The 108,678-nt window shown below is 40.0% G+C and overlaps 1 protein-coding gene, 1 long non-coding RNA gene and 1 pseudogene across 4 annotated transcripts; 1 reads left to right on the plus strand and 2 right to left on the minus strand.

The window, feature by feature from the left end:
* Window positions 1-2,805: 2,805 nt before the first annotated feature.
* Window positions 2,806-100,623, plus strand: Ptpn2 (protein tyrosine phosphatase non-receptor type 2). 3 transcript variants are annotated; one of them, XM_048363040.1, is made up of 10 exons: window positions 2,808-3,002; window positions 29,796-29,886; window positions 47,953-48,053; window positions 54,028-54,126; window positions 58,851-58,985; window positions 70,357-70,566; window positions 73,111-73,263; window positions 84,531-84,712; window positions 91,868-91,969; window positions 100,255-100,623. In XM_048363040.1, the coding sequence occupies exons 1-10, from the start codon at window positions 2,934-2,936 to the stop codon at window positions 100,274-100,276; spliced, it is 1,164 nt and encodes a 387-aa protein (XP_048218997.1). In that variant the 5' UTR covers window positions 2,808-2,933; the 3' UTR covers window positions 100,277-100,623. The 3 variants fall into 3 exon arrangements, with proteins under 3 accessions (XP_048218996.1, XP_048218997.1, XP_048218998.1); XM_048363039.1 differs by lacking the exon at window positions 100,255-100,623 and having other exon boundaries at window positions 2,806-3,002; window positions 91,868-94,004; XM_048363041.1 differs by lacking the exons at window positions 2,808-3,002; window positions 100,255-100,623 and adding an exon at window positions 39,133-39,224 and having other exon boundaries at window positions 29,795-29,886; window positions 91,868-94,004.
* On the minus strand, window positions 11,523-12,380 carry LOC125363782 (annotated as a pseudogene).
* LOC125363783 lies at window positions 95,159-95,653 on the minus strand. Its single transcript, XR_007213344.1, has 3 exons — window positions 95,584-95,653; window positions 95,463-95,464; window positions 95,159-95,351 (listed from the first exon to the last, which is right to left on the minus strand). It is a non-coding gene; the product is annotated as an uncharacterized LOC125363783 (long non-coding RNA).
* Window positions 100,624-108,678: the final 8,055 nt, after the last annotated feature.

Raw genomic sequence — 108,678 nt, forward strand, 5'->3', positions numbered from 1 at the left:
TTTGTAGTATCAAGTGCAGTATGTAGTTTCATAAGCTGTATAGTCTTGCATTAGTCACTAGGTGGTAGTCTATTAAATACCTTGTGAGATATGGAATATATTTTCCATTTTTAAATGAAGCACAAGAAAAAGCATCCTTTCTATCAAAGTACTCTGCTTCCTTTCTTTTAGTCTTGAGAGAGCTATTTGTCTGAAGGGTGCCTGCTTTGGCCAGGTGGCTTGGCCCTTGTTTATTACATTTCAGTTACATACATCCTTCTCCCCTCTCCACTCCAGCAATATATTTGTTTGTTTGCTTGTTTATGTATTCACCAGTACTTTCAGACATCCTGTTAGAAGCTCCTTGAATTTTTGTTTCTTTCTATAATTAAGACACATCCTTTTGTAGATTGTGAACCTGAGCTCAGCCAATGTGAGCCACTGGTCAGGGCCACTGGTTTAAGGGATAAAAAAGGAGCCGCAGCCTACCTGCTCTGTGTCCTTGCTTGGTTGGTTGATGGCCCACCCTTTGCAGAGGTAAACTTAGCCTTTCCAGAGTTTGAGTTGGTATCTTTATTCTTATGTGACACCACAACATCCCCAGCTATTTCTAACAAGTAGCATTATTCTCATTAAAATTTAACCATTTTTTTCTCTCTCTCTCTCTCTCTTTTGTCAGTCGTGGGCCTTGAACTCTGGGCCTAAGCATTGTCCCTGAGCTCAGCTCAAGGTTAGCACTATACCACTTGAGCCACAGTACCACTTCTGGTTTTCTGGTGGTTAACTGGAGGTAAGAGTCTCACAGACTTTCCTGCACAGGCTGGCTTTGAACCGTGATCCTCAGATCTCAGCCTCCTGAGTACTTAGGATTACAAGCATGAGCCACCGGCACCTGGCTATCATTCTTTTCTTTTTCTTGTGCCAGTACTGGGGTTTGAACTCAGAGCCCCATGTTCTCTTTGGTTTTTTTTTCTAGTTATGGTTGGCACTCTACCACTTGAGCTACAACTCCACTTCCAGCTTTTTGTTGGTTAATTGGGGAAGAGTCTCTCAGATTTTTCTGCCTTGGCTGGCTCTGACCAGAGATTGTCGGATCTCAGCCTCCTGAGTAGCTAGGTGGCACATCACACTCTGTAAGTAGGAAGAACTTGTTGAAGGCTTAACTTTTTGTTACTGTGATTTCTTCTAGCTCTCACAGTTCACTGTTTTTTTTTCTTGGTTAGTTTTTTTATTACTTTATATGTGTAAGGACATTCATTACTTTATATGCTCCAAGTACTTTTTAAAATTATTATTGGGACTGGGAATATGGCCTAGTGGTAGAGTGCTTGCCTCATATACACAAAACCCTGGGTTCGATTCCTCAGCACCACATATATAGAAAATGGCCAAAAGTGGCGCTGTGGCTCAAGTGGTAGAGTGCTAGTCTTGGGCAAAAAGAAGCCAAGGACAATGCTCAGGCCCCGAGTTCAAGCCCCAGGACTGGCAAACATAAAACAAAAAAGTTATTATAAAGGTTTGATAAGCAGAAGGGTTCCACTACATAAATTAGGTAATTCATTTTAGACAATGTTACCCCTTCCCTTACTCTCTCCTAGCGTCCAGGTACTTTTAATGCACTTAAGTGGCTTTATCCCAAATAATTTTGACAACAGGATATTTCACTTGTGCTCTTTGCCATAGAGCAGCCATTAAACATGTAGTTAAGAGCCCTTGTGATATTGAAATTTTGTTTTGTTGTTTTTGTTTCATCTCCTGGTGTTGGGATAAATACCTTTTTTTTTTTTTTTTGGCAAGCACTTAAGTGCTAAGTTACACCCAGCCCCAAAACTTAACTAAGGGCAAGTTTTAAAATTTCTGCTAGGGGGGAAGGGGGAAGGTGGGTGGGAATGAGGGAAGAGGTAACAAGTTGGATAAGAAATGTATGCACTGCACTGCCTTAAGTATGAAACTGTAACTCCTCTGTACATCACTCTGACAATAAAGACATAAATTTAAAAGAACTTTCTGCCAGATGTGGTTGGTGGCACACAGCTGTTAACAGCCACGAAGAGGATTCTGGTTCAAGGCTGGCCAGCAAAATAGCAAGAGACCCTATTCGAACAACAACAACAAAAACCTAACTAAAAGCAAAAGAACTAGGGGGCATCGGGCAAGTGGCAGGGGCTGACAAGCCCAAGGCCCCTGATTTCAATTTCTGGTACTACCAAAAAAAAAAAAGTGAATTAATGAAGACACAAGCAGGATTTTTCTATCCCTTCATATTTCTTATGAAGATAAGCACGTGAGTTACCGTAAGTAGCAGGGCGGTTGCAGTAAGCACCACATTTGTTTGGTAAGAGGAGTTGTTCTTTGAAGCAGCATTAATTTTTAAGCTACGGCTTCTTAACAAGGCGCACTGCACAGAGCGGCATACAGGAAGTGACACAAGCCCAATCCGAAGGCGGGCCAGCAGGGTGGCTCTGGGTGATGTTTAAAATAAAATTCAAATCTTGCGGTTTTAAAAATGAAGACTAAGGAGAAACAGGACCGCAGGGGAGGCGGGGCGTTCCGGTAACTTCAGGGGACGTTCCAGGGTCAGTGCCCTCCTCCAGCTAAGGTCGTTGGGCTCCCATCAAGACGGGGTCAGCCCCGTCTCCCCGCCGAGGAGCAGCCACTCCGGCTCTTCTGCCGGCCCCGCCTCTCCCACCTGAGCGCGCTCCGGACCCCGCCCCCGACCGCCGGCCCCGCCCCGTTGACGTCCGCCCCGTGCGGCGCCTAGTTGGCGCGCTGACGCTGACGTCCGACGCTCCAGGTACTTTCCCCCTAAGCCGGCCGGGCTCGGCGTGGGGGGGGCGGGGCGGAGCGCGGAGCGCGCATGCGCGGCAGCGCTAGCGCTCTCCCCGGACCGTGCGGGGCCTGAGCCTCTCGGCCGCCGGCGCAGATTCGGCCCGCGCCAGCACTCCCTGGCCGCCATGTCTACCACCCTCAAGCGGGAGTTCGAGGAGCTGGATGCTCAGTCTCGCTGGCAGCAGCTGTACTTGGTGAGTCCAGTGTGTGTCCGCGCGGCCACCGCTGCCTTTCTCTGAGGACCCGGGCTCGCGCCAGCGGGACCCGCTCCCGCCTCCCCCGCCTCCCGCCCGGGGCGGAAGTGGCGGCGCGGGCCGCGTCAGGGCGCGCCTGCGCACCGTGCGCTCTCCGCGCCGGAGAGAAACTTTCTCGCCCGCAGGCCTGGTCCCGCGCGCGGCGCCGGCGCCCACTGGGTTCGGGAGGGCGGCGCCACAGCGGCGCCTGGTGGCGGCGCGGCTGGGCCCCCGCGGGGCGCGGCGCTGGGGCGAGGACCGACTGGGAGCTCGGGCTGTGGGCGCGAGGGCCGGCGCGCGGCCCTCCGGGACATGCGGGCTCCTGAGCCGGGGCCCGGCGGCGGCCCCCACGCTCCGTCACCGGCAGGTGTGGGAGCCAGCGCGCGGGGCGGCCCCGGACGGAGCCGGCACCGCCGCCCGGCCGAGCCGCACCGTAGCTCACGCCGGCGAGCGAGTTTCCATCGGCGCGCGCACTGGTCTAAGCGTGTGGCGCTCAGCTAAGTCGGCGCAAAAGGCGCCGCGGGGCCCCGTCCCGTCCCCTCGTCCCGTGTGCTGGTACCTGTGCACGCCTCCTTATCCATCTAGTGCCGGCCGGGGGCGTGAACGCGGCCCGCCGCCGGCGCTCAGCCTGTTACGCTCACGGCTAGCTCTCTACCACCTGAACCGTAGTTCCGCTTCCGGCTCCTCGGTGGTTACCCCGAGGGGAGAGTCGCGGGTTTAACCGCTCTGGCTGCGTGGTCTCAGCCTCCCGCGTAGTCAGGGTCACCGGCGTGGGCCAGGGCTCCCTTCCCGTGGGCACGCCTTTGTGACTGCTCCGTCGGTCCTTCCTTCTCCTCCTCTCCTTCCTTCCTTCCCTCCCCACCTTCTCCCTCTCTTCCTTTCGCTTCATCCCTCCTTCCTTCTCTTCCTTTTCCTTCTTTTCCTTTCCCTCCTTCCCCTCCCTTCTCCCTCTCTTCCTTTTCTTCCCTCTCACTTCTCCCTCGCCCTCCCTCCCTTCTCTCATTTCTCTGCCTCTTCTTTTCCCTCCCTTTCTTCTTCCTTTCCTCCCTCTCTTCCTTTTTTCCTTCCTTCCCTCCCTCCCTTTCCTTCACCAGTGAACTATCTTCTGATTCACACAAAACTTTTTCTCTTTAAAAACTAATGGCTTATCTTCTTTTGCTTAATCATTAACATATTATGAATTTGGTGAATGAAGAGTTGTTAAAAGCTCCTCCTCCTGTTTGGTGGTTCTCTCACATAGTTTTTTTTTTCTTTTTCCCTTAAGTCTTTTTCTCCATTTTATTTAATTATATGACAATAAAAACATTTCCTTTGTTGTGACATCGGAACTGTAATTTTCATCTTGAACATGTTAGGCATACCTTGATTCTCATGAGTTCTGGCTGTATTAAAATAAGTTACTAACTTTTAAGCAGTGCTGGTAAGGACTCTTCCAGTTGTAGAGTCCTAATGGAAATTCTAGTAGGAATTTTTATGAGTTCAGATGCATGTTTTCCAGTTACATTTGTTAGCACAGCTACTGTTTCAAAAGATGCAAGTGACAGATGGAAATACAGACTTAAGGGAAAGACAAATTCTACAACTTAACATTCTGATTAAAGCAGTTTAATTGTTTATATCATTAATATCCTTGAGAGGTTAGTGGAAGTTCTGATTCTCGCTAGAAGAATGCACATACTTGTATCAGCCACTGAAAATTTCACATTCAGCTGCAAAAAGTTCAGGAAACTCTTCCATGGACTTGTACCTAGGAGTTGTGTCATTTACATGGTTGGGTAGGCCTGGTACCAGTTTTTTCTAATGCATTGAAGGAGTATTAGTTTGGTCAGTAGAAACCTTGCCATGCACACTAGTGTAAAAAGAGTAGATTATAAACCACCAGAATTAGTAATGGAAAGAGGTCAGAAGAGTTTGGATCAAGTCTTTTCTGTGATTCTCACAAGTGGAAAATCTGGTCTGAGAGCCAGATATAAGGTCCAAGAAATCAAGTCTATGATAGGGGAGAAACATATTTGTCAAATATATCTGATTGGCTGCTCAGGACCATCTATCTACCTGTGAGAAACTGAAATGGAAATAGTTAACTAAGTTTAAAGTTCAAATTTGAAGAGAGGCCTGAACTCTTAAGTACAATTTTGGAACTCATAAGCACATAGGCAGTGTTTGAGACTAGGTAAAATACAGTGTTTGGAAATGCTAAAATTCAGGAACAGAATCTTAATGGACAAGGATATTTGAGAGTAAGAGAAAGAATCTTGCAATAAGGAAGTGGAAGGAATTGCCAGGGAATTTGCCAAAGGTGGCAGAGGAGTGAGGGAGGAAAGTTGATAGTTCAATCAAGGCTGAAAGGGCTCATCAGATTATTTAAAGAGAGCAATTTCAGTGTGTGCTGTTCCCTAGAGTTGAGAAAAGAGGGAAGGAAGAAGTGCAGACAAGCAATTAGAAACCTCTTCCAAGAAGCCTGGTTTTCAGGAGAGGCAGCGAAAGGAAACATGACTATTTAATTTCTCTTATGGTTTTCCATTGCTCACAACATAAATTCAGTCCCATTTACTCACAAGGCTTTATATCCTGCCTCTGTGGCTTTGTTTCTTTTTCCTTTTTTTTTTTTTGACAGCATTGCTTGAAAGTTAATAACTTATTTTAATACAGTCTGAACTCATGAGAATCAAGGTATGCCTAACATGTTCAAGATGAAAATTACAGTCCCAACATCGTAAGCTGGCAGCTTTTACAACTCTTCTCATACTCTGAGTATTGGGATTACAGGTGTGTGTCACTATGACTGATTCCCATTTCCTTCCTTTTTCCTACTATGATTTGTGGAAGTGTGTATCCATTCTTTCCTTGGGGCCTTTTGTAGTTTGCTGTGGCACATCTCTTCAAATCCTATTCCCCTTCTTCCTTAATACTTTCAACTTATCCCTGAAGTCTCCCTTGGGGAGCCTTCCCCACCCTCTAAGCTGAGCGAGTCCCAATTAAAACCTACTATAACTTCTTATGACTTCCCCTTTTTTAGTGGTGAATTGGATGTCATTTCCAACTGATTATTTCAGGAACATAATTTGCATTAAACAAACCACATTGAAAAATAACAATACTTGAATAGAAGTAGTGTGTTTTAAGTGGGCTTTATGTTTTATGAGAATAGTAGGTGATGCCTGTGATAATGTTGATTAGTGGTTGTGCTCTTTTGGTAATGCCCTGAGTTCAAGCCCTAGTACTACTGCTGTTGACAAATAAATAAATATATAAATACATAAATCTTAGGGGCTGGGAATGTGGGGGAGTGGTAGAATGCTTGCCTAGCATGCATGAAGCTCTGGGTTTGATTCCTCAGCACCACATAAACAGAAAAGGCTGGAAGTTGTTCTGTGGCTCAAGTGGTGGTAGAGTGCTAGCTAGCCTTGAGCAAGAAGAAGCTCAGGGACAGTGCTCACGCTCTGAGTTCTAGTTCCAGGACTGGCAAAAAAAAAAAAATCTTAGCCACAGTGGTGCTGTGGCTCAAGTGGCAGAGCATAGCTTTGAACAAAAGAAGCTTGGACAGTGCCCAGGCCCCAGAGTTTAAGCCCCAGACCAGCAAAAACAAATCTTGCAGGACAAATTAACATTGAATCTGAAATTCTTTTTATCGCTAAATAATTGCCTTTAGGACATTACTTTAGCAATAGGGAGTTTCTTAGAGTAAACTTTAGAGTTGGAGCAAAACTGACAGAAACACTTAGTAAACATTTGGTAAATATTTGTTGGATAATTATCTTACAAGGAAATAGATGACTTTTTACAAGGAAAGGGCAGCTTAATTATGTGATTACAGGATGAGCCTTAAAGAAAGGTTGGAGGGGTTTGAAGAAGGGATAATTGTTAGAGCCAGAAACCTCAGAAGGAAGGAGCCAATGAGATCACCGAAACATAGGTGGAAGAATTAGAGTGCAGTGTGCAGATGTGAGATTTCTGGAAAAGTCTAATTTGGTTTGACTGGACATACCAACAACATTACTTAAGTCTGAGGTTACTTTTGGCTTTTTGGGCAATGTTCATGATTGCTTTTTTTTTTGTCTTTAATCACTGCTGATTGCTGTCTGATTCAGGTTGTGCAGGCTGGGCAAAGAAAAACAAAGGAGCTTTGTGAACCTGTCAAGAAAGGGAGTAAAACTGTTAGGGAAATGACAAGAGCTAAATCACCGAATAAGTGATGGTCCCTAAGTAATTTGGTTGATTAATCAGGGTTTATGAACCATGGAACACTTAAACTGATTATATTCAAGTATTGTCAGAAAAAGAAAGTTTTACCATTTGTTGTATAGGCTATTTTTTTTTAAGTCAGCACTGTGTCTTTACAGTACAGGTTAAGCATAACTTAAAAAAAATAAAAAATGTCCCAAAATTTGAAAGTTGAACATGGGCATGATGCCACAAGCAGCAAATTCCAATCTAATTGCCACAGTCAAAACACAAGTGCCAGTTGGGCACTGGTGGTTCATTCCTGGAATCCTAGCTACTCAATAGTCTGAAACTTGGAGGATCACTGTTTTAAACCAGCCTGTGAGACTCCATCTGTAATTATCTAGCCCAAAGCCCAGCTGGTGGTGAGGCTGAGCAGACTAGAGGCCCTGAATTCAAGTCCTGGTACTGTTAAAAACACAGTCACCATAAAACATATAAAACTACTTTTAGACTATGTGAGGCATTCCATCAGGAATAGGCTTGGGTCCTATCCCTCAAGAAATTTCCTTATGTATATACAAATATTCCAAATGCAAAAAAAAAATAGTTCAGAGTCTGAAACAGTTCAGATTTCAAGCATTTTGGATAAAGAATACTTGACATAGTTATACCTAAGTGGGAGGCCAGTGTGACAGATAAGTCAAAGTTGTCTGATTTTACAACACTTCCCTAACTCAGACTATAAGTACACATTCTTCTGCCTTCTGTTTAACTCAGTGCTTCTACATGGTTGCACAAGCTCCTTGGATTCCTGGAAAATCAGCTGCTTCACCTTGGTCACGTGGGATGTATTCTGAGCCTACTTTACCTATCTGGAAGACGTCTGTGTTCCTTTGAGTATGAGTCACATTGTTTGAAAACTGCCTGCTTGTCTGCCTAGCTCCTTCCAGAGTACCCTTCCTTCCTATCACTTGGTAGTAGTGCCTACAACATGCTGGATGCTCAATAAGTATTCACTAACATAGGAGTATTGCTTCTCTCTCAAAAAAATGTCAGCACTTTGGTTTATTCCAAACTTCTCAATTATGTGGCTAAGGAAACACTGGTTCAACACAAGGTGATGGATTTATATAGTGTTACAATATCCATTAGTTGACATGGTATGGCTCAAAGCCAGACCTCATTTTTGCACTGCTGTAATTTGCCATAGTGACTGATTATATACATTGCATTTTCTTTCTTTTTTAAAAAGTTTTTTTTATTGTTATTATAAAGGTGATGTACAGAGAGGTTACAGTTACGTAAGTCAGGTAGAAAGTACATTTCTTGTTGGACAGTGTCACCCCTTCCCTTGCTCTCTCCCAGTTTTTCCCTCCTATCCCCACCCACAAGTTGCATAGTTAATTTTCAAAATAGTGCCTAGTGAGTACTCCTGCTACATTTGTTCACCCTTTGTCCCACTGTTTCTGCGCTCCCCCTAACGCTCCCAAAGACAAACAAGACAAAAATAAGAAACAAAAACAGCATGATTTACTTGAGATTAGTGGCTTATAGAGTCATCCTAATTTTTGGTGGTTAGGAGGGACTAGAAATGCTATACTAGGGTTATTGTGGGTATTGCAGTAATTAAAACAGTATCTGGAATCCCTGAATCAAACTTGAATAGGATTTTCAAACCTCTTTGACCTGTTGACTTATGTATTCATGAAGGTATTAGTTTCTAAGTTATTCCATAGCTCACTCATCAGATTTTTAAATAGATCTGTGACTCTCAAAGGATAAGGACCACTGTGTAAAGCCTTTGAAGTGACCCAATAGAGAATACATACTTTGAAATCATATTATTTTTCCTTTGACACATGTTCTGTAGATTGCTGATAATTATAATGATGGAATCCAGATAGTTGGATTTGTCCCCTAACTTTTCTAATTTGCCTCTTAGCCCTTTTTGGCTTCTCTCACCCAGGGATCATTGCTCTCTAGACATTTCCTGAACTCTATTTAGCGAACCATAACAGCTGTTGTAATCTGTTGTATTAAGCTGCCTCATTTTTATTCTCTTACGAGCTCACTCTTCCTACTTTTGTTTTCCTTCAGTTTGTCATCTGGACAAACTAGAAGTATGGACAAATAAGGTCTATTATAAATGAAATTAAAATTAACATAGTTGTCCTATCACTTTCTCAGATAAATGTCATGATTTGTTTCTACCTGGATATTCTTTTTTAAATTTTTTTCTTATTTATTGTCAAAGTAACGTACCGAGTGGTTACAGTTTCATACGTTAGGCATTGGATATATTTCTTGTACTGTTTGTTACCTCCTCCCTCATTCCTCCCTCCTCTTCCCCCTTTCCCTCTCCCCCCATGAGTTGTTCAGTTGGTTTACACCAAACAGTTTTGCAAGTATTGCTTTTATAGTTGTCTTTTTATCCTCTGTCTGGGGTGGATGAGGGTAGGACTTGAACATGAAACAAGCTAGTTAAGTCTTAGAGGATGACTCCACTTTAGGTTAAAACAAAAAAAACACACAAGTACCCACAAGCATCTGAAATGTTACCTGGACATTATTAACTGGATTCTTTATTGCTGCCATAAAGTCAGTATTCATCCTCCCCTCTTGCTGTTACTGGGCTTGAACTCAAGGCCATGGGCTCACATGCACTCACTAGGTTTCCTTGCGTATAGCTGGTGCTCTACTACTTGGGCCATACTTCTAGCTTGTCTTTTGGCTGGTTAATTGGAAGTAGAGTCTCTCATACTTTTCTGCTTTTTAACTATGGTCATCCAGGTCTCAGCCTCTTGAATAGCTAGGATTACAGTTGTGAGCCACCATGATCTGCTAGTCATTAAAGACTAATTTTGCTGGAGTGCTGTTCTTTGCAGAATAGCAAGCTTTTTTGTTACTTTTTTTTTCACGGTGGGTCTTGAACTCAGGGCCTGGGCTCTATCTCTGAGTTTTTTCACTCAAGGTTAGCACACTACCACTTTAAGCCACTGCTCATTTCCCGTTTTCTGGTGGTTAATTGGAGATGAGAGTCTTAAGTACTTTTCTGCCCCAGGCTTACTTTCAACACCAATCCTCAGGTCACTGCCTCCTGAGTAGGATGCCAGGCCTGAGCCACTGGGACCCAGCTAGAAGCTTATATCTATGGATTTCTGGTATCTTCTTCAATGTAAAGAAGAATTAGGGTGTGAGTGTGTGTCCATCTTTCTGTTTTCTTTTAAATCCCAAGATACCTAGTTTTAATAGGCTTTTTGTTTTATCAGTTTCTTTTGGCTCATATCACTGATCCTTTATAACTTTGTCTCAAATTGTTTTCATTCCTCTGAAGAAAATCTCATAGTGCATTATATTTGAGTAGTTTCATTTTATTTTTTTTATGTTTCTTAAAATATTTTTTTATTTAATGTCATTTTTTCTTTTTTATGTTGTGAATTTCATCAAATATAACCATCCAGGACTTTTTTTTTTTTTTTACCATATTAGGTAAGATTACCATAAACAAGTAAGTTTATATAAACATTATTTTCAATGTTCTCTGACTTTCCAAGTTAGATTCTACATATTGTCAGTGTTGATATGTTCAGGAATATATAGTATAATTTGGGCTGGGGACATAGCCTAGTGGCAAGAGTGCCTGCCTCGGATACACGAGGCCCTAGGTTCGATTCCCCAGCACCACGTATAAAGAAAACGGCCAGAAGCGGCGCTGTGACTCAAGTGGCAGAGTGCTAGCCTTGAGCGGGAAGAAGCCAGGGACAGTGCTCAGGCCCTGAGTCCAAGGCCCACGACTGGCAAAAAAAAAAAAAAAAAAAAAAAAAAAAATATATATATATATATATATATAGTATAATTTATGAGACAAGCTTCGACCCAAAAGTCTTACTTTGAGTCCTATGTCTGTGGGCAAGCCAGCCTATCAAAACCTTGAGTCTACAACCATGAAGGACTATTAAACAACATACCCTGCCTATTTTACAGGGATGCCAAGTGAATCAATTAAGTCAATATATGTAAAATTTTTTGAAGTCTATAAAGTACTTAGAATGACAATTACAGATCAGCCAGTAAAGTTAGTCACTAGAATCATACTCATGCCTGCTGTAACCAGAAGCTTTTAAATGATCAAGCTTAACAGTGGTCAGGTAAGTAAAAGAAGGCTATAGGACACAGTATGTTTCTAGCCTACTCTACTGAGTCTAATCTTTAGGAAGACTTAATATATTTTAAGGGAGAAAAAAACCTCAGTTAATATATCTGTTAGTGTCTAAAACAAGATGCAACCACTAATTCAAAAATAGGAGGGTTCCCCCCCCCAGAAGAGTGCATTCTTTAATAGAACTATATTCGAGTAAGAACTCCATACATATAGCATACCTTAACACAGGAGAGTAAGGAAGAACTATTTTACATTACATTGAACACTCAGGTGATTTGCAAGTTATCCCTCCCTCCAACCAAATACTTGTGTGTGGTTTTTTTTTAATATATATTATAGATGTTGCAGTCAGTTCTATATATGCCATCAATCAGTTTTTACATGTAGTCACGTAAAGCACACCTGTTTGCCCGATGTGTTTGTTTCAGAGGAGTTGGAGTGATTGAATTACTGCCTGCTTTTCAATGTTTCCACCAGCCATTTCATTGCCTCATTAAGTCCAGTGCCTTTGGTTGCTGATGTTTTGAATATCTGCCATTTCCGATCCTTCAAGGCAGGCGACCCAAGTGAATTTGCCATCTCTGAGGGCATCATGGCCTGCTCCATGTCCTGCTTATTTGCAAACACCACTAAAATGGCTTTTCTCAGCTCTTCTTCCTCCAACATAGCAACTAATTCTGACTTGGAAGTCTACCACATAAATGACTGTATCTGTGTTTGAATAATAACACCTCCAATATGGCCTAATACGTCCTCCTAGGTCCCAGATTTGGAATTTAAGGTTTTTGTATGTCACCACCGTCTCTACATTAAATCCAATAGTAGGAATAGTAGTAACGACTTCTCCAACCTGTAGATGGTATAAAATTGTTTTTCCTGCACCATCTAATCCCCAAATCAAAATCCTCATTTTCCAGGTTCCAAAGAGACTGGAAAAAATACTTGAAAAAAAGCCACCCATGGTGAACCACCTGTCCGCCCTCACCAATCCTCACAGATGGGCCTGGGCTCGGCAGTCCCGGCGTTGCCACCTCGGTCCGCCTTGGTCTCCTCCAGCTTGGCCCGCCTGCAACTTCCACGTTGGACTCTCGGGCGGAGGGGCTATTTTTTTTTTTTGGCCAGTCCTGGGCCTTGGACTCAGGGCCTGAGCACTGTCCCTGGCTTCTTCCCGCTCAAGGCTAGCACTCTGACACTTGAGCCACAGCGCCGCTTCTGGCCGTTTTCTGTATATGTGGTGCTGGGGAATCGAACCTAGGGCCTCGTGTATCCGAGGCAGGCACTCTTGCCACTAGGCTATATCTCCAGCCCCCGGAGGGGCTATTTTTTGAGAGCTATCAATTTCTCTTTACAGTTAATGTGCTTCCAAGAAGTCTTTCTTTGGGTTTCATTCAGGTTATATGAATCCTGGAGTTTGTACCACTCTTCCTGGTAAAGGAAGAAAATTACAGTTACTTCATACAATGGGGGCTGCTTCTACCTTATTTTTTGTTGTTTTTGTTGCTAGTCCTCTTAGGGCCTGGATGCTGTCCCTTAGCTTTTTTAGGTTCAAGGCTGGCACTCTACCTTTTGAGCCACATCTCCACATATTGGTTAATTGGTTAATTAGATTTTTCCTTCCTGGGCTGGCTTTGAACTGTGATCCTCACATACCAGCCTCCCAAGTACCTAGGATGATAGGCATGAATCACTGGTGTCAGGCATGAGGGCTTATTTTTATTCTATTTTATTATTTATTTTTTGCCAGTCCTGGGCTTTGGACTCAGGGCCTGAGCACTGTCCCTGGCTTCTTTTTGCTCAAGGCTAGCACTCTGCCACTTGAGCCACAGCGCCACTTCTGGCCATTTTCTATATATGTGGTGCTGAGGAATCGAACCCAGGGCTTCATGTATATGATGCGAGCACTCTTGCCACTAGGCCATATTCCCAGCCCGAGGGCTTATTTTTATTTGTTTTTATTTTTTTGTTTTGTGCCAGTCCTGGGGCTTGGACTCAGGGCCTGAACACTGTCCCTGGCTTCTTTATGCTCAAGGCTAGCACTCTACCACTTGAGCCACAGCACCACTTCTGGCTTTTTCTATATATTGGTGCTGAGGAATCAAACCCAGGGCTTCATGTATATGAGGCAAGCACTCTACCACTAGGCCATATTCCCAGCCCCTGAGGGCTTATTTTTAAAATGAATGTATAATACTAGTTCCCGTCTCTTTTAAAAACTCTATTATTCTCATTGTCACCCTGGGTTTCCCAGGATGAAATAGCTATAATTTTTTTTATTATATAATACCAATTTTATTTTTTTTAAGTCTAGGACTTTAAGATAATTCCAAATTGAGAATGAATTTTTACTTATGGAAGAACATACCTAAATTTACAAGTTATATTTTAAGTCCTTAAGGAAATCATAAGTTATATGATAAAAGTGTTTACCTTTTTGGGGAGGTGGGGGGTGGGGATATCTTGCTATGCCCAAGCTGGTTTCAAATCCCCAAATTGCTGTACTACTAGTGTATGCCAGTACAACCAGAGAAAGTGTTTACTTTTATTAATCAAATGTTTGTGTGCTTGTGCATATACTCTGTAAAGTTGTTATTGGAAAGAGTGAAATAGCTTGCATTCTTTGAAAGTTTATTAAATTTAGGATGTTCATACTTGGTTGTGTCACTTAATAAAGGCATATTATTACCTTGGAGATATTGCAGGTTCAGTTCCAGACTACTGCAATATAGCAAAGAACAATAAAATAATTATTTGTTTCTTTGTCCATATAAAAGTCATATTGATATTATGCTGTAGTCTGTTAGCTGGGCAATAAGTGTAAAAAATACATAGACCTTAATTAAAACTTTTTTTGTTGGTCAGTACTGAGCCTTGGGTTTGCTAGACAGGTACTTTACTAGAGAGCTATAAATCCAGCCCTTAGTTGCCTTGGTTATTTTTGAGAAAGGGCCTTGCTTCCTGCTCTATCCTGGACCGTGATCCATCCGTTTTAGGCTTCCTGTCATAACTGGGATAACAGGCACATGTCACTATGACCAGCCTTAGGATCTCATGGACTTCGCTGCTTGGGCTGGACCTCCCAATCTCAGCCTCCCAGGTACCTAGAATGTAGCCATGCTTTACTATTTCCAGCTCTTACCAAGAAGAGGTCTCATACATACTTAGGCTGGCCTTCAGTGGTGATCCTCCCTATCTCAATCTGTGTGAGTCACTGCCCCCAGCTATTCATTGAAAAGGGAATCTTGTGAACTTGTTACCTGGACTGGCCTTGAGCTGCAGTCTTTTCTAAACCAGCCTCCTGAACAGCTAGGATTATAAGCACCTGACTAACAGTGCCATCTTAATCCATAAACATGGCTTCAGTTACTTAGGTAGTCTTAAATTTAAATGTTTTGGAGGTTTTAGTTGCCTTTAGTTATCCTAAGTGTATTTTATTCTCCTTCATGCCATTGTAAATAGATTTATGTTATTTCTTTTTGTTTTAGATTGTTAATCGTTGCACCTAAGTTTTTGTGTACTGTTGTTACATCTTGCAACTTTGCTGAATTTATTAGCTTTTAACAATTTTCAATGAATTCTTCATGCTTTTTTTTTGGCCAGACCTGGGGCTTGGACTCAGCCTGAGCATTGTCCCTGGCTTCTTTTTGTTCAAGGCTAGCACTCTACCTCTTGACCCATAGCGCCACTTCCAGCTTTTTCTGTTTATGTGGTGCTTGAGGAATCAAACCCAGGGCTTCATGCATGCTAGGTAAGCACTCTCCCACTAAGTAATATTCCCACCCCCTTCATGGTTTTCTATGCATAAGATCATTTCATTTGTGGAGAGACTTTAATTGCCTATGGTTGTTTTTTTTTCTTGCCTAAGTGCTCTGGTTAGAGCTTTTCATGTTCCATTGAAATGGTGAAATCAGACATTCTTGTCTTATTCCTGGCCAATTATATCATCCTGTTTGTTGAGTAATTAACTCCCCCCAATTTATACTTACTTCCATAATTTACAGAATTTCTGTATGTGTGTTAAGTGAATGAAACAAGGACATCACTTGGATAATCTATTCATTCTCCACCTGTTCACCTTCATTTCTTGGATTTCTCTCCCCTATACAATTCAAGTCTCGGGTTGTAGTTCATTAGTTCTTTCTTTTTTGGGGAGCAGAGTCAATACTGGAACTTGAACTCAAGGCTTCAAACTCTACTTTTTTTTTCACTTCTCAATGGCACTCTATTACCATTTACACTATGCCTCCAGTTGTTTTTTTCTTTTTTTTTTTCATTTACTTTTACATCTTTGTGTCTTTGTTCCCATAAGTTTTCTGTGTCTTGTCTGTTTGACTCCTTGCGTTTGTGGTGGTAATTATTTTTGCTTGTTCAGCTGGCACTCCACTTACTTGACCCATGCCTCCAGTCCTCCTTTTTTTTTTTTTTTTGCTGGTCTGGGTGCTATTTCTGAGCCTCTTTGTATGCAAGGCTAGCACTCTACCACTTCAGCTACAGCACAGTTTATGGCTTTTTCTGTGATTAATTGGTGATAAAAGTCTCATGGACTTTGCTGCCTGAGCTGGCTTCAAACCGTCATCCTCAGATCTCAGCTAAGATTACAGGTGTGAGCCACCGGTGCCTAGCTTTGGAGATGGAGTCCTGCAGACTTTTCTGCCTAAGGTGGATTAAAACCAAGATGCTCTTGATCTCAGCATGAGCCCCTGGTGCCTAGATGTTACCCTAGTTATAGACATTCTCCTGCTCTATTAATGCATTATACTCCTCACTTTAGGAAGCAAAAATAAATCTTCAAGTATTTCCTTTAAAAGTGAACATACTTATTGCAACTTATTTGACACATTCCTTGGTAGTCTTAAAGAAGTCTGATTTTGTTTTAAGAAAAGGAAAATTTTGAGAAACAATCCTGCAAACGTCAATAAAATTAATGATAAGAGAAATTATAGGATGCCATAACAAATGGATATAATTTAAAATTTTATAAGAATGTTAAAATCTTGTAATTACAAGTAAAAATTTAGAAGCTTTGTTGTAGATGTTGAGTTATAATATGTAGTTGATGTGTCCAAAACATTGATAAGAAGAAAACTTGTAGGGCTGGAGGTATATCACAAGTGGTAGAGTGGTAGCTGAGCAAGCAAACTGAAGTGACTGTGAGACCCTGAGTTCAAAACCCCAATGCCTACAAAACAAAAAGGAAAAAATCATGTGGTGCCAGTCACTCAAAGGTCCCCACCCCCATATTTGAAACCTAAGGGATTTTGATAGTAAATAATGTTAGCATCCCCATGAGCTTACATTTGGTGCTGATACATGCATTTTGTTTCTTTTTCATTATTTTACTTTTGTTTTGCTTGATGCTGTTTCGGAGCTTCATTTTGCTCAAAGCTAATGTTCTACCACTTGAGTCAGAGCTTTATCCCTGGCTTTTTTCAGGTGGGATTGGGGGAATTTATTGGAAAGGAGAGTCTCATGTACTTTCCTTCCCAAGCTGGCTTTGTACTGTGATTCTCAGATACTACCCTCTTGAGCATCTAGGACCACAGATGTGAGCCACCAGCCCCCTTCTTCCTTTATTTAGTTTAAGACACACACACACACACACACACACACACACACACACACACACACACAGAGAGACACAGGAATGCTCAGCAAGAAAAATGAGATTGTGTTATTTGTAGCAAAGTGGATGGAACTTAGAGGCCAGGTTGAGAGAAGAAATAAGCCAAATTCAAGAAGCCAAGTATCATTTATAGATTATAGATCTAAAGTGATGATAATAATAGTAATGGTAAAGAAACATGAGGTAAAAGGGAGACTTTCTAGGAGGGCATCAGTGAGAGAAAGGGTGTTATTGAGAGGGTAAAGAGGAACGAAAGGTAGGGGGGTGTGGGTGTGGGTGTGGGTGTGTGAAGACAACATAATGAAACCTACCAATTGCTGTTTGCTGTTAGGGAAAGAGAGTGGGAGGAATAGGAATATAGTAGAAGATATGTTTGTTCAAAATACACAGTGTGAAAGTATCACAATGAAGCCCCCTCATGCCACAAATAGGTGCTAATTCAAAATAAGACTAGAGTATATGAAATAGCATACTGAAAACATGATTTGGTTTTCTAGGATGACAAAAACTTTACAGTATGTCTCTAAGACCAAACAATTACCAAATAAACATAAAAAGGTCCAGGATAGACCTATCAGAGGATCACAATAGCTCAACAGCTATGAACATATGATTATATAAGATGAGGCTGAACAAAATGAACTCCAAGAGATGGAAACCGGAGGATTTTATTGTTGTTACATTTAATGTACTAGGCAAAATTCCTTTGGCCTACCCTTGTGGTCACTGTATATGATTTTGGTACACTGGATATTGTATATATGCTTATCTGAACTAGGGAAGGGAAAGAAAAATGACGGAGAGGGTATAACAAATAAGACAAGAAATGTACTCACTACCTTATTATGTAACTGTACCCCCTCAGTACATCACCTTGTCAATAAAATTTAATTAAAAATAAATACAAAAGAATAATAAACTGTGAGAAGACTGAATATCTAGTTCTGTGGCAGAGCACTTGCTTATCATTCTGGGATCTATTCCCACACCAAACAAACTACCATAAAGAGGTCTTAAACTTTTGGTACTCTATTGGTGCGTCAAATATTTATATCAGGACTGACTAGCAGAGTTGTAACAAAATCCCTAGCTTGAAAAAGCCTCTAAGAACTCTGGGGAAAGTACCATTAAGAGACTACATAAGGGGCTGGGAATGTGGCCTAGTGGTAGAGTGCTTGCCTCATATACATGAAGCCCTGGGTTCAATTCCTCAGTACCACAGAAACAGAAAAAGCCAGAAGTGGCGCTGTGGCTCAAGTGGTATAGAGTGCTAGCCTTGAGCAAAACTAAGCCAGGGACAGTGTTCAGGCCCTGAGTTCAAGCCCCAGGACTGGCAAAAGAGAGAGAGAGAGAGAGAGAGAGAGAGAGAGAGAGAGAGAGAGAGAGAGAGAGAGAGAGAGAGAGAGAGAGACTACATAAAATACTAGAAGTCCCTCCGTTTGTGTGATAGGAATCTGAATTAGAGAGGACACCAGGGTGAGGTAATAACCAATGAAATAGTGGAGGGAAGACTGAACTGAAAGGACTTGGATCTGAAGAAAAGGGACCACAAAGTCATATTTTGAAAAATGTTGTCAAGGGTTTGGGCAACTGCAGGCCTATATCTTTCTACTTCTCTGTGGGGAGAAACACTATCACAGCAGAGTCCTAGTGTTCTGACTCTTCATCTGCTCACAGCAGCCTATGGGAGCAGTTGCCTGTCAAAGCATTCTTCCCACAATCAAAGGAACCTTACAGAGCAAGTTCAAGGCCAGCCTAAGCTACATAGCAAGATCCCGCTTCCACAAAAACAAAGGCTGGGGAATGTAGCTTATTGGTAGAATGCAAAAAATAAAACAAATGGGATAGGGAGGAAAGGAAAGAAAGGTAAAAGGTAAAGAGAAAAGGGAAGGAAGAAGCAGGGAGGGAATGCTGGATTTTGTTGTATGTCTCCTGAGACTAATTGTGTTATGTCACAATAAATGATAGCAGGTGACTCATGAAAATGTTAAGTATTGGTTTGGGTAGGAATTTATGTTAAGTATTGGTTTGGACAAGGTCATTTTAGAAATATTTTGTACTTTTAAGAAGTAAGCTAGGGCACATTCATTTAAAATTTAAAAACCTAAGTTTCAAAATATGTTACATACCATCCAGATACTTAGCTGAAAGTATTTGTTGGTTTCAATTCCAATTACTGCATACTACAGTGACATTTTTTTTTCCAGAGTTCAGAATTCAAACCAGACATCACTAGAGTTAATTATAAGAGCTGTCTGAAATTTATCCACACTTAAAACTTAGGCTTATAATTTTCAAATTTTTTATTTTTATTCTCTTAATCTTATAAAGTGCAGTTTTAAAAATATTTTCCCTTTTCTATTTTCAACTTTTTGTATTCAGTAGTAAACTTACTGAACTGGATAATTTTATGTGGAGTTTATAAAAATTTGCCTTTGAAGCTTTTGTCAAGGTCACATCAAGAATAGATAAAGCCATATTAGCTATTAATGGGTTCTGGGAAATTCATTACCTTGAAGGACATATTGATGTAGTTTTAAAGTTTGTAAGTCCATCATACAAAGGAGCCAAGAGAATTTTGGCAGTGTGATGGGAGCATAATAAGATGGTTTTCTTATTTTGTAGCCAGTAGGAATATGACCTGGTTTAACATTTTCTTAAAATTTTACCAAACCGTATACTAGAAATCATCTAAAAAGCAAAGACACTGGGTATTTTCTTTTTAATCGAAGCATCTATTTCCACCCCTAATTTTTCCAGCAGTACTGAATTGCATTCACATAGCATAAAATCTACACATTTAAAATGTACGGTTTAGTTGGAGGCATGGATCAAGTGGTGGAGCTACTTGACTAGAAAGTATGGGACCCTGAGTTTAAAACCTGGTGCCACCAACACACACACACACACACACACATACACACACACACACATACACACACACACACACTGTACAGGTTAGTAGTTTTTATTTTGTAGATGTGCAACTAAATTTTGGCCCGAATATTTTCAACAGCCCCAGAAGAAACTACAAATTGTGATTCCATAGTTCTACTTCCACCTTAGTCCCAGATTAATTTTTAATTTACTATTTGTCTCTGGATTTTCCTCTTCTGTGCATTTTACATAAATGGAATAATAAAATGTATATCCTTTTGAATCCGGCTTAGTGTAATGTTTTTAAAGCCTGTTTATATTATAACATTACTTCACTAGTGTTTCCTGATAAATTACATTGCATAGTATAGATAATTACTACATTGTGTTTATCCATTCAATAATTGATAGGCATTTAGGTGGATTTAACTTTTTTGTTATCCTAAGTCATGTTACTATGAATATTTGTGCCTCTTTTTCTGTCACATATATTCACTTCTCTGAGTATGTGTCTTCATAACTTATTATTCATAAATTTTTGCTTAGTATACATTATCCCAAATTGGTGGCACTATTTAACCTAAAATTTTGAAGCATAATATAGGCAGAATTTACAAATTATAGACAGACAGCTTAATGAATTCATTTTTTTGGTGCCAGAATTGGGGCTTGAACCCAGGGTCTAGAACTGTCCCTTAGCATTTTTGCTCAAGGTATCACTCTACCACTTGAATCACACTTCCACTTCTTTTTGATAGTTAATTGGAGATAAGAATTTCATGGACTCTTACTGCTTGGGCTGCCTTCTACTTTGATGGTCTGATCTCATCTTCCTGAGTCAGGATTATAGGCATGAGCCATCAGTACCCGATTCCTTATCTGTACCTATCACCTAAACCATATATAAACACTTCCCACCTCACAAAAGGTGTCTTCGTGCTCTTCAATTGAAGTAACCACTATTTTTTCATTTTGTCAACGTTGAATTATTTTATTGCTTGTCCACGTTGTTTCTTCATGTTGCTTCATGTAGTATGATTGTTTTTATTTTCTTGTCAGCTTGAGTTACATGCTTTGAGCTTGCTTGGCCTCCTTGCTTATTGCTACTCTACAACTTGAGCCAGACCTCTAGCTCCATCCAGCCCTGCTTTTTTTTTGTTGCTGTTATTGTTAACTGGTTGGACTGGTCTTGAACCTAGATCCTAGAGACACAAGCCTCACAAACTTTCCTCCCCAGATTGGCTTTGAACTGTAATCCTCAGATCTCAGACTCCTAAGCTATGCTTACAGGCATGAACCGTCAGTATTTAGCCGATTGTTCTTTGTGCATGCATGCATGTGTGTGGTGTGTGTTGGTCCTGAGGCTTGCACTTAGGGCCCTGGACACTATCCTTGAGGGTTTTTTTTTTCTGCTCATGGCTAGTGCTCTGTCACTTTAGTCCACAGCTCGACTTCCAGCTTTTTTTTGTAGTTTATTAGAGATAAGTCTCACAGACCTTACTCTTGCCTGGCCTGACTTTGAACCATGATCCTCAGATCTCGGCTTTTTGAGTAGTTAGAATTACAGGTTTTTGAGCCGGTGCCTGGTTTATATTTATTATTTATTTTTTGTCTGAGACTGGGACTGGAACTCAGTATCTGACACTTTTGCTCATTGGCTGGCATTCTTACCACCTGAGCCATGTCTCTAACCCCTGATTGTTCTTTTTAATTGCTATTATATAGTCTATTTTATGTTTCTTTAAGGCCATTCTAGGTCAGTTGGTTTCAGGCATCTGTAAATATCTACTGAAAGAAGGCCTCAATTTTGTGATCCTCATGAAAGAATTCTTTTGTCAGATTTGTTACAGTAAAACATTGGAATTATGGTGATTTTACAATGGTGACTTGCATTTTTGAAATTTTATTTATTTTTGAAACTACTGGGGTATAAACTCAGGGCCTTATGCTTGCTAAGTAGGTGCTCTACCAGCTGTGCCATACTCCTGGGCCTTTTTTTTTTTTGCTTATTTTTTCAGAAAGAGTCATGTTTTTGTTCATGGCTGGCCTCTGATCTCAGTCCTCCTACTATCTAGGACTACAGTTGTGTGCTGCTCACCCAGCTTATTGAATAATATGGAACCACACTTAACATTTTGCCTGGATTGGTCTTGAACCTCAATCTTCTATATTTCTGTTTTCCAAGAATTATAAGTGTGAGCTGGCTGAGAATAAGTGCCTGGCTGAGAATTCCTAAAAATTTATAATAGTACTATTAGGCATAGTCATTGCTAATAAAATGAAGAAAGAGTAGCTGGACAAACCATAAGAAAAATGTCTCATTCTTGTATTTCAGCCCAGCAAACTTTACTAGATCAGTACAGCTCCATTGGTATAAAAATACATTTCAGAAAAAAGTATATTGCATGCATAAAACATTAATAAATGAATAAGCCAGGCGCTAGTGGCTCACGTTTGTAATCCTAGCACTCAGGAGACTGAGGTCTGAGGATTGTGTTTCAAAGCCAGCCCAGACAGGAAAGTCCACGAGACTCTTATTTCCAGTTACCCTCCAGAAAACCAGAAATGGCGCTGTGCTTCAAGTGGGAAGAGTGCTAGCCTTGAGCTGAAGGACCCAGGGACAGCACCCAGGCCCCAAAGATCAAGCCCCTGACTGCCCCCACCTAAAAAAATTGAAATAATAGGAGAAAGTAGATACATTGAAAAGAGAGGATCAGAATTTAAAGTTATATTCTCTGGCCAATAGATAAGCTATAAGGCCATTGATAATATTCTAGAATCTAGGCTTTAAAAAAAAAGTGGTGGGTATTCTAGGCAATTCACATATGTATAGGTATTTTTCAAATATAAATAATGAACTAAGGGACTGGGAATGTGGCTTAGTGGTAGAGTACTACTACCTTGCATGCATGAATCCCTGGGTTCGATTCCTCAGCACCACATATATAGAAAAAACCAGGAGTGGCTCTGTGGCTCAAGTGGTAGAGTGCTAGCTTTGAGCAAACAGAAGCCAGCGATAGTGCTCAGGCCCTGAGTTCAAGCCCCAGGACTGGCAAAATAAAATATAATAATAATAATAATAATAATAATAATGAACTAAGTCGATTTTTCTTCCAAATAGCAAATGAAATGATTCACTTTCGTTTATTGACATGTTAACCTTTTGTTCATATCATACATTATCTTCTTGAGACTGTGTGTTTATACTGCTACTCAAATGATGAGGGCTTTTTTTTTTTTTTGGCTGGTCCTGGGGCTTGAACTTGAGGCCTAGGCATTGTCCCTGAGCCTCTCTGTGTTCAAGGCTTGCACTCTACCACTTGAACCACAGTGCTACTTCCTGCCTTTTCTGTTTATGTGGTACTGAGGAATGGAACCCAGGACCTCATACGTGTACTCAGACCTCAGGTAAGCACTCTACCACTAAGCCACATTCCCAGCCCATGAAGGCTTCCTCCCCCCCCCATCCCCCATTTGTGTGCCTGTCCTAGGCCTTGCACTCAGGGCCTGGACACTGTCCCTGAACTTTCTTGCTCAAAGATAGTGATCTACCACTTGAGCCACAGCTCCCTTCAGGTTTTTGATGGTTAATTGGAGGGAAGAGTCTCATGGACATTCCTACTCCTGCTGGCTGGCTTTGAGCTGTGATCTTTAGACCTCAACCTCCTGAGTAGCTAGGATTATAGGCATGAGCCACTGGTATGACTTGAGGGCTTATTATAAAAATTATGTGTAATAATCAGATGATATACCATGATTTATTCACCTATCTTTTCTTTGTCCTCGGAGAAAATAACTGAAAGATCTTTGTGTGATTCATGAATATTTTGGATCACTGCTTCCTGTAAACAAGAAGTAACTAGTGACTCAGTTATTCCTTGCCGTTTTTGAGCAAAAATCATACTGAAAAACAAACTAGATTTAGGATTGGGTTTTTTGGTTGGTTGGTTGCTAAACTATACAAATGAAGATCTTTACCATTTGAATTTATCACAGGTATGATTTGTTAAATTAGATCAGTGTTTTTCATCTGAATATTGGTAGGAGTTAGGGGTTGATTTTTTTTTTTTCTGTCTAGGGACATTTGGCAGGAAATTTTTCTGTTACAGTTAGAGGTATCACTGACACCCTGAGAAGAGGATAGGGAAGTTACTTCCAGTTCTGTGCCCCATACAAGGCAGCCACCATACATAACAAAGGATTATCCAGCCTGATCAGAAGTGCTTTAGTTGAGAAACTTTGGATCCAGAGGTTCACTGCTGTTGGGAAACATTCTGATATAATATTTAGGAGCACAGTTTATGAGTTCTCTGCTGTTGAAGGAAAAGTTTTAGCACCAAAACAGTAATATGACTGGTTTTGCGATCTAGATTTGGGGAATATCTCAGCTGTCGGTCTTCTTAGTCTCATTTTGAGAGACTCCATTTATTTTATGGCATACACAAAATGCATATAAACTTATGTTGAGTATTTCCTCATCTATGTCTTTTTGTTTAAGTTACCTAGGCTGCTCTCAAAACTCCCGGGCTCAAGTGATCACCCTTCTGAGTGTCTGGACCTTCGGGTACACACTGCCATGTTTGACTTTAGTCTTCATTATAAACCTTTTCCTGAAACAAAACCTAGTGATTCTGTTTAGGCCCATTGGCCAGATTGTGCCACAAGACTATTGTCAACTGTAAATGAGACTTTTAGTTGGGCTTATTGTAAATTAGAAAATGAAATCAGAAACATGTAGTAAGAAAAAAGGGGTTCATCTGTAGAGGCTGCTCCTTCCTTCCTTCCTTCCTTCCTTCCTTCCTTCCTTCCTTCCTTCCTCCTCCTTCCTCCCTCCTTCCCCCCCTTTTCCCCCCTTCCCTCCCTCCCTCCCTTCCTCACTTTCTTCCTTTCCTGAGGCTTGAATTCTGGGCCTGGGCTTCGTCCCTGAGCTTCTTTTGCTCACAGCTAGAGCTACTACTTGAGCACAGTGCCACTTCTGGCTTTTTTTTTTTTTTCTAGGTAGTTTATTGGAGATAAGAGTCTCATGGACATTCCTGCCTGTATTGGCTTAAAACTGCCATCCTCAGATCTCAGCCTCCTGAGTATCTAGAATTACAGGTGTGAGCCACAAGCACCCAGCAGAGGTTGCTGCTTAAGTAAAGCATCTGGCTTTCTAATTTTCACTGAAATTAAAGATGCAGAGGAGAACAAATGGTAACATTGGAGATTTGAGAGAATGGACTTAACTGCAAGAGTTATTTTTATTATTAGCTGAAAAATATATTTATGACTATTTGGTAAGTCCGAGGACTTGGAATAGGATTTTCCCCCTTGTGTTTTATAAGTGTTTGTATGTAAAACACAAGAATTAAAGAATTTACCTCAAGGTATCATGGAGTCCTGTCCTCTACCCCTTGTTTTTTACCCTTCTCAAAAAGTCATCATTAGCTGGGCTCAGTGGCTCATGCTCAGGAGGGTGAGCTCTGAGAATTGAGGTTCAAAGCCAGCCCAGGCAAGAAAGTCTGTGAGACTCCAATTAACCACCAGAAAACCGGAAGGGATGCTATGGCTTAAGTGGTAGAGCAGTAGCTTTGAGCTGAAGAGCCCAGGGACCAGTGCGCAGGCCCAGAGTTCAAGTCTCACTACCAACAACAACAAAAAAGTCATTATCCTTCCTATACACCAGTAGACCAATAGTTTTTGGTTTTTTTTTTATTTCAATTTATACTAAGAAGGCCATTTAAGATTTCTCAGGGGGCTGGGGATATGGCCTAGTGGCAAGAGTGCTTGCCTCCTATATATGAGGCCTTGGGTTCAATTCCCCAGCACCACATATACAGAAAACGGCCAGGAGTGGTGCTGTGGCTCAAGTGGCAGAGTGCTAGCCTTGAGCAAAAAGAAGCCACGGACAGTGCTCAGGCCCTGAGTCCAAGGCCCAGGACTGGCCAAAAAAAAAAAAAAGATTTCTCAGGGTAAATCTTTTGACCTTTTTTGCCTGGCCACCTTACTCCCTTCCTCTTTTGCGGCTGGGTACTGTGGCTTGAACCCAGGTCCTTGGGGTATACTAGGTAAGAACTTGGCTACTCAAGCTATATCCTTAGCCTTTAAAAATTTTTGACTTTGAGGAGCTGGGAATGAGGCTTAGCGGTACAGTGCTTGCCTAGCATACATGAAGCGCTCTGGGTTAGGTTCCTCAGCACCACATATATAGAAAAGGCCAGAAGTGGCGCTGTGGCTCAAGTGGTAGAGTGCTAGCCTTGAGCAAAAGGAAGCCAGAGACAGTGCTCAGGCCCTGAGTTCAAGTCCCAGGATTGGCAAAAAAAAAAAAAACTCCAAAAAAAATTTTTGAGTTTGAGTAAGGTCTTGCTAAATTGCACTAGGCTGGCCTTGAATGCAGGATCATCCTATGTCCACCTCCCAAGTAGCTGGGACTGCAGGCATGCACCAACATACGTTGCTAGCATAACTTTCTTTAAGAAAGTTAGAAAATGAGTTAATATCACAAATATGAAGAATAAATAGGAGTACTTGCATGTGTTTGTGTTTATATGCCTTAATAAACTATCATAATTAAAATTTTACTCTGTGATAAGTTATTTGTTGTTTGTGGGGCTTGAACTGTGGGCCTGGGCACTTGCTGTCCTTGAGCTCTTTTGCTCAAGGCTAGTGCTCTATCACTTTGAGCCACTGTACCACTTGCTGGGGCTGGCTTTGAACCTCAATCCTCAAATCTTAGCCTTTTAATTAGCTGAGATTAGAGGCATGAACTACCTGCTTCAGTGATAAATAATAATTTAAAGTAGAATATAGGTCTAGAGAATACTGATAATGAAAATTAGGCCTAAGAAAGCAGGTATAAATGATAAATGCAAAAAGCAATAAATGATAGCATGCTGAGTAACTTTCTATTTGGAAAGAAAATTAAATTCCTCTTGACCACCTCAGGTTGATAATAATATTTTATGTCTTGCAAGAGTATCCTTCACATTTTATTCATTTTCAAAAAACTTGAATTCAGATTATGAACTTGTGCATCATGTTCTATCAGAATTTGTTGTATGAGAGGGCAGATGTAAAATATCAAATCAATCCAAATTGCTTAGAAGGGAACTAGGGCAAGGAAAGACCTAATGGAAGAGAAAAAACTGATAAGTAGTATTTTTTAAAAAGTAAACAATTATTTTTTCAAAGACTAATGAAATTGTGTAAAAATGGAAAACTTTGGATACTCAATTTGTGTGACTTCATGTTGTGGTATAATTGTAGTTTATAGGCATCCTGATCACATTCTAAATTATAATAAGATATTCTATAACATTTTCTCTCCCTATCCTTCTCAGGGAGGGGGGGGCTTATGCAGAGAATTTTTTTTTCTCATTAATTGAACATAAAATTTTTTTTACAATGTGTTGTGCAAAAAGGGTGCAGTTACATAGTAGGGCAGTGTATACATTTCTTGTGATATCTTACGACCTGTTTTTCTATCCCTTGTCTAGGTCAGGTAGACATATATGCAATATACAATGTATCAAGAACATATTCAGTATTCACAGACTTGGTCTCTACTGTCTCTCCGTCTCCCTTTGTTAACAGTCATATATCAGGGAGATCATGCCCCTTTGTTTTCTGTGTTCTAGGCTTGTCTCACTCAACATTATTTGTTCGAGTTCTGACCATTTCCCTGCGAATAACAATATTTCACCATTCCTAATCGCTATGTAGTATTCCATTGTGTATAAGTACCATATTTTTTGGATCCATTCGTCTGTGGAGGGGCATCTGGGTTGTTTCCATATTTTGGCTATTGTGAATTGTGCCGCGATAAACATGGAAGTACAAATGTCTTTTTGATATCTTGGGGTTTGCTGTTTAGGATAGATGCCTAGGAGTGGTATGGCTGGGTCATAGGGTAGGTCTATATTGAGCTTTTTGAGAAACCTCCATACTGTTCTCCAAAGTGGTTGTACTAATTTGCACTCCCACCAACAATGGAGAAGGGTTCCTCTTTCCCCACAGCCCCTCCAGCATTTGTTGTTGCCTGAGTTCAGAGTATAGGCCATTCTAACTGGGGTGAGGTGGTATCTCAGGGTTGTTTTTATTTGCATTTCCTTTACTAGCAGGGATGTTGAGCATTTCCTCAGGTGTTTCTTTGCCATTTTTATATCTTCTCTTGTGAAGTCTCTCTCTCTTTAGCTCTTTTGCCCATTTCCTAATTGGTTTATTGGGCTTGGAGGGGCTTAGTTTTTTGAGTTCTCTGTAGATGACCGATATCAGGCCTTTGTCTGTTGCTGTGCTGGTAAATATCCTTTCCCATATCGTTGGCTGTCTTTCTATTTTGGTGGCTATGTCCTTAGCTGTGCAGAAACTTTTTAATTTGTAGTAGTCCCATTTGTTGAGTCTTTCCCCTATTTGTTGTGCCCCTGGGACTCTATTCAGGAGTTCCTTCCTGTGCCTATAAGTTCTAGCGTCTTTCCTATTCTGTCTTTCAGTAGTTTCAAGGATTCAGGTCTGATATTGAGGTCCTTGATCCATTTTGAGTTGATCTTGGTGCATGGTGATAGGCTTGGGTCTACTTTGAGTTTTCTATGCAGAGAATATTTTGACTTAGATATTTTTATTAAGATTTTTATAGTTCTTATGAAGATGTGATATACAGAGGGGTTACGGTTACATGAGTCAGGTAATGAGTGCATTTCTCCTTGGACAATGTCACCTCTTCCCTCACCCAGTTTTTCTCTCCTGTCTCCAACCCACAGGTTGTGTAGTTGATTTTCAACATGGTGTCTCGTGAGTACCATTGCTTATTTTGACTCTTCACTGAAGAGTTTTTGCATTAGGCCCAATGGTATAAGAGAATAGAGTAAGGAATCTTCGGAAATACATTTCATCAAGAAATGAACCACTTATTTTAATATTTAAAAAGATTAGATAACCTTATTTTCTTTCATGTGGCATGAGTAAAAGCTCTATTTAATTTTATTGTTACACAGCCCACTTTGGAAGGTTTTATAAGGGATGGGTGGGTAATGTTTTTGTTTTCATCTGATAAGTTCCTAGAATAATGTTTAATTTGGGAGATAAAAATCTATGCATATTTGGTACACCAGATGGTAAACTGCTTAATATAGACATTCTTTTTTATTTTTGCCAGTCCTGGGACTTGGGACTCAGGGCCTGAGCACTGTCCCTGGCTTCTTTTTTTCTCAAGGCTAGTACTCTACCTCTTGAGCCATACCACCACTTCTGGCTTTTTATGTTTATGTTGTATGGAAGAATCGAACCCAGGACTTCATGCATGGTAGGCAAGCACTTTACCACTAAGCCACATTCCCAGCCTGGTACAGACATTTTTTTACAGAATTTTTTTATGCAGCGAAATACAAAGAACCTTAAAGGTGCCGACCTGTTGTTGCTAGTTTATTGTGGCTCTAGAAATAAGTAGAGATAATGAGGATATTTCTGCCCTCAAAGGAACTGTTATGTGCCTTGAATTTTAAGAGTAAAAACTCCAGAATTTAGGTAGCTGCAATATGAGAGATCAGTATTTGAGTATGTTGTGACTAATATTTCCATTGTATTAATTCTACTGCACAACGGGTTTCATGCTTGCTTATTACTCTATGTAATAGAGTCTGTGATAGCAGTAAGAAGTCATCAATCACAGGTGCCTGTGTATGAAGGACTAACAGTAGTCCTTGGCTACCACTTGGTAGATACATAACCTTTGTCAAATTTAATTTCTCAGAACTTGTCGCCTCTCACATGTAAAATGATGAGGAGAATCATTTCCACTAGTATTGTGAGGATTAAGTGACATAACATAGACAATGTGCTTTGCACAGCACTTGGCATAACTACTAAATAAGTGTTGTTGTATACTGGCTGGGGAAATGTATTTTTTAGTATAATACTTAAGAGGGATATTGAAATATATTTTTGTTGTTTTAAGGAAATTCGAAATGAGTCTCATGACTATCCTCATAGAGTGGCCAAGTTTCCAGAAAACAGAGATCGCAACAGATACAGAGATGTGAGCCCATGTAAGTACTGTGACTTTTTGTTCGTGTTTCTGGTTTGCTTAAGAAGCAGGATAAAGTGAAAAGGGTGATTTGGGGTTAGGGTTAATAAGTGCTGTAAGTTTTTCAGTTGACATAACACTTTCAAAAGAAAACAAAGCATAATATAGTAGAGGTCAGAGTAATGACCTATACTTATTTTATCCTTCAAACACAGCTGTCCTTATTTTGACCTTCCCTCCTCTTTTCTTTTTCCTTCCTTCCCTTTCCTTTTTTGTATTAGGATCTGAGCTGAGAGTTGTTGTTTTGTTTTGTTGTTGTTTTCATGCGGAGCAGGCACTCTGTCACTAAATCCTGCCTCCAGGATTTTCTTGCACTAGTTATTTTTAAGATATGGTCCACTTCCCAGTTAGGATAAAACCTTACTCTACAAAACCATTCTTCATACAAAGCATTCCTTCTCCCTTTAGCCTTTAGTTTTCTTTTAAAAAAATATGTCCTTGGGCTGGGAATGTGGCTTAGCGGTAGAATGCTTGCCTAGCATTCATAAAGCCCTGGGTTTGATTCATTACCAACCACATAAATGGAAAAAGCCGGAAGTGGCTCAAGTGGTAGGGTGCTAGCCTTGAGCAAAAGAAGTTCAGGGACAGTGCCCAGGACCTGAGTTCAAGCCCCCGGACTGGCAAAAAAAAAAAAAAAAAAAAAAGGTCTGTATACTTGCCTATATCTTTCCTACTTGAGAATGACCTCTTGTATGAGATTCTTTTATGACCCCCTGTTTTATTTAATTTGAACTACCAGGTACAAAGGTTTTGAATTTGTACAAAGCTTTTTCCTATGTTTCGGTGAATACCAAGGTTGGGGAGAAAGTCCCAAATTACCTTCATACATAATAATTTATAGCATATTTGTTCTTAAATGAAAACATAATTGGTGCCATGAAACATCTGAAATGGACTTCTCTTTCCTCCTCCTTTTCTCCTCATCTCTGCTTCTCTATTGTTTTCCATTCTCTCTCTCTCACCCCCCCCCCCCCCCCCGCTTCTCTCTGTTCTCTTATTGTTATGAGGCTTGAACTTAGGGCCTTGGTGCTGTTTTTTAGCTTTTTCACTCAAAGATCGCTCTTTACCGCTTGAGCCACCTTCTGTTTTTTGGTGGTTAATTGGAGATAAACATCTCAAGGACTTTCCTACCCAGACTGGCTTTGAACAGAGAGCCTCAGATCTCAGGCTCCTGAGTAGCTAGCTAGGGTTTTAGGAGTGAACCACTGACTGGCACTTGGCTTGTGTCCACTCTTAAATGGTTAGTCTAGGAGAGGAAACAAAGCTTCCATGATGGATAGCACAGATTTAGAAAAAGAAAAGTGCTAATGCTAAACACATTACATACCTTAAGAGATTTAACTCCTGGTCAGGTGTGTTAATTTCTGACACCAGATGATGGGTAAGGGTTCCCTCAGCTTCCCAGTTTCCATAAAAACTCATAGACCCTTAGGATCTATTCAGGAAAAGCATTGTATGGTGTTTTACAAAGAAGAGTCTCAAAAAGTGAAAGTTTTAGTAACAGTGTTTTGGGTTTTTTTTGGCCAGTCCTGGGGCTCAGACTCATGGCCTTAGCACTGTCCCTGGCTTCTTTTTGCTCAAGGCTAGCACTCTGCCACTTGAGTCACAGTGCCACTTCTGGCCATTTTCTATATACGTGGTGCTGGGGAATTGAACCCAGGGCCTCATGTATACAGGGCAAGCACTCTTGCCACTAGGCCATATCCCAAGCCCCTAACAGTGTTTTTAGTATAACAAAATATGGAGAAATGGGAGTTAAACAAAATTCTGATGGTGTTTTCTTTTGTTTTAGGCCAGTATTGGGGCTTGAACTCAGTGCCTGGGCATTGTCCCTGCCAATGGAGATAATGAGGACATTACTTTTTTACTCAAGGCTAGCGCTCTACTACTTGAGTCACAGCTCTACTTTGAGCCTTTTGGTAGTTAATTGGAGATTAGAATCTCACATACTTTCCTGCCTAGGCTGTCTTCAAATTGTAATCCTCAGATTTCAGCCTCCTGAGTAGCAAGGATTAATTACAAGCATGACCACTAATGTAATGTGCCCAGCTCCTGCTAGTTACTTTGGAGATAGGGTCTTGCTTTATGCTCCAGCACGTTCCTGGAATGTGATCTATAGATCTGTTTTAGACTTCCCTTTTTATAACTGTTATGGTAGGCATGTACCATCATGCCCATCTTCCAACTTCTGTTGAGTTTGAGACTAAGATTTTTTTGGCCGAGAGCTTACCCAAAACAGTGATTGTCCCAAACTTAGCCTCCCATATAGTGGACATGACAAGCATGAACCACTCTAATGCTCAGATATGGTTGTGAAGTCTTCTGAAGTTTTCTGCTTGGTCTGGCCTTGATCCTTGATCCTCCCAAACTTAGTCTCCCAAGTAGCTAGGGTTATAGGCATATGACTACAAGCTTTAATTTTAAAGTAATTGTAATCATTTTGTGTGTATTTCATTTTTGTATTCTATAACCTAATTAAGTACTGGTGAAAAAAAATGGTGTTTACTTCCCCTTCCTCCAATTATAAAAGTGGTGTGTACTCAATGCAGAAAGTTTGTAAAACCTAGAAAAGTGCGAAGAAAAAGAGCATTTAAAAACAATTAACTTTTTGGCTAATAGTCTTTTGGCATTTTTTCTGATTAAACATGCTTTTAAATTAAAAATTAGAATCTTGCATATACTAATTTGTAGTTCTTTTCCTACTTAACAATACATTGTTAACATTTCCAATTGTTAACTTTTTAGTGAGCTGCCTTCTTTCTCCAACATGTTCCTTCAGTTTTATTCTAGAGGGCTTAACATAGGTTTTCCTTCACTACATCTAATTGTAACTAGAGACTTCAAAAAACTAACAGTGGTCACATTCTGATTTGTTTCTCATTCTTTCCCATACTTGACTACGGTGGGCTGCTGGTATGCTAAGTTTTCTGGGATCAGGTGAATAACTGTTCAAGGCCACAGACTTTACTGTTTGATTGTACTGGGGATGTTTAGGGTCTGGATGTACAACAGAAATCTATCAGAAAAGAAAATTCATTGATGAAGTATGTTTCCATGAAGAGTAATTGGCTGAATTTGAGCATATAAAAAGAGAAGCTGTTTGTTAGTGTAGTTTTTATTAATTATAAATCTGTTTATTTTAAGTACTATATTTCACTTAGATGTTTTTCTTTACCAGTTAGGAGTGTTTGTAAAGACAAGTAACTAGAAGAAAAGTTTTCTACATTTCTTTATCTAAATACACTTGATGATATGACAGATTTCCTTTGAAGCTGCTGATGTAGAGATATGAGTAGAAATTCTAACTCTTAGTTGTTACCTAACAACCTTAAAATTTGTTAAGAATCACTGAGCTACAGAATAGTTTTTATTTTTTGCTTTTTTTATGGTACTGATAACTGAACTCAGAGCTTCATGTTTGCTAGGGAGGTGCTCTATTGCTGAGGTATGTCACCTCCAGCCACTTTTGACTTTGTTTTTGTGTTGCTACTGGGACTTGAACTTATGGCCTTACCCACAGTTGGTGCTCTACCACTTGAGCCATGCCACCAGTTTGGTCATTTTGCTGGGAATAGGAGATCATCTGTGGTTTGTCTGCCTGGACTGCCTTTGAACCTCAGTTGTGTCTTCTATGGAGCTAGGGGTTATAGGTATGAGCCACCAGTGCTGATTGCACGGTTTATTTTTGCAGTAGGGCTTCACTTGATTCCCTGGGTTTGCACCTGAATATTCATTCATCCACCCATGTAAGATTTCCCACAATAGGATGATAGACCTACTTCCCTGCAAATTTTTCTCCCCAGGCTTGTCTAGAACCATGATCCTTGGTTTCCCATATGTCTAGGATGGCAGGCAAATGCCTTTGCATCCAGCTACAGGTTACAGAAGGGTCTTGTAAACCTTTCTGACTGGCTTCCAACTGCAGTCTTCCTGTTCTCAGCCTCCCAAGTAGCTAGGAGAGTGTTGTTTTCTAGTTAGCTTTTCTTTCTATTTTTTTCTCGCAAGGAAGAGTGTTTGAACTCACGAACTTGTGCTTGCTGAACTGGTGCTCTGCCACTTTTGCCACACCTCCAGCTCTGTTTTTTTTCTGGTGGTTTTTCAGTTAGGATTTTTTCCTGTGTGGTTGTATATCTTAATTGTGATCCATCTATTTAGGTTTCCTATTGTTGCTGGGATCACAGATGCATCCAGCCTCTTTCTATGAAGATGGAGTCTCTTGAGCTCTTCTGTTGGGACTGGCCTGGAACTGCAGTTCTCCCAAACTCAGCCTCACATAGCTTGAGGTGACAAGTACATGCCACTGTTCACAGTTGCAAGTTGAGGAGGGAGGGTCTCAAACTCATGCGGCTGGCCTTGAGCTATGATCCTCCAATTCTCAGCCTCCTAAGTAGCTGGGAGTACAGTATGAGCCAACTGTGACTGACTCTGGTTTAGAAGAGAAAGCCAGTTAGGAAATTGACATTGATACAGTCCATCTAGATTTGTTACCAATTTTATAGATATTCATTTGTGTATAGTTCTGCGTAGTGTAGATTCCCACAGTCTGAGCACAGACCAGTGCAAAAAACCCACCATAAAGTCACTGGTGCTATCCTTTAGCCATAATTTCTTTTGCTCTTCTCTTTCCCTAACCCAAAGGTTGTTTTTAAGTGTATTTGTGTTTGCGTGTATGTATGTGTGGTCTTTTGAGACAAAACCTTCATGTGTATTCCAGGCTGGGCTTGAACTCAGGATCCTCTTGGTTCAGCTTCTTAGGTGCTGGGATTACAGGTGTATACCACTACAACCAAGCTTTAATTATGATTTTATAATTATAGTTATTGTATATGCTGAACTACATTTGAATCTCTTCATTAGTTTTAGCAATTTAACTTAAATGCAGAACTCAGGGCCACTTCCTGTTTTCTGCTGGCTGCTGGAGAGAAGAGTCTCATGGACTTTCCTGCCCTGACTTTGAACCATGATCCTTAGATCTCAGCCTCCTCAGTAGCTAGGAGTACAGGTGTGAGCCACCAGTGCCCAGCTTGCAGAAACATTTTGTTTTGTTTTGTTTTGTTTTTGGCCAGTCCTGGGCCTTGGACTCAGGGCCTGAGCACTGTCCCTGGCTTCTTCCCGCTCAAGACTAGCACTCTGCCACTTGAGCCACAGCGCCACTTCTGGCCGTTTTCTTGCAGAAACATTTTGAATGGAATTGGGACACTTTTTTTTAATTAATTAGTTATAGAAACAGGCTTCATTGTTACCTTCCCATACATACTCACATTATTGGAGATACTTATTGTCACATATTTGTAATGTAAATCTGTCTTGACTATACAAGTAAGCAAAATTCTTTTGTCATGTAACCTTTATTTGCACATAAATACCTAACTACTTGTTGAGTACATGCTCTTGAGTGCTGTAGAGAGACCTCTTAAAAATGAGCTTATGGCTGAGGTATGGTACAGTGGTAGAGCCCTTGCCTTGTATGAGGGAAACCCTAGGTTCCACCCCCTAGCACAATCACCAAGACAAAGAATAAAGGAAAGAAGAGCTGGCACTGGTGGCTCTTGCCTGTAACCCTAGCTACTTAGGAAGCTGAGATCTGAGGATCATGGCTTGAAGCCAGCCAGGACCCAAAAGCCTGTGAGACTCTTATCTCCCATTGACCACCGAAAAGCCAGAAGTAGAGCTGTGGGTCAAGTGGTAGAGTACTAGTTTTGAGCAAAAACTTGTCAGGAACAGTGCCCAGGCACTGAGTTCAAGCCCCCAGGACCAGCACATTTAAAAAAAAGAAAAAAAGAAAAAAAAGGAGAGGGAGGAAAGGGGCAGAGTTTTGTTACCTGTCTTTCTGTCCCTTCCTGTTTTCATTGTTGCTAGACTCTTCTTATATACCTTCTCAGTGAAGAGTGCCCACTTAACCTTGTAGAACCTAACATTAGGAATTGGCTTTTTTTTCCCCCTCCTCACAGAGGATTTACTGTATGTGTCCCCTTGCTGCTCTTCCTGCCAGCACTTCCAGCATCCTCTTGAACTTGACTCTTCAAAGGGCAAACCCTTAGTGGGTACCCTCTCTGCTTTCCCTGGTTGAAGGTTTTCATGCCCTCTGAGCCAGCTATCTTCTCTTGGTCTCTCAGTAGAGGAGGTTCATTCTTGCTTCCCGTGTCTCCACTGCATTTCTTAGTCTCAAACCACTGTTCTTCAGCCTGCAAATGAAAATGGCTCCATACTATCTGGATACGTCCCAGCATTGCACTGGTATCTGTCTCTCCTGTACTGACTTTGTAGTCACTCAGTTTTTCTATCACCTTATTCTCCCTGGTGTCTTCTTTATCCTGAGGGACTTCATGTCTCTGGGTATGTGCCAGCTAACACGAGCTTTAGTTCCTAGACTTACTCAGCTTTCATGACTTGGATCTTCAGTCATCTTCTCTCCCTAATTTATTCATTTTTATTCCAGTACTGAGGCTTGAAGTCAGACCCTTGCACTTTCACTTGGCTGGTTTTTTGTTGTTTGTTTTTTTGTTTTCCTCAAGGCTGCCACTCTACAACTTGAGCCACACTTCTACTTCCAAATTTTTGGTGATTAATCGGAGATAAGTTTTACAGACTTTTCTTTGAACTACAATCCTCAGATCTCAACTTCCTGAGTAGGATTACAGGCTTGAGCTACCACCACCTCATCCAAATTTGTTTATTTATTATTATGATGATGATGATTTGAAACAGGGTCTCACTCTGTAGTTGACGTTGACTTTGAGTTTGCATTTGTCCTGCCTTAGCATCTGAAGTGCTAATTACGAGTATGCCAACATTTCTAGCTTTCACTCCTGAAGTCTTTAAGAATGCTACCTTGAATGAGGACGACTTTCTGTATTCTACACTTTTACTCCTAGTACTTTTATTCTTTGCCTTCACAGAAATCTTTAGTTCTTTGTTGTTTTGTTTGTTTCATTTATTGTACTGTATTATTCCTTTCTACTCCATGTATTTACCTAACAACTATCTCGTGGTTAATACATTTTAAATGAGATTGGGCACAGTCATACTGGTTTGGCTTTAGATCTGTTCATATATTTTACAAAAATCTGTTTGGACCTTTAATTTCTCAACCTGGGAAATTGTAACCTTAGAATAATCAGTATTTTGAGTTCTCTAACCCTGGGTTAATGAGTATGTATCTTGAATGGCTTCCATGTCAACTGGCTTAGTTTATTTCACTGCCCCTTACTTGCCATCCTTATTCCTACTGCCATTCAATTACTGACAACTTATGCTCTACCATCTAAAAACAATTTTATTTGTACTAATCCTTTTCTGAGTTCCTAGGAGTAGATCCTACTCGTTCTTGTCCTAAGCTAGTCCTTCATACTTCAGTCCTTCCTTCCTCCACATGGATCTTGTCAACACTACTGTTCTTTGTGACTTTAGCCTCTTTCTACTTACCCTCTTCATTGCATAAATGTGCTCTAGTCTCTTGTAACTCACCCTTCCATCTGTCTTCACCCCTACTTTATTACTTACATAGACACATGTATGTATGTGTACATACTTTGTCTTAGAAGAATAAACCTTACTATTTCTCTCATCCTTACAAGCAGTCCTCACTTTATCCCATGCTTCTTCTACCCAGTCACACCGCTGAAACATCTTAAGTATTACACCTTTCTAGTTGTCAGATGCAACCAGAGAGTTGCTACTGGTTTCCTTTCTTACTTCTCTAAAATTTGTGGACATTGACCATGTATGTCTTCCTTCCTTAACACCATTTTTGAAAAAAAAGGGTTTCTCTATTTTCAGTTTGCCTTTATCTCTTCAAGGATCTTTCTTTCCTCACATTAATACTTCTATTAATGATCTCATTATCTTAGGGGTTTAGTTACCATCTGTATGCTTATGATCTCAAATCTCATCTATAGTGTAGGTTTTAACTACAGATTTATACCAGTCATCCATATCTTGTTTGATATCTTGTATATACCTAGATTCAGTATTTCTGAGCATTGTGTTAGCGTTCGCCCAATACAACCTACTGAACCTGAACCTCCTTCTGCTTCAAGTGGCGCCACATTTATGTATATGCTGAGACTGGTAACAGACTTATCCCCATCCCACATCTAGTTGGTAACTAATTATTATTTCTATTTCTATAATGTATTTTAAACTTCCATTCTATTCCTTTTTAAAATAATATCCAATATAACCTTTGTACACTACAAGTTTGTTTTCACTCCTGTACAATATTTAGGAAAAAGTTAAAAGTTCTTCAGCATTATCATTTTAGGCCTTTTGAAGATAGACCTTTTATATACCTTTGCAATTATTTTTGGCCTATTCTGGGGCTTGAACTCAGGGCCTGAGCACTGTCCCTGAGCCTCTCTGTGCTCAAGGCTAGCATTCAACCACTTGAGCCACAGTACCACTTCCTGCTTTTTCTGTATATGTGGTGCTGAAGAATCAAACCCAGGGTTTCATGCATGCTAGGCAAGCACTCTACCACTAAGCCACTTATATTCCCAGCCCCCAACAATGATTTTCAATACAATTTTATTGTTGTTATTAAGGTGTTGTACAGAGAGGGGTTACCCCTTCACAATTTAGGTAATGCACACGTTTCTGTTTTGAACATTGTCATCCTGTTCTTTGCTTTTCTCCAGTTTTCCCCTCCTATTCCTGCCCACAACTTGCATAGTTCATTTAACAGTGATTTTTTTTTTTAAGGGAAAAAATGGTCAGCTTTAGCCACAGCTTACCACTTGAGACAGAGTTCCACTTCTGGCTTTTTAGTGCTTAATTGGAGATAAGAGTCTTATAGACTTTCCTACTAGGCTGCGATCCTCAGATCTCAGCCTCCAATTAGCTAGGATTACAGTTATGAGCTACCAGTGCCTGGCTTTGGGTCTTGGACTCTTGCTTATTAGTCTTTTTCACTCAAGGTGGGCAGTGTGCTCTCCCACTTAAGCTACACCTCCACTTTCCACTTTTTGCTGGTTAACTGGAGATAAGAATCTCTTGGGGTTTTTTTGCCTGGGCTGGCTTTGAACCTGATCCTTAGATCTCAATTTTCAGTCTTCCAGGATTACAGATGTGAGCCACCAGCACTTAGCCTAGACTGAATGTAGGTGTGCATCTGTATATATTTCCTGTTTACTGACAGTCTTAAGAGCCACCATACCCTATTTAGCATTGAGTATGCTTAAGCTTTTGATTTCCAAATTTCATTCTCCAGTAAGAAGAAATAGGACTCCTTGGAGAACTGGCTGATTTCAAGAATGGGGCAAAAAAAGTAGAAGAACCTGAAATGTCTCAAAGTGCTGGAAAGTAAGGACATGCTAAACAAAATGATGAAGACATGTCTGAAGCTAATTGGCGAAGTCCAGGATATTTTGAGTATAAAAATAAGTAATGTTTAAATGGAGGAAATGGTTTTAATGTGAAAGTTCATAGACTTTGTAAGCTAGGTAGAGTAGAATGATAATTTTCAGCATTGTGAAGGTTAAAATTTGTACTCTGAAATATATGTAATAACTTAAACCCAATTAAAAACTAAGGAAAACTGTAAAATAAAAAAGAAAGTAATGTTTATAAACTGCTGAACAAAATAGAAGTCCATAACTATATTAATAAGAAATGAAAAATAGATGAGAAATAGGTTGCCAACTTTGAAAAGTTGAAATGAAAGCCAGGTGCTGGTGGCTCATTCCTGTAATCCTAGCTACTGGGGAGGCTGAGATCTGAAGATCTCAAAGCCAGCCCAGGCATGAAAGCCTGTGAGACCCTTATCTCCAATTAGCTACCAAAAGCCAGATGTAGAGTATGGTTCAAGTGATGAGAGTGCTAGCCTAGCAAAAAACTCAGGGACAATGCTGGCCACTGAATTCAAGCCCTAGGACCAGTGCACACACACAGATACCAAATTAAAATGGATGGTTATTTTGTGTGTGGGTATAAAGTTGATGAGCAATAAGCTATTTATACAATTTTAAAGTATCTTTCTACAAAGATAAGTACAAGACAAAGTTTACAAAGGAAATGAACAGGAGAAAATTTGGGATCTAAGGCTACATGAGTTCTTAGAATGACATCAAAAACAATTCATAGGGGCTGGGAATATGGCCTAGTGGCAAGAGTGCTTGCCTCTTCTACATGAAGCCCTGGGTTCGATTCCCCAGCACCACATTTACAGAAAATGGCCACAAGTGGCACTGTAGCTCAAGTGGCAGAGTGCTAGCCTTGAGCAAACAGAATCCAGGGACAGTGTTCAAGCCCTGAGTCCAAGGCCCAGGACTGGCAAAAAAAGAAAAAGAAAAAACAATTCATAAAAATTTCAAGTCAATAAATTGGATAAATGAAAATATTAAACTTTAGCTGAGCATAGTGATGCACATCTGTTGCCCTAACACCTAATTTTAAAATAACAAAACTTTTTTTTTTTTTTTTTTTTTTTGTCAGTCCTGGGCCTTGGACTCAGGGCCTGAGCACTGTCCCTGGCTTCCTTTTGCTCAAGGCTAGCACTCTGCCACTTGAGCCACAGCGCCACTTCTGGCCATTTTCTATATATGTGGTGCTGATGAATTGAACCCAGGGCTTCATGTATAGGAGGCAAGCACTCTTGCCACTAGGCCATATCCCCAGCTAACAAAACTTTCTGTTCTGTCAAAAACCTTGTTAAGAGAATAAAAAGGTAAGCGTAGGCTGAGAGGAAATATTTGTATGCTATATATATCAAAGAACTCATATCTGGAATGTATATAGAGCCCTTACAACTCAGTAGTAAAAAGAAATAATCCACCAGGCGCCGGTGACTCATGCCTGTAATCCTAGCTATCCAGGAGGCTGAGATCTGAGGATCACAGTTCAAAGCCAGTCTTGCCTGGAAAGTCTATGAGACTCTTATCTCCAATTAACTACCAGAAAACCAGAAGTGGTACGCTGTGGCTCACAGTGGTAGAGCACTAGCCTTGAGCAAAAGAGCTCAGGGACAGCGCCCAGGCCCTAAGATCAAACCCCACAACCTGCGGGGGTGGGGTGGAGGGGGTGGGGAGAGAGAACTCAGAAACAGATAAATGATATGAACATAGTTGGCAGATAAACACATGAGTATATGAGAAAAATTATTAACTGTTGCAAACAAATTAACATGATGATGGTAAGAAATTATTATATATTTCAAGAACAATTAAAATAAGCCACAATACCCTAAGGATACAGCTGAACTGGATCTCATACAAAGGTTATTGGAATGGAACAGGATAATAGTTACTTGGAAAATAGTTTGGTATTTTTTAAATAACTAAATATATACTTAGTGACCTAACAATTACACTCTTTTAGGTTTTAATCCTTGAGAAACAAAAACTTTTCCTCACAAAAATGTGTACATAAATTTTTTTTTGTTTTTTTGTTTTTGGCCAGTCCTGGGGCTTGGACTCAGGGCCTGAGCACTGTCCCTGGCTTCTTTTTGCTCAAGGCTAGCACTCTGCCACTTGAGCCACAGTGCCACTTCTGGCCATTTTCTGTATATGTGGTGCTAGGGAATTGAACCCAGGGCCTCATGTATACGAGGCAAGCACTCTTGCCACTAGGCCATATCCCCAGCCCAAAAATGTGTACATAAATGTTTATAACAACTTCATTTGTAATAAACCACAAATTGAAATGACTCAAATGTTACTCTGTGTAAATGATAACAAATTCTTTCTGTGAAAGACTACTCCACAGTAAAAATTACCATACTGTTGATGCACACAACTACTTAGATTGCTCTCAGACTAGTTAATGCTGAGCGAAAAAATTCAACTTGCTTGCTATATGATTTTAGTTATATATAACATTCTTTTTTTGTGTGTGCCAGTCCTGGGTTTTGAACTCCGCCTGGGCACTATTCCTGAGCTTTTTTGCCCAAGGCTAGCACTCTACCACTTGAGCCACCGCCTCCCTTCTGGCTTTTTTTTTTTTTTTAGATGAGTTTCTCAGAATATTTCTGGTTTGCATGCTTCAAACTGTGATCCTCAGATCTTGGCCTCCTGTGTAGCTAAAATTACAGGCTTGAGCATAGGCACCAGGTTATATAAATAACATTCTTGGAATGATAACATTGTAGTAGAGAATAAATTAATGGGATAGGGACAGAAGTGAACAAAGATCTGATTTCACAGAGGTAGCACACAGAATCTTTGTGGTGCACTGCTTGGGTTGTTACTAATATGATTGAAAAGAACAGCACACACAAAATGAATGCCTATAAAGCTGGGGTAATCAGAATAAGGTTTGTGAGTTTTACCAATGTCTTCCATGTATCTGGGTTCTGGAAAGTGCATTCCTAGGAGGGGTATTCTATGGTGAACATGACCCTCCCTGGCTGCCAAGAGCTTACTCTCCAAAGAAGGTCACTGTGGGTAGATGCTGCTTCCTGCCTTCTGGCTGAGTGACTGAAAAGCTTGCCCTCAAAGTAGAAGCACTGCTCAAGTGTGGAGAATTATACTAACAAGAGTATGTGCTGGAGGGAGGGGCAGACTGGGGGAGGGGGTGACTGGACAGTGTCCTGAGGCATGGGAAGATCATAGTCATATTCAGTTGTACTTAGAAATAGGGGGAAGATGTAGATAATTTCAGACACATGAAGTAGAATTTGAAATTCCTATAAAATTTTTTCCACTTTTTCTTTATTGTCAAAGTGTGATACAGAGGGATTCATATGAAAGGCAGTGAGTACATTTCTTGTTCTACTTGTTACCTCCTCCCTCATTTCTCTCCTCCCCCCTTCCTATAAAGTCTTAAAATAGGAATTATTAAAGAATTTTGTAGTTGACAGTAAAAATATTTAAAAGGGTCTGATAGTGAAAATACTCAAGAAAGATTTGTCCAATCTAGCCATTCCACCTTTTTCTCCCCCTACCCCATTTTGCTCATGTCCTGTTTATTGTTTTGCAACAGATTGCCCAATACAGAACATTTCTGCAAGTATTTGGCTATGTAAAAGAGATAGCAATGACTATAGGCATTCACACACAGTAATGCCAAAGAAGATTATTCTTAAGGGAGGAACACAAAGGCACAATACATATGTGCATCTGATTATATGAAATAATATTTATTGAAATGAACTCCAGGAAATGGAAATGAGTTTTTCTGCATTGTTGCTATTTGTTTTCTTTTTGTCTTGTTTGGGGGGTAAGCAAGGAGCACAGAAATTGAGGGGAAAAGAGTGAGCAAAGGCAACAGTAGTACTCACTAGACACTGTTGAAAAATGATAGGTGTAACTTGTGGGTAGGGATGGGAGGAAAAACTGGGAGAGAGCGAAGGAAAGGGTGACATTATCCTCCCAAAATGTATACTCTTTACCTGATTTGTATAACTGTAACCCCTCTGTGCATCACCTTTATAAGAACAATTTAAAAAGAATGAGATGGGCTGGGAATATGGCTTAGCCAGTAGAGTGCATGCTTAGCATGCATGAAGCCCTGGGTTCAATTCCTCAGTACCACATAAACAGAAAAGGCTGCAAGTGGTGCTGTGGCTCAAGTGGTAGAGTACTAACCTTGAGCAAAAAGAAGCCAGGGACAGTGCTCAGGCCCTGAGATCAGGCCCCAGGACTGGCAAAAAAAAAAAAGAAAGGAGACACCAGTGCTCAAACACAAATGAAACATGTGTGGTCTTGTTGCTTCTGCTGCTGTTGCTTTTTTAGTACTAGTGATTGAGTCAGGGCTTTGGACTTGCCAGGAGGCACTCTTAGTCATATCCCATCCCTTTTGTTTTCATTGCTTTTCAGTGTTCTCTCACTTGCTCTGGCCAGCTTAGACTATAATCTTCTATTTTTGCTTCCCACATAGCTGGGATAACAGGCATGTACTACCAGACCACACTTCTTCCATTGAGATATAACTTTTCTGCCTGGGCTAGTCTGGAACCATGATTCTCCCAATTTCAACTTCCCATGTACTTCTGGTTGCTAGTCCTGCTTCACCATGCTTGCACTGTGCCTAACTGTGTGTTGAAATTAGGTTTCAATACTTTTCTGCCTTGGCTAACTTCAAACTGCAGTCCTTCCAATTTTTTAAGCTTCCCAAGTAACTAGGATTGAGTGTGAGCCCCTCTGTGTGACTAGAGACATGCGTCTTTTGTTTAAAATAAAGATGGGCATGGTGATATATGCTTGGGAGGCTGAGGTAAGAGGATCTCAAATTCAGGACCAACCCTGTGGTATTATATAGAGTTTGTCTCAAACAAAAGAAAAAAACAAAGAGCAGACCACAGGAGATTCCATCAGGCATGCTGTTTATAGGAGTTAAATCAAGGCTGGATCTTTAAGGAAGTGGGATTTGTATAAGGGATGGGATGGAATAGTATAGAGGATGAGATGGAAATTTGTATGAGAAATGGAATGGAAATGCACAGGCAGGAAGAATATGGTATATGGGAAAGATGGCTAAAACACCAAAAATAATATGTGTGAAATGTGTAGTTTCTTACACATTTGTGCTTCTTAGTTTTATCTTAGATAACAGTTAAGAGGTGCAACTTGGCAAGATACATCATGCAGTATCTATGTCACACACATTATGCATAGTGCTATTCAGTAGTTTTAGTTGGTTGTGTGATTGAGAAAGCATTCACTAAGTAATTTTTTATAAAGAAAACAATTAAAACATTAGTATTTGTATGTCTGCCAATACATTTCTTTTTCATTAATATAGTAGTGTTTATGAGTACTTGGATTTAGCTTTGGCTTTACATTTGACTTACTGTTCATAGTATTTGTTCGTCAACAATTTACTTTGGGAATTGGATCGGGTCACTTTATCTATAAAGATGTGTTGAATTCTTGGGAAATAATACCTAAATATGGACATATCTGTTACTCAAATTTCAGTGGAAAAGTCTCTTGTTAATGTGGTATTAGCAGAATTGGTTTTCTTCTTGCCCAGTGTATAAATTCATTATTCATCTCTGCAGGGATGAACTTGAGTCCTTGTTCCTATTTGACATAGAAATCTCACCCACAGGAGATTTCCTTTTCAATATTGATAAATGAGATGAAACCTATGTTATTGGTTTTGGTAGGGTTTTGTTGTTTAACTTACTGTGACAGTGTTGAAAGAGGAATCTTCTGTGTCGTCAACCCTGGCCACAGCTAGAGCCAGCCATTTCTCAGTAGATGAAACTTTTTCAGGAAACACATTGTTTAAGGGTGGGAGGTGAAGGGACTTTTTATCAGAAGTTGGCTTATTGTAGTTTTGAGCTATAACTCTAGTAGATACTGAGTTTCCTTATTCACTTGGTGAGAAGAATTAAGAGCAAATAATGAACTATAGAAACAAAGTATATGTTCTTGGTAGTATGGCTACTAATGTTTAAGAAACATCCTGTGAAGTGTAGTTTGCTTGTATAGTATTTCATGCAGTAATTGTTGCCATCTTCATTTTTCCTTTACTGGATCCTTTAAATGAAAGACAAGAGAGAGATGCCATGGACTGAGAATGATGATCAAGGACTATGAGCATTGGGAGGTTAAGAGACCTTGTCATTTTGATTATCTTATTTGAAGGTTCCTGGGCTCTGGAACCTTTAGAACTGTGTGACTTCCTGCTTTTTTCTGAAACAAAATGTGGTTTATAATCCCTAGGCAAGAAAAGAAGATACTGGACTCCCAGTATCTCCTGCATCAGCTCTTACACTGATCATCAGCTCTTTAAACTGATTTCTTAGTTGGCATAGAGGCTTTTTTTTTTGGCCAGTCCTGGGGCTTGAACTCAGGGCCTGAGCACTGTCCCTGGCTTCTTCTTGCTCAAGGCTAGCACTCTGCCACTTGAGCCACAGTGCCACAGCGCCACTTCTGGCCATTTTCTGTATATGTGGTGCTGGGGAATCGAACCTAAGGCCTCATGTATATGAGGCAAGCACTCTTGCCACTAGGCCATATCCCCAGCCCCGAGGCTATCTTTTATCTTTGTTGAATGTTAAAAATTACAAAGTCAGTTATTAGTTTGGCTTTGTAGTTTTGCTTTGTAAAATGTGCATATTCAAGATCTTTTTAGATTTATTTTAAGGTAACACCAGAAACACTTTTCTAAATAAAAAAAGTCATATAATCTTAATAGAACTAACTGTGATGTAGATATGTGTTTCTGAATTTGTCTGAGGAAATAAAAATACAGACTTGGTCACTATTTGTAGATGTTCTAAACAACTATAGGATTTTCCAAGAGTTATATTTTTAAATTATCAGCTAAGAAAATAAAAATACCTTTTTCTCTTGAGAGGATTCAGTATACTATTTTTGTTGTTGTTTGGGTTCCATAGGAAGCCAGACCCTGTCTCGAGCTGTGGCCTGCAGAACCTTAGGTGGCTTTCAGATAGCTTCTCACACTCCACTGGTTTCAAGGAATGGATTTATGCTTACAGTCACAGTATATGATTGCTACACTATACAGTGTTGGGCTAATACCGAGTAGACGTTAAAAACTGAAGGAAAGTAACAATGAGCTCAAAGTTCAGAGGGCAGAGTATCCAAATACTGCTGAAACTAAATTGCTAGAGGTCTACAGGCAAATCTCCTAGCTGCTGTGTCCTGAAAAGGCACCTTATTCTCAGTGTACCATGAGACAAACCTTCCGATTTGTATATTAGCCAAAGTCTGTTTTCAGTTGTGCAGTGTATGTGAGTAGTCTTGTTTTTGGGTTTGTGTTCTGTGATTGCAACATGAGGAAATACATTCATTTAGTGTGATATTTAGTGAACTTGAATTAAGGGTCCTGTAGTTTTCTTAAAAGAAAAAGGTATGCCATCTAGAAGATGTATGGTCTTTATTTCGTTAATTAGATAGCCAGTCTTTTCACTATCTTGTATAATAACAGTTATGGAGTGATTAAGCTGTTAAAAAAAAGTATCTGTTGAAAAGAGTGCTTGCTGACATCATCTTTCCCAGAACACTAGTATGTGATTTACTATAACAAGATCTTAGTTTTTCCTGTTGGCAAATGACATGTAATATTTACAGAGGTCTTGGGTTTAGTCCAGCAGAAACATCTCAGATAAATTGATGTGTGAAATGAAAGTCATTTAACGTTTCCTTTCATATAGAGATAGTATGGACATTATTTTTTTGTTTAAAAGTAGGGTGGATAGATACACTATAGATTTTTTTGAGGGGAACATCATAATAGGATATATTCTCCAGAATTAAACATCAAACATCATTTATTTTCAGTTTCTCAGTTTTATACTTGATACTTGTATATTTAAGATTCCAAGTTAATATTAATCTTGAGGTTGAGTGCTTTTTCTCCTATGTTTCTCTTTCTCATATAAAGGATACAAGGTCAAGTTTTCTAATATTTAAATTAGCATGAATTCTAAATTTTGAGATTTTTCTTTGTAATAGGTGAAGTTCATCATTATACAGAGTACCTTGATCAGACTCAAGCCCTTGATCCATTACTGTCATCCACCCTTTCCCCTTCCCAAAACAATCTCAAGCTTTATTGTTCTATTTTTACACATGTATATAAAGTATTTTGATGGTATTTTGACTACATTCACCCTCTTTTACCTTCTCTGTTCACCTCCCTCTCTCGCACTAGTGCCTACACCTCAGACCAGACATGTTTCACTTTCCTAACATTCATTTTTGTGAAAGTGCATGTTAATTTTTCAAAGGGACTTCACCATGGCATTATTTCACATATTATTTAGTATACCATACATTAATCAGATTGATTCCTCCCTTCCCCCCAGCAGTCTCCCAAATGATCCTTAATTCTAGGAAGGCTTTATACTACTGCATTTCCCTCTGGTCAGTTTTTTAAGTTACATAGCTAATATTCTATCAATGTGAGCATTTCTCTTCTAACACCACAGTAACAAGGCTATATTTTGACTTCTTTACAAAAATAAGAAATAATTTAGGATTTATCTTTAACTTTCATGTGGTGCTAATTTATTTTTCCTTTGTTTTATTTCAACTCTCATGTAAAAATATATTAAAACATATATTAAGAGAAAATGACATTTGCAATGATGATCATAGTTTACCATTCTTGTTTTCAGATGATCATAGTCGTGTTAAACTGCAAAATACTGAAAATGATTATATTAATGCCAGCTTAATTGACATAGAAGAGGCACGAAGGAGTTACATCTTAACACAGGCAAGTAGTGTGATACTGTGCAGATGCATATAATATGTAAAATAAAAGTATAGTTTTTTTATGTTAATGTGTTCTCTGAAAGAAACTCCTATGAAATGACTGGGTCAGTTATCTAGGATGATAAGCTTCCTTGCTTTTTGTCTGCCACAAAGCATCTTTTATTTATTTATTTATTTATTTGGCCAGTCCTGGGCCTTGGACTCAGGGCCTGAGCACTGTCCCTGGCTTCTTCCCGCTCAAGGCTAGCACTCTGCCACTTGAGCCACAGCGCCGCTTCTGGGCGTTTTCTGTATATGTGGTGCTGGGGAATCGAACCTAGGGCCTCGTGTATCCGAGGGAGGCACTCTTGCCTCTAGGCTATATCCCCAGCCCACAAAGCATCTTTTAAACTTCTTTTATTAGTAGCTTCCAGTTGATTTATTTTTTTTATATATTTATTTTGGTCCGTCCTGGGGCTTGAACTCTGGGCATGGGCACTGTCCCTGAGCTCTTCAGCTTAAGGCTAGCATTCTACCACTTAAGCCACAGAACCACTTCCAGTTTTCTGGTGGTTAATTGGAGTCTCACTGGTTTTCCAGCCCTGTCCGGCTTTGAATCGTGATCCTCAGATCTCAGCCTCCTGAGTAGCTATGATTAAAGACACAAGTCACCAGCACCCCACTAAATAATTTTTTAAAGCTACAATATTTGAGATTATTTATTAAACCTAGCATGGATTAGAAATAACCTTATTTGAAACTGCTTGATATAGCAAGTAAGTAAACAAACAAACTCTTTTACTGTGTCAGTCTGAGGCTTGAACTCAGAGCCTGGGAGCTGTCTCTGGGTTTTTTGCTCAAGGCTAGAGTGCTCTACCACTTGAGCCATAGCTCTACTTCCAGCTTTTGGGGTGCATAATTGGGGTGCTTAATTGGAGAGTTTCATGGACTTTCATGCCTGGGCTTCAAACCACAATCCTCAGCTCTCAGCCTGAGTAACTACGATTAGAGGCGCGAGCCACCAGCACCCAGTGTAATTTTTTTAAATTAATTGTAAGCTATTAGATTATTTCTGTTCTCTAGAAAGCTGAAATTAATTGTTTCACTTTAAAAAGCTCCAGTAAACAAAAGAGAAAAAAAAACTATTTGGGGGAAAGAATGTCAATTCACATTTCAGTTACCAAAAAAAAATTAGACAAATACACATAAAAGATGCCTCTTTTGGGGGTAATTGGGAATGTAAGTCTAAATCTGTAATCTTTCACCTATTACAACAGCAAAGACTTAAAAAATGAGTCTGTCCTAGTCACTGTGTCACTACTGAGACCTCCTACCCTCTATGCTGGAGTTTCTGAGTCCCTACTACACCCCCTTCTTTCACAGCCCTCTTCTGCAGGTTGTGTCTTTGGATAGGTCTACTGTCCAGAATCTTCACACTTTGTTGTTTTTACGTATGCAAATAAAGTTGAAAAGCTGCCACCTATTGACTGAGGATTTTTTCAGTATTGAGAAACAGCAAGAATACCCTTACTGCTCTCCAAGGGATTTTGGATGATTAAGATAAAACCAGGGGCTGGGGATATAGCCTAGCGGCAAGAGTGCCTGCCTCGGATACACGAGGCCCTAGGTTCGATTCCCCAGCACCACATATACAGAAAATGGCCAGAAGGGGCGCTGTGGCTCAAGTGGCAGAGTGCTAGCCTTGAGCGGGAAGAAGCCAGGGACAGTGCTCAGGCCCTGAGTCCAAGGCCCAGGACTGGCCAAAAAAAAAAAAAAAAGATAAAACCAAATTAACAAAGATAGTTTAAGAAAAAAGTTATTGCAATGATATAACTGAGCATCCAAAATATTGGAGAGGCATTTCATTTGCAGTATGACCAGCACACGAATATATATGCCAATTCTGGTAGAGAGTGGACTGCTAGGGAAGGTCAGCTGCAGATTCATGGGTTGTGCTTGTGGCTCAACTGAAATTACTTAAATTTGAATTTTCTTGGCAGGAGGAAAATATCCTTTCTTTCCCTGTCACAAGTTAAAAAACCTCACAGCATCTACAATATATAATTGGGGGTCTGCTTTAACTTTGGCCTAGTGCAATGCCTTCATGCTGTAAAGTTACAAAACCCATAAAAAATAAGATGGAATAAAAAATTAAGTGTATCCTTTTCAGTGCTTCACATACCCTAATTGAGAGAGTCTGTGGGAGGTATACCAGTGACATAAAAATATGTGCACATGTTTCTACAGCCTTATTTATATGGCATAGACTGAAATGGGTTAAATGAACGAATTATACAATTGTCTTAATGGTGGTCATATAGATTGGGAGTAGGAACTTTATTTTGCTGATTCTAGTCTTTATTCGATAATAGAAGTTTTCCTTCTATGTGTTCACTATTTGGGGCCTTTTTCCTTTTTTTTGTCTTTTTTTTTAAAGAAACAAACTAGTATTTAAAGCTAAAATTTTTACTTTTTACTTGAAACAACTTTTTAACATAAAGAAATAGTCTGTTAGACTTTTAGTCTGCTTTGACAAATACAAGAAATGCTTTAAAAAGGGAAAAGTTTTATTTTGGCTCACAGTTTCAGAGGTTCCCATCCCTGTTAATCTTACTAGAGGTCAGCTTCCACTAGCTAGTCCTCATCTCCCAATAATGCATATTTAATAATGCATAATAATTCACTTTAAGGGTCCATCAAGGATTAATCCACAAATTACATCAGAGCCCTCAGAATCCAATCATTTCTCAAAAGCCCATCATGAGTTGGCAACCTAGCAACCAAGCTTTTAATATATGAGCCTTTGGGGGATACTTTGTATCCAAATGATAACAAATGATTATGCGCACACTGTATGGTAACCTTTTCTTCTACCACTTTTTGCCAGTATCATTTATTGGTGATTTTTCTTAAGTCTTTAAAAATATGCCTTTCTCAAGATTCTAACTTGGCTCTCTCCCCCTGTACACATTAATTCTTGAAACCATGGTTTTCAACTTCTGTGACCTAAACTGGGTTAGAATCTGGTCACATAGTATCTGCTCAAATCCTAGTGCCAGCACATCTGTCACCTACCTGATAGGTATTGTTTAAATAATAGGGATTTTAATTTTTTAAAAAACTGCCATATGACAGTACACTGAAGTAGGATGTAAATTTAGTAACAATTTTGTAACATTTTCTCCCATCTCACATGTTCTATATAATAAAGGGGAGCTGTCCAGAGGCCAATTCTTTGTACTAAATTCTATTCTTATTTTATAGAAGAGTCTAAAAAGACCAAGAGACATTAAGTACCTTTATTAAGGTTATAATGCCAAGTTAAGATGCAGCCAAATTTTGAAGCAAATATAGATTCCATGGTTTCTACTTTATAATTGCCATGACTTTGGACAAGTGATTTAATTCCTCCAGCACTTATATCTATCATATCTATAGTCTGTATAAGGGTGTTTTCAGAAATTGTCATAGTATATAGCTAGGCAGTAGTTGCTTATGTCTATAATGAGCTACTCTAACAGGCTAAGATCTAGAAGATTTTAGTTTGAGACCAGCCCAGGCAGTTGAGTCTAAAGAACTCCATCTCCAAAATAACCAGCAAAAAGCAAGACTGGAAGTGTGACTCAAGTTGTAGAGCTAGCCAAACAAGCAAGCTAAACTCAGGCCTTAAGTTTAAACCCTGGCAGTGTCAAAATGAAACAGAATAAAAAGCCATAGATAAACACACAGAGACAGACAGAGTATGGTGTTCCATCTAGTATTTGTTGTGACATTTGTTACTAGTTTTTTATTAACTGGTGATAATGATGATCTTTTTATAAAGCAGCTAAGATCCCATTATTATAAGGAAAATGACTGGCTAGTACTCTTTTGTTGCTGTTGGACTGTTTTCAGGTGTCCTAGTAGACAGAGTCCACTCATTTATAGAATGAGGACTCAGAAGCCTGTCTACCATTTCTTTCTCTTGTGAATTTTATTTTCTAGGTCTTTACTGGATACATTAACCTTGATCTCAAAATCTGTTCATTCTAGATCTAAATTTTTTTTAGATCTGATTTTTTTTAAACCAAGCCAGTTTTCCTCCTGTTTCACTAATCTAGATTAATAATGTCCTAATCATCATGGAGTCCTTTCCAACTTGTCACCTTTTCTACAGGTGTAGCTTCCTACTATGTCCTCCAAATTCCAACTTACTGATCTGTCCATCATTTCCCACATGGGCCTAAACTTTCATGTTCCCTTGTCTTTTTATTGATTTTTTTTCTTTTTTGCCAGTCCTAGAGCTTGTACTCAGGGCCTGGGCACTGTCCCTGAGCTTCTTTTGCTCAAGGCTAGCACTAGCATTGGAGCCATGGCACCACTTCTGGCTTTTTCTGTTAAGGTGGTGCTGAGGAATCGAACCCAGGGCTTCGTGCATGCTAGGCAAGCACTCTACCACTAAGCCACATTCCCAGCCTGCCTTGCCTTTTTGCCCTAGCATGTTTCTTGGAATATAATACATACTCAGAAAGTAGTTCAAATGATTGAAAAAAAATTATAGGCATTGAATGTTTATTACCTCTACTATTCTGCTTGTTCTTTGTTGCCCTTTTTCGGGGAGGGGCATACTGTGGTTTGAACTCAGGGCCTTGTCCTTGCTAGGCAACTGCTATACCAGTTGAGCCATTCTTACAAACTCATTTTTGCATTAGTTATTTTTAGGGCAGCCACCATGAGTCTGGATTGTAATCTTCCCCTTTATGCATTCCCATGTCACTGGGCTGACAAGCATGCACCATTGATTGGGATGGAGTCTGAGAACACATACTTCTGCTGGTCTGGAACCAAGATTCCCCCATCTCTGCTTTCCAGGCAGCTAGGGTTATAGGCTTGTGCTACTATACACAGCAGTTGTTTGTTGTTTTAATAATCTCCTCTGAATGTTATTAACTAGCTTCTTAATCAACTTCTTGATTACTATGACTGATAAAAGCCTTCATCTATAAAATGTCCAATTTGTGAATTTTTAAAAATGGGTAACATTTTCTAGTGAGTTTAAGAGTTGAGAAATTAACTCTTGTCCCTCCCTGTTACATATGGACGTGTAACTCTGGGTAGCCCTGGCCCACAGCGTCTTGACTCTGCCCCCCTCTAATGCTCATCACTTGGCAACAGTAACTTGTGAGTTGAGTAAATATTTGTTTTCTTTGAGTATAGTAAAGCCTCATTCATTTCAGCCTCCCCTTATTCAAAATTAGTTTCCCTGAAGGTGTAGTTCAATGATGCTATCCTTAAGCAAAACATGAAAGCATAATATGGACTGTTGTCTGGTGTGTGTGTGTGTGTGTGTGTGTGTGTGTGTGTGTGTGTGTGTGTGTGTGTGTGTGTGTTGCTCAGACTGGCTTCAAACCTTGATCCTCAGGTCTCAGCCTCCTGAGTTACTAGGACTGGTGACATGAGCCACTCGTTCCTGGTTTATTGTCTGCTTTTAACTCAGCCAAAAACTCAACTGTTGGGACTCCACATATTGTGTTTATAAGTCTTTTTGTGTTAGCAGAGTAACCAATGATGCCACAAACTTCCTCTTTTCCCCTGAATATTCTGTGGTCTATGTGAGATGGGGGCCTGCCTTTCTGCTATAGAAACTGAAAGAGATTAGCCTCCATATCCTTTGCATCAATACTACATGGCCAACCAGATGCTCCCATAGATTACTTTGACTCTGCTTTGCTTATATGTGTTCGGTAGTGTCAGCAAAGGTGAGGTGGTAAGGGCCTAGTTACACCCAGTATCCTAAATAATTCCTTTCTTACCTAACTAAAAAATGTTTATAATTTTGATAGTTTACCATATGTATTTTGAGTTCAGTGGAATTCAAGTCTAGATTGTCTTACTATGACCCAATTTTTTGGCTATAGTAGTGCATACCAAGAACATCCTTGAAAAAGCTTTGCCCCAAGCCATGTTCCTTTCCAGCTCTTTTCTCTCATCTGCTTTTTTCTTTCTACTTCTCACAGGGTCCACTTCCTAACACATGTTGTCACTTCTGGCTCATGGTTTGGCAGCAGAAGACCAAAGCGGTTGTCATGCTGAACCGAATTGTGGAGAAAGAGTCTGTGAGTAACATTTAATATTTGCTGCTTAGTTATTTATGTGATGATGATTAGCTTTGATTTTTTGTTTATTTGTTTTGTTGGTCGTTAGGCTTGAACTCAGGGCCTGAGTGCTGTCCCTGAGCTCTTTTGTGCAAGACTAGCTACCACTCTACCAGCTCACCACTTTGAGCCACATCACCACTTCCAGTTTGGTTAATTGGAGATAAGTCTCAAGGCCTTTCCTACCAGGGCTGGTTTTGAACTGCAATTCTCAAACCCCAGCCTCCTGAGGAGCTGATATAACTTTTAAGACTGTTGTAGGTTTAGATTACTTTTTTCTCAAATAAGCAAATTAAAAAATATTTCACTAAGGTTTCCTCCAGTTTTACAATCTTGTAACTATTCTACTTCTTCAGATTCTTGATTCTTACTTTTTTTCACCTAAATTTGTAGTTGGTGGTTTTCAGTGTTGTTGCAGTTTTCCAGTCTGTTTCTAATCTGAAGTAGCAATGACATGCCAAAATTTCTAGTAGTGTCAGCAGAATGATAATATAGTTTATTTTCATGGTCTTCAAACTTACATAAAAATTCAGTAGTGGTGACACATTGTCAGTTTGAATTGCATTATGAACTAGATGATTGTAAGTTTTATCCATCTATCTTTGAAATACATTACTTTATTAGTAGACTAAGACTACCACTAGAATCTAGAAATCATACTTAGGTGATGGATCTAAATGTTAAAATTTAATTATTTAGGGATATAGCCCTTTATTGATAAGAGTTTTGTTCATCAATAGGCCATAGTGGTTTTGTTTTTGCTGGTCCTGGGACTTGAACTTAGGGCCTGGGTTCTATCCCTGAGCCTTTCTGTGGTGAAGGCTAACATTTTACCACTTGAGCCACAGCCCTACTTCCAGCTTTTTCTGAGTAGTTTATTGGAGATAAGAGTCTCAATGACTTTCCTACCTGGACTACCTTTGAATTCTGTGATCCTCAGATCTCAGCCCCCTGATTACAGGCATGAGCCACTGGTGCCCAACCATAGTGACATTTGGATTTTTTTAAAGCATGAAGTGCTCACCTCTTTAATTCATTAAGGTTTACAAATGGTAATATTTTAATACTGTGTTTCTTTTTCTAGTTTTGTTGTAATACTTCTATAGAAACAGATTTTCTGGTTAACTACTTTTACATACTATAAGAAAAGCAGTTCCAAAATGCAAATCAAAACAACATTGAGATTCCATCTCACCCCAGTAAGAATGTCATATATCAAGAAAACTAACAATAACAGTTGTTGGAGGGGATGTGGCCAAAAGGGAACCCTACTTCTTTGTTGGTGGGAATGTAAACTGGTTCAGCCACTCTGGCGAGCAGTGTGGAGATTCCTCAGAAGGCTAAATGTAGAACTCCCCTATGACCCAGCAACCCCACTTTTGGGTATTTATCCAAAAAACTACAAACAAAATCAAAGTAAAGCCACCAGCACAACAATGTTCATTGCAGCGCAATTTGTCATAGCGAGAATCTGGAACCAACCCAGATGCCCCTCCGTAGACGAATGGATCAGGAAAATGTGGTACATATACACAATGGAATTTTATGCCTCTATCAGAAAGAATGACATTGCCCCATTTGTAAGGAAATGGAAGGACTTGGAAAAAATTATACTAAGTGAAGTGAGCCAGACCCAAAGAAACATGGACTCTATGGTCTCCCTCATTGGGACTAATTAGCACAGGTTTAGGCAAGTCACAACAGAGGATCACAAGAGCCCAATAGCTATACCCTTATGATCCCATAAGATGATGCTAAGTGAAATGAACTCCATTTTATGAAAATGATTGTTATATCAGAGTTGTAACTACTTTCAACATCCCATGTGTATCTGTAGTTTCTACTATTGAGGATGTTCGTGTATCACCTTCTTGTGATTGTATCTACACTATCTCTGTAATCTTATCTGAGTGTATGGGAAACAGTGTGTACTGGTAATAGAATTAGGAAATTCAAAGGGAATACCAAAATTGAGAGACAAAGGGTAAAATATGAGAAACAACAACAAAAGCAATACTTGCAAAACTGTTTGGTGTAAGTGAACTGAACACTTCAGGGGGGGACAGGGGGAGGGGGGAGGGGGGTATGAGGGACAAGGTAACAAACAGTACAAGAAATGTATCCAATGCCTAACGTGTGAAACTGTATCCTCTCTGTACATCAGTTTTATAATAAAAACTTAAAAAAAAAAAAAAGAAGAAAAGCAGTTCCAAAACAGAGCTTATTCCCTAGTATCTTCAGTTAGGTTTGGGTTTTTTTGTTTTTGCTTTTAATGGTGAGTTACAGAGAGGATGAGTTACACATTTTAATGTGTATGATTGATTTCAACTCCTTTCCCCCTAATCTAGGATCTTTTAAGCATAGAACTAAGTCTTCAATAACTCTCCTGTTCTCTGGAATTAGAATTACTACCAGTGATGGGCTCATCTTCATGTCTTGCTACCCCAGACCCAGAACAGCCATTTCTTTGAAATACAGTGGTATTTCAGGAGGACTACAAAAACAAATACATTATAGTTTACATATTGTTTTTAAGGAGTTTTCAGTGGACATGGCTAGTGGAAAACTTGTATACATGCCTGAAGAATACTGATTATTTCCAATTCAGATTATAACTTTAGAGGTAAAACTCATTCTAACTAATATCTGCTACTTTCTTTTTTCTTTTTTTTCTTTTTTTTTTTTTTTTTTGCCAATCCTGGGGCTTGAATTCTGGGCCTGGGTACTGTCCCTGAGCTTTTCAGCACAAGGCTAGTGTACTCTACCACTAAAGCCACAGTGCCACTTCCAGAATTCTGGTGGTTAATTGAAGATAAGAGTCTAATGGACTTACCTGCCTGGGCTGGCTTTGAATCATGATCCTCAGATCTCAGCCTCCTGAATAGGCACGGCCACCAGCACCCGGCTTGCTACTTTCTTATCATGAATCATGATTTTCAAAGATATCAGGAATGAAGGGATGAAGAATATTTTATTTATCATACCCTATACACAGAAAACAGATTCCCAATCCTACCACATTATAAAAATGTTTTTCCCATTGTGTATGTGTGTGTGCACGTGTTTTGTTTGGTTTGGTGGTGGTACTAAAGTTTGTTACTTGGCCTTGTGCTGCTAGGCAAGCATTCTATCCACATGAGCATTTTTAGTTATACTTTACCCACCACCATTTTTAGTTGTACTTTACCTGTATTATCAGAGGCCATATATACATAAACTGTAGTCTCTCTTTTACATATATCTCTCTTTAAGCCTTAGTTCTACATGTAAAAATAGTTGTCCTTTTTATCTGTGAGAGATTGGTTTCAGGAACCTTGGCCAATGTCTCATATAAATGACATAGTATTTGAATAGAATTTATACACATTCTCCCTTCTACTTTAAATCAACTCTAAATTAGTTGTAATACCTAATATGATGTAAACACCATGTAAATAATGATTTTACTTTAAGGGAATAGTGGCAAGAAAAATAAATTTTTATGAATAAGTTTATACAGTAGTGACAAGAAAAATAAGTTCAGTACAGATGCATTTTTTTCTATATTTTTTTTATTGGCTTGGGATAGGGAGCAGTTCGAACCTCAAGTAGGAAGGGCCTAATAAATAACATTGTATGTTAAAAACTGACACTATGTGTTCTTCTGTTTCCTTAATTTTCTCTTTCAATATGTATTTCAAACATGTTTTCTTTTTTTTTGGCAGTCCTGGGCCTTGGACTCAGGGCCTGAGCACTGTCCCTGGCTTCTTCCCGCTCAAGGCTAGCACTCTGCCACCTGAGCCACAGTGCCCCTTCTGGCCGTTTTCCATATATGTGGTGCTGGGGAATCGAGCCGAGAGCTTCATGTGTAGGAGGCAAGCACTCTTGCCACTAGGCCATATTCCCAGCCCCACATGTTTTCTTTTTTAACTTTATTAAGCCATGCTGCCCAGGTGACTCATACATATAATCCTAGCTGCTTATGAAGCTGAGGTTTGAGGACCAAGACTCAAAGTGAGCCTGCACAGAAAAAAGTCCATGGGGTTCTTTTTTGTTTGGTATTTTTTTGCCAGTCCTGGGGCTTGAACTCAGGGCCTGAGCACTGTCCCTGGCTTCTTTTTGCTCAAGGCTAGAGCCACAGTGCCACTTCCGGCTTTTCCCATATATGTGGTGCTGATGAATTGAACCCAGGGCTTCATGTATATGAGGTGAGCACTTTACCACTAGGCCATATTCCCATCCTCCATGGGATTCTTATCTCCAATCAAACAGCAAAGAGTTGCAAGTGGAGTGTGGCTCAAGAGGAGGTATGGTAGAGCACCAGCCTTGAGTGAAAAAGCCATGTGAGAGTGTGAAGCCCTGAGTTCAAGCCCCCATACTAGCACATACAAAAAAAGTTATTAAGTCCTGGTTGTTAGTATTTATTCTGTTTTATTGATTGCTTTGGTGTTCATCTTTGGGTCCTCCTGAATACATATATTAAGTTTTCTTTGTCTATTTGTCTAATCTAGAACCTTAATCGTGTGTGTGTGTGTGTGTGCGTGCGTGTGTGTGTGCATGCGCGCACGCCTGTGCCAGTTTATCAGATCCACTGACGACTGTTTTTAGGTTTGGATGCTTGAAAAAGCATAATATGTGTGAATGAGGTTTGTTTTCCCCTTTCTTTTTATGATCTTCTAATATCTACAAACTGTTCTTAAATTTAGGTTAAATGTGCACAATACTGGCCAACAGATGACCGAGAGATGCTGTTTGAAGAAACTGGATTTAGTGTGAAGCTCTTGTCTGAAGATGTGAAGTCATACTACACAGTACATCTACTACAATTAGAAAATATCAATGTAAGACTCTTCTTGCCCAAAAGATTGGACTTCATATGATTGTTTTAAGAATTATTCCTCATTGGATTTAGAATTTGATATAGCATATACAGTTGAGTAATATCTAGTCATAAGCATTTGTTTTTAGATTGTATTCCTGTTTATAACTCAGGAAATCTCAAAGTCTAGGGTAGTATTTGAGATTGAAAATTTATTAAAAGTATTTTGATGGCTGGGTGCTTGTGCCTTAGGCCTATAATCCTAGATACTTAGGAGTTTGAGATCTAAGGACAGTTTGCAGCCCGCTCAAGCAGGAAAATCTGTGAGAATCTTTATCTCCAGTAAGCACCAAAAAAAACAGAAGTGGAGCTGTGGCTCGAGAGTGCTAGCCTTGAGCACAGAAAGCTCAGGGACTGTGCCCAAGCCCTGAGTTTAAGCCCCAGAATCAAAACACTGGGGGGTGGGGGGGGGCATGGGAATGGGGACAAGTACAGGGATATTTATGGCTCAGTGGTAGAGAACTTGTGTAGGCCTTGTCTACTCAAGACCATAGGTTCAATCCCTAGCATATAAGAAAATGAGTAAATTGCTGAAAAGCTGGACGTAAAGCTCAGTTGTAGAGTGCCTGCCTAGCATATTTAAGGTCGAGTTCAGTCCTTAACACCAATACTCACACACACATTTAGGAATTAAGAAAGGATTTGAGATGGGCATCTGTGTAATTTTAGCTACTTGAGACACTAGGTTCAAGAGGATTGTTTAAGGCCAGCCTGGGAGTAAAACTTTTACCTCCTTCTCAGCCAATAGATGGATGTGGTGGCACGCACGCACACACACACACATACACAGACACTCATACACTCATCATTATTCTAGCTCTGCATGATATTAAGATTAGAGGATCATGGTTCTAGACCAACCTTGGCAATAAGCCCTGGATCTCCATCTCAAGGGAATAGCATGTAATTTTAGATACGTGGAAGTACTTTTTTTGTGTGCTTATCCTGGATTTTGAACTCAGGGCCTGGGCACTGTCCCTGAGCTTTTATACTCAAGGCTACTGCTTTAACACTTGAGCCATAGCTCCACTTCCAGCTTTTAGCTTTTTGGTGGTTAATTGGAGATAGGAGTCTCATAGGCTTTCCTGCCTGAGCTAGCTTTGAACCCGACCCTCAGGTCTCAGCCTCTTGAGTAGCTAGAATTATAGGCATGAGCCACCAATGCCTGGCTGGAAATACTTCTCAAGATTTATCTCAGAAAATACCTAGTAAAGTGCTCACCTACAGTGTGCACAAGTATATAGTGGACACTTATGTCCCATGTTTGACTTCTCCATTACCACCTATAAATACACCCTCTTACATGATTTTTGTGTTTGTGTGTGCCAGTACTGGAGCCTGAACTCGGGACCTTGTACCATCAATTGGCTTTTTATTTAAAGCTGGTAGTATTCCACTTGAGTCATACCTCTACTTTTGGCTCTTTACTGATTTAAATGATTTCCTGAATCACCTAAAACGATTCAAGAATAAAAGGTGTTTGGGGTTTTTTTTGAAAAATATTTTTTAATTTTATTAATTAAATTGTGTTGACAAGGTAAAAGGTGTTTTTAAAAATAAATTCTTATTAGAATATTTTATACCATCTTGAATTTACTGTGTCAGAAACTTCACTAAGATTTATTAACAACTCTTTGGAGCCACACATAGTGGAAGAAATCTGTAATCCTGATTATTCAAGCATCAAAAACAGGAGTGTCTCAAATTTGAGACCAGCTTGGGCAAAGTAGTCAAGACTCTATCTCAAAAACAAAATAAAGCAAAAGAGTATAAGCTCAAGTGGAGTAGTACTGGTTAGAGGATGTACTAGGTTCAGTCTCCAGTACCACAAGACAAATAACAACAAAAAACTTAAACCTGGATTGTACAGTACTATATTTCTACTAGTTTTACAGTTATCCAAATCATGTTGTCTTTGTATTTCTCCCGAGATGCTTATGGCATCAAAATTGATTTAGATGAAGGGCCTCTTTGTGTCCCCTGTTTCTGAAGCAATTCTAAATAAAAATTGATTATACTTCCAATAACAGTTACAGTGCTTTTATATTTTATGTTTTACCAAGTTAGAAAATGCTTTGACATATATATGTAACTTGAACCCACAGTCTTCCTGTAATGTGTATAGGGTATTTTTAATTGTCATTTATCTTCATTTTTTTAAACATAGGAGATTATAGGAATTTTTTTAATAGGCAGATTGCTTGTTTACTAAATGACAGACTGCACTCTAATGCAGGTCTCTTAAATTCTGACATGAGAATAAATCTTTTCAAACAATGCTAATTCTTGTAGGTGAAGACTTGATTCCATGCATCTTTCTGAAGTTGTGGTTGTCATGTGGGTTGGCCAATCACTATGTTTTTGTGGTTAGTAACAGTAATGAATATATACAAATATATTAGCATGTATCTGAATCTACCACAATAAAATAGGAAGAGTTTATGTCTTACTTTATTATTTTGATTATGAACTAGAAATGTTAAGTGCAGGCAAGTATTTCATTATGAGAGGTGGGTTGCCCTTGATTAGGTGCATAGCCTTTAGAACCAGATCGCCTAAATTTAAATCCTGATTGCCTCCTGACTGAGTTGGGTTACTATACTTGACTACTGTGCCTCAATGTTGCCATCTATAAAATGAGGATAATGATATACCTACTTGATAGGATTGCTTTAAGGATTGAGCCAGTAATACCTTGGCAGTGCCTAACACATAATGGGACACATAGTTACTCACCTTATGTATGTGTTTCTGTTGTAATAGTAATGAGTTGGGAAAGACCATGTGAGCTCCTGACAATTAAAAAATAAAACAAACAAAAGACAAGTGACAGAAAGTCTTGCCTGCATATCTTTCTTGAAGTACAGATGCACAGAATCAATTTGCTTCTAAAGGAGTCAAACTTTATCTGTTAATAAATCGAGAGCCAGTCCTGTCATCTACAAACTCCTCAATCATTTAAGACCTGAAGTCTAATGGAGCAGTAAAGCCCTGTACACTGAAGGAAGAGATTCTGCTTTCAAAGTGACACTGGGCTTTGAGAGGCCTTTTAAGTATATGGTCATGTAGGTTCTTGTTTGTCATTCAGATTTTTGTTCTTATTTGCCCTTTAATATTTTCTATAATTTTGTTGCCCAGCTTTTATGTTTATCAAGTTCTGGGAATACTACTATAATGCTGACTGTCCTCCATTTCATTGTCTCTATAGATATAGAGGATGAGTGTCTGTAGTTATCATGATGCTCAACTTTGATTCAAAGTAGTTTCAAAAGTTCGTCCCAACTAGAATGATTTCCTCTCTTCTCAGCCTGTTTCTATCTAACAGATACTAAAATATTCCCTTGTGACCTCTTTCTTAGTTCCTTCCTCAGTAACAACTATGAATCTTCTTACCTTTTCTTTGTGACTAAATTTTACCATTTTACCTGCTTGTTCAATACTTGCATATATGTGTATTTTTACTCTATAGAAAGGTTTTCACCCCTTGTGGGTAGAGTCCTTTTTGGCTGCCTTTGTACCCAACTATGTCAAGGACTCTATACCTAATTGACTGTTCTAGAACCTAGGTTTGATCTTCCTACCATGCTATAAAATTCCTTCCCTGACTGAGTCAGTTATAGAAGAAGAGACACATCCAGTGACTGCCTAGCCCAACTGTTGCTTCCTTGTCAGCCTTCTCCTTATAGACATCAGTTGTTCCTGTGTAGACCTCACAAATCAATCTGTTCCTAGGGGACCCCTGCCTTTGCATATTGCTTTTCCCTTTGCTTAAAATATACGCCTGTGCATAGCTGTTCCTTCACTCCTGACCTGGTGAATTCTGTCTGTCTTTTGTAGTCAGTAACTATTACTGATAATGTTATATGATCATGGCAAAAATGAGTTGTGGGTTGATGCACATACAGATTTTCACATCTGGTTAGGAGATAAGATGACAAATGTTTTCACTCTCTGGGTATAGAACTGTTCAGTTAAAAAACAAAAAGTAGGCTGGGAATGTGGCTTGTGGTAGAGTGCTTATCTAGCATGCATGAAGCCCTGGGTTCAATTCCTCAGTACCATGTAAATGGAAAAGGCCAGAAGTAGTGCTGTGGCTCAAATGGTAAGAGTGTTAGCCTTGAGCAAAAGAAGCTCAGGGACAGTATGTAGGCCCTGAGTTCAAGCCCCAGAACTCAAAAAAGACCCCCAAAACAAAACCAAACACCTTAAAAATGGGTTTAATTTTACAAATGATAGAGCTTTTTATAGACCACAACAAAGGCAATACGTATGCTTTAGAAATAGCCAGTATCAACACCAAGGCCTATGTGTATCTGATCATATAAAATAATATTTATCGAGATGAACTTCAGTAAATGGAAACAAGAGGGTTTTGTGTGGGTTTTGTTTTTTTTTTTTTTTTTTTTTTTTTTTTTTTTTTGCTTTTCTTTTTCTTTTTTGCCAGCCCTGGGGATTGGACTCAGGGCCTGGGCACTGTCCCTGGCTTCCTTTTGCACTCAAGGCTAGCATTCTACCACTTGAGCCATACAGCACCGTTTCTGCCTTTTTCTGTTTATGTGGTACTGGAGAATTGAACCCAGGGCTTCATGCATACTAGGCAAGCACTCTACCACTAAGCCACATCCCCAGCCCCAGTTTTTTTCTATATTGTCTTTGTTTTCTTATCTTTTTATTTCCTGTTTGTTTATTTGTCTTTGGGAGAGGAAGGAGAGGGCCCAGAAATGGAGGGACAAAGGGCAAACAAATGTAGAAGTGGTACTCACTAGATAAGCATGTTGAAAATGAATCATATAATTTCTGGGTGGGGGCAGAGAAGAAAACTGGAAGAGAGCAAGGAAAGGCATTGTCCAAAAAGAAATGTGCTCTTTACCTGAATTATGTAACCACAACCCCTCTGTACATCATCTTGTTTTTGTTTTTTGTTGTGTTGGTCATGGGACTTGAACTCAGAGCCTGGGCACTGTCCCTGAGCTCCTTTTGCTCAGGCCTAATGCTCTGCCACTTTGAACCACAACTCCACTTCTGGTTTGGGGGTTGTTAATTGGAGATAAGAGTCTCATATACTTTCCTGCCTGGGCTGGCTTTGAACTACCATTCTCAGACTCAACCTCCTGAGTAGCTAGGATTACAGCTACCCAGCTATCATCTTTATAATAACAATAAAAAATACTTACAAAAAAGAAGAGCAACTTACAAAAGAAAAGAAATAGCCAGTGTGTATTGTAAAACATTCACTGTATATAGGTATATGTCAGGCACTTTACATTCATTGTTTCATTTATTCCTAATAACAGCCTTATAAGGTAAGAACTTTACAGATTAACTGTTCACAGATTACAAACTAAGGATTAGTGAATCTTTGGAAACTGAATCTTGTTACCTTCAATATATACCTAGTAAATGAAAATAATTGGGCCCGTAGCTAAAGAGATGTGTAGAGTTTAATAACAAGGAAATTTCTAATTTTATGTATGTATAATAAATATTGAATTGTCTTAGACAGGATATACACATAATTGCTATAGACCTAATAGTCCTCCTAGTTTTTTGTTTTTTTGTTTTTTTGTTTTTTTTTTGCCAGTCCTGGGTCTTGAAGTCAGGGCCTGGGCACTGTCCATGAGCTTCTTTTGCACACGACTAGCACTCTACCCCTTGAACCACAGTGCACTTCCAGCCTTTTCTGTTTATGTGATACTGAGGAACCTAGGGCTTCATGTGTGTTAGGCAAGCACTCTTATCACTAAGCCACATTCCCAGCCCTCCTCCTAGCTTTTATACCAACTTTTTGCCCTCCCTGTGTAGAAAGTTTAACATCTGTGTACAAAGACTTTACATTTAGGATTCTATCATAGATCGGATTTTGCATTAAAAAGCCACTATAACTTTGTATCTGTTAAGCCACTGACATTTGTGTGGAATGTGGTATTTGAAATGGGGTTTTACAAAGAAAACTTGATTGGCATGTATGCAAGAACGATGGGGTCAGGGTCAGCCTTGTCATTGTAATTATAGGTCTGACCCAAGTAAAGTATATGGAGGGAGCTAAATAGAGCCCCAAGAAAGGAATGAAAGACATCTGAAGATCCGAGAAAAGATGGTGTGCCTAGGTGGCCAGGGAGAGCGAGAACGAAAGGATACTTCCATAGTTTTGACATAAACAGGTTTTCAAAAGTTGTAATAATTTATTTGAAATAAAGGTGAATCTTACTTTAGCTTTCTATCTTTTTACCTTATTCCTCCAACATGAAAAAGAAGAAGAAGGTGCAGGTCATGCGAATGAACGTTTCTGTGCCAGAGTAGTGAATCTGGGGTTCTGATCCATCGTATCGTCCTTTCTAAGTTGGAATTAGATGATTTTGTGAGCTGGTTTTTTTTTAAGCTTGTTGTAATATGAGTAATTTAATCAAAATTAACCTCTTTAAGAAGTCTTAAATTCTGATTTTCTAGGACAAGAAAAGCACTGATTTTCGAAGATCTTATTAGTGGGGAAGACTTTATTATATATGCGATGATAAATATTTCTGGGAACTGGCTTTGAGTAGCCAAACAGCAGGACCTAAATTTAAAAATAAAAAATCACTCAGATACTAGTGGCTTATGCCTCTAATGCTAGCTGTTAAGAAAGCTGAGATATAAGTATCACAATTCTAAGTCAGCCATAGCAGGAAAGTCTGCAAGAGTCATACCTCCATTTAACCACCAAAAAGCCAGAATTAGAACTGTGGCTCCAGTGATAGAGCACCAGCCTTGAACATAAAAAGACTGTCCAGGCCCTGAGTTCAAGCCCCAGGACAAGCACAAAAAATTATACACACGTGTGTGTGTGTGTAAAGTTACATAAGCAAAAGAAAAGCAGTTGCTCAGGATTTGGGGGTAACCATCCATTTAGAGCCAGGAGGTAATAACTGACAAGATCAGAATTCTGAGCAGCAGCCACATGCTTTCACATGTACAGGGACCTAAGGACTCAGACCAGTTCACAGTGGACCTGGTTTAGGCTCCTGTAGAGTAAGGCCAGCCCTGCTATGCCTAGTTAGCACTATGTGATTGTTGCATGACTATACCAGGCAGCTGTTAGAACAAAGAATGAAATGTAAAACTAACCCACTAGAGTCTTATACCTCATTTACACATAGCCAAGTTAACTATATCCTGAGCAAATCAAAGATCATCCTGTTGGTCCATTCCAGACCCAGTATTGCTATGTTGACTGCCAACTTAAAACTTTCTGAAAGGAAAATGCCAGGCATAGTAGCTTACAGCTTGGGGAACCAAAGCAGGAGGATTGTTAAGTGCAAGGCCAGGCCACCCGCAGGTCTTCAGAGTGAGACCCTTGTTACTTCTTTTTTTTTTTTAAAGATAGGGGAAGCATCTATGATTTAACCTTAACTTGGAATGTTTTGAACTTTTTTTAACCACTTTATCTATTGTAAGGTTAGTTTTGTAGTTGTATGACTTTGGACACTGTATTCAGTTATATAACCAAACCCATAGTGAAAATGCAGAATTATTCTGTCACCTCCCCCAAATTTTTCTTGTGCTACTGGCATATAATCCGACCTGTCCCTCATCTGCAGCACTCAGCAGTCACTAATCTGTCTTCAATTTCAATTATTTTGTATTTTCCAGAATGTCATAAATGTAATGCAATGTAGAGCCTTTAGAACCTGTTTTCTTTCACTTGGTATACTTAGTCCTGAGTTTAAAAGGAGGACAGAGGCATGGCTAGTAATAGTGGGTTTTCCTAAGGAATGTGAAGCCTTAAGTTGAAACTCTAATACTACCAAAATAATTAAATAAGTAAAAAAAAAAAAAAGATTTTATTTGAAAAATAACAAAAACAACTGGAGCATTGCTGAAGTGGCAGATAGAGTTTCTGCCTAGCAAACGAAGGGCTGAGTTCTAGGACTGGACCTCAGTACCACCAAAATATAATAATAATTTTTTTTTTTTTTTTGCCAGTCCTGGGCCATGGACTCAGGGCCTGAGCACTGTCTCTGGCTTCTTTTTGCTCAAGGCTAGCACTCTGCCACTTGAGCCGCAGCGCCACTTCTGGCCATTTTTCTGTTTATGTGGTGCTGGGGAATCGAACCGAGGGCTTCATGTATACGAGGCAAGCGCTCTTGCCACTAGGCCATATCCCCAGCCCCAAAATATAATAATAATTTTAAAGGAAGTGTTGTGAGCCAGGTGCCCTTATACCTATAATCCTAGCTACTCAAGAAGTTGGGATCTGAGGATCATGGTTTGAAATCAGCCCAGGCATGAAACTCACCTCCAATAAACTACCAAAAATGCCAGAAGTGGAACTGTGGCTCAAGGCATAGAAGGCTAACCTTGAGCACAAAAGGCTCAGGGACAGCACCCAGGCCCTGAGTTCAAGCCTCAGGACAGTGGGGGGGGGGGGGATTGGGGAGTCTGGAAGGTGTGGCTCAGTAGATCATGTGCTTATTTGCATGTGTGAAGCCCTGGTTTCAATCCTAAACTTTACCAAAAAGAATAAATTGCTGAGCTTTGATTTTGGCTTTCTAGGAAATTAGACTGAGATCTCCCTTGAATCTACTGTATTTCAGTTAATACATATTTTATACATTTGCATACCACCCAACGTATTTACTTATGGGTTTGTAAGCTAAATCTAGCTTCCATATATAAGGGAAAACATAGGTCTTTGTCTCTCTGGGACTGACTGACTTAACATATTTCTTCCCAGGTCTTTTCATTTCTGTACAAATGATACAATGTCATTCTAATGGATGAGTAAATACATTTTCTTACCAAGAAGCAGGTACTCAAAAGGCACGGGATGGGGTCAAGGGGAAGGGGTAGGCGAATGAAGAAGGGGGAGTGCAGTCAAGAATCCTGTTTATCCTACAAAATTAAGAAGAGTGGGGGCTGGGAATATGGCTTAGTGGTAAAGTAAAGCCCTGCGTTCGTTTCCTCAGCACCACATATATAGGAAAAGCCAGACGTGGTGCTGTGGCTCAAGTGGTAGAGTGCTAGCAAAAAGAAGCCAGGGACAGTGCTCAAGCCCTGAGTTCAAGCCCCAGGACTGGCAAAAAATAAACAAAACAAGAAAAAAGAAGAGTGAAGGAAGAAGGGGTGGGTAGGAGAAGGATGGGTGAGAATATTGAAAGGGATGATTTTGGTCAAGGTATGTTATATTTGTATTCATAAACTGTTAAGTAGCAACTCCTTTGTATAACTATTTTAAAGATAATAAAAATTTTAAAATAATTACAAATGGAATGAGATTACAAATTACAAATGGTAATGAGACTACACTTAAATCATGCAAGAGAATAAATTCTTAACTAGTAATGAAATCTAATGTCTTCAACATGCTGAGAACCTGTGGTTCACAATATATTAAAACTATATGTTAGAAGTAAAGTCATGTCAACCATGTCTATAATCCAACACTCAGGAAGCTGAGGCAGGAGGAGTTGTTACTTATCAATAGGGCGTTTGCCAGATATACATGAGGCTTAGGGTTTGACCTCTGGTACCTAAATAAGTAAATAAATAAGACAAGAGTTTGACCCTGCCTCCAAATAAGTAAATAAATAAGATCACTACATCATTGAAAGATAGGCTTTTTAGTCTTGTTTTATATTCATTTTTCCGTACTATTAAACTTTATATGTCTCTGTCTCTGACTTCAGTGGAGTTGGTTCCGTTTTTTTCCCCCCTCCCCCAATGCTAGGGATGGAACCCCAGGCCCCATGTATTCTAGTTAAGCACTCCACCATTGAGTTATATCTCCCCCTGCCCAAGAATCTTAATATCTACTAAAATATAGGGGAAGGTATTTTATTTTACTTTATTTTGCCATTCCTGGGGCTTGAACCTGTGGGCCTGGGCTCTGTCCCTGAGCTGCTTTTGCTCAATGGCTAGTGCTTTAGCACTTGAGCCACAACACCATCCTGGCCTTTTCTGATTAGTTTGATATAAGTCTCATGGACTTTGCTGCCTGTGTTGGCCTTGAACTGCAATACCCAATCTCAGCCTCCTCCTGAGTAGCTAGGATTACAGGCATGAGCCACCAGTGCCCAGCTAAGTTGGGTTTTTTTTCTGTTTTATTTTGCCAGTCCTGGAGCTTGGAACTCAGGGCCTGAGCACTGTCCCTGGTTTTTGCTCAAGGCTGGCACTCTACCACTTGAGCCACGGCACCATTTCCGGCTTTTTCTATATTGTGGTGCTAAGGAATGGAACCTAGGGCTTCATGTATACAAGGCGAGCACTTTCCCACTAGGCCACATTCCCAGCTAGGTTTTTGTTTTGTTTTGTTTTGTTTTAATGAAAGAAAACTTCTAATTTTGAATTTTTGAGTTTGAAATTTTTTATTAGCAGGATGTTATGGTGATAGTTTTTAGCTGCTAACCTTTAAGCCTATGAAGTTTTTAAATATTGCTCATAAGCCTGCTTCCTCTAAAAGTGTCTTATAATGAAACGAAAAATGGTTTAAAGATTTATTAGCAGGTCACTGCCTTGCTTATAGAGATGAAGAGAATTAGCAGGAGAAGTGTTCCTTGGGGCAAAAGGCAATTGGCAGAAAGCTAAAGAATGTTTTCATAATGAGTCACTCAGAAATAAAGATCGTCAGGAATATCCAGGAAGTGATAGTGGATGCCAGGCAGGGTTAAGAGACAGGAAACATTTAGCATGTTGGTAAGCCATTTCAGCATATCAGCACAGGCACATAAACAGTTTTAGCATTGAAAATTATCATCATGGAGAACAGGAGCAATTAGGAAGAATTCCAATTTAACATGTAAAGATTATTCCTTTAAATTCTTGAGTTTCTCTGTTGTACTTGTGTAGTAGTATCTAAACAATATTGATCATATAAAGGGGATATATTTATAAATTAAAGCTTGCAGTTCTTTTTAAAAATGTGAAATTATGATGGTAGAAACTTTTAAGAGAAAAGCAATTTACATATTGTGAAAGACAATTGAATGTATGGTACAATTAGTAGTAAAGAACCCAAATGCTACTTTTGGGTTCTGAGTCAGACATTGGCTCTGCTATTAACTAGCCCTGTGAACTTGGGTGATTTACTTACTTTTTGCCTCACATTTTCCATCCAGCAAATGGTGGGGAGTTTTGTTGTTTGAAAATGGATTTTGATAGAATTGTGTGAACTGAGTTTTAAAGTAATGAGCTTAGAACAAAACTTCAAAAATAATGTTAACTATTGTTAATCCAAATTCAAAAACTAAGTAGAAGTAGTACAAGCAGCCCATAGGATTAAAAAAATCATGCAAAACACAATTTTTTTAAGAAAAATACTAGAACTAACACCCCCTCCCTTAATTTTCACTTTTTAGAGTGGTGAATCCAGAACAATATCTCACTTTCATTATACTACCTGGCCAGATTTCGGAGTACCTGAATCACCAGCTTCATTTCTCAATTTCTTGTTTAAAGTGAGAGAATCTGGCTCCTTGAACCCCGACCACGGGCCTGCGGTGATCCACTGTAGTGCAGGCATTGGACGCTCTGGCACATTCTCTCTGGTAGACACATGTCTTGTTCTGGTAAGTGCATCTTGTGATTTCATTTCAGTGTTACTGATTTGTATTGCCTTTTATTATTTGTGTGTGTCAGTGTGGCTTGTTTGCACTGCCAGAAGTAAATTCCTGCCTCCTGCCTGTCATACTTTGAAGCTAGTTGTGGGGTTTTTTGTGGGGGAGGGGGGGTTCGGTTGTAGGGCTCAAACTCTGTCTGGGCACTGTCCCTGAACTGTTGTTGCTTACGGCTAGTGCTCTACCAGTTAACACAGTTCTACTTCCAGTTTGGGGTGGTTAATTCAGGATAAGAGTCTCACAAACTTTCCTGCTTGGACTGGCTTTGAACCATGATCCTTAAATCTCAGCCTCCTGAGTAGCTAGGATTACAGGCATGAGCCACCACCGCCTAGCCTTAGAGCTGGTTTTTTTAAGATTAAGCTGCTTTTCTTTAGGAAAACTCTCATTTTATAAAACTCTTACTTTATAAAACTCTCATTTCCACTCTCATGTGTCTAAAATTATTGATAAGATGCTGGAGAAGTTTATTTTATAAAAAGAAAAAGCAAAAAAAAAAATGTGCTGGGCATGGTAGCTCCTGCCTGTAATCTCAGCACTTGGAAGGCTGCTGAGTCAGGAGGATTTCCATTTCAAGGCCAGTATGGACTAAATATAAATAGCAAGACTCAAAACAAGGGGGAAGGGCTGGGGATATGGCCTAGTGGCAAGAGTGCTTGCCTCGTATACATGAGGCCCTGGGTTCGATTCCCCAGCACCACATATACAGAAAATGGCCAGAAGGGGCGCTGTGGCTCAAGTGGCAGAGTGCTAGCCTTGAGCAAAAGGAAGCCAGGGACAGTGCTCAGACCCTGAGTCCAAGCCCCAGGACTGGCAAAAAAAAAACAAACAAGGGGGAAAAACATATTTGTATTACAGATATAATAGCCTTCCCCTCATTCAAATATAAATGTATATGTCATGCTAAATTCCTTTCTCCTCAGAAAAGCACTTCATCCCTTTTATTTATTAAGGAAGTATGACTATACTTTACAAGATTGCTATGGAATTCAATGAGTTAATGCTATTTTCTGAGTACTCCATGATTGGTAGTATATTTCTCTTATTCCCAGATTCCTATGTATTTATAGCCAAGAGCTATACTCCTTCTCCCCTGACCATTCACAGTCAGTTTGAATTTAGCCTTTTTTTTTTTTTGTCTTTTTCTAGGACATTGATTTTTTTTTCCCCCTTACATTGGAAATAGAGAACTTCTATATCCCATCCAACTTCTATCTTTGTCCCTCTTTTTATTAAGCATTCAAAGCCATCAGCAATGCCTTCTTCCTTGAGTTCTGTGTTATCTACTCCTTCAGTATTTCCAGTATCATAGTTTCTGTTTTCCTGAGCTTGTTTTAAGATTATCAGTAACCTAGACAACTTTGTTCTTGTTGTGTTTTGTGTGCTGGACCTGGTTGGACTTGGGGCCTGGGCAGTAATCCTAAGCTTTTGTTCTCATTTTGCTCTGCTACTTGAGCCATAGCTCCATGTCCAGCTTTTTAGTGGTTAATTAGAGATAAGAGTCTCAAAGCCCAGGCTGACTTCAAAATGTAATCCTCAGATATCAGCCTCTGAGTAGTTAGGATTAGAGGCATGAGCCACAAGTGCCCAGCCCAGGTCCTTTATTGTCTTATGTTGGCTATCTCTGTAAATGTAGTTTATGTATCATTGCACTGTTCTCAGCATTCTTAAACTCCGTAACATGTTTGCTAGCATAAAGTAGAATCTCAAATAATTACAATGAGGTTGTTATTTCTGGAGTTTTGATGACTAGAATGACACCTTTAGAATATTTCAGATACTGGGTCTAGAGATGAAAACTAAAATTAGAAACAATTGAGTCTTGACATATCTCTGGATTGTATTTTGCCACTCTGACTATATATGATGTATTTAGATAGCTAAAATTATTAGATTATTAAATTTAGGTTGCCACATTGAAGTGTACTTTACCATATTTTAAAACTCTTGTTTCCTTTCTGTTAGTGATGAATATTAAAATTAGATGATGTGAAGGAGGGATGTTGACTCAGTGGTAGATATCAGTAGTCCAGAGCTGGTGCAGTTGCTCAGCAGTGCTGCCATGAGCTGAGGCCTTTTCTGGCCTTTTCTACCACCTTTAGATGGCTACTGTAATATAGACATCATGTCTGTAGTGTAGACAGAAGAGGGCACTTGAAAAATGCAAAAAAATTAGAGTACTCTTTCCAAGACTTAAAAAAAACTAATCACAGTAGATTTCCCCTTACACTAGCCAGAACTGGTCATAAGTTCTTCCTTTGACCAATTATTGGCCAGAGTAAGTGATATCACTATGGCTTGTAATTAATTGTGAGTCATGTAAGAATAAAAATCCTTTACTATGTGAACAGTTGAAGTGTAAGAAAAATGAGATGGGGAAATGCATTAAACTATTCTTGTTCTTGAAGAGCAAATGCTTGTCTAGCATTGATCTTGTAGTGCTTTTGTTTGCTGTACTCGAATTAAAAGCCTTGATTTATTTTACTTTTTTTACAGATGGAAAAAGGAAATGATATTAACATTAAGCAAGTGTTACTGAATATGAGAAAATACCGAATGGGACTTATTCAGACGCCAGATCAACTCAGATTCTCTTACATGGCCATAATTGAAGGAGCAAAGTGCATAAAGGGAGATTCAAATATACAGGTAAACCTTTATTGGGAAAAATACCTGTTTAATCATTTGCGTGTGGTGTCTCATATCTGTAATCCTAGTTACTTGGGAGTTGGGTACAAAAGGAGCCGCTTGAGTGGTAGAGCATTGGCTGAGCAAGCACCAGTCCCTGGGTTCAACTCCTAGTACTATAAGAAAAAACTGCTATTACATACAGTTCATATCAATGAACTATAGTCCGCCTAAGCCCTATCTTGTCCTTTCCAAAAAGTATATTTAAGTTAATATGGCAAAGTTAGAGTTGCCTGGCTTAAATTTATGAAATTATTTAGGCTTATATGATCAAATATATTCAGCCTCAAGTTGTGTTACCTAATCTGTTATGTTACTTAAAAGCCCTGGTGGGCCGGGCACTGGTTCTTCATGCTTGTAATCTTAGCTATGCAGGAAGCTGAGATCTGAGGATTGCAGTTTGAAGCCAGTCCTGGCAGCAAAGTCTGTGGGACTTGCAATAAACTAAGAAAAAACTGGAAGTGTACTGTAGCTCAAGTGGTAGAGCACTAGCCTTGAGCACAAAGAGGCTCAGAGACAGCTCCCAGGTCCTGAGTTCAAGCCCCATGACCAACAAGGAAAAAAAAGCCCTGGTGGGATATGATTTTATTAAAGAAACTGAAATTTTCACATAAGAGAGGATTTAAACATTCAATCATTGAAACAAAGCAGAAGACTTAAGAATTTTTGCTCCATTAAAAACTTTGATGTCCCTACCACTGGTGATAGCCTATAATCCTCAGGAGGCCGAGATCTGAGGATTCCCAACTCAAAAAGTCAGATGGGACAGACTTAGCCTAGAGACTCTTATTTCCAGTTAACAAAAAAGGAAAGAAGAGAGGGAGGGAAATTAACCATTAACAAAAGCTGCAAGTCAAGTGGGGTTCAAGTGGTTAAATGTTAGGCTTGAACAGAAAAGATAAACAAGAGAGTAAAATCCTGAGTTCAAGCCCCACTACCAGCTTGGGGGGAAAGGGGGGAATGATGTTGGAGTATGTAGTATTTAGTTTATAAAATAGGAATCTCACTTTCTAACAACAAACAAATGACCATCTATTTCTTCAGTTTTATGTATACTTCTCAGAAGATCTTTTTCACTATGGAGATGTGGATTTAGACGTACATTCTTAGGTCATCCTTATGTTGACAGGGTAGTTTGCAGCTAGTAGAATTATTTCCATGTCACATTGTTATATAATCTTCACATTCAACTTTAAGAGACTCTCTGCTTTTGTTCTAAATATGACATTGGAATGGACATTTGTTCTAAGTATGACATTTCAAATGTTTTGGAATAGAAAGGCCTGTTGCCATCAGGCCTAGTGGCATACACCTGTAATCCTATCTGTACTGAGGAAGAAAGATCAAGAGTTTTAGACTTGCCTGGGTTACATAGTCCAAATAAAGAAAATGTCTGTTATCCTTTCCTAGTCGATTAACTTCTTTATTTTTGGGAAGGATGTAGTGATATATGTTGTACTTACTTAGAATTTTTCTTAATTGTACAGATAATGAATGAAGCATGTTTGCTATAAAAGAAGTTAAGGAATGTAGAATTCTACCATGTGCAAAATGGAAACCCTCATTGACCCACTCATAAATGTGTAACCTTTTCCATAGATATACTGTCTGAATCCATGCCTGCTGCTATATTACAAGATATATTAGTCTGGGTAATTTATAAGTTGTAGTTCTAGAGGCCAGAAGTTTAAGATCTGGTGCCAGCAGATTTGTTGTATATAGAGTATCCGCACAGCACCTGCTCATTTGTGCCTTCCCATCATACAAGGGACAAACAGGCTTTCTTGGGCCTTATTAAAAAAGCACTGAACCATAATGGCAGGGAAAAGGATACAGATTTTTTAAACTGAAGAGAAACCAGGGTATGTATTTTGGAGGGCACATACATTGAACCATACCTGTATGCTTTTCTAGAAATATGGGTCTCTGTTTTTCAAAAGTGTGTTATTTTCTTCTCCAAGTTGCCATGTTTTTTCTCTCCTAGAGCTCTACTGTCCAATACTAAAGCCACTAGTCATATGTTTAAAATACACAACAGAGGCTGGGAATGTGGCTTAGTGGTAGAGTGCTTGCCTAGCATGCATGAAACCCTGGGTTCTATTCCTCAGTACAACATAAACAGAAAAGGCCAGAAGTGGAGCTGTGGCTCAAGAGGTAGAGTGCTAGCCTTGAGCAAAAGAAGCTCAGGGACAGTGCCCAGACTCTTGAGTTCAAGCTCCAAGACTGCCCCTCCCCCCCAAAATACACAAAAGATCTAGAGGAAAATAAAGTATCCTGATAATCTATAAGTACTGACTGTACACTGGTAATAGTTACAATGTTTTGATTTGAAATGTTAAAATTAATCTTTAGTGTATCTACTTAAAAAATGTGTTCAATTGGGGGGGGGGGCTAGCATTGTAATTGGACAGTACTGTTTGAATTTTTCAACAAAACTTAAGAAAAGTTCCTTTAAATCCTAAATCCTAAAACTTTGAGTCGTTAGCTCTCATTTCTTGCATTGGGAATAGGAAATATTTCACGCTTTTTTTTTTTTTTTTTTGCCAATAGGGGGGCTTGAACTCTGGGCCTGGGCGCTGTCCTGAGCTCTTCAGCTCAAGGCTAGTGCTCTACCACTTGCGCCACCGTACCACTTTCTCTTTTTCTTACTTTAACTTACACTAAAATAAACCCTTGCCAAAACTTTCAAAAGAAAAAATCTTTTGAGAGTATAATATTATTGTTATTATTAAAGTATTATACAGAGGAATTATCATTTCATAAGTTAGGTAATGACTACATTACTGTTTTGGACAATATCACTTCTTTGTTTTTACTCCCTCACCTTCCTGCCCCTGTGTTTCATAGTTTCATAGTTCATTTTCTAACTAGTGTATTATAATACATACTGTACATCAAAAATTACGTCATTAATGCAAAAACTCAACATGTGAGCAGAATTTTTACTATTATTTACTTATTTTGGAAGAACTGGGTTTTTTTAATTTCACACTTGCTAGGCAGGTGCTGCCCTGCTAACACTTACAGCCCTTTGTGCTAGTTATTTTTGAGATAGGGTCTGTGATTCCTGCCCAACCATGTGCCTAGAACACTGTTGGGTGTTTTTGGTTTCCCACTGAATCTGGAATGTCAGATACATACCGCTATGCCCAGTAAATCTTTCCACTTTGCAGACTTTTCTACCCAGACTGACCTAGAACCTTACTCTCATCTTCCCATGTGGCTTGGTTGACAGGTACATAGTGCTACCACACTTAGCTTATAAATACCTACTTAATGCCCATGGGATCTGTAATGATGTCCTCTAAATTAATGTGCTCTCTTTTCTTAGCTTAAGGCTCATTGATTTTTTTTTTCCAAAGAATTAGCTTTGGTGTTATTGATTTTTTTTTTCTCGATTGATTTCATATTTCCAGCTTAATTGATTTTAGCTCTACTTCCTTTTTTTTTTTACTTTGAATTTAATTTTTTTCTTTTTCTAGTTTCCCAACATAGAAACTTAGATAGGTGTTCTTGGATTTCTTTATTTATTATTTTTGCCAGTCCCGGGGCTTGAACTCAGGGCCTGAGTACTGACCCTGGCTCAAGGCTAGCACTCTGCCACTTGAGCCACAGCGCCACTTCTGGTCGTTTTCTATATATGTGGTGCTGGGGAATCGAACCCAGGGCTTCATGTATACGAGGCAAGCACTCTTGCCACTAAGCCATATTCCCAGCCCTTTGTTCTTGGATTTTTAATCCCTGCTTTTGCTGCTTCTCACAACTTTTGAATTTTTCATTTAAAGATTTTCTTTTTATTTCTCTTCTTGAAATTTGTTCTCTGGCCCATGCATTATTTAAAGTGTATTTAATCTTCACTTATTTGGGGATTTATGTTTCTGAGCTTCTCAGAGCTCTAAGATCTGAGATAGCCAATGCATAATTTTTATTCTTTTAAATTAATAACATGGATTTTATGCTCCAGAATATTGTCTCTTAGTATTTCACATGAGCTTGAGGCAAATGTGGTATTAATTACATGATTAATGATGTTGAATTCAACTCTGCTCTTACTTTTTTTCTTCCCAGTGATCTACCCATTTCTTACAGAGAAGTGTTGAAATCTTTAACTATAAAAATATACCCACCTATTTCTCCTTGCAATTCTATCAGCTTTCCCATCATATAGTTTGATCCTCTGCTGTTAGGTGTACATAAGTTAAGGACCTTTCCTTATGAACCCTTTATTATATAATGTTCCTCTCTTTCCCTGGTAACTTTTCTTGCATTGAAATCTACTCTGACAGCTTTTCCTGCTTTCTTTTAGTAAGTATTAGCATGGTTTCCATTTATTTCTGTGTGTGCTTTTATTTTAAAGTTGGTTTCTTTTCTTACTCATAACTTACAGATAAACCTTTTTTTTATCTGCTCTGTAATTTTTTTTCCTTGATGGTACTGGGCTTTGTACCACTTGAATCATATCACTAGCCCTCTTTGCTTTTTACTATTTTTCAAAAAGGGTCTTATATTTCTGCATACTCCAGCCTGGACTGACTGTGATCCTCTTGTAGTTGGGATGACATGTGAGCATCAGCACACCCAGCTTTTTATTGATTGAGATAGTATCTCACAAATATTTTGCCTAGGCTGGTCTTGAACTGCAATCCTCTCTATCTCTGCCTCGTAAATAGCTAGGAATACAGTACTGACTCATACTCAAAGCTCATTCATGCTGGCTTAACCTTAAGGCTTCATTCTTGTTCAGCATACTTGTTTGACTGATGCTGTATTGCTTGGACCACACCTCCAGTGCTTATTTTTGCTAATTATTTTGGAGATAAGAATTTTGTGGGGGCTGGGAATATGGCCTAGTGGCAAGAGTGCTTGCCTCCGTATACATGAAGCCCTGGATTCGATTCCTCGGCAACACATATACAGAAAACAGCAAGAAGTGGCGCTCTGGCTCAAGTGGCAGAGTGCTAGCCTTAAGCAAAAAGAAGCCAGGGACAGTGCTCAGGCCCTGAGTTCAAGGCCCAGAACTGCCCCCCCCCCCCCAAAAAAAAAAAAAGAATTTTGTGGGCTGGCTTTGAGTTGAGACTGATTTCAACCTTTGATCTATTGTCTTTGATCTATTACACTTAGACCCATTGATACTCAAAAGTAATTGCTAGTAAATTGAGTTAATATCTACCATATTTTTTTCTTTTCACTCATTGTTTCTATCTTTTGTCTCCCTTTTTTGCCATTATGGTTTTAATTGAGCATTTTTATTGTCTCCTTTCTTTGGAAAACTCCTTTCAAAGTGCTTGACCCATATAATTCTTTTTTCCCCTGACTCTATTTCACTGTCTTATTTCAGACTTATATGATAGGAATGGTGTTTTCATTATCAGATGCAGTTTTATGTTAGTTTTTCTGTGACATTATTAAATGAAGATAACAATTATTTAGACGCTGTGCATTGGCGGCTCACACCTGTAATCCTAGCTACTCAGGAGGCTGAGATCTGAGGATTGCAATTCAAAGCCAGCCTGGACAGGAAAATTCCTAAGACTCTTATCTCCAATTAACCACCAGAAAACTGGAAGTGGTGCTGTGGCTCAAGTGGTAGAGTGCTAGCCTTGAGCTTCTGAAGAGCTCAAGGACAGGCCAAGCCCCACAACCAACCGGGGGAACAAATTAGAACCTGTAGGGGTGGAGAGCTGTTAATATTGTATCTAAAATGACTGACTCTTAAATCAATAACATATATAATTACAAGCAAAAGATTTGAGTGACCCTGATCTTCCTACATAAATGGATAATTTTTAGTTGCCCTTTGGCTTAAGGATGGGCATAAATACATAAAGTAGTTATTAATGTTACCACATACTTATTATTAGGCAACTCTCATATTGGTGATGACAGTAAATCTTCCAGATTAATTAGTTTGGTAATTCAGAAGTGATTTAAGATCTCTACACTGTAATTTGTTACTACTTAGAAGTAAATAATAAGCTTTTAACAAACTAGAGCTGTTTCAAGTTTTTTTTGTTTGTTTTTTGCCAGTCCTGGGCCTTGGACTCAGGGCCTGAGCACTGTCCCTGGCTTCTTTTTGCTCAAGGCTAGCACTCTGCCACTTGAGCCACAGCGCCACTTCTGGCCGTTTTCTATATATGTGGTGCTGGGGAATCAAACTCAGGGTTTCATGTATGTGAGGCAAGCACTCTTGCCACTAGGCCATATTCCCAGCCCCTCTTAAATTTCTTTATTGTCAAAGTGATGTACAGAGGGGTTACAGTTTCATATATAAGGCAGTGAGTACATTTCTTATCCAACTTGTTATCTCCTCCCTCTTTTTTCTCCCACTTTACCCTCTCTCTTTCTCCCCATGAATTGTACAGTTGATTTACAGCATGTAGTTTTGTAAGTATTACTGTGGCATTTGTTTGACATTTATCATTTGTCTCTCCATTTTGATGTACTTTTTCCAGTGAGAGAAATGGGTGAGATTGGGGTTGCAGGCAGGCTTCTCTTACTCTTAGCATGCCTTTTGTCACATGAGAATATGGTTAACATGAGTACAGTGTTCAAAAGAAAGATGGAACTGAAGCAACCCTCAATGTGAGAGTTCATGTGAGGTTCTACTAAGAGATAGTTTCACCCTCACCCATCAACACTTACAAGCTGAGGCAGGGGACTTGGGAATGACTGCTCACTTGAATGTCACCGGAAAGGCATACGTGAGCAGGTTTATTGCAGTCATGGCAAAATGGCATTGTTGGGTGGATTTTTTGTTGTTGTAATTTACTAGCACTAAATATTTCCCCACCCCTTTTGCCAAGTGCTTTTCTGTTGACAGATCTTGACTTGGTTGCTTATTCTGGGAAGTGATTTAGTAAGACATGATTTTTGTCATCATCTCATGTAACGAGATTCTTAAGTGTTTCCAAATAGAAGGGCAGGTTACAGTAACTAAGTCTCAACTCCATATATTGACCAGTATAAATTCTGGAGATAATAATACTTTGCTTTATTGGGGTTTTTTTTGGTAGAACTGGGGTTTGCTTTTGTGCTTCCTAAACAGGTGTTCTACTGGTTTCCTCCCTCCATCCCCCCTCCAGTCCTGGGCTTGGACTCAGGGCCTGAGCACTGTCTCTGGCTTCATTTTTTTTTTTTTTAGCCAGTCCTGGGGCTTGGACTCAGGGCCTGAGCACTGTCCCTGGCTTCTTTTTGCTCAAGGCTAGCACTCTGCCACTTGAGCCACAGCGCCACTTCTGGCCATTTTCTGTATATGTCGTGCTGGGGAATTGAACCCAGGGCCTCATGTGTACAAGGCAAGTATCCCCAGCCCTCTGGCTTCTTTTTGCTCAAGGCTAGCACTCTATCTCTTGAGCCACAGTACCACTTCTGGCTTTTTCTGTTAATGTTGTATTGAGGAATCGAACCCAGGTTTTCATGTATACAAGGCAAGCACTCTACCACTAGGCCATATTCCCAGCCCCTCTACTGCTTTTTGACATAAGGTCTGGCCTGGCTTCCTGTGTGCTGGGATTACAGTCATGTACCATCACATTCTGCTCAATAGAACCCTTTAATGGGTACTTTCTGAAGCTATCCTGTGACTGAAATTAGTGAGCTTTTTAGTAACTCGGATCATAATGTGGAGTTTATATAAGTATAGTCAACCCAGACTGTCCCGATTAAAATATTGGCTGTATTTATTAGCTGTCTTGCTTTGAACAAGTTAGCATCACCTTGCCATACAGTAAAAGGAGTATAATAGCAGTGCCTGTCTCCAAAGCTGCTGTGAGGACTAAGAGCTAGGACATTGGAAACATTAAAACACAGTGTAGGGCTGGGGATGTGGCCTAGTGGCAAGAGTGCCTGCCTCGGATACACGAGGCCCTAGGTTCGATTCCCCAGCACCACATATACAGAAAACGGCCAGAAGCGGCGCTGTGGCTCAAGTGGCAGAGTGCTAGCCTTGAGCGGGAAGTAGCCAGGTACAGTGCTCAGGCCCTGAGTCCAAGGCCCAGGACTGGCAAAAAAAAAAAAAAAAACACAGTGTAAAGTACAGTAAAATCTTTACTCCAGGTCCATCCACCTGCATCTTCTTTACTGCAAGTGCAATTCAGAGCTGGTGGCTCACACTGGTGTATTCCTAGCTACTCTAGGAGGCTGAGATCTGGGGACAGCAGTTCGAAGCCAGCTCTAGCAGGAAAGTCTGTGAGACTCTTACCTCCAATGAACATTCAAAAGGTTGAAAGTGGAGCTACAGCTTGAACACAAAGTGCTCAGGGGCAGTACCCAGGCCAGAGTTCAAGCCCTAGGACCAGTACCAGAAAAAAAGAAAGTGCTATTTGGAGGAAGTAACACATATTTAACATGCAAAGAGAAAACTGACATTGTTGTCAAAAGTGAAAATCTTTTCTCAAATATACTATTGCATAGTTGTTTCTCAATGGTTGGTACAATAATCTTCCTAGACATAGTTGAAGCTCAATCAGTACTAGTGATTATTCATTTCCATTCTCTGCTTCCAAGATTTCTCCCTCTCGATCTGCTTCCTTTCCAGCCCCATCTCAGTCAGACTCAAGCTTTCTTAAGTTTGCCATCCTCCAAACAAATTGAATCAAACTGTCTCGCAGACACAGCAATTATATAATGTCACTTTCTCCAGGTCTTTCGTAAAACTACCATTATAAGATAAAAAAGATACATTAACTTAGTCAACTAAGTCAAGACAGCTATTTCCAGGTAGACTATGATACAAATGGCTTTTTCTTTTAGTTCCTCTGTTACATGCAGGTGATGAGGGGTTTGTTTTTCTGGGTTTTTTTGTGTTTAATTTTGAGATAGAGTCTTGCTGTAGGCTTAGCCTCTTGCCTTCGCTTCTCAAGTGATGGGTTTATAGGCATATGATATCACATTCAGCTCAGAAGTTTGTTTGTTGTTGTATGTTTTTTTTTTTCCCCTTGTTTTGTTTTGCCAGTCCTAGTGCTTGAACTCAACCTGGGCACTGCCCCTGAGTTTTTTTGCTCAGGGCCTAGCACTCTACCATTCATGCCACAGCTCCACTTTTGACTTTTTCAAGAGAAACATCTCACAGACTTTCCTTCTCCAGACTGGCATTTGAACTTCAGTCCTCAAATCTCAGCCTCCTTAGTAGCTAAGCTTACAAGTATGAGCTTCCAGCACCTGCCTAGAAGTTTGGGTTTTGGTTTTGTTCTTTTTTTCTAAATATACAAGGGTTGGTTTTAGTGTCTTATACAAATGTAACTCCAAGGAATAAGTGTTCTGTAAGTTGCAGCATTTATAGCTTTGTTTAAAATCATCATATTCAGGGCTGGGGATATGGCCTAGTGGCAAGAGTGCCTGCCTCGGATACATGAGGCCCTGGGTTCGATTCCCCAGCACCACATGTACAGAAAACGGCCAGAAGTGGCACTGTGGCTCAAGTGGCAGAGTACTAGCCTTGAGCAAAAAGAAGGCAGGGACAGTGCTCAGGCCCTGAGTCCAAGGCCCAGGACTGGCCAAAAAAAAAAAAAAAATCATCATATTCCTCAGGCAATAAGAAGAGTATTCTCCTACACTTTTTTCTTTTCCATAGTACTGGGGTTTGAACTCAGGGCCTAATACTTGATAGGCAGGTACTCTACTGCTGAGCAATACTCCATCCCTTTTCTGCACTTATTTTCTCACTTTCTGTCCCAGCTATGCCTGGTTTATGATCACCCTATTTTAGGCATCATTCCATTGCTAGGATAATAGGCACATGCTACTGCAACACAACTATTGGTTGAGAAAGGGCCCATAAAGATTTTTTTGTGATGAGGCTGGCCTCAAACAACAATCCTCTCAATCTCAGCCTCCTAAGTAGGTAAGATTTACAGGTATCAGCCACTGACTTGACTTCTGACTGAGGATTCCCTTTTGGGATCTCTCTCTCTCTCTCTCTCTCTCTCTCTCTCTCTCTCTCTCTCTCTCTCTCTCTCTCTCTCTCCCTCCCTCTCTCTCTCCCTCTCTTTCTCTCTCTCTCCCTCTCCCCTTCCCCCCAGATAAACTTTGTGCTTCTTCAACTTTGCCCTGGGGGTGGTGGCAATGGTGACACAGAAAACTTTTAACATCTGCTGTACATGGTACCAGGTCAGTGCACACCAGCTCATGAGCCACCGTAGTGGTCTAAGCAGGTGATGGTCTCCTCTTCTATTGAAGGAAACTGAAATTTTTCTTCATCTCAGTCTGAGTCCTGCATTTTGTTGTCATCAGATCTGAATCTCAGATGTGCTGGAGGACATTTCTAAGCCCTAGAGGAGCTGCTAGTTTGCCTGGTAGAAACAACCAGATTAAAGTCCTTTGACATCATAGAGATATACTTGGGGATAAGTGTTGATTTTTGCTGTGACTGGAAAGTGGCAAGGAGCAGGAAGGTACTAACTAGATCATGTGTTGCATCCCTTGGCGCGTGTGCGTGTGTGTGTGTGTGTGTGTGTGTGTGTGTGTCTATAATCCCAGCACTTGGGAGACTGAGATGATAGAAAATTGAGTTTGATACCAGGTTGGACTACATAAGAAGGCTCTGTCTCAAAAAAAAAAAAAAAAGTCAAGCAAAATCTTAACAGCTGGTTAAAATCGTATGACTTAATGCTTTAATGAAATCTAGTGTAGTTTGTTTCAAATAGGCAAAAGTCCACTAGATCTTATTAAGGTTATTCTAGTCAACTATTTAATATAGTGTATATGTTATAAATGTTTTATTTTAAAATTTGAACTTAAAATAAGCATAGTTATAAGAGCTATGGTATGGTAAAATGCCTTTTTATTCACTTATATACCAAAGGGTATTTTAAGCAAGTAGTACTTGATTTGAACTATGCTTCGTCCTTGGCAAACACTTTTCCACTTGTGCCATTCTGCCAGCATTTTGTGTTGGTTATTATTATTCTTTTTTAGATAGATAGACTCTTGCCTAATGCCCGTGTAGGCCTGGACTATGATCCTCCTGTTTGTTCTTCCCCACATTGCTAGAATCACTGGCAGAAGCCACCAGACACAACCAGTGATCAAGATGCAGTCTTGCTGACTGTTTTTGCCCAGGCTGGCCTTGAAGCGCTATCCCCCAATCTTTGTCTTCTAAGTTACAAAGATTACAGGCTTAAGCCATCATGCCTTGCCAAGATATTTTTAATATGAATAATTTCAGTTCATAAATACTTTTGATTTAAGGAAAACTGTGATGTTTGCATTTGTTCATTTCTCTTTCCTAGAAACGGTGGAAAGAACTTTCTAAGGAAGACTTAAGCCCTGCTTTTGATCATTCACCAAACAAAGTAATGGTTGAAAAGTACAATGGGAACAGAGTAGTTCTAGAAGAAGAGAAACTGACAGGTGATCGGTGTACAGGACTTTCCTCTAAAATGCAAGATACAGTGGAGGAAAACAGCGAGAGGTAAGAGCCCTACTCAGATGAAGCTTTTTATTTTAATAAATTCAGTGGGTATAAAGTAATATTGTCTATTGAATTAACATAAAATTTTTTCTTATAAAGGGTTTTAATTATGTAATGACATAATTTCTGTCAAAGAGCTTTCAATCCTAGCATGATGCTACTTAGAAACAAATTGAAGAAACAATATGAAGTATGTAAAGTTAATGTTAATTTGGTGCTAAAATAATTAGCATGGTACAGAAAATAAATAGTAAAAGTTAAACATATTTCTGCTATTGGGGGAAACACCCTTACACTCTTTTTCCCCAAAACCTATATGAAATGCCCTTTAGCAGCTTTTTGAGTTTTGAATCCACATGAGTAGGTAAATCATAATTTTTTTTCTTATTTATTGTCAAAGTGATGTACAGAGAGGTTACAGTTTCATACGTTAGGCATTGGATACATTTCTTGTACTGTTTGTTACCTCATTCCCCCTCCCCCTCCCCCTCTCCCCCCATGAGTTGTTCAGTTGATTTACACCAAACATTTTTGCAAGTATTGCTTTTGTAGTTGTTTGTCTTTTTATCCTGTGTCTCTTGATTTTGGTATTCCCTTTCACTTTCCTAGTTCTAATACCAGTATATACAGTTTCCAATGTACTCAGATAAGATACAGTGATAGTGCAGGTACAACCACAGGAACAGGATACAAGAGTATCATCAACAATAGAAGCTACGGTTTCACATGGCATGTTGAAAGTAATTACAACAGTGAAATAACAGTCGTTTCCATAACATGGAGTTCATTTCACTTGGCATCATCTTAAGTGTTCACAAGGGCATAGCTATTGGGTTCTTGTGATCCTCTGCTTAAATAAAAAAATTTAAAGGAAAAAAAAAAAAAAGCCAACCAGCAGGAAAGTCTGTGAAGACTCTTTATTTCCAATTAACCACCAGAAAACTGGAAGTGGTGCTGTGGCTCAAGTGGTAGAGTGCTAGCCTTGAGCTGAAGAGCTCAGGGACAGTGCCTAGGCTCAGAGTTCAAACCCCATGACCAATAAAAAGAAAAAAAAAGGCCTATATTTCCAAGGCTCTAAGTTTCCCATTTACATATTAGGATGGGAAGCGGTTATCTTGAGGTATAAATCACTTAGTAAAGTGAACAAGTGCTGGTCTTCCTCTCTCAGGCTCTGAATGTCTTTTTTTTTTTTCCTGTGAGATATACTTTTTACTGTGGAAATTTTATGTTGTAGTTGTATTTCTTACATTCATATTTTAAAGGGTACCGAGAAAATCAATGTTTGTTACAATCAAGGTTTCCTATATATTATAGCTTTATTAGGTATTTCCTAATGTAAAAATGGAGTGTGGCTTAGTGGAGCTAAGATTTAGTATATGTAAGACTCTGGGCTCAGTCCTCAGCACTAGAACAAAACAAAATTGTGGCTGGAATTTCAGAAAAGGTAATAATTTCACTTTATGGCCTTAGTAACTATATTACTTTAGTACTTACAGTACTTGTAGTAAACTTGTTTATTTGTTCTTTTGGCCTTAAATACTTAATACTTTTATTTTACTTCAGGAAGTATTGTATTTTAAATAAATTGCATTATATTTTTCAGTAATAAGAGTCACAGACTTCATACTATTTTTCTTTTTTTCTTTTTGGACAATACTATGCAGAATTAGGGAAAACAGATTTAAAATCTGAATTGGGATTCTTAGTATTTCACAAGTGTTTTAAATTTTAAATACACAGAGCAGTCATATTGACAGTCCTAATTAAACTTCTTGCACATGTTTCTCAATATCGAGGAAATAAGTAAAATCACTCAGGAGTTCTAAAGTGATTACAGAAATTTTTCTATGCAGTGCGGGGGTGTTTGCTAGCACATGCATTCACATTTTGTTTTTTTAAGATTAAAGTCTCTACCTGTTTAAAGGCTGAGGGAGGATCCCAGCAACAAAGGAAGAGCTCTAATTAGAGATAACTGGTTGAAACAGGAAGCTTATAGAACTATTATAAAAGAGAGGTGAAGCAATAAAACATAAAAAAAAAGATTATCTTTTCAAGCTTTGTTACTCAGACTCAGCAAATTTGAGATTTGTTCGTTTTTGTTTTTGTTTTTGTTTTTGAGACGGGGGTCTCACTCTGTAGTCCAGTTTCTGTCAGCTTTACAAGTGATAAGATTGCAAGTCTGTACCACCATAGCTAGCTAGACTCAATAAGTTTTTATTATTTTTTTGTGGTCCTCAAGCCCTGGATACGGTTCCTGAGCTTTTTTGCTTAAGGTAGTGCACTATCACTTAAGACACAGCTCCACTTCTGGCTTTAGAGTCAGCAAATTATATTAGTGTTAGGCAGCTTTTCGATATCCTAATAAAATTAAAATCTTCCAGTCGGGCACCAGTGGCTCACACCTGTAATCCTAGCTAGGTAGGAGGCTGAGATCTGAGGGCTGTGGTTTTGAGTCACAGAAAAAGCCAGGAGTAGTGCTGTGGCTCAAAGTGGTAGAGTGCTAGACTTGAGTAAAAGGAGCCCAGGGACAGCAGGTGGGCCCTGAGTTTGAGCCCCAGGACTGTTTAAAAAGGAAAAAAAGTCCCCAAAATTTTAGGCTTTGGGTGGGGTACTGGTGAGTCATACTTGTTATCCTAATGACTTGGGAGTTTGAGAATGGGAGGCCAGTTCAAAAAGAAAAGTTTGCAAAACCTAGGCACATTCCTGTCATTTTAAGGTACATGGGAGGCTGAGACTGAGAAGATTGTGGTTCTAGCCCAGCCAGTGAAGAAAAGTTTGGGAGCCTCCTCCCCACTGTAGGGAAGCTGGACATCATGGTGTGTGCCTGTCTTCCCAACAGGGTTAGGAAGCCTAAAATAGCTACATTGTGGTCTGGATCATAATCTAGGCATGTGCCTGGGAAACAATCAAGACCCTGTCAGCTCTAAAATAACAAGTGAAACATTGAACTGGAGGCATGGAGGTTCTGAGTTCATTTCATTACCCTCCAAAAATGTTTTTAGCTTTGAAATGAACAGAACATAGTAGGTACTTTTTATCATCTTTATTGATATCCATCCTCATTTTGCAGATTTAAGTTCTAATCTCATAGTTAATGTCCATACTATCATGAGTTGATTGTATTTATTGGATATAAAAAGGTTTTGTTTTTTGGTTCCAGTTTTGGGGCTTAAACTCGAGGCCTAGGCTCTGTCCCTGGGCTTTTAAGCTCAAGGCTAACGTTCTACCACTTGAGCCGCAGCTCCACTTCCAGCTTTTGTGGTGGTTAATTTGAGATAAATGCACCTTCCTGCCCAGGCTTGCTTTCAGTGGCAATCTTAGATCTCAGCCTCCTGAGTAGCTAAGATTACAGGCATGAGCCACTGGTGCCAGCTCTAAAAAGAACTTTTTTTCTTTTTTTTTTTTGGCCAGTCCTGGGGCTTGGACTCAGGGCCTGAGCACTGTCCCTGGCTTCTTCTTGCTCAAGGCTAACACTCTGCCACTTGAGCCACAGCGCCACTTCTCTCCATTTTCTGTATATGTGGTGCTGGGGAATCGAGCCTAGGGCCTCATGTATACGAGGCAAGCACTCTTGCCACTAGGCCATATCCCCAGCCCCTAAAAAGAACTTTTAAAGATAAAAATATAATTATAGTATCATGGAAATAACGTATCACAAATCGTATGAGTATTTAACTTGTTTTGTATATATTAAAATTTTTGTTATTTGCATGAATGTTATAGACATATGTAAATGTGTTTTATTATTCTGTTGTGTTAGTAAAATATTTTATACTATGTTTTGTAGTTTTAAGTTTGAACACTAGTGTTGTGAATTACAGTCCATCTCATAAGACCAGATCACCAAGAGTGGAGAATAATTGGGATGTTTGAAAAGTCCTGTTATCTGAACTCATCTGCATGTTTACGCTGCATGCAGTGCTCCTGCTGGGGCATGTGTTGGCAGAAGCTTGTTGTGTGTATGTGACTGAGGAATTCCACATGGTCTTCCATGGACAGTGTCCACAGGAGACTTTGCCTGTTGGTTTGGGCCTACATTGCATAAGTATATAATACCTTGCCGGGTATCATTTGGCAGATTATTACAGATATTACTTCATTAGGCTCAATAGCTTGATAAGATTTGATTGTATTACAAAATAATAATAGACATCCTCCTCTGGAATTATATTTTTAAACCAAACAAAGGCATACTTTGGTATTATATGTAATTTTACAGTGCATTTTTTTGAAAGTAAAATTATTTGAAATGAGGAAAATGGTATTCTCAGCCCAACCAAAGGCCAAAACTACTTTCTACAAATATATTTTAAAACTTTTATAAGCTCATATTAGAGCATTAGTTACATAGCATTTAAAGCATTAATTATATAATCAGATATCACAATGAACTTACTCAGTTTTTAAATTTTTTGAAAATTTCATTACCTTTAAGAAGTTGTACAAAGTAATTGCCATTCAGCAAAGCAGTTTGATCGACGGTAAATGGCAATACTGTAAAATACTATATACAAATTATACCCACCTTCTATACTGAAATAAAAATTAGAATTTGTTAAAGATCACATGTAATTTGGATTGTGATTAATAATGTGATCACACTCTTAACATAAGCAAATAAATACCCATAGGAATCTATCTCTCTATGTGGTTTTATGTTTGTCATAATTAATTTTCAGTTCAGAGAGTGAATCATGAGTAATAACTGGCACAGGTAATACTAGTAAATATGTCTTTCAATTTTTTTATATAAACAGGTATTTCTCCTTGTGTGAACTCATCTGAATATTTAGCCCCACAATCTGAAAAGATAGTTCACAAGCTAATACATTATGAGGGGAAAAGAATCACTCAGATTGGCAAACTGTTAGTAAATTGCTAATTAAGTAGGCTACTACATTCCATAAGACTAAAGTAAAGGAGTATAGAGAGGAGTAAAGGAAAATTGAAAAACAGAATAGAAATGAGAGGTAACGTCATTTTAGGGAAAACAGAAAAAAAAAAACACAAAAAATTGGCAAGAACAGTGTTATGTGTAGCAGGACATTTCTGGAAAGATTTTACATGCAGGGCTGGGGATATGGCCTAGTGGCAAGAGTGCTTGCCTCCTATACATGAGGCCCTGGGTTCAATTCCCCAGCACGACATATACAGAAAATGGCCAGAAGTGGCGCTGTGGCTCAAGTGGCAGAGTGCTAGCCTTGAGCAAAAAGAAGCCAGGGACAGTGTTCAGGCCCTGAGTCCAAGCCCCAGGACTGGCCAAAAAAAAAAAAAGATTTTACATGCATAAACATGTTTCTCCATTCTCCTGGGTAGATAACTAGAACTAGTCTGTCATGTAATAATTCCACATTTGACATTTTGAGGAATTGTCTGATAATTCTATACAATCCCTGACAACTCTATCCTTGTCAGTAATATATGAAAGTTCTACTTTACCAAAGACATGTGACACTGATAAAATATTCGAACAGATACTGCATATATTACATGTCCAAATTTCTCTAGCTGTTTAAAAGTCTTGTGTATAGCTTTTTGTAGTTATTACTATCATTTTATTATCTTTTAGGTAACTGTACACAGTAGTTGCAATTTTTATAGCTTTTCAATTGTATTTTGTAGACATATAATTAATATCTTACAGTACACAGTTGCTTGGCACACACTTAAAATCTGAGCTGTGTAAAGATGGGAGGATCACAGTTTGAGATCAGCTTATGCAAAAAGTTAATGATACTCCACCTGAACAAAGAAACCAGGCCTGTGTACTCCCAGCTGCACAGGAAACTATAGATGATCATGGTCCTAAACTGGTCCCAAGCAAAAACTGTGAGGCACTATCTGAAAAATAAAGCAAAAAAGGGCTTTGAGTGGTAGAGCGCCTGCCAAAAGCGAGAGGCCCTGTATTCAAATCTTTGTATCACCAAAAATAAAAATAAAGTGCACACTTCAGTAGATTTTCATATACTTACAGTTATGTGGCCATATTCCAATTTTAAAGCATTTTCATGATCTCAATCCCAGCACATGGGAGACTGAAAACAAAGGATCTCAAGTTCAAGGTCAGCTGGATTATACAGTGAAACCCTATCCCAAAACACAAGAATAATGCATTATCTAATCAAAGATCATGCATTGCATTTGATTGATAGAATTCTTTGGTCTCCTTTAATCTAGAATTGTTCTCCAGGTTATTTTTTCTCCTTTGCTTATTAACTTGCTGTCTTTCAGATTGCTCTACAATTTGGATTTCTCTAATCCAAGGGTGACCTTTTTGGCCAGAAAAAAGTTGTTTCTTAATATAGTAGGCTTTGAAGAAGCAACCAAAATTTTAATCAAGCTGCATGTTTAGAGCTATGCTTTGGAAATCTTTACTGGAAGAACGAGAAAACTGGCAAGGCATATGATAAGTAACAAGAGGGGGTGGATTTTGTGACATTGTAAAAAATGAAGTTTAACTAGCATGTTGCCATTAGACATTCTTCTTTACTTAGTCGTGAGGACTAAGGATCAGAGCCAGAACTAAAGCAAAGTTCTGTATTAAACATGAAACATAATATTTCCAGGAAGCTAGAATACCTGTGGACAAGCAGGAGCCCGGTGCACTCACAGTGTAATCGTCATGCAAATAAGCAGTTTCTATCAAGGTTAGTTGTGGTAGCCAGATGCATAATAAGGCCAGGTACTGGAGAACCTGCTATCTTCCCCTCCTGTTTCTTCTTCCTGGTTGTCAAAGAAAGAAAACTGATGGATAAATGTTCACTTTAAAAAAAAATTAGTGTTATTATAAAGGTGATGTACAGAGGGGTTACAGTTACGTAAGTCAGGTAAAGACTACATTTCTTTTTGAAAAATGTGATCCCTTCCCTCTCTTATCTGTAGTTTACCAGTTTGCATTTTGAAAAAAGTATTTTGTACATTTTCAGGTCTCACTAAAAGTATTTTTAAGATAAAACTACCAGAAATTGTTGCCAGTTTGTGAGAGTAAATCTCTTGAGCATATGAGACATTGAAGCTTTCCCATTTTTATTCATTTTGGAAGGCGATGGAAAGTGTATGCATATGTGGTTTTGCTGGTGCCTGGGTCCTCTGTACTGGGGTAACTACAGCCTGCTGAGCATACACTTCCTTTGATTTGTTTTTATCTCTTCACAGTGTTCTACGGAAACGTATTCGAGAGGACAGAAAGGCTACCACGGCTCAGAAGGTGCAGCAGATGAAACAGAGGCTAAATGAGACTGAACGAAAAAGAAAAAGGTGGTTATATTGGCAACCTATTCTCACTAAGATTGGGTTTGTGTCAGTCATTTTGGTTGGCACTTTGGTTGGCTGGACACTTTTTCACCAACATGTCCTATAAATAAAGTTTTGCCTGGCAAGCTTCTGCACTAATTGCCGACAGTGCTGCATTAATCTCAAGGGTTTGTCTGTTAGCAGCAAATGCCTCATACCCCAAAGTTGGTGCAGTAGAATAGACATCAGCCAGATAAGTGATATTTACAGTCACAGGCCCAGCCTCTCAGGATCTTCACTGCAGGTTCCTCTGAAACCCAAGCTGTAAACTGCTCTAAAATAAAGACATTGGTGTTTGTGAAAAACTGGTACATTTTGCAGCTGTATTCACACATGTCAAACGTAATACTTTCTTTGCCTGACCAACATTGAGAAATCCTTTATTATAAGGATTGGTTTTGGAGGCTATCCGGATTTAACCTGCATTTGACATAGCAATAAATATTGTGGTTTTATCTACATTATTAATGGAAAGAAAATGTCATTTAAATGTGTGTAATGTATAATGTACTGTTGATATGGGCATCAACACTTTATATACCTAACCATTTCAGGGTAAAGATAATTTTATAAGTATTTAATCTTACTTTTGTAGTTAAGTGTAATTTTTAAAAGCTCAATTTGAAGTCTTACCATAAAACAATGTAAATTGTATGTTGATTCAATTGTATACTGGATACATTTTTCCTTTTCCTAAAGGAAAAGTTTGATATGAGCAGTTAGACCTGTGGATAGCAATTTCTATACGTATTTGCGTTTCCTTTATGTTTTACAGTTAGCTCTGTTTTAAAAAAAAAAAAAGTCAAAGACACAACATTTTTCTGTGTGTATCTTTGAAGGAAAATTCTTATTGAATAGTAAAGTAACAGTTGGTCAAGACTTTGTAAAGGGATTGATTTCTGCCAGGTGTGGTAATACACTCCTGGGAAGCTGAGGCAGGAGGATCACAAGTTTGAGGCCATCCTGAGCTACATAGCGAGTTCGAATACAGCCTGAGCAACATAGTGAGACCCTATCTCAAAAAGAAGAAAGAAAAAAAGAAAAGAAACTGGATTCTGTAAAGCCCACGCATGACTCATACTGGGTTTTGTTTTATTTTGTTGTTTTTTGTGAAATTTTCAATGTAATTACCCTAATTTATAATGGGGTAAGTCATGATTTAGTTTTAAGTAAAAGAAGCACTAAACTTCAGTTCAGTAGACTGAAGTTTTGAAGTAAGATTTTTTTCAAGTTCTCTTTTCTTCAATAAATAGTGTCGTGATGTGTAAACCTTACATTGTCCCTTTAACTTCTTAACAGTATTTTTAAAATATATTGTCTAATGAATTTTAACTGCTCATTTGAATCTCATTCAGCATTCCATTCAGTATTTGATTCGTTCAGCTTAAATTTTAAGTGGATGGTATAAATTGAAATGCTAGCTGACATTCACTGGTTTTCTAACTCCATACATTGGAGCTCCAGAAAGGTTACCAAGAGGTGGCAGAGAAAGGTTTCAAGCTACTAACCACAGCATCCCTGCTTTGTCTCTTTTAATACACCCTGTAAGATTTCTGCCAAGACTTAAGTTGTCTTGGAGGAGGCAGCTGTCATTTAAAAGCAGTTTGAAAACCATTTGTATAGGTAGGTGTTTTGAAGTGATTTGAATAGCTTTCTTGAATGTATCAAATGTGTGAAAGTAGGATGTAGGTGGTACTATATTAAATAAGATCTATGTACATGTGCCTGTGTCCTAATTCAGTATTATTGTGTCCTATAACCTTGAGATGGAAAAGAGGTAAGGGAGACTTGCTTATGTCTTTTTGTATTAAACCTATCTTTAGGCATCAAAATCCTATTGGTCATTAATTGGTTTAGGCTTTTATCCTTGCTGTAATATGGTCTGTTACCCCCAAAGTCAAATGGGGATAAGTCTTAGGAGCTTTCTACTTGAAAATAGCCTTGACTTAAGCAAAAGTATAAAGACTTCTTCCAGGAAATAAATAATGATAAGACTGTGCCCAGCATATTGCTGGATGACTTCTTTGTTAGGTTCAGCACTGCTCTTTATCTACTGTTTATTCTGCTGGATGTGTGATAGTATACTTTTAAAATCACAGCACACTGAACACTCAGTGACCTTCAAGAGTCAATCTGCTTCCTCCTTTGAGCAGAACTTTGAGGATGATGGTGACAGTGAAGACTTTAAACAGGCTAACAGTTTACTAGTACTGGTAATTTTGTGAATGCCAAATGCAATATATGTGTTAATCGGTGGTGGGTGATCATCTCAGTCCTGCCTGTACTGGTGGGGGAGACAGAAACATGTTGCTTTCACCTGCTCCAATAATAGCTGGAGGAAGAAAGTGAGCAGTCTTCGGTATGGGGTCTGCATCTATGAAAACCATATCCCTAGTCTTCATAGTATTTTTCCAAATGCAACAGATGTTAAAAGTTCGGTGTTGGACCCCATTGGCTCACACATATTATCCTAGATACTCAGGAGAATGAGGTCTGAGGATTGTGGTTCAAAGGCTGTCCAGGAAGACAAATCTGAGAGACTGATCACTTAACCAACAAAAAGCCAGAAGTGGAGGTATGGCTCAATGATGGAGTGCTAGTTGTGAGCAAAAAGCCAAGCAAGTATGTAAGGCATTGAGTTCCAGCCCTAGTACAGGCACATACACACCCCAAAAAAGTGGTATAGTTTGAACCCAATCAGGTAAGTGTCAAGTTTTGAAGAGATGCAGGAAGGGAAGATAAGATTTTAAAATAAAGGTGGGTGTTTTATTTTCAGGACAGAATTCTTAATTCACATCCATCTCTGCTACACACAGACACAACCTTTATTTAATGCTGAAGTCATGAGGGGTATTCCTTTCCAAGTTTATCCAAGTATATTTTATGTTGACCTGCTACTGATTTTTAATCATAATACATTTCTCTATGTTTGGTTTATCTATATATAAAATGAACGTACCTTTCTTTTCTTTTTTTTTTTTTGGTCGATTGTAGAACTTGAACTCAGGACGTGGGCCCTGTTACTGAGCTTCTTTGTGCTCAAGGCTAGTGCTCTACCACTTGAACCACAGTGCCACTTCCATTTTTTAAGTGGTTAATTGGAGATAAGAGTCTCATGGGGACTTTTCTCCTTGGGCTGGCTTTGAACCTTGATCCTCAGATCTCAGCCTCCTGAGTAGCTAGGATTATAGGCATGAACCACTAATGCCCAGCAAAAATGCCCCTTTTTTTTTTTAATAACAAAAAGATGAGCAGAATTTCAGAGTATTTATTGTAAAGACTACTTCTCGTGTTTAGCAGAGATTTTACATAATTGTCAAGTTTTCTATCTCTTAGTCCTTTTGTCCTTTTTTTTTTTTTTTTTGCCAGTCCGGGGGCTTGGACTTAGGGCTTGAGCACTGTCCCTGGCTTCTTTTTGCTCAAGGCTAGCACTCTGCCACTTGAGCCACAGCGCCACTTCTGGCCATTTTCTGTATATGTGGTGCTGGGGAATTGAACCCAGGGCCTCATGTATACGAGACAGGCATTCCTGCCACTAGGCCATATCCCCAACCCCCCTTTTGTCCTTTTTGATCTACTTTTTTTTTCTGTTCCTGGGGCTTGAACTGTGGGCCTGGATGCTATCTATGTTATCTATCCCTGAGCTCCTTTTGCTCAAGACTAACACTCTACCACTTGAGTCAAAGCACTACTTCTGGCTTTTTCTGTGATTTGATTGGAGATAAGAATCTCACAGACTTTCAAATCTCACCCTTCTGAGTAGCTAGTATTATAGTCATGAGCCACTGGTGTACCCAGCTTTGTTTCACAGTCATTATGTATCAACATTTCTATCAAAGAAGGAATAGGAAAAGAAAGGATTTTTTCCTTTCCTTTCCTTCCCCACCCCCTTCTCTCTCTCCCCCTCTCTCCCCCCCCTCCTTCTCTGTCCATCTCTCTCTCCCCCCCCCCCCCATCTCTATCTCTTTCTTGTTCTGGGGCTTGGGCCTCAGGGCCTGAGCACTGTCCCTGGCTTCTTTTTGCTCAAGGCTAGCACTCTGCCACTTGAGCCACAGCACTGACTTTTTCTGTGTATGTGGTGCTGAGGAATCCATCCCAGGGAGGGCTTCTTCATGTATACGAGGTGAGCACTTTACCACTAGGCCATATTCCCAGCCCTTTTTTTTTTCTTTTTTAAGCATGTTAATTTTTCTTAACAGAGCTCTGTATAACAGGTGTGCGAGAGAACAGGATTGTATCCCACACTGACCTTGTATACATGGTGCTCTTGCCCTTTGTCTTAAATAAGCTAGAACTAACAGCTTGAAGCAGGAATCAAAAGCTACGTAGTACTTTGAGAAGTAGTTGATGACCAGAAAGGTCCTCTGGATTTTATCCGTTCCTTCTGACCTTTAAGCCTGGGTTCACAGAGATGATGGCCACCACTGTTCTCAAAGAAAAACTGCAGCTGGTTGCCATCTAAGAGCATCTCTGACTAGATTTTACATAAATGGAAACTAGAACTTGATGGTATTAAAATGTTTTGGAGCCAGACACCAGTGGCTTATGCCTGTGATCCTAGCTACTTGGGAAGCCGAAATTGTTGATCATGGTTTCCAGCCAGCCCAGGCAGGAAAATGTTCATGAGACCTCTTTCTCAACTAGATGATGTGGTGGGTGCCCATCATCCTAGTGAAGTCTGACATGGGTGGATTGTGCCTGGTAAGAAGTGAGAGACTATCTCAAAAAGAAAAAGCAAAAACCTAGGCTGGAGGCCTGTGTTGGCAGTAACAGTGCCTGCTTAGCAAGCCCAAGGCCCTAAATTCCAAACTCCACAACCAAGTTTCATTGACCATTGTATACTTTATGCTCAATTATTGTACAGATTTAAAGACTGTCTTGATTTTTACTTTCAGAAACAAATCTTTTTTTCAAAGCCATTTCACTGTGTTGCCCAGGCTAGCCTTGGCTCAAATGCCTCTCCTACCTTAATTTCCTGAACAGCTGGTTACTAAGGTGCCCCTCCCCCCCTGCAGCCAGCTTTCCTGTACAAACCTTAAAAGAGACTTATTAAAATGTAATCTTAAGTCAAACGCCACTAAGTCTATAGACCATTTCTTTGTTGGGGCAGGATCTCAAGGCTGCAGTAAGTACTGGTTTCTGTTTTCCTCTAGCAAGGGAACACGTGGGTCCTGAGTGTAAAAAGGTGCCTTCCTTCGTCAGCCCAAATTTAATGTATCTGTCCACTGCTTGGAACTAAGTGGAACTGAGATTTCGGCAGAAAATCTCTCCTGCATTCTCACTTAGACATCAACAGCTAATAAAAATATCTTAACTTTGATAGCCCTTATTTGGCTTTGATTTATTTAAGTGACTAGTAATGGGCATAAGCATCTCATGAAATTTCCTTCATAATCAATACATCTTGTCAGTGAAATGCCAGGCCTTGGTTATTGTCTGAATCATTGACTGTGGACATGGCTTGTTTTGCCATCCCACCCCTGCCCCCCAGTGCACATGTGTACACATGACTCCATTTATCCTACCTGTCTTCAGGGCACTTTTTATGAGATGCCATAAAAGGTCCCCTTGCCGTTGAAAGTGTACACATGGTAAGGTGCCTTAGTAGAAAAAAACTTGGGTTGTGTGTAGTCCTTGGTCACTTTTCTGCCGAGGAATCCCTAGTGTCAGTACTTAGTACACACCAATATCTCCACCCCTTGGCTTGGTCCAGGTGGGAGTTATTTCATTATTTCTCCATATTCAGGAATTTGGGTAGTAGTGTGAAGAGAAAGCTTGGCACAACGTTAGCATGAATATTGTTTTCATTTTTCTCTTGGCAGAAAGAATTTCCTGACCATTTAGCACGTTCCCATTGACCCAAAAACAATGTTGAGTCATTCGCCACAAGTGTTTTCTCTCAGTACTCTTCAGAAAAATGGCTCTCTTTCATCCCCAAGGTTCTAGAAGGATCCATGTCCCTTGCTATTGCTGACTTTTCTCCTATGCTCTTTCCTGGCATAGAGCCACCACAAAGTACAAGCACTGAGCGGCACTAGAGAGGCGCTTTGCCTTGCTTTGAGAGCTCTGTGTTAGCTGACAATAAAAACTGTGAGAAGAATGATAATTTCTATCTTGGGATGTGATCTTTTGGGATGTAGTAATAAGGGTTGTGAGGATATTACAGACTTCTTGGTACTGTGTTGTTTCCTGTTAGAATACCTTGAGTGTTTTGAGCTGATGCAAGGAAAATAGTATGGGAATGTTTTACGTGCAGAAGAATCGGAACCTCTCCTTTAAGTCAGTGTGGCTCGTCTGAGAGAAGATTGTGATCATCCCTGGCTCATCTTAGGAGAATATGAGTGTGATTATCCAGTGGCAAAAAGTCTTATTTAAAGACATTCCTCCTGATAATTTCATTTACCTTCTTACCCCTCAAAATCATTTACAGAAAAATAGTTTGTGTTTTTTTTAATCTTTTGGTTTTTATAATAAGTAGTAATTGGTTAACACACCACGACAGTGTATGCTGAATATATCACACATCTGCTAACCACTTCTAAATTGAGGATGCATGCCACCTCGCTAGATAAGTGGTATCCTATTTTCACATAAGAAAAGCGAGTGGGAGAATAGGGAACTCGCCCACGGTGGCACAGCTAGTTCGTGACAGAACGGAAATGCAAACTGCAGTCTAGATTCCTGCAGCTCCAGACCTCATTCTTTCCATTATGCTACAGTGACTGTTTATGTGGAATTCAACCAGATATTCAAGAAGGGAAATAACAGGTAACCATCCTTGTTCAAAACCAAAGGAATCTTGTTTTTTTGTTTGGTTTTGGTTTTTTGGGTTTTTTGTTGTTTTTGGTTTTTGGTTCCTCCTCCCCCCCCCCCCCCCCCCCAGTCCTGGGGCTTGAATTCAGGGCCTGGGCACTGTCCCAGGGCTTATTTGCACAAGGCTTGTACTCTACCACTTGAGCTACAGCACCACTTTGGGCTTTTTCCGTTTATGTGGTCCTGAGGAATCGAACCCAGGGCTTCCTGCATGCTAGGCAGGCACTCTACCACTAAGACACATCCCCAGCCCCCCCCCTTTTTTTAAGTGGAGAATAATAATGAAATAGTTTGAACTACCAGTGAAACAGAAAGAATGTATACCAAAGCATTATTTCATACACTTAGAATTAATTATGTGCCTTTGTTTTAATGAGCAGACTAAATGCAATGCAGATAGAAGCACATTTTGCTGAAGTCAGAATCAACTAGTTGGGATCGGGATCCTGGGGGTCCCTGGAACACTCATCCATAGTTCCTTGTGAGCCACCCTTGTCCAGTGCGCTGTCTCGTTCCTTGGTGACTCTGTTAGTGTTTGGAAGTCAGAGACTACTTAGACTGCTTCCTATAACCTGCCTGCCTTCAGGGGAAGAAGCCTACTTCTCAGGATTGGAGGATTTTGACTACATGTTTTGGCGTCGTAGTGTGAATCTGGCTTACATTTTCTGTTTATACGTGTGGGGATTCAATACTGACAATTATTTAGATTTGGGGCGTGTGTGTGTGTGTGTGTGTGTGTGTGTGTGTGTGTGTGTGTGTGTGTGTGTGAAGTAGAAAAGCAGAAATAATCATAATCTTCCAGAAAGTTTAGTTGTTTGCCAGTAATTGTGAATTGGCATAAAAAATTCTGTTGCCCTTCATAGTATTCATTCCCTCAGCCTATTGCTCATTTATCTAAATTTTTGGCATTAAATACAATAAATTTCTCTATTTTGTGCCTGTGTTTTAAGCAGTGTTGCTTAGTTCTCTAGCTAAAGTCATTAATTATCCTTCAGGACACAGTTCATCTGCTGTTAATCTGATTTAAAGACACAAGCCAATTTTATGTACAAGCTGTAATGTTTTTAGCAGTATTTCACAGTCCAGGGTCAAATTGAATTACACTTTTGTCCAGAACATATGTAATCTTGCTAAATTTTTGTGGCTACATTTTTTTTTTAATGTCTATCAGTAAAATAGAATGGCCTAAAGTAGCTCCTAATTCTTGAAACAAAACGGAGTTCTTAGGCTTTAAATGAGTCTGTCCCACACCACTAATTCTATTTGGGAATCAAGCAGCCTCACCAGAAAAAGAGTGAAACACTTCAGTGTGGTTGAGCGTGATAGGTTTGCCTTTTTAGTTCATTGTTAGTCCTTTTGTGTTTGTGTGTATCAATGTAGGTCTGTGTGTTTGGTAAATCTGAATTGAATAGATGACTTCTTATTTTATGTTTTAGGCCAAGATTGACAGACACCTAAATATTCATGACTTGAGAATATTCTACAGCTATAAATTTTGAACCTTTGATGTGCAAAGCAAGACCTGAAGCTCCGGAAACTGATGTGAGGCTTGCTAAGCCTGGTAGTGTGCCTCACGGTTGTCTGTTTACCAAGTAAACTTTCCACCCAGGGAGAGAAGAGCACCAGCAGCAGAGGACTTGCAGAACGCTTGCATTTCATGTATTGTTACGTGTTTTTTTTAATGCGTGTATGAAATGTAGAAAGATGTAAAAGAAATAAATTAGGAGAGAATACTTTGTATTGTACTGCCATTCCTACTGTATTTTTATACTTTTTGGCAGCATTAAATATTTTTATTAAATAGACTATGTTGGTTTGTGTGCATTATCTTAGGACAGTTGTAATTCAAATACTGAATATTTTCTTATGGGTTTACGCTCAAATTTTTGTAACTAGCAATTGACATTTAAATTGAAATCAGTTCAAAACATTGGTCAATTGCTTTGGATTTTTTTTTTTTAAGCAACCCCTCAGTAGAGCCTTTCTCCCAAATAATTTGGGTTAAGTGTAGGCAACAACAGAAAAATTAGTGTTTTGTCACTGGAAAATATTAATAGGTACAAAGTGTTGCTTTATTATCAAAGTTAGTTTTGAATATGTATAACAATTTGATGCAAACTTATTTTTGGTCAGTCATAGGGCTTGAACTCATGGCCTGGGCTCTGTCACTGAGCTCTTTTTGCTATATGCTCATGCTCTGCCACTTTGAGTCACAGCACCACTTCTGGTTTATGAATGGTGGGTTGGAGATTAAAAGTCTCACAGAGACTTTCTACCCAGGTTAGCTTTGAACCTCGGTCTTCAGGTGTCAGCCAGTGGAAAACACTTTTCTCTCCTCCCCTCCCCCCAACCCTAGGATTTGAACTCAGTGTCAGGGCGTTTTTTATGTTCAATGCTAGCACTCTAGCACTTAAGCCACAGCAGTACTTCTAGCTTTTGGTCGTTAATTGGGGAGAAAAGTCTCAGACTTTCTTGCCAAGGGTGGCTTTGAACCATGATCCTCACATCTCAATGTCCTAGTTAGGGTTACAGGCATGAGCCACCAATGCCTTCTAGACAAAGGCTTCTTAAGTCAAGTTTTGGCTTATTCACCATCTAATTTGCCAGTTGAGGGATAGGTTTGGGTTATATGTCAACCACTTGTCAGGTTACAGTGTTTTTAGTGTCCAAAAAGACGTGTCACATGAACATCATTTTACAGGTGTAGTAAGTTGCCTTTTTTTCTTCAGCCAAGTTGAAATTCTTTAAATGTCATTCATAAACATCGCCTGTTTCATCTTCCCAGAATTTAGATTACTTACCTTATGTTCCTTTTTGTCTTACATGCCAGGTTCTCTGGCTCTATTTTAAAAGTAAATTCTTACATCTCTGCTAAATCTTTCCTAAATGATGCATGAGTGTAATTTACCACAGGCAACACAGCTATTTCCTGTGGAAGCTGGAAGGATTCTGCCCTCAGCTGCCTCCCTCTGCTCACTTCCCACGTGTCCCACCTCGCTGTCATCTGACAAAGGCCCCGCGGTCATTTTTGCTTGGACTGTCTGCTCTTCTACAGTGCAGCAATGCAGAGCTCCTCGGAAGCCTTCTCTTTGCACTACCATCATCCCTGGTATTTCACCTCAGTCCTTCCACCCGACTCTGAGTTTCCAAGGGCTCCCTGTTTGGGCCTTTGATCTTAACCTGCTGTCCTCGGATGATCTCATCTCTGAACTGATTGCGTGCCACCCCAGGCCAGACCTCCCTTCAGAGTTACAAAACTGCTCCAACTGGTCATTGCATAAACTCCTGAACCTCCAGAGTTAACCACGATCTCCTCCATCTCATTTCCTCCTGTCTCCCATTTCCTTTTGTCACTCTTTGGAAACCTAAAATGGCCCCTCAATCCCTCCACTTAGGCTCCACACCCAGTTCTGTCAGGAAATTCTCTTCTTACCACCTCCTCATACCTTGCTTGGTGGGTAACCGTCATGGACTTTCCTTGTAGGGCCTGCTCTTTATACCAGTCTGCTCTGTATGACTTCCAACTTGCCCATCAGCACCTGAGATTATATATCTATATATTGGAGGAGGGAAGCCATGACTGGGGTTTGAACTCAGAGCCTTGCACTTTTGTGGCAGGTGCTCTACAACTTGAGCCACATCCCCCAGCCCTTTTTGCTTTCACTACTTTTCAAAGAGAGTCTCACGTATATTCCCATTTTTTTTATTCATTTATTTAGACATGGAGCTTGAACTCAAGGCCTGGGTGTTGTCCCTGAGCTTTTTCACTCAAGCCTAGTGCTCTACCGCTTTCGAGCCTCGCCTCCATTTCCAGTTTTCTGGTGGTTAAGTGGAGATAACAGTATCATAGGCATTCCTACCCAGCCTGTCTTTGAACTGTGATCCTCAAACCTCAGCCTCCTGAATAACTAGGATTAAAGGCCTGAGCCACCAGCACCCAGCTGTTTGTGTTTTTTAAAAAACAATAGCAGAGGGGCTGGGGATATAGCCTAGTGGCAAGAGTGCCTGCCTCGGATACACGAGGCCCTAGGTTCGATTCCCCAGCACCACATATACAGAAAACGGCCAGAAGCGGCGCTGTGGCTCAGGTGGCAGAGTGCTAGCCTTGAGCGGGAAGAAGCCAGGGACAGTGCTCAGGCCCTGAGTCCAAGGCCCAGGACTGGCCAAAAAAAAAAAAAAATAGCAGAAATGATAGACACAGGGGTGATGCCTGGCTTTTTATTGGTTGAAATGGGGTTCTGAGAACATGTTGCCCAGGCTGGCTGGACCCTCAGTCTCTCCAATTTCTCCCACCTGAGTCACCCAAACAATAGGTGTGAGTCACTGCACCTGGCGGGCCTCCCAAATGGTGTGCACCTTCTCTTCCCGCGGTTCCCTGCCTGTCCTTCACTGGCCCCGGCCATTTGCAAGCATTAATTGCTGGGTGTATATTGAATGTTTATATGCTAGACCCTTTGTTTAAGCAGCGAACATGGAAATAAGAAAATACACAAAACTAGTCCTCAGCCTTCTGCCACCCTCAGGGCACGCCCAACCCTGCCCTGCCAGTGTGCTCCAAACTTAGGGAGAATCTGCAAGAAAATCAAGCTCAGCAAAATGAGCAAAACAGGGTCTGCAGAGAGCGACTAAGCTCCCACCCTGTGAGCAAGAACAAAAGAGGTCCGGGGGCAGGGACCAGAGGTGGCTTCGTGCTATGGGGATTGGTTAACTGGCATGCCCAGCCCTCCATTGCTCCATGGAGGAGTGCTTGCTTTGCCATTGGCATCCATTCGAGTGGTGACCATGTATTTCATGATCCCCCTGAAAATCTTGACTCAAGTGGTGAGGATGGTGAAGAGAACATTCGTTACAGGCATTGCTGAGCTATTTGCAGGCAGTGACGGTGGGTATGTATGTATTTATGTGTAGGCGGGTAGTATGTATTATTATATCACCCCTTATACTCAACGGCAACAATACAAGAAAACTCCTGAGACACACCTTTACCTTTTAAGTGTTTTTAATGCTTCTCTACATGTTTGAGAACAAGGATGACAAAAGACAGTAGAAAAAGCATAAACAAGTTGTGAATATGAAAACACAGACGCCACCGAACAGAAGCTGAAAACAGACGCCTTGTAAGGTACAAGCTTTTGTATCTCTGATGCGTCTTGTGAAGTGAAAGTACTGTAGGTGCCAGAAATTCAACTTGGCTTGGAGAAAAAGCAGAGACCAGCACCTGTGGCTCAGGACTGTAATCCTAGCTGCTCAAGAAGCTGAGGTTTGAGGATCACAGTTTAAAGGCAGCTCAGGCAGGAAAGTCTGTGAGACTCCCATCTCCAATAAACTACTTAGAAATGGCCGGAAGTGGCACGGTGGGTCAAGTGGTAGAGTGATAACCTTGAGCAAAAGCTCAGGGACAGTTCTCAGGTCCTGAGTTCAGGCCCCAGGACCAGCAGGGGGTTGGAGGGAAGGGAGGAAGAAGTGGAGAGAAAAGAAATGTTAGTAGCACTGAAAATTAATGAAGTGAATATGCAGGGGTGCAGTCTTGGCAGAAGCCCCCCCCCCAATAGCCACATGAAACAAAATAAAAGAAGCGCTTGCAGTGCCTTCATTTCCTTGTCTTCCGAATAGGGTGTCCTTAGCTCAGCAGTGCCCCCCCACATCTGACAGCCACTCACAAGGGCCAAGGGCCGGGGGGCTGTGCACACTGGCGAGAGGGCTGCTGTGTGTTGATTCTTTACCCAGGAAAGAGAAACATGGTGCCAGACAATGGGGACCGGCGTGCGCCACATACTCCTCCATCAAGATGGTGGTGGAGCCCGGAGATCTGGTGAGAAGGATGGTCCTCCTCGCTGTCCTCCTCCGGAGCTCAAGCTTCTGCCGTCTCTGCCTTGCGCTGATGCAACTCTGTGCACAGTGGACGTGAGCGGTTCCTTCAGGGAGTACTTCCAAACAGCTTCTGGAGGGGGTGCCTGGCACCCTGCTTCCTCCACCTTCTCGGCGGCTGGGCAGAGGATGACTGTGAGCAGCCGCTGGGCTTTGTCCCATCCGCCACCACAGCGCTGAGCCACGCGAGGCGCAGTGGCATCGCAGATCGCAGATCGCAGACCGCACAGGAGCCTGTGGACAGGCCCGACCCACGGTGCAGGGCTGACCCGTGACCCCTGACCTAATAATGACCTGGGAAATGGATACCTTCCAAGTTGCAGTTTACAAGAAAAAGGGATGGACCACTATGACTGGCCACTATGAAGACTTTGAATTCATTTCATGAACACGAGTGTGTAGACTTGCCTGTCCCCACTGGACGCTGGCGGCTCCCACCTGTGATCCCAGCTGCTCAGGAGGCTGAGATCTGAGGACTGCAGTTTGAAGCCAGCCCAGGCAGCAAAGTCCGTGAGACTGTTTCCCGATTGACCACCAGAAAGCCAGAAGTGGTGCTGTGGCTCAAAGCAGGAGAGCACCAGCCTTGAGTGAAAAAGCTCAGGGACAGCGCCCAGGTCCTTTGTTCAAGCCCCCCAAGACACTTGCCTGTCCAGAAATCTGAATGTTTCGTGGCTCCCACGAAGGCCTAGACTGTGCTGTGAGGATACAAAGTTTGAGGAAAGCTTCAGCTGCTAGCCCATTGCTCCATCTGTCACACTTCATTGACTACCAGAGGGGACCACATAGTCACCATTAGCATTGTATTGTGGCCATGTCTGGATTCACCTCTAAAGACAGACCATTCTCCTTAACTTGTGTCAGTGTTGGTCTCTCTGCCCTGCAAGCTCTGTTTTTTTGTTCTGTTTTGTTTTGATTTTCCTTGAGCCAGTCCTGGGGCTTGGCCTCAAGGTTGGGATGTTGTCCCTGAGCTTTTTTGATCAAGGCTAGCACTAGACCACTTGAGCCGCAGCTCCATTTCTAGCTTTTTGGTGGTTAATTGGAAACAAAAGAGTCTCACAGACTTCACAGGTCCAGACTGGCGTAGAACTTGGATCCTCAGATCTCAGCCTCCTGAGTAACTAGGATTCCAGGTGTGAGCTACTGGTACCCAGCACGAGCTGCGTTTTGAGCTAGTGTAAGTGTATCTGCTGGCCAGATACAAAATATTTTTTAAGATTCTTACAATTTAAAAATCTTATCTTTATCTTATAAATTTTTTCCAGGCTGTTATAGTAGTGCTAAACAGTAATAACAATACTGGATCTCACTTTTGTGCCTTAAAAAGGGGAAAAAATTTGCTAAGCAATATACTTGGCCAGATCTTGTTTTAGGACTTGTACAAGACATCTGTATCAATTAGATTTTTTTAATATTGAAAATGAAAGCTGCTTTCTAATCAGCTATGAATCTTTGAGCCAGCAAACTTTAGTCAATAAAATTAATTTTGGAGCTGTGACAGAAATAAGCCTATTCTGCCTAGGTGGGAGGGAATGAGCACCAGAATATAAACTCAGACACCATTACTCTTAGGGGTTGTTGGAGTTTTCGTTTAGATTGGTTTAGATTCTTAGCACCACCACCATACACCTTGTTGAGAAGGCTAGTGGTAAAGAAGAATCAGGAATCTGGGTCTGACGCTGGGGCTAGGGCTACTACAGCCCAGGCAGGGAAGTCTGTGAGACTCTTTGCTCTAATCGACCAGCAAAAAGCTGGAAGTAAAATTCTGGCTCAAGTGCTATAGAAACAGTCTTGAGCAAAAAAAACACCAAGCAAGAGTGTGAAGCCCTAAGTTCAGTCTCCAGTACTGGTACAAAAACACACGAAAGAATCTGAGTCTTGATGCATCCTACCTACATTTTGTGAGACTGAAGCTTGAACACGAGGCCCTCCCTTCTCATTTAGCTTTCCTGTTCACCAGCTGCTGCTCCACCGCTTGAGCCACACCTCCACTCCCAGCAAGTTTTGCTATTTGGAGATAAGAGCTCCAGATGTGTCAGCCTGGGATGATTTCCAACCCTGATCCTCAGATCCCTCCTGAATGGTGAGGGTTACCTGTGTGAACTCCACACCTGGTGAGGCACTCTCTCCCCACCCATGCCGACGACAGGCTTGTTCCTGGCTAGCAAGTCGTACGGTCATCACAAACACCCTCAGAGACACTGGAACCCGGCTTTTCTGATCAAACGCCCAATTACCAGTCTTCCCTTTTGAAAGAAGAGGTGCTCAGCCCCGGGACCCTCTGTCCAGTTAAGTGGGAGCCCTCTCATGATGCATGCCCCCGGCATCTTCAGCTCAGCAGCAGGCAAGGCAGGCGTGACAGTGGTCCCTGGGTGGCCGTGGCCAGGTTCTGAGCAAACTCGGCCCCACTGGCTTGGCTGTGGAAGGAAGCGATCGCAAGGGGAATTAGAGCTGCTGGAATAGCTTTCAGCTTGGAGGAGCAGAGATTGAAAACTCCTCTATGTGGATTTCTGTACTTTGTACACTGAGGAAGGGAAAAACAAAACAAAACTGATAGGAAGAAAGAATAAAGCTAGAAGATAAAGGCTTCTAAACAGCAAACAAAACCCCTAATTCAGAATGACTGCAGGATGATGGGATTATTGCAGTCTTGTTGGATGTGGGGCGGTGTGGCACTCCTCAATGAATATTTTGTTTCTCCAAAAGTACTTTTCTTTTTTTTAAGTGCAGCGGTTTTTTTCAAACTCAGGGCTTCTCATTTGCTAGGTCCAGCCTTGAGCCACATGTTCAGACCTATTGAGGTGTTTTACTGTTGTTGTTATTTGTTTGCTTTGCTTTGTTTGAGACAAAGCTTTCCTAAGTAGCCCAGGCCGGTCTGAAACGTGAGATCCTTCTGCTTCAGCCTTTGGAGTGCTGGGTTCCAGGTCTGTGCACCACACTGAAGCACGTGACGAGGGGGTATTGAGACCAGTTCAAACCCCAGGCGGTTCCTGAGATCATGACCTCAATCCAGGATGTGGAGTTTGTGACACAACCGCCCTGTTTGAGGCCCTGATGCTCACTGAGTTCTCTACATGATCACAGAAAAGAAGGTAAGGGAGAGTCGGAGCAGCTTATAGATGCTTTATTTAGCAAATGCGAATTTAAAAACTTGGCATGATGGTGGTACACATGCTCTAATTCCAGAACTTAGGAGGTGAGACAGGAAGGTCACAATTTCTAGGGCAGCCTGGGCTACATAAGCATGAATCTATTTTGTTTTATTTTTTAAAAATTTCAAGAGAAAGTAAGAAGTAATGGTATTGAAAATGGGCAAAGAATATCCAACATACAGATAATTGGAGCTCCTGAAAAACAGTATAAAGTACATGGAACACTAAAATTTATAAGAAGAGTTTCTTGAAATAAAATTAAAATCGTTGTAACTACATACCGGGAGAGTACATATGAAAATCCTGACCCTCAAACTACCAAACTTAAGTAATATCCTAGTGAATTCTGGAACTGATTGTAATTAACTTCTCTTCCCTTGGTAAATCATTACTCTATTTGCTGAATGTACTAGAGGATTTTCTTTTTCTTTAAAGTCTAGAAATACATTAGGCTAGAAGAAAATTGAATAAAGTATTTATTCAGATGCAGAAAATGTGAACCAAAGATATAAAATGTAATAAAACTATCTTAGTCCCTGTTTTTGGAAGGGAGTCTAGAGGAATTGCCATTGTGAGTCACTACTACCTGGAAAGTGCTGTCTCTCCTGCAGGACTCTGCGGCCGCTGCCTCGGGGTAGTTTTTGCACCTTGTCATAGAGATGTGTCTGATCAGTCTTGTTCTTCCCGGAGCCCAGGGTGCTTGCAAAGGGGCTGTGGAGAGAGGCTGAGACGATGACAGACGCAAGGGGAGGCAGGGAGGCCTGGCTCCTCTCTTCCTCCTATTTAATTCACAGGTCCAAGAAAGGAGTCAGTGCTTTTCAGCAAAAGCAACTTATAAGCAGC

Source organism: Perognathus longimembris, chromosome 15 (assembly GCF_023159225.1).
Source record: "Perognathus longimembris pacificus isolate PPM17 chromosome 15, ASM2315922v1, whole genome shotgun sequence".
Taxonomy (NCBI): Eukaryota; Metazoa; Chordata; class Mammalia; order Rodentia; family Heteromyidae; genus Perognathus; species Perognathus longimembris.

What these genes read in the sequence shown, in the direction of transcription:
- Ptpn2 (XM_048363039.1), top strand. Translation starts at nt 2,934, where the DNA reads ATGTCTACCACCCTCAAGCGGGAGTTCGAGGAGCTGGATGCTCAGTCT. An exon ending in GCTGGCAGCAGCTGTACTTG is followed by an intron (nt 3,003 to 29,795) that starts GTGAGTCCAGTG and finishes TGTTGTTTTAAG; the next exon opens with GAAATTCGAAATGAGTCTCA. An exon ending in GGAGTTACATCTTAACACAG is followed by an intron (nt 48,054 to 54,027) that starts GCAAGTAGTGTG and finishes TACTTCTCACAG; the next exon opens with GGTCCACTTCCTAACACATG.